Source organism: Tachypleus tridentatus, chromosome 3 (assembly GCF_004210375.1).
Source record: "Tachypleus tridentatus isolate NWPU-2018 chromosome 3, ASM421037v1, whole genome shotgun sequence".
Taxonomy (NCBI): Eukaryota; Metazoa; Arthropoda; class Merostomata; order Xiphosura; family Limulidae; genus Tachypleus; species Tachypleus tridentatus.
The window spans coordinates 22,974,100-23,118,278 of record NC_134827.1 but is presented as its reverse complement, the minus strand read 5'-3'; the positions used below and the strand labels follow the sequence as shown (position 1 = coordinate 23,118,278).

Below are 144,179 nucleotides of genomic sequence, written 5' to 3'. Positions count from 1 at the left end.
TAGCGGACTTATTCACACTGTTTATATTTTGTATCACTCTAGTAGCACAACATACTTCATCTACTGTTTTAAGACTTGCTCTGGTTAGCTGGCTTAGCACACTTCCTCTCACTGTTTCGAGTTTGTTACGACCTGTCAGTGCAATAGCTAAACTTCGTCCCACTGTTTCGAGTTTGTTTCGAACTGCTAGTGCAATAGCTAAATTTCGACCCAATGTTTGTAGTTTGATTGGACATGTTAATGCGGATTTCTCAAGTTATCCTCAAACAACTTCAGAAACAGATGGATACATAAATTAGAGTCTCCCGATAAAACCATTTTGTTTTAGTTTGAATTTCGCACAAAGCTACACGAGGGCTATCTGCGCTAGCCGTCCCTAACTTGGTAGGTGTAAGACCAGATGGAAGACAACTAGTCATCACCACCCACAGCCAACTCTTGGGCTACTCTTTTACCAACGAATAGTGGGACTGACTGTCACATTATAACCCCCACGGCTGAAAAGGCGAGCATGTTTGGTGCGACGGGGATTCGAACCTGCGACCCTCAGATTACGAGTCGAACGCCTTCACCCACCTGGCCATATCGGACCCTGATAAAACTTTCTTTTTGGACAACATATGGTAATATATTTTTATTACCTGAAGGGTTAACTTTGTATAGCATAATGACAATGCACATAAGGCACGTTACATCGCATTTATCCATGAACAAGCAATGTCACGCAATTTTTTTCTACGTCGTAGGTTAATTTTAGCGGGAAAAAATGTCAGTACAATGTTTATTTACTCTTTTAAAATAATATTTTCGTTATTGTTTTATTTCAGTCGCAAAAATAACTAGGCTTTAATAAGCTTTATTATTTCAATGTATGTTTATCAATTCCTTAGAATATAGTGCATTCCCTAAAGAAGAAATTGAAGAAATGTAAAGCTGAAATATAATAAACAGATATCTCTTATTCGCGTGCAATATATCTTGCCCCTGATCAGTGGATTTATTTATTTAGTAAGGTAACAAACAAAATGTCTGCTTTTTTACGCCCCATAAGATAAATTATTTTGTTTGTTACCTAGTAAGAAAGGTAATAGTCTACAGTATTCCTGGCCTTTACTTTCTATAGAATCAGTTTCCCTGATAGTTATATAGTAAGTTAACAGTCACTAAGCTTCCTCGCCTTCACTCCCTATAGAATCAGTCCACCTGATATAACTATATAAATAATAAAGTAACAGTCACCAATATTCCTGGCCTTCATTACCTATAGAATCAGTTCCCCTGATATAACTATATAAATAATAAAGTAACAGTCACCAATATTCCTGGCCTTTACTACCCCTAGAGCTAATTCCTCTGATAGTTATTTAGTAAGTTAGGTAAAACTTACTGAAATGGCTGGCCTTTACCCTCCATAGGACCAAATATTATCTTAGTTATTTAGTAAGTAAGGTAAAACTTACTAAAATGGCTGGCTTTAACCCTCCATAGGACCAAATATTATCTCAGTTATTTAGTAAGTAAGGTAAAACTTACTAAAATGGCTGGCCATTACGCTCCATAGGACCAAATATTATCTCAGTTATTTAGTAAGTAAGGTAAAACGTACAAATTACTGGCCTTTCTAGGACAAAGTACTGTTTCATTTATTTAGTAAGTAAGGTAAAACGTACTAAAATGGCTGGTCTTTACGCTCCATAGGATCAATTACTGTCTCAGTTATTTAGTAAGTAAGGTAACAAATAATCAAAATGTCTGTTCTTTACACTTTACAGGATCAGTTCAACTGTTAGGTACTAAAAACATAAATATAATATTCACCAAAATGCCTGGCCTTCATGCCCCACAGGATGAACTCTTCGTCGTCTTGGTCATCCACACTAATTATTCCTTTCAACTGACCCCACTGTTCATAACGATCGAAATTATCTGAAATCCTGAAAAGATTAACCTTTTGAGTTAGTTAAACTAAACACACAACTATGAAGATGTAGGCCAGGCCTTCGTATCTTGTATACCCTAGTAACAAGTAACCCCCGTTACTACAGCGGTAAGTCTACTGATTTACAACCCTAAAATCAGGGGTTTGATTCCCCTCGACGGACTCAGCAGATAGCCCAATGTGCTATAAGAAAACACATGCACACAATATATTTTAATCCCCCATTTTACGCTCATAGAGTCATGTGATACATAGACTAAACGGCCAGTCTATATAGAACATGGTTCGGCACGGTTAGGTGGGTTAAGGCATTCGACTCATTGTTCGAGGGTCGTGGGTTCGAATCCACGTCACACAAAACATACTCGCCCTTTCAGCCGTGGGGACGTTATAACGTGATGATCAATCCCACTATTCGTTGATGAAAGAGTAGCTCAAGAGTTGGCGGTGGGTGGTGATAACTAGCTGCCTTCCCTCTAGTCTTACACTGCTAAATTAGGGACGGCTAGCGCAGATAGTCCTTGTGTAGCTTTGCGCGAAATTCAAAAACAAACAAACTATATAGAATATACCTATCCCTGATATATGAATCCAAGCCTGAACGACAGTCGTCAGTTAACATCACCCTCTGAGGGTTATATCACTGCCCTTAACTAGATTTCAGAATTGACTTTTAAATACTATACTTTCCATCCAAAATGGGAAGTTTATGTTTCTAGTGATGTTCCAACTTAATCACTAACGATAATGGAGGATTCCAATGTGAGATTTATATTAAGAAAGCATCTATAGAATTATATTCTGAGTTCAATAGCTTTAATTCTAATATTTTAAATGTAAATTTAAACGGAATACTACATCATCATACACGTAAAATGTCTAGTACTTATGAAACTTTACACAAGACATAACATTAAAAAACGTTTTATGCAAATATATATTTTCATGTTTTATGACTGAGCTGATTTTAATAAATAAAGTTTTTATTCAGTAAATCTAATCGACGTGTCTAAATACAGTCTAGTTATCACTTTAACAATTACGGTTTGATATCTTTTAATTATTAAAACTCAGCTGAAACAAGCGATCCAAAAAGTATGCCCACAATTACAATTAGGGTCTGCCTTACAATACCAGATTCCAACTTTATGGTCATTCTTAGTAGTTTATACATTTATGTGACCTTTTTTATGAAATGACTATATTGGTTCTACAAAAAAGGAAAGTGACAACACTTATGAAAGAACGTGTGAACTACAAGTCACTCATTGAGTCAAGTATTTTAAAACATGCCATATGAGAACCCGTTTTTCTTGTCATTCTTTCTGGTTAGTTTAAGGTCCTTGCAAGAGCCAATGACAAGCGTAGCCTTTTGTTAAAAATTAGTTTTATAATTCACAAGCTGATATCAGTGTAATTAGTTCTGCAAGAAGACCAAAGCAGGATTGAATGTAATAAACGAAGGATTGTGTTCCCTTAAGGACAAAACAAGAAGCACACCTTATTAAGAACGATAAAACAATTTCTAATTAATTTCGTTTGCAGAAGAACCTGGAATTCATAAAAAAAAGAATCCATCAATACTCATACACGTAAAACTAAATCTGAGAAACTATGGAAACTTCGTTTTACAATTTCTGATGGAAATTTGGAGGGAATTTTTTTTTTTTTCGTATGAACAAAATAACAGCTGTTACGAGTGAGCGGAAGGATATTTAGAACTGCTATTGCGTAAACTGCGTACATTTCAACGAAACATTAGATGAGAGGTATAATAATATTACCATGTTTTGTTATTAGATAATTAACATGCTGTTTCGTTCATGTGTAAATAACATTCACAAATCCTGTTTCTAATTTCAAAATGAGTAAGACAACTCTCAATAAACCTCCTTTTTCACATTTCTACTATTAATTCGCTTATTAAAATGTTTCGATATTCAGAAAAGGACCTTAGTAGCACACAATAAGTTTTTAGAGTAAGTATTCTGGGTACGAGAATAGGTTTCTACCACGTCAGAAACAGCCAAACCACTCAAGCGTGAGCGCGTGTCTATTGAATTATTGAAAAGTTGAAGTCTACTTTTCCTGGTTCTCTCTCAAGAGCTGGTGTGATTAAATAATAACAAAAAGCATATTGAAACATTCATCACGGAGGGAGAAGATATTTTTTGACGCATGATGTTAAAACGTTGTCAGACATCTGGGATAAAGAGGCCACTCGTTGACTGCTCTGCTTACAAAATAAATGCCAATTCAACAGATGAATTTCATTTTCGTCAAACATCATTAAAAAAAATCTTCCCAAAGAACCAACGTAAATAATTAATAAACTTCAAAACTATCGCTTTACGTTTGTCATAAGATAATTAGTTTTTAAATGTAAGATGAATGGATAAATTATATTTTAAAGGTTAGAAAATATGCTAAGTTCAATGCCATGATAAATTAAGTAAAGGAAACTTTAATTTGTATAGAAAAATCTGTATTATTTGATATTTATTTACGATTTTAGCTGGAATATAACTACAAATATATGCTATTTCGTCTCCCAGTTGGACAACGTAGTAAGTCTTCGGACGTTTGTTTGTTTTTGAAATTCGCGCAAAGCTACTCGAGGTCTATCAGCGCTAGCCGTCCCTAATTTAGCAGTGTAAGACTAGAGGGAATGCAGCTAGTCATCACCACCCACCGCCAACTCTTGGACTACTCTTTTACCAACGAATAGTGGGATTGCCCGTTACTTTATAACGCCCCCATGGATGAAAGGGCGACCATGTTTGGCGCGACGGGGATGCGAACTTGCCACCCTAAGATTACGAGTCGCACGCCTTAACTCACCTAGCCATGCCGGGCCGATATCTTCGGACGCACAACGCTCAAATCAGAGGTTCGATTCCTCTCGGTGGACTCATCAGATGGCCCAATGTGGCTTTGCTACAGTAAAACACACACATTTGCTCCTTCAAACTCTCCTCAACTGACTTTTAACAAAATAATCGTGTAAGTTTGATACGCAGACGTTTAAGCTGCTAACTAAAATTTATTTTAAAATCATTAATACCTGTTTATGGTATACGTTAACGTAGTACGCGTTTCCTCTCGCTTATGATCTTAACGTAAATGCGCAATTACATACTAATCGTTTGTTTGTTTATGAACTCGAAATATATGTTTGCTGGTAATGATGCGTTTTTGGAAAAAAAGAAAACTTACTCCAAATAAATATCTATCGAACTGATGGATTATTAACTCCTAATTCGGGAATAAAACATCTGTTATCTTTAACTATCCAACTAAATCTTGGGTTTGTTTAAGTGATACTAAATTATAATGAAGGCTATAATACGAAAATCTATTAATTTCTTAGACAAATTTCGTTCCTGGCATTAAACATTCCTTATATGCGAATAAAGAGAGGAAAAGTATATAGGGTATTATTAATGAGGAAAATCTTCCAAGGAAAACACATCATTAAAATATTACGAAAGATGAACTTTTGAGTGGCAAAAAATTATAATACTACTGTTAGTATTATTATAACACACTCGATGTTTATGCTTTTAAACTAGTGCAGTTTTTGACTGAAATACGTAAAGTTTTATCTTCGGTTTTAGGCATTGCAAACTCGTGTATTGAAATAAACGCTGCGTTCCGTATTACTTAGAATACAAACTGCAATTACAACACTACTATTTATTATGGTTTTAAAGTATCCCAAGTGAGTCTGTTAAGAACAAAGTGCAAAAACGTTTCAGGCATATTATAATGACCAACTACACTCGCACTCTAAAACTATAGAAAAAAATTGTAACTCGTAATTTTAATGGCTATACGCATCATGGAATGTATCCATTATTGTTTTTGCGTCTGGCGCGACCAGTGATGTATTCAGTTCAACTACGATGTTTAGTGTATTATCTGACAGACACTCAAAATGACTAGTGTATTAATCTAGAAACTTCTGATGGGAAACGTATTAGAATTGTTTTATTTGTAAATAGATTAGATCTCAACAGCATATTGTCTACCAATCTACCAAATTTGTTTTTGGATTGAAAATGAAAAATGTAAAAAATATGCTTTGGTTAAAAGAATTTCGACCACGTGACGTGGTTATTTTATTTTAAAAAGCTGTTGACACGACCAAGAATGCTCCTAACATTATACTTAATTAACAGCTTAAGTGACATGTGAGTTTTCAGCTTTGTTAACAGTTTGAGTGATATACGAGTTTCAAATTGGTTGTTAACAGTCTGAGTGACATATCAGTTTTAAATTTTAACAGTTTAATGACACGTGGGTTTTGACATTTATTAACGGTTTGAATGACACACGAGTTTTTAACTTGTTAACAGTCAGAGTGGCATACCAGTTTCAAGTTTTAACGGTTTGAATGACACGTGTGTTTTCACATTTGTTAACGGTTTGAATGACACGTGGGTTTTGACATTTGTTAACGGTTTGAATGACACGAGTTTTAACTTGTTAACAGTCTGAATGACACATGAGTTTTAAGTTATTAACAGTTTAGGTAATATGTGAATTTCAAGTTTTAACAGTTTGAGTAACACATAAGTTTCTTAAGTTGTTAACAGTCTGAGTGGCACATGTTCTTTTAGTTTCCAGCACCCGTAGGTGAAAGGTCGAGAAAACAAATATATTTATCGTAAATGTTTTTATAGTTACATTTACTGTATTGATGTTTCAAAGTGTTTATGAACCACATAATAAACACAGAACTAACTTATCATTATCTTTGGTAACAATGCTTCTTTCAACTTGAAATACAGAGAATTTTGGCAATATTGTAACAAGACCTAAGAAAGGTCTTTCAGAAAATGATTAAACAAAGTCTACTCTCTAGTTATTTACCTTCAAATGGTGGAAGGTTTCAGCTTTATGAATATTACTACTGTAGTGTTTTCTAAAACTAATCTTTACGGGAAAGAGTGTATGAATACATTTTTTAAAGAGTTTTCGTTATATGAAACCCCTTAAAATCATACAATTGTCATTCCTCTACAAATGAATTAATCTATAAAACCTTTAATAACAAATGTAATTCAATGTGAAGATATAAGATTTGTTTGTTTTGGAATTTCGCACAAAGCTACTCGAGGGCTATCTGTGCTAGCCGTCCCTAATTTAGCAGTGCAAGACTAGAGGGAAAGTAGTTAGTCATCACCACCCGCCGCCAACTCTTGGGCTACTCTTTTACCAACGAATTGTGGGATTAACCGTCACATTGTAACGCCCCCACGGCTGAAAGGGCGAGCATGTTTGACGCGACCGGGATACGAACCCGCGACCCTCAGATTACGAGTCGCACGCCTTAACACGCTTGGCCATGCCGGGCCGAAGACGGGGACGACTAGCGCAGATAGCCCTTGTGTAGCTTTGCGCGAATTTCAAAACAAGTAAACAATATATAAAAGTAAGGAATAACATAAAATGTAACAGGTGACTTAGGCTGTCAAATATAACCAAGATACTGGCATTACTGTTGTTGTTATTTATGTTAAAGCTATAAGATAAAACTAAATCAGCATATGATGTTTTCATATATCTGTTATAAGGAAAAAAAATTGCATGATGTACTGTCTGTTCTTCATCCACCGCGGGTATTGAAACCCATTTTTAGTGTTATAAGTCCTGAGACTTACCACCCAACTGACGGTGAGTGCTACATATAATGTATTTTGAAAACACTCGTAATAAGGCGTCAGTTTTAGTCCTATCATATTTATAAGCACTTCATTATTTATCATCTAGTCTTTTAAGGATTTTCAAGAATTAGAAGAGAGTGTATTTGCCATGCCACATCTATTGTCGACGATGCGTTTTGTTAGAATCCAGAGCTCTTTATGCCGGTGGATCGAATGCGATAAACACAGTAATGGTCGGAAAAATACTTACGTAAGCCATTTCTTACAACAAAAGCTGTTATAATACTACTTGTCATAAAATGTTAGTGCTAAGCCTATTGTATCTTTAAACACTTGTCATGTTTCCTCGACTTATAAAGAGTGTCCGACCGTAACAAATGTTCAACAATCTTTACAAGGCAAACGTTTTTAATGGCATCGTATACGCCCTATTTGGTAACTCACATTTCAACAAAAGAATCGCACCGGCTGACTATAAGTTGTCTTGCCTCTTTTTATTTCTTCTTTGTTTTTACCTGAGAAGGCGTGGATTAGATATTAATATATTATTCTGCGAATAAAGAGGCCTAGCATTCGAAACGTCATGCCGTTGAACACGATCCATGTGACACAAAGGTAAAAATTAATCCGACACACACCGTTGTGTCGACTGGTGCCGCTTCCTGGCTGCTTTTCCTCTAGTTAGTAGTTTCATATTAGGACTGTCGTAGTTGAATTTTTAAACTTTTCTGGTCTCACCAATTAGTCCACATGGGTTTAAGGGGATGTTTGGGTTGAAATTTTCAAATTGCCTCCTATTTGGTCTACATACGTTTACGTCCTCCAGTGAGCCACCAGTAAGATTACTTACAAGCCTAAAATCCGGGGTTCGATCCCCCATAGTGGACAAAGCGTAAATAGTGCATTTTGCAGCTTTGTACTATAAAACAACCATAACCCTCGGTGGTGAACTAGATCTATGTGAACTACATAACCTCCGTCAGTAAACTAGACCTATATAAACCACATAACCTCCGTCAGTGAACTAGACCTATATAAACCACATAACCTCCGTCAGTGAACCAGATCTATGTGAACTACATAACCTCCGTCAGTGAATTAGATCTATATGAACCACATAATCTTCGGCGGTGAACTAGATCTATATAAACCATATAATCTTCGGTGGTGAACTAGATCTATAGAGTTAGGGATATTCATCATTTTCTGTAAACAAATGATATATTTGAACTTAAATAATCACTGCGCATTATATCTTTTGCATTGTTTACCTGGTGATGTTATTTTCTCTTTCTATGATCGAAGAATCTATAATTTATCATTGTTATATTCAACACTGACATAAATTCATAATATATATATATAATTGTAAATATCTATTTAAATATACATTTTACTGTTTTAATGTTGTTAGGTAGGAAAGTTTCAAAACAGTTTTAATGGAAATATTCGTTAAAACATTAGTGAATTGGTTTTTTGTGGAGAACAAATTAGTTGTAACATAAAATATTGATTATATTATATATATGTGTGTGAATTTAATGAATACTCATTGTCTGGCTGTCCGCCTACTACAGCATACCTTAAATAAGGTATAACCGAAATAATTTGGTATGAAAAAGATAGCTGTTTATTTTTCTAGTTATCCATCATCATTTTTATATTTTAATCTTTATGTGCATGTAAGTTAATTTCGATGTAATACGACGTAAATTATGAGACAAGATCTGTTTTATTCATAAAACTAGCGACATGAGAACAACATGCATGAAGAACAAGTTCCAGACAGCTGTAAGAATACGCACAGAAAATCAAATTAATATCAAATATACTGCGTTAGGTTTCACTTAGTCTGATGTTTCATATTTTCCTTTATTGAATATAGTTGAAGGGGTGTTCGAACATGGTAGAGTAACAGTTACTTAACTCTGAAATAAACACTGAAAGAGAAAGAAGTAATAGGATAACATCTTCTTTAATACATTCCAAAGCATATTCTGATGTACACTGACTCAGTGAGCTGAACCAACAAATCAGATTAAGGGATGGAGAAGACCACGGTTCAGTGTGTCTCATCATATTCATAGGTACAAAAAACTTCATAGCAACTTTATTTCAACACTTTCGGTACTGTTTGTTTGTTTGGAATTAAGTACAAAGCTAGACAATGGGCTATCTGTGCTTTTCCAATCACGGGTATCGAAACCTGGTTTCTAGCGGTGTAAGTCTGATACCGCTATGCCGCCGGGGTCTCCTTCGGAATTGTTAAACTGCGCATACAAAACTGAGTTTTGGTGTTTGTCGTGTTTTTTTTTTTCCTTGTTCCTCATGGACCATAATGAGAGTGCGAGAATTCCAAGTTTGAGTCTCGTTGCCGATAAAATCCACTGTGCATTTTAAGGGCGTCGTGGATGCGATGTAAGAGTGACAGTCAAAACCAACTCTTCGGTCAAATAAGAGTAGTCCACAAGTTGGCAGTGAGCGTTTGTTAACAAGCTGTTTGCTTTTTATTCCACGGGTTCAGAATTAAATACGGTCATGCGCACGTAGTCCGTGGTGTAGCTTTGCGCGAAATTCCAGAACAAAAACTTTTCACGGCAATTTTTAGCGTCTCACATGTACTCAGAAGACACTGGAAATTTTTTAGTGTTTGTTTGTTTTATAATTTTGCGCAAAGCTACACCAGGGCTATCTGTGCTAGCCGTCCCTAATTTAGCAGTGTAAGACTAGATGGAAGGCAACTAGTCATCATCACCCATCACCAACTCTTGGGCTACTCTATTACCAACGAATAGTGGGATTGACTGTCACATTATAACGCCACCACTGCTGAAAGGACGAGCATGTTCGGTGCGACGGGGATTAGAACTCGTGACCCTCAAGTGCCCTATCCATCTGGCCAGGTTAAGCCAAAATTCATCGCCCAACGTGGGGAATTTTTGAAACGCTCGAAAGGAACCAGTAATGTCTCTGTATCTATCATGCACAAAATATAGCGGCCTGTTTTGTTTTGTTATTTTTTCAAGAAAACTAGTACAGCTTTTAAGGGTCTCATTCTTTGAAAGGTGCTTCGATGAATCAGCGGCAAGTCTGTACAATTCTCAAATTTAGCGTTTGATTTCCTGCGGTGGACAGAACTCAAATAGCCATTTGTGTAGCTATAGCAACAACAACAGTGTCTCTTACAACAAATGCTAAGAACGTCTAAGTTTTCCTTGCACTCGTACGGAGCTTATTGTTAGGTTATTGATTAGACTGAATCTGTGCTTAGATTGTAAGTTTATCTTTGCACTCAAACTAAATACTATACTTAGGCCTGAGTAAGATAATAGTTTTCATGGATGTTGGTTTCTAATAACAGTAAATTATTCACATTAATTGGGCCAGTTTTCCTTCTTTAAAAAAGGTTCAAGACGTTTAAATGCTACCTCAGACAAATTGCACAGTCTAAGTTACGGATTCTAAGTGGAGCGTTATTTTCTTTGCTATAAATTAAATCAGATAAAATAGTTAATATTAATATAAAACATAGTAAAAAAGGTAAATAAAAGGAATATATTAAATATATATTTCGTAAAGAGTTTATTATGATTTGTTTCTGAATACTAAATTACAGAAAATGTTTATTTAATCATTTAGAGTATATGAGACAGAAATGGAGTCACAACAGCATGAATGGAGAACAGATAAATATTTCCAAAATTATTGTAAGTTAAAACAAAACACAACGAGAAACACAATTTAATATAAAGAGAGATTTTTGCAACGTGTAAATAGATCTAATCATAAATCTTTAATTTTTCCTTTTTAGCGTGGTTTAATTTGTTTGAAATTAAGTACAAAGCTACAATGGGCTCTTTGTGCTCTGCCCACTAAACTCGGTTTTTAGCGTTGTGAGTCTGGAGACATAGCACTGTGCCACTGGAGGGTTCTTTTTAACGTGATAAGAAAAAAAGGTAATATACACTTAAATTCTTGATGTACGAGTTTCTTAAGAAATTATTATTAAATAATTAATACCTCAGACTGCCCGTGGCCAGGTGGTTAAGACGCTAGACTCCTAATCCGAGAGTCTCTAGTTCCAATCCCCGTCCCATCAAACATGCTCGCCCTTTTAGCCGTAGGAGCGTTATAATGTTGCGATAAATACCATTATTTGTTGGTAAAAGAGTACCCCAAGAGTTAGTGGTGATAACTATCTGCCTTCCCTGTAGTCTTACAGTGCTAAATTAGGGACGGCTAGCGCAGGTATCCCTCGTGTAGTTTTGCGCGAAATTCAGAAACCAAACCACGACATCAGACATTTAATGTTAGTAATATAAAGTATAACTTATTTTAATTTATATTATTTAGTTTAAGACAGCTAATATTTATTCAATATGTTGTTGTAAATCTTACCGAAAATAAAAACTCGTTTCGAGTTTGTTACATTCTAAATAAAATAATATTTTATAAATATGGTAATATATGAAACGTAATTTTCATCACCATTTATAGCTTCATAATTGTACTTCACCGTAATTATTCCATTCTTGCGAAGCTACAATTTACTGAACGCTAAAATCCAGGTTTTGATTCCCGCAGTAGACAGTGCGTGGATGAACCTTTGTACCACAGAACGACTGGTATGGGTATTAACACTTTTACTAACGTTTAGATATTCTTCTCTTTGTTCACCTGAAGATGACCTCGGAAGGTCGAAACGTTGTTCTCTGCTTTATCAGTAAAAGTGTTAACACTCATACCAGTCTTTCTGTGGTAAATTTTTATTTTAAATCGGTTTCTCGTCATCAAGAATTTGTGTAGCTTTGTGCTAAAACATAGACAACTAAACAAGTTTGTTTGTTTGTTTTTGAATTTTCGCACAAAGCTATTCGAGGGCTATCTGTGCTTCCGTCCCTAATTTAGCAGTGTAATACTAGAGGGAAGGCAGCTAGTCATCACCACCCACCGCCAACTCTTGGGATACTCTTTTACCAACGAATAGTGGGATTGACCGTCACATTATAACGCCCCCACGGCTGAAAGGGCGAGCATGTTTGGCGCGACGGGGATGCGAACCTGTGACCCTCAGATTGCGAGTCGCATGCCTTAACACGCTTGGCCATGTCGGGCCCAACAGCTAAACAAACCACTATTTATACATATTAGGAAGCCAATCATTCGAACACTGTCCTAAATCACATTTTAAGATACGTCAAGAAACAAACATTGTCCATATGCCAGAAATTTGTGATAAAAATGTTATTTTTATATATGGTTTGGTGCTTCCTTGTATAAACCTTTAAGCTTAAGTTCTATAAATTATATATTTTTCCTTACTGGTTTGAATACTTCAAACAAGTTATTATAAATTATAAGCTAGCCGTTCCTAATTTAGCAGTGTAAGACTAGAGGGAAGGCAGCTAGTCATCACCACCCTTCGCCAACTCTTAGGCTACTCTTCTACCAATGAATAGTGGGATTGACCGCAACATTATAACGCCCACACGGCTGAAAGGGCAAACATGTATGGTGTGACGGGGATTCGAACCTGCGCCTTCAGATTACGAGTCGAACGCCTTAACCCACCTGGCCATGCCGGGTCTCAAAAAATATGAACTCGAGTACATTCAGGCTGCAAGGAATACTTGAATCTTGGCTAATTCATGAACAAGGAAAAATGTTAATTAAAGATATCCAAGGACTTCTCAGAGGAGTTGTAAACAGCACAACTGACAAAGAATAAATAAAAACTATGTTTAAGATACTGAGTATTTTAGAATGTTGTGATTATTAAAAATACGTTTGAAACCTTTATTTTTACCTTCTTCGTTGTCAGACGTTTCATTTAATAATAATGTCTTTGCTCGTACTTATTAGATCTTGTGTTCAGCTTTCATTCTAGTCTCATGTGCCCTTTGCCAAACACCGTTTTTTACATAACTTAGTGGAACATGTATCAGATACAAATGTTTTATTTACAACTGACTGTAAACGTTGCATTTTTAATGTTTAAAGATTTAATTTTGTCTACAAGCGTTTTTGTTTCCTTTGTCGTTTTGAGCGCAAAGTTACAACACGAGCCAACTGTGTCTCCCCAGATAATAGAACTCCGAATTTTAGTATTTTATGTTTAGAAACTTAAATCTTGCACACTTGGAGATCAAATCACAGTATTGTGTTTATTTGATTGTGCTCAAACGTAAAGGTAAACAATAGGTTATCTATGGTGCACCTACCACGGATCTCAAAACCTGGTTTCTCAAATTGTTGGTTCGCAAGCTTATTGCTGAGCTGTTGGAGGAGTGGACGCAAATTAAAAGAGTTGATTCATCAGCACGTGTTACCATCATATGAAAGGGACCAGAGAAACGGTGCTCTTCTGAAAGTTGCTTAAATCTCGCTGTTATAAGCAAAATTGACAAAAGTTTGTTTTCTGAATTTCGCGCAAAGTTACTATAGGGCTATCTGCGCTAGCCGTCCATAATTTTGCAGTGTAATCTTTCTAGCTTTTATCTCCGCTGATATAACTAGAAGTGGAAGACAAACTAGTTTCAATTTTGCTAAATATCAAATGAAAACGACCCGTTAAAAATCTTGGACAACTTATTATTATAATATTAGTTTCCGAAGCACAGAAATCAGTTATTGAGCTAGATTTAAATAAAAAACATCTAATAATAAGTGCTTACATTCGTAATATATTATTCTAACACTTGATAATTCACTCATACGGGTTTTCTTTCAATATGTGATATTTTAACTTATTGATTAACTTTTGGAGTAAAAGTTCGCCACGTAATGTTTAAAGTTTTAATAAACTTGAGGAAAAAAGTCTCTTACATCATATTTAAAGTGTTAAGTGGCTTAAAGGAAAACAGCTCGCTCCCCACATTATATTTAAAGTGTTAAGCAACTTGAAGGACAACAGCTCGCTCCCCATTATATTTAAAGTGTTAACTAACTTAAAGGAGAACAGCTCGCTCCCCAAATTATATTTAAGGTGTTAACTAACTTGAAGGACTATAGCTCGCTCCCCACATTATATTTAAAGTGTTAACTTTAAGGACAACAACTCGTTCCCCACATTATATTTAAAGTGTTAACTAACATAAAGAACAACAGCTCGCTCCCCACATTATATTTAAAGTATTAACTTGAAGGACAACAGCTCGCTCTCCGCATTATATTTAAAGTGTTAACTAACTTGAAAAACAACAGCTTGTTCCCCAAATTATATTTAAAGTTTTAACTAACATGAAGAACAACAGTTTGCTTCCAACATTATATTTAAAGTTTTAACTAACATGAAGAACAACAGTTTGCTTCCAACATTATATTTAAAGTGTTAACTAACTGATTTTTAATTATTGTTTCTTTCAGAAAGAATATTAATGAACTTCATATCTTTACTTATATCTTTAATTATATCTTTATTTATATCTTCACATTTTTAAATAATAAAAATGTATCTTTAAAAAGTTTTATGGATATTTCTATAGAAATTTAGTTGCTGTCAGTAAAAACATACAATTCCTACTAGTAACACAGATTACCTTCTATAATAATATTGAAGTCATACTGGTTACGGTTTTACTTGAAAAACATCTTTTTATCAGGCTACGGACTTCTGCCCCTGAAAAGAAACCTGAATTCGATTTTTCATTGTGGGTCCGACATAAATCTCAATGTGGTTTTACTTCAGAACGAAAAAATGTTAATCTCTTACCAGTCTGGTCAAACTGACGTGGGAATAAAGTTAAAGAATATAATACATGTAAGTTAAACTAGTGAAAATATATAAAATAAAACAATCGTATTGAACATATAAATTTGCATTATATCGTCAGGGGCTAATCGGAACCAACTTGAGTAAGTAGGTTTCTATTCTCAGATTACGTTGTTTATCTAATAAAGATAAAAAAATAAAAAAATGGTTTCGGTACTGGGACCTAAAATGGAGAGATGGTTACGACGCTCGACATGCAATCTGAGAGATGGGGGCTCGAATCTCCGTTAGACCACACTTGGGGGCACTATAACGTGACGGTCAATCCCTCTACTCGTTGGTAAAAGACTAGTTGGCGGTGGGTGCTAATAACTATCTGCCTTCCTTCTAATCTTACACCACGAAATTAGGGACGGCTTACGCAGATAGCCTTCGTGTGACTTTGCGCGAAATTCAGAAACAAACAAACAAATCTTATGTGTTGCTATATTTGGACAAGTAAAACTCTTTGAACATTAGATTTCTAATAATCAGTAAGACAGTCAATACTTCTCCAGTTAACTAATTTTATTTTAACATATTGCTTCACCATAAAAGACGATAATGATTTTGTTTCCCAATGCCCTAACTTTATTTTTTTTAATGATTAACAGAAACTTTCAAGATAATGCACACAAATTTTAAACAAGTTCAAATGCGTTTTGTGTTCTTCAATAACTTCCACATTTTCTTACCATTCCAACATGTAAGGTTAGTTCATTAAACTGAAGGAAATAAATATAAGTTGAGGTTTGAATGCAGGTTGATAAAAGATTTGTAAGACAGGACAGCAACTCGAGAAAACCAATTAAACATGTACAACGTCAGCAACGTAGCCATTGGCAAGTTCGTGGATAGTTTTTGTTTCTTGACTGTAATACTTCTTTTATATTTCAGCAAGTTCGTGGATAGTTTCTGTATATTGACTGTAATACTTTTATATTTCAGCAAGTTCGTGGATAGTTTCTGTATATTGACTGTAATACTTTTATATTTCAGCAAGTTCGTGGATAGTTTCTGTTTCTTGACTGCAATACTTCTTTTATATTTCAGCAAGTTCGTGGATAGTTTCTGTTTCTTGACTGTAATACTCCTTTTATATTTCAGCAAGTTCGTGGATAGTTTCTGTATATTGACTGTAATACTTCTTTTATATTTCAGCAAGTTCGTGGATAGTTTCTATATATTGACTGTAATACTCCTTTTATATTTCAGCAAGTTCGTGGATAGTTTCTGTATATTGACTGTAATACTTCTTTTATATTTCAGCAAGTTCGTGGATAGTTTCTATATATTGACTGTAATACTCCTTTTATATTTCAGCAAGTTCGTGGATAGTTTCTGTATATTGACTGTGATACTCCTTTTATATTTCAGAATGTTTGTGAGTAATTTTGATCAGTTTCAAACTGTGCTCATGTCACGTCCTTCCGAAGACGAAACAAGTGTGTGATTCCACGAACACACTTCTTCAGTACTAGGCCTATCGTATCGATGAATGAATGAATTACGAGCATGTAAAATTAGATTTAGATTCACGTTCATTATCGATTGTCTCCTTCATCATCAATGTCGTTGTTTCATTTTTGCTTCATTTCTTTTAACTTAAGATAAACTCCAAGACTCTCTGCACTTGTTCTTACACTGCCATCAAACAGCTCTGGTCACAATTAATACCTGCACATTTTTCTTAAGTCATTTCCTGTATGAGGCTTAGTTCGTTTCTCCTACTTTGTTTTTGCAGCTTAGTTGTCTCAGTAGGTAGCATCCTTCTTCAATATACATCCACTTTATTGCAGCTCCTGTTGTCCTAACAATTAAGATCCAATTTTGTGCCCTAAAGTTAAAGAAATAGACTTTTTCAAAGAGACTGATGTATCATGCACTGTTGCTTATGCTAGTAAAAGTGTAATAACTTCATTATTTTGTTTGTTCGCATTTCTCACGAGCATCTACAAATCACATAGATAACTGTTTGTTTTTGAATTTCGCGCAAAGCTACACGAGGCTATCTATGCTAGCCGCCTAATTTACGCGTGGAGTGCTTTGGCCACCTGGCTATTCCGGGTCTATAGATTTCTGCACCGACCTAACCTTTTTATTAAATATTCTTTTCAACTGAAAGTTAGCTTACTGTTTTCAAAATTTTATATAAGCGCATTTTATGTACATATATATATATATCCCTGGTATGACTGTGCTTTAGTTAAAGGAAATAAGTTTTTTTTGTAAACCGAGTCATGTTGATTGTAAGGTAGAAGCAGAACAAATGTAAGTTTTAAATCACCTTTAGTTATTAAACCTATTAAATAATAAGAATATACAAAAGCTTAAGCCCAGAGTGACCTCTGCTCTGCCCATTCCGGCTATAGAAACCCGGTTTCTGACCTTGTAAGTCCACAGACATACCATCATGCCATTGGCGGAAATATAAGTTATAACTTGTTGTATAATATGTATAATTCAATATTTTGGTCTGTGTGTGTTTTCTTATAGCAAAGCCACATCGGGCTATCTGCTGAGTCCACCGAAGGGAATCGAAGCCATGATTTTAGCGTTTTAAATCGTTTTAATTGGTGTATTTAGCGTAATTGTTGTAATGTTGAAAGTGATGATAAAATATTTAAGTTGTGTCCCAGGATTCCAAGTACTCAAAAGAGCAAATTTAGTGCCACTTGAAAGTTCTGGATGAAAATGGTACGTACTCTGTTATTCAAGTACACTTATTCTCGATTTAAGGTTATTAGCTGGATTCATGTTTTTATGTAATTTTATCTTTGTTTATTTTTAACTCCTTTCATTCTGATAGTAAATTCTTAAACTCCACTCCGTTCAGTTGACCACTGTACTTTTTAAATATTTTGTTCATTCTGATAGCACGCCTCTCGCTAATACAGTGGAAAGTCTACGGACTTACAACGTTAAAATCAGCGGTTCTATTCCCCTCGGCGGTCTCAGAAGATAGGCCGATGCGGCTTTGCAATAAAACAAACACACACATTCTCATAATAAATTCTTAAACTCCACGTCGCTCAGTTGACCAGTGTACTTTCGTTATGTGCTGGACTCTTGGTCAATGAGAAGTTTAGAGGATGAAATAGGTGCTAAGAAGGAATTATTTTGTGATTAGATTCTTGGTATAAATCTTCAAATATAGCTCCAGTAAATCAAAGATTTTTCTCTGCCTACAAAGTCTCAGCGTATTGATGTGCATTGTTTTTAGTTTCATTGTAGTTTTTGTCATGGCCATGTCGATTTTTTTCTGCTCCATTTCATTTAAATAATTATAATAATAATAAATTTTAAAAGTGTTCCACTTTTTTACTAAATTTTCATTTAGCTTTTTTAAATATTTTTTCCTTGTATTCTAATAAATTAGTTTGTTCTTGTTAAACATTAACACTTGGTTATTCGGCTCTATTTCATTTTCAGTTACCATGCGGTGACTTAGCGTTAAATCTATGAACATTATAACGTTAAAAATTGGGTTTAATAACCGCGATGGACATAACACAGCCAGTCCAATCTGTGAGCTCGGCATACCCACGTAGATTAAAACGTTCGACTCGTAATCTGAGGGTCGCGGGTTCGAATCCCCGTTGCACCAAACATGTTCGCTCTCTTAGTCGTACGGGTGTTAAAATGTGATGTTTAATCCCACTATGCGTTGGTAACAGAGTAGCACAAGAGTTGGCGGTGAGTGGTGACGACTAGCTGCCTTCCCTATAGTTTTACACTGCTAAATTAGGGATGGCTAGCGCAGATAACCCTTCTGTAGCTTTGCGCGAAATTCCAAAAACAAACAAACAATACAATCTGCGCAGCTCTGAGCATAACAGCAGACCCAGCTTGGATTATAGACTACACACTCTTAATAACGGATACCATTACTTTAACATGTTAATTATTTATTGAGAATAACTTTCTTAACCCAAAAATGGTAATTAATTATTTTAATAATTTATATGTTATATGGTTGTGGATGTACGAGCTTACATTCTGAAGTCCATAACACTAACTGCAGTTGAGCCTAAACCAAAAAATAAGCCGGTTAGTAAATTCTATTCAAACGTGGAGATTAACTCACCAACGAGATCTATTGTCATCAATATTTACATCTATTGTCAAACATAAACTACATCATGTAAATAACGATATTGTTTTTACCCCTGTAGAATACATCTCCATCTATCGGAAAATCTAAGAGTTAAAGGCGTATTTTCTTATCCTTTCTTCTTTTGCGTTATGACTTACCAATCTTCTTTTATCATTAACGTTTCTAAAAAAGTTGTTATAGCGCAATGTGTACATGAATTCAAAAAGTAAAATTAATACACGATATTAGTACGTGCTAGCTTTAATGTCAGTATTGTGTGATGATAAAACGACTTATATTTACGACCGAGAAATGCGGTAACAAAAACCCCGCAGCAACATTCATCTTCGAACTTATATAAATATATAAGGTGTTTAAATAACAATTACGATAATTTTTTGTCCTCACTGAAATAATGTTGATAATCATTAACAGCCTTTTATAGAATATTTTGCATATCAACTTAAAATAGGCTAGCCGATTAGCCGTGGCACCAATGCATCGGATCCGCGTGTGACGTATTCATGACGTCATATCTGCACCCTGAGAATGGAGAAAAGTAAAGTTCTCCGTGACGTGAAACGGGAAATCGTGACCCCATTGCAAATCTATATGCACGAATGATAAAAAGTTTGCAAAGTTGGGGGTAGCACATCGCTTAAACTTTTTCCAGAATCATATAAGCAAGAGTTCCATTATGGTAGGATGATTTAGTCACTGTTTTCATGACGTTCTGACAAATGGGAAACGGACAGCAACCGCGTTACAAATCTATTATCAGTTATTAACCAATAATCTTCAAAAGTAACTCAAGTGTGTTTGTTTTGTTTGTTGTTGTTTTTCTTCGTGTTCATTGGCCTTAAGATTTTGGCCAGCAGTGTATGTGATATATGGAAAATAAAGCGAATGATTATTTAACTAATTTTTTTCAAGGCGTTAGACCTAAATCTGTCAATGCTAGTAATGATTTGAATTTTGCGCAAAGCTACACGAGAGCTATCTGCGCTAGCCATCCTTAATTTAGCAGTGTAAGACTAGAGGGAAGGCAGCTAGTCATCGCCACCCACAGCCAGCTCTTGGGCTACTCTTTCACCAAAGAATAGTGGGATTTACCGTCACATAATAATGCCCCCACGGCTGAAAGAGCGAGCATGTTTGGTGCGACGGGGATTCGAACCCGAGCCACAACTCCAGTGTAAAGGACGACGAGTCCTGACGTGTGGTTTGATATAAAGAGAAAAATACATGCTTTTTTTACGCTGATTTCAAATGATATTTCCAACTTTAATTGATAGGAGTTGTGGCACAATAATGGTTTATTATTCGGTTTTTTTCCAGTCCGCTACTCTCAGGTTACCGACACAGACACAAAACTCCTCTCTTGTTACTTTGATGAAACGTTTGTTTTCAGGTTATTTGTCCGTGCCAGCTTTCCTAACCATAGTTTGGCTATAGTGTTTCAAGTGAGAAACTTGTGTGGGTATGTTCCAGTTGGTTTATATTTAATCGACAAGACTACCAGCAGGTGCAACAACAGCTGAACTGGCGCTAGTTACGTCACTGTTCCTGTTCTTCGTTCATCATTTTTGTGATTGGTGCAATTCTCTGTAAATCAATTGCATAGTCACAAAAGTGATGGATAGACTAGGAAAGCCGTCACCTCATCTGGTCTTCTTCCAAGACACTGCACGTTGGTCAATACATGATGTTTTATAAGGTAGGGTACCGGTGTGCTGTTTATTTTTTTTACACATTTATACATTTCATTTGGTAAATAAAGGTGCACTAGTGTCACGTGCAAATTTATTTTGATAAATAAGTTGTAAAATATCTTATATTGCTAGTGTGTGAATTTATTACTAAGAAATGTCATTCATTATATTTTAATGTAGTACTTTTTTTATTTCTTAAGAGAGAGAGAAATGTGGCCATCTACTAATACAGCTTCATATATTCGTATAAAATGATTAAACCGAAATGAAAGCTCAAATTATTTAGTGAACAGTAACTGTGGCTGATTTCTTCATGGACGAATACACTTTTCCAATGCTGATAATTTGTTTTTGTTTTAATTCATAGTTACACAGTGGATTATTTACGCTTTATTAAATATTGGGAATCGAATTCCTGGCTTTAACATTGTATATCTACAAACTTTCTCTTAACCCACCGATAAACAATGCAGATATATTAATTTAAACTGTATGCATACAATGTAGTAAAGGAACTGCAATAACTAATGCGGTTGATTTTAAACTGTATATAAAGGAACGGAACATAAAACATTAATGTGATTTAGAAATAACATATGTATGTGTATAAACCTCTAAGTTCTAAAATATCTAAGGCACATACCCATAAAAGAGAACGTTATCGTCTTCATTTTGAAAATATTTTATGAAGAATTATATGATTTATACAATGGCATATGCTTATTATTGTCAATAGATGGCAACACTTATGCATGCTACATTTAGTGCAGTTTTCCAACAAGAAAAATTAAGTTTCATTTCCAGTTGACTTGTTATAAGTATTATTTGCTTACAAGTTGCAGTTTTTACAGTATATGAAAGTATTTTTAAAACAGGTTCGACGTTTCGACTACTTGTACTGATCGAAACGTGCTGACTGTTTCAGAAATATTCTTCTTTACTGTAAACGCTGTAACTAGTAAAAAAAACAACATAAAAATATGTTGTTAATTACATAATTCGGTTCAATGAGCTCATTGTTGCTAAATCTGTACTCCAAGAGATAGTTTCTTATATAAAATGTAATTCTTGTTACGCAGTTTTATTGTAATTCTTCGAGGCGAAAATCAAGTTAAATGAATTGTTGTTTTAAGGCAAAGCTACACAAAGGACTATCTGTGCTCTGTTCGTCGCAAGGTATCGGTATGTTAATGTTGTAATTCTGTAAACTTACCGCTAGCTTGTCAGTGGGCATTTACAGAAACGGGTTTGAGTTCCCTATTCATTCATTTGTTTTTGAAGCTAAGCAAAAGCTACACAATAGGCTCTCCATGTTCTGCCCACCAGAAGTACCGAAACCTGGTTTCTAGCGTTGTCAGTTCACAGACTACTGTACCACTTGAGGGGAGGGAAGCTTGAGTTACGTATGTAACTGATTTGTTTGTATCTATTAAGGATTAACTTTGTCCTTGGAGTTTGCTGTGATTTTCTGGTGCTGTTAAGGTCGTTTTATCATGTTTATTTTACTCTACTAAGCACTCTGTAATGCTGAATCTGATGACCTTCTCAAATCAAGAAACGTTCCACATACTGTGACATAGAATTCTTGAAAGTTACTTTTAGTTGAAATATCCATGTCGAATTATAATTCATATGATATTTTTCAGGCTGTTAGTTAAAACACTCTCAAAGTTTGTCTTTCGCGCAAAGCTACACGAGGGCTATCTGCGATAGATGTTCCTAATTTAGTAGTGTAAAACTAGAGGAAAGGCAGCTAGTCATTACCGCCAACTCTTGAGCTGCTCTTTCAAAAACAAATAGTGGGATTGACCGAACATTATAACGCCCCCACGGCTGAAAGGAGGAGCAAGTTTGATGTAAATGGGGACTAGATCCCGCAACCCTCAGGCTGCAAGTCAAGCGCCCTAAACACCTGTCCATGCCAGGCCCACCTTCAAAGTTCAAGTTTGTTTGTTTGTTGTTAAGTTACGTAATATAATGTTTTGCTCTGCTAGCTGCAGGTATCTAAACCCGATACTAGCATTATAAGCCCTCTGACTTACCGCTGATTAATCAGTGGTTGGGGTCTGGCATGGCCAGGTGGTTTAGGCACTCGACTCGTAATCCGACGGTCGTGGGTTCGAATCCCCGTCACACCAAACATGCTCGCCCTTTCAGCCGTGGGGGCGCTATAACGGTCAATCCCACAATTCGTTGGTAAAAGTAGCCCAAGTGTTGGCGGTAGGTAATGATGACTAGTTGCCTTCCCTCGAGTCTTACACTGCTAAATTAGGGACGGCTAGCGCAGATAGCCCTCGAGTAGCTTTGCGTGAAATTCAAAACAAACTAAAGCAAACCTCCAGTAGTGGGTGGGGGAAAGTTGAAGCTACACACAGTGTTTTAAAATACATCATGAATGACTTAAAATTACCCACGTATAATGTATTGATACACACATAAAAAACAACCTACGTATGCATTCAACCAGAAAGAGCACAAAATAAATACAAACTTCCAAAACAGTAAAATCAAACATAATTATTTCTCTGTAACTAAACCACAGTACAAGAAGCAGTAAAAACAAACATAATTATTTCTCTGTAACTGAACCACAGAACAATAAGCAGTAAAACAAACATAATTATTTCTCTGTAACTAAACCACAGTACAAGAAGCAGTAAAAACAAACATAATTATGTCTTTGTAACTAAACCACGGTACAAGAAGCAGTAAAAACAAACATAGTTATTTCTTTGTAACTAAACCACAATTATACAACCCCAAAGACAACGTGAGAGAGTGTGTTTTGTTGTTCGTTTTTAAGCACAAAGCCACACAAAGGGTTATCTGTGCTCTGCCCACCACGGCTATCGAGACCCGATTTCTGGCGGTGCAAGTCCGCAAAGATACGGCTGTGCCGCTGGTTGGACAGTGTGAAGGAAGTTTAGATACTTATGTAATTATTTTCAAGTTCTTTTGTTGATACCCTTCGATATTTCAACCAGGATTAATATTCATTTCTTAATTGTATATATCTGTTTTTTATTTGAAATCGTTACAAAACCGTCCATTTAATAACTAGTTTGATTTTCAACTGAAACAATTACAATGAGAAAAAATAGAATGAAATGAAACACTTGCAGTGGTATTACTTTATCATTATACACACTTTATACAGTTCACAGTACGCCCCCTCTAGTGACACAACGGCATGTCTGCACAATTACAACGCTGGACCCCGGGTTTCGATATCCGTGGTGGGCAGAGCACACATAGCCTTATGCGTAGTTTGTGCTTAGTTACAAACAATCAATCTATTCACAGAATGTCTAGTGTCTTACGCTTGACAAATCCCTTACTATTTATACAGGTTCATAAAGAGTGGCGTATTGTTGCATTAGCTGTCCAATACCATGAGTGATCTTATTTTGAACGGTGTATTGTTGCATTTGCTGTTCAATACTATGAGTGGTCTTATTTTGAATGTTATATTGTTGGATTTGCTGTCCAATACCATGAGTTGTCTTATGTTGTTGAAGAGCAGTGTGTATAGCTACTTTATAAAATACTATTCAGTGTATAAAATAACATCAAACTACAATAACTTGATAAAAATATGTAAGAATGAATTTGCCCCTTTTTATATTAAAAAAATCAACGATTGTCATTAAAGCCTCAAACACCAAAAAATTATTGGTAAACGAGACACAAAACTCGTATAGACACAATGTGTGTCTTCGTTTTCACTGTTCATCTCTGTGAAGCGCAGATATTCACATTGTAAATGGTAGAAATGTTGTAACAACTAACATGACTTCATCGATATTGACGAAAGTTAATACGCAGACTCTGTTTAGCGTTTCTATGACAACGAGCTTGTAGAAATCCATTTTTTGGTCAAAGTGGAGACAGGTGAACTCCGAAAGCTCATACACTTGCAAATTCTGGCGGAATTTACTTACTTAACTCGTCAAAAGGACTTGCTAACTTCTAAGAAACGTTTTCCTTTGCCATAATCGCCAAACAGACTCCACTTACAAAATAAAATGCGATATTATTGAAGGGTAGCTTCACTGCTGCAGTAGTTATCGACCGTCTGTTTCTAAAAGACAAAACGACGTCATTCGCTTGCAGTGAAAATGAAGACTTCCATTCTCCATCTTGGATAGCTCGTGCACACGAAAAGAACAAATCGTCCAAAAAATAAAAAGACAGAACTAAAGAAACTGTAACCAGTAAGTAGTTTGTTTTTAAAACTATTTATTCTTTTCATTATGGGTACGGTGCTTAGTGTTTCACCCAGAGAGCGTAAAACTGTATCTGGAGATTACAGAGTCAATAATCTCAACCAAGAGCAGCTAAACAATGTGCGAAATAAGGAAAGAAATTTACAGAAAGTTCTAAATGCCAACATCAACAACAACAACAACAGTAACAATATGAACCAGAATAAAAAACACGCGATGCTTATTAATGCTTTGAATTGGAAGAACTTCAGTGTATCTGGAAAAAAGAAGGCAGAGAAAAATAAAAATTTAAATTCTCGCCCTCAACTCGATATCGTCGAATCGCTCGTGGACAACAACAAGAACATCGAGAAATCTTTGTCTTGTTACAGTCTCAAAACCAACGTTGTGAGTCCTGTAGACATGTTAGTAAGGAACAACATTCAGCACGACATCAAACGAATTTCAAAGAATGACCCTCCTCCCATTCCACCCAGACCCACCACTGTGCTGACCACCCACAATTTGATCCGACCTATGTACAATAGTCGCAAGCAGGGGTACATCCACGTGACACCACCACGACCTGCGGTTGGTCTTGGAGCGCAAAGAAGAACCATCATCCAAGCTTCTACCTCAGAGCTGCTTCGATGTTTCGGTGAGTTTCTATACCGTCGCTGTCGGAGAATCAGAGATTTTCAAGGTGGGGATGCTGTCTTGTGGCTTCGAACCGTCGATCGTTCTCTGCTGCTGAAAGGATGGCAAGACATCGCTTTCATCAACCCAGCAAATATTGTGTTTTTGTACATGCTAACCAGAGAAATGGTAACAGAAGACATTGAATGCCAGCGTGAACTGCAGGCCGTCGTCTTAACTTGCTTGTATCTATCCTACTCCTATATGGGTAACGAGATCTCCTACCCCTTAAAGCCATTTCTTGCCGAAGGAAACAGAAATAAATTTTGGGAAAGGTCAATATTAATCATTAACCTACTCAGCGAAAAGATGTTACGCTTAAACAGCGAGCCCGCTTTTTTTACCGAAGTTTTTTCCGAGCTCAAAGCTTACTGTCCAGTTTCTGGTTAACGGTATCCCAAATATAGATAAAACTAAAAAAAAAAGAAAAAAAAAAGAACGTTTTGCATCTGACCTCTTTTTCCACGATGAACACTTTGGAACCGACAGATTTTTTTCCGTCGTTTTTGATGAAGTTCAAAGATGTTCTAAACAAATACGTGATCATGGTCTCCCGATATTACCATGATGAAGTGAAGAAATGTAACATATTTGGATATATATCGTAAGTTGAAAGATTTTAAAACGTGTTTTTGACGTACTACAGCTAACAAGAGTTAAATGTTCGTAAGTCTAATGTGCAACATACAGATACTTTCCATTCTACTTTTTTGACATACTACTGCTAACAAGAATTAAACGTTTGTTTGTAAGTGTAATTTGCAACTTTTAGTCAACATCAACTATCTGGCAATTCTGCGGCCAGTTGTACTTAACACTGTATTAAAGCATTTAACTGCTAAAACCACTGTAATAATATTATCATTGTTATATTATATTATTATGATATTGTTTTACAGTAGCATTCTAAATTTTGTAGTAGAATTATTTGTGTGTCACCAGCTCAGGTTTGCATATCAAATATTTGCACTTATATATTTTGAATCACAACAGATCTGTAGTATGATAAGAATGTTCTATGAATAATATTTTCTGAAAAAACGTTCATTGACGCTATTTATTATCTTCTTTACATCACAAACTGTTTCCCTATTTATGCGGAAGAAATGGAAGAGGTCTAAGCTAAAATTAATTATACCAAAATTTTACACTGAACACAAAAATCTCACCTGATAATTGCAATTTTAAATTTAGGTACAAAACAATCTCCGGATGCTTAAGTGATGGATTTGGAGATTTTTTTTTATTTGATTTATCAGGAACATATATTTTTAAACTCAAACATAGACATAGTGAATATTTTATTTGGTGTCAGTCTCTTATTTCATATTCTAAATCCTTTCATGTTTATTAATCAACAAGCTAATAATTCAATTGTGATATAGCTTTACAGTAGAATGTTATATAAAAAAACAAAAATCAACTTAATTATAAACATTATTGACATGTGGAGAGTAATAGTCTAGCCCCCTAGTGGCACAGTGGTACGTCTGCAGACTTACAACGCTAGATAACGGGTTTCGAAACCCGTCATGAGCAGAGTACAGGTAATCCATTGTGTAGCTTTGTGCTTAGCAGCTACAAACAAACAATAGTGTATAGGAAGTGTTCCTTATGGATAATTGTGCCTGCATTGTGTTTACTGTACTGACGTAGGTTTTAGTCGAGTATTGAAAAATTCGAATATTATTCGAGTACATTTGTTAAGCACTCAAAACACACACACATATATATGGACTAGATACCATTTAACGTACATAATACATGGTGTGATGAGAGAAACACTTTATTTACTAACATGCTAAAAAACAGAAGTATAATTTTATAATAAATGTGAATTACAATGAAACATGAATATTAGTTCAGTCTCTTTAATAGAGTTATATTGACTTTAGGTTCTGGCCTAGCGCGTTAAGGCGTGTGCTTCGTAATCTGAGGGTCGCGGCTTCGCGCCCGAGTCGCGCCAAGCCTTGGGGGCGTTATAATGTGACGGTCAATCCCACTTTTCGTTGGCAAAAGAGTAGCCCAAGAGTTGGCGGTGGGTGGTGATGACTAGCTGCCTTCCCTCTAGTCTTACACTGCTAAATTAGGGACGGCTAGCACAGATAGCCCTCGAGTAGCTTTGTGCGAAATTCAAAAACAAACAAACAAAACAAACAGACTTTAGGTTCAGTTAGACGTTTTTGTTTTCCAACTCGTTTCACGTAACACACTGTTTTTTAATTCACTCCTAGTTTAAATTAGCGGAACTATTTGTAATATTAAAGATGTGTATTGTACATATATATAGTTTGTTTGAGGTAAATTTGTTTGTAATGTTTAATAGTGTGATGAGCAAACCTCTTTCACCACTAACCTTTGATGTTACTGCACATATAATATTACCACCTATAACAGTTTTGAAAATCACAAATTTCGCCACACTTAACATACAGTTTAAACAGCCTCATTACTTTAGTGACTAGTTTCTATCACTGCTATGCGTCAGTGTTGTAGACGAGTCCTAATTCTTTCTCATCTACAAAATTGAATTTCTTTTTGTTGTTGTTGAAATGTTAGTTCTAATTTCAGTTTTTAATTAAAAAATCACACATTTTTATTTTTTAACTATGCTACTAAAGATTCAAACTTTACATCTAGTTATCTGACGTTTTTCAGTCTTTTAGGCCTTTCAGAACAGTACGCTAAAAATCAGATTTAAAACTAAGAATGTTTAGTACGAATTATCGTGAATTAATAAGAGCAACAAAATGGTTTTGTAAAAATTGTAAGATTCAATATAACAATATAATGAATAATGAAGTTTCCAATTCTAATTAATACAAAAATACCACAGATTTATCTATGGATGCGCTTTATAAAATACGAAGGTTAATACTTATTTCTCATATCTAGTTGATGAAGTAATTAAAAAGAGAAAGAAATATCTGACTAGAGCCAAGAAAGGTTCCAAGTTAATGTAGTTAATGTTTTGTAACATCAGTCTCGAAAGTTTAAGATGTACGGTTTCTAAGTGTGTTCGTACGAAGTAATTTATATAACTATTATTTGGAACATTAAAGCCATGTTAAATTCCAATAGATTATATTTCTGGTTTAAATTTGCACTTTTTACTATATTTCTGCCGTTTCTAGCCTTAGAAGGTAGGTGTCATATAATCAACAGAATCTTTGCCTCACCGAACTTAAGCCTTTTCTCACATCAGACAAGAGTATATTTATCGCGCGAACTTTAGTTATAACAATAAATGTGGCTGCACAACATTGTTTATTTATAATTGTTATTTGTTGTTTTTAAACAAATTGCTCTTTAAATAAAGTTGCCTAAGAGTTGTGTATTATTTAAAATTTATGTGAAATATCTGTTGCGGGTCCTCACTCAGGGTCTAACTATAAGAACTCCTAAGTGAAACTTTAAAAGAAATAAGAGAGCATGATAACATATCAATAACGTTATCTCTACTAAATCTAGTGCTCACAAGACCTTTTACCTAAGTACTATAGGGCTCTTCAGGCCGGCTGGACTAAAACAAACATGATAATGATATAGGCACTATTTATATTAACAAATTGTTCGAACAAGTTTCAGAATGAATTACGTTGAAGAAATATAATTTTTATTAATTTTATTTGTGTTACTAAACCTCTGAATTGGGGTAAGGCTAGTGATAAACAAAAAAAAATTCCTTTTGAGTTTTTCACAGATTTGACCATTTTCTGAGCTGATGACAAAGTTTAGTTCAATTTTCGTATTTCAGCCTGGTTAACTGTTTTTTTTTTTTTTGACAAAACATATCAATATAGTTACACGACTTTTTCTGTGTTAGATAAAAGCGGGACTTTAGCCATTTGCTAATTTGTTTCTCTTGCGATTTTTCTCATTTTCTAATGCTTTATTAATGTATGTTGTTTGATAAATATTCAATGATTGCATACCATATTTAATAAAACAAAAGTGGTAAAACACAGTATGAATTGCACTAAATTAAAACAACCAATCATGCTCATTTAAAAAATAAAATTCTTGAAATGCGTACAAGACCGTGGTTTCAGCCGAACTGTTAAACACGCCTCTGCAGAAATTTAATTGAAAGTTTTGAAAATATTGTTATTCTGTCAGAGAAAAGCAGTGATAAACCCTGTACTGAAAATATGCGATGGATTTATATGACAAATAACGTTTTGTAAATGTAGGCTTGGTGAGAACCTGGATTATATTGTTTTATTTACTATGGTATTTAACATTGTTGGTAGTTTTCAGTAAGACGGACATATCCCACCTTAGTTAATTAGAGTGTTTGCTTGAAAAGTATTGTTCTGAAAGTTTAGTAAAATGGATGTTTAGGTTAGAGGTTCATCCTTTATACCTCTGATGTATGCTCTTTGTAAATAAAATTTAGTATCTATCCAATATTCCTGTAATAGTTGAATCATTTTTGTTACGTCATATAAAACGAAGTTCAAAGGTGAAAAATGTTACCGACAAAGAACAACTTGTTAGCACAGGCACTAAGTTTACCGAATCAAGTCAAATAAATACTTAATAAGGAGCTGGACATGACCACTGAAATCAACATTACACAGAAACAATTATGAGAGCGATTTTTATTTTTCTTGTATTAAATATATATATACTAGCTGGAGTAAAAAAACAACAACATATAAAAACTGCAATTTTGTACGTTTCTTCACAAGGACCCAATGAACCTCCATACCAAATTTAGTCAATATTCGTCTACAGGAAGCGAAATACTGGTAAAAAATGCACATAGAAAACGCAAAACTGAAAGTTTGAATGCACCCTCGCATGGGGGCCCGGCATGGCCAGGTGGTTAAGGCACTCGACTCGTAATCTGAGGGTTGCAGATTCGAATCCGCGTCACACTAAACATACTCGCCCTTTCAGCCGTGGGGGCGTTATAATGTGACGGTCAATCCCGCTATTCGTTGGGAAAAGAGTAGCCCTAGAGTTGGCGATGGGTGGTGATGACTAGCTGCCTTCCCTCTAGTCTTACACTGAAGATAGCCTTCGAGTAGCTTTGCGCGAAATTCAAAACAAGCAAACCCTCGCATGGACCTAACGAACCTTCCTACCAATTTTGGCAAAGATCCATCCGAACAGAGTGAACTAGTTACACGGGCATACAAGAGCCAGTACTAATATAGAATATACTGTATGCGCAAGAAATACCACAAAAAACTGTATGGTTTCCACACTCTAAACGATGACATTTATCACCTATGAAAAGCTCTGTATCGACCGGTGTACACGTTATTGATAACTACATTCGATCAAACAATGGCTGTCAGGTGCACATGCGCTAGAACCACCCACCCCTCCTCTCCAAAAGTGCGCCCCTCACACTAGTTGTCTAATTTCATCTACTGCTACATAAAGCTATACAACAATGATATACCTCGGGAATTCATAAGGGTATCCAAACAATTCCAACAATAAACTAAGAAACGGACCAGGTTTAAGTCCATTATACTGACTCTGTTCGGTTATAACTTTATTTGATAAAACACTATATTGTAAAATACGACCCCATGCTGCGTCCTTTCGAACAGTAACTCCATACAGATGAGTAACTACAATCCATTGTATTCAGATCCAATAAAGAACGTTTCCAAGAGTCGGAAAACTTTTTAAAGTATCATTTGCTGAGATTTTCGCTGCCGTTGGTAACTAAAATGTTACTTTCTTTAATAAAATCTTAATCTTATCAAATGATCCATCGATTAACAACGTATTGTTTATTATCAATAGATGAGGATCCTACTGGACGATGGAATTTAATATCCTCATCACTTTTGCAGTATCATTGTTGTTGTTTTTTAAGCTACGACGTTTCAGGTCAGAGATTTGCTTGCTGTGAATTTCGCGCAACGCAACTCAAATTCTATCTGCGCTAGCCATCCCTAATTTAGCAGTGTAAGACTAGAGGGAAGGCAGCTAGTCATCACCACCCACCGCCAACTCTAGGGCTACTCTTTTCCCAACGAATAGTGGGATTGACATTATAACGCCCCCACGGCTGAAAGGGCGAGCATGTTTGGTGAGACGGGAATTAGAACCCGCGACCCTCAGATTACGAGTCGAGTGCCTTAACCACCTGGCAATGCCGGGCCATGGCTGAAAGAGCGACCATGTTTGGTGTGACGGGAATTCGAACCAGCGATCCATAGATTAAGAAGCCTGTGGCTATGGAATGAAATGTCTAAGTTTTAACTGATAAACAAACAAACAAAACTGTCCCTTCAGTAAGAGTGCGTGAAGCCTTCGGATTTGCAACCCTACAATCAATGGTTCGTTTTTCCTTCAGTGAGCACAGCAGTTAGCCCAATATGGCTTTGTTATAAAAACACACACACACTTTCTTGTTATTTCCATTATGCTAATAATTACATGAAATTAAAAAAAAACTAATTGATTTATATAAAATTTAGATTTAAAGTACTTTAAACAGCTTAAATTGAAATAATAAAACAATCAAAGTTACTTTTAAATGATTTCCCTTACAATCAATATACCAGCAGAATTACTTTCTTATGCCTGAGAAAAAAGAACACAGAAATTTCAGTTTAAAAATGAACTATGAACACAGCATTACATCACTCATCTGTTGCAAAACTCATGAAATTTTCATCTGTTGCAAAACTCATGAAATTTTCACTGAAGAAAAACAATTTTGAAGTTTATTTTTTGATTAGTTAAATTTGTAACTTATCCCCTTTTTGTGATTTTTATTGGTTAAACGGGAAACATATTTTTGTGGAAATTTCAGCTGTTTTATTTATTGCTCAACTATAAAAACACTGCCTAGTTACACAAATATTACCAAGTTATGATTGGCGATGATCGGTGTGGTAGTTTTTGAGGTACAAGTTTTGGACTTGTACACCGCAAGCTAATTTCGTAGTGAACTCAACTAATAAATGTAAAAAAAAAAAAAAAAATTGTGATTAAATTCGTTTAAAATACACCCGAAAAAGGTCTGGCGTTCGGAGGAGCTTTTCTCGGTTTAATTTCGCACAAAGCTACTCGAAGCTATATACGCTAGCTGTCTCTAATTTTTGAAACATCAGCTTCGAAGTAAGACAGCTAGTCAACGCCACCCACAGTCAACTCTTGAAATACTCTTTACTGACGAGTAGTGGAATTCACCGCCACTGTATAATATCCCCTTGATGTAAAGGTCGAGCATATTCGGCGAAAGGTTTCGTTCCCATAATCTGCATTTTCGAGTCGACAGCAGGCCCTCAATGAGCTGTCCACCAAGAGACCGAACCGCTGATTTTAAGAGTTGTAAATCCGTAAGCTAGTCACTGCTGCTATCCTATTGGACAACACGATAACCAACGACAGTGATACATTTCTCACAATGTTATTGTTAAAACTTCAGTAATACTTGTTCAACTATATTTATTCATCTTGTGGTACTTCAAGTTAACCGTAATTATCGTAACGACATAGCTGCAGTAAAAGAGCTCCAATATTTTATATCTATGACATTAGATAACAGTGACATTTTAACTTTTTTATCAATGATTTTTAAATTTTACGTAAGTGAATAACGCGTGACACAACTGTTTCCAGAACTCTTTGAAGGCAAACAGGAGAGCAACGAAACTCCTCTATTGAATCTGCTTGTTTGTAATTAATTACAAGGTTACAAAATGGGCTACCTGTGGTATGCCCACAACGGATATCGAAACACGGTTTCTAGAGTTGCAAGTCCACAGACATCCACTGTGCCAATGAGGGCCCTCTATTGAAAAATCAAAGAAATTCGATATGCTTAATATAAATATACCAAGTAAAGTTGGATGTACGTCTTCGAAATGTAAGAATTTCATAGTAGGAACACAATAAACCAAACAACAATAGTTATAATGTGAACGTATTTTTTAAAGTTGATAAACCATGAATATAACTACTAATAATTCTCATACGACGTTACTGTTAGGTCTATTATAATTTTTAATATTAAACTCATATTCAATCTCTCATCACTTTTCCAAGAAGAATGTTAGATACGACCACATCATGTCCGCCATAAGTGAACACAGAACAACTGACTTGTTTGGAAATTGACGACGTAAATATTACAACATTAGTTTTTTAAACACTTAAAAGGCATACAAGGCTTTTTTTTTAAAGAATAATATAATAGAATAGTATTTCAACCATACATTGTCAGCCAAACGGAACTGAATATGGAATGTTGTTTAAATAAAATACAATAGGCCAAGCATGTTCGGTGATGTGATTACAGCCCGTGATACACGGATTGTGAACAGAGTTCCGTAAGTTGACATTATAAATACTAGTTACCTCGAAATGCGCATTACGAACCTATTGTATCCGATTATTGGTTCATCAAAACATAAGTAATTAGATCTTTTAGCAGCTGTGGAGCCAGTAGGTGTGAAAACACTTAATGTTACAATAATTTATTCAAAGGACAACAAAGGAAAAATTCATCCATATCCTAGAACTGACTTACTGCAGTTACCTAGCATGTCTTATACGGATAACACTTGTAACGTGCTGGAAATGGCCAAATGAATAGTGTTCCAGATTATCAATCGAAGATCGTTGTCGCAAAAGTGCACTTAGCACTTTAAGATCGTAAGTACTTTGTAATAGTAAAAATCATATTCCATTAATATTGTCGTAAGGGTTTTATAAAAGTAACAACCATATTCCATTATACGAGGCCCGGAATGGCCAAGTGTTTAAGGCACTCTACTCGTAATCCGAAGGTCGCGAGTTCGTATCCTTGTCACACCAAACATGCTCACCCTTTCAACGATGAGGGCGTTATAATGTGCAATCAATCCCACTATTCGTTGATAAAAAAGTAGTTCAAGAGTTGGCAGTGGGTGGTGATGACTAGCTTCCTTCCCTCTAGTCTTACTCTGCTAAATTAGAGATGGCTAACGCAGATAGCCCTTGTGTAGCTTTGCGCGAAATTCAAAAACAAACAAACAGTTTTGTGCAGATATTTTGAAACAAAGTCACCTAACTCGGAGTCATTTCTTCAGTTATCCGTAAGCTACTGTATTTTACAAGCAAAGGACATCGAATCAGAGCTTTATCAATCAGGTAGTTTACTGAAAATTTCAATAAAAATTGAACACGCGCAAGGAACGTGTAACTTTTGAATTTAGTAATAAAATATCACTGATTAGTAACTTAAAAATTCTCTAATAATATTCTGAATTGTATTTAAATTCTTACGTCACAGTTTAAAAAAAACTATTTTGAATGATTCACATAAGTAACAACAAATGAAATTACCTGTTCTTAGAGATGGATCATCCAACAGATACTGCTTAACGCCCAGTTGATGGTGAAACATCAATCGATTCCAAACATTCAGATACATAAACAATGATACTACTTCTGCTCTTTGTTGTCATGGTAACTAATACATTTTTCTGTATCCTCTGCCTATCGACTTTATACATATGTGTATGAACAGAGAATAAATATTTTGGTTACTTACAGCATTGGTATTATTATCACATACAAGTAACTTGACCTGTTTCTGTGTGTGTTTTTCTTATAGCAAAGCCACATCGAGTTGAACAAATATATGACATTTGTAACCAGTATTTTTACAAAAAAAAATGAGTGAAGTTTTAACATTATAATACCTGAAAATAAACATTTATAGATATGCTTAGACCAAAAACATTATGAACCATAATTATTAAATAAAAACATATTTAATAGTCCAGTCTGATTAGAATTCATTAGATAACAAATGAAACAAACATTGATAACATATTAACCAAGAATAAACCTTAATCAAATGTAAAGTAGAACCAGAACAGACACTTCAGGTGATATAAGATGCATTGAATGTTACACATCAACTGTTACTAGTTTTGTTTTGATCTGTCTGCACAAAGTGTGGTAAACAAATGTAACTTGAGAAAATCAGACAACAGAAAGCTAACTTTTTGATAAAATGTTTATCCAAGTGCTGCCTATGGTGAGCCTAAAAGTTTTTAAATACATTAATACAATATATCTCTACAATTCATAAAACACAATATGAAACTTATTGCTCTGGTAATTGTGATAAATCCCAGAAAAACTACTAAAGACTACTAGGTAGTTTTTATAGATTGAGATCCATTGGGCTTATGAAGCAACTGTAAATACAACAACTGAGAAATCTTTGTTTTTATTAAGTAAGATATGCTGTATAAAATTGTGAAGCCCAAAGCTACTTATCACAAACTACAAAAGTTGTTTTTGTTAAAGATTTCACACTTGCATGTTTAGCGCATTAAATACAAACAAATCTTAAATTAAATAAAAAGTGTCTTAAAAAAAAAGGATAAATTATTTCCTACGTATGTGTGTGTAGCTGTATATTTGCGTATTCACACAAAAATATTTTCTCGACCTCTCGTAAGCCACATAAAATGCTAGAATGTTTTTTTATTCTTGATTAAGACTGAGGTATTGATTAATAACAATGAGTGTAACTATTACATGACATGTTATTATTCGTTCAAAGTTTGTTTCAATTTCTTAAAGGTTTGTTTCCTGAAATAAAAGTATTGAAATCTTAAAGTCAGTTATTTTATTATTATTATTGCCTATTGCATTATAAATTATTCATAAATATATTCCTATGTATTCATACTAAAACTCTTAGCATTTTAAATGCATTCATTTTCATATTGATAAAAATATGAGCTATTTGTATTCGATTACTGGTGTCACTATTTATTCCATCCATGAATTGTAGCAGATGATAGGTAAAAGTCATCCAAAAACCTTAGAGGCTTATAAGAGTATTGTTATGAAGTGTTAAATGTTGATAAATTAGTAGTTTCTTTTATTTTAAAAACCTATTTATTTAGAGTCAATGTTGAAACCGATATTTTCAAGTCCACTAACACAGCATTACAACAGTTACCTGTGAAATGAATAGAACTGAAGTGTCATCAAGATATGGTAAAAAAAGTTGAAAAAGTATACAGACAAGGGTATGTTTGAATACTTTGATTTTTCAAAATGCAATAACAAAGTTTTAGAATGATAAATATATATTTAAAGGAGACTTATAGACATTATAACTTTCAACTGTTCATTATGAACATCAATCTCACAAATGTCTTATCAATGGGGTGGCAGTGATCAGGTCTGGGTTGATCTCTGTATCCTCTGAAGATGAGATGATTGGTTTGTTGAAGGCAACAGAGAAACTAAAGAGCTTGCTTCTTTTGTGAGGGAAGGAGGATTTACAGTTCTCTTTTGGCTCCATGGCTGCAGGATTATTTGTTGAGAAACCTTTCATGATGTTTTTCTGGAGGAGTATTCGATTGGATTCATGGACCACAGGTCTAGTAAAACACTGGTAAAGTTTAAATCTGAAATCAAATGCTATAGCTAATCAGAAGACATTTTGTTGCACCTGTTGAGTCAGCCAGGCATGAACAGATTTCTTTAGTGTAGAAACAAGATTTAAATTATATCTGCTGTCAATCCTAGTCATCAGTCCATAAATACATGGCATTACACAACTGGAGGTAACACTGCCCTAATCCTGGGCAAAATCTGTTGCCTTTTCAAAATGTGTCAGTATTGTCACCAAATTTTCAAGCACAGTTCAATTATGAAACGTAAGTTTCAATGTACTAATATCTAGATTATTCAACTTCTGGGAAATCTTCAATAAAGACTGAATCATTTTAATTTCTGAGTTCCATTATGATGGTGTTACCAACTGAAATCTGGCCCCTTTCAAGTAGAGTAGTTGCTTGTGTTGATTTTCAAATGTAAGGGGTCAATGACTGATGTTTTGTAAATTACTTTTAGCAGTGGTTCATCTTTGCTCATGTCATTTCTGACTACAAGCTGTAACATATGGGGAAAACAGGGGTGTCATGGTCAAGAAGAATTTCAGGTAAATTGTTTGCTGATTTAAATTAATCTAAAAGTTCCTCTTCTGAGTCAATATCTGTAGATGAGTTATCACCATCTCTCAAATTAGGTCAAGAAGAATTTCAGGTAAATTGTTTGCTGATTTAAATTAATCTAAAAGTTCCTCTTCTGAGTCAATATCTGTAGATTAGTTATCACCATCTCTCAAACTAGGCCAAGAAGAATTTCAGGTAAATTGTTTGCTGATTTAAATTAATCCAAAAGTTCCTCTTTTGAGTTAATATCTGTAGATGAGTTATCACCATCTCTCAAACTAGGTGGTGTTTGTGGTTCAAATACAGGCAGGCAGAAAGCCTTGATAATGTTAGATGCATGATAAAATGTCACATATGACACCTTGTTGTTGGTGTTAATGATATTTAGTATTTCTTCATAGTCAGCTGCAATGATATCTAATATGTGTCTCCTCTTGAAATTCTGGCATGACTGTTTGCATTTACAGTCAAATATAAAGTGACAAATGTCTCCAAGAAAGCTGTGCATTTATCTGCTACTCTAAATGTGCACAGAGACATTGATGCTTGGTAGACATAGCAGTAGAGAGACAACTTGTTGTTGAACTTCATCATACTTACTCTTGATCAAGATCATGAATAGATGCTTATGACTGGAAAGAATATACCAATAATCTGTGATTGTCATTAGATCTTGAATATTTTTTCACTCCACCACTAAGAAGGGTTACAGTGTACCAGCAATAAAACTGAAGTTTGTTTGTGATTTACTTCTGATGAAGGTGTGTAGACTTATATTTAATTGATCCTGTATGGTATGTAACTACTGTAGGCTGCTTCACTCAGAAGAAGTACCAGAGCTAGATGTAGACTTTTGTAGCTCTGTTTTATGATTACACAAGATGTGCAAAAGCATATCACAGTCACTTCATACACAATACATTCTATAATAATAAATAAAATTATGAATATGGGTTTAAAACATGAGAAATTTTATCTAACTATAGAATATTAAATAAATGAGAATAATAAAACATACAGTTTAACATGAAGTTTTAAGTTCTCAGTTTTATGAGTCAATATTAAAATAAAATTCTTAATTTCCCTCGTGTGAGAAATAACACTTTTTTTTCTCTAGGCATTCTCTGTTCTCTAACTTATTTACCTACCCTCCAAAGAGTACAAAATTTATTACTCATTATAATGTTGTCACTTCTCAGACAAAACATAATTTCATTCCCTTTAACTGTTGGGTTACACAGCGATCAACTAAAACATCAGACCCTTTTTTACATACCCACCTGTCATATGTTCTCTTTCAGGATTTGTCAATAGTTCCCTCTGTACTAAAAGAGAAATTAATGTATTCCATATGCAAAAATGACAGTCTAGAAACCTGATGAGTGCAAGAGTTGACATTTACTCTCATAATATTGAGTATTTACTAAATCATTCAGCAAGCACAAATACCATGCAAATGAATACAAATTATTTAATTTACCCTATTAAAGTATTTGAATACAAATACATTCAAGCTCATAATTTAAATACATCATTCCATGTATCTGAGAGGTCTTAAATACAAGTACAAATACTCCCAAGTCTGTATTCAAATGTATTTGAATACAAATACCCCATGGCTGCTAGAAATAGATTAGTTTAGCTCAAATGCCAAATCTTTTTACAGATACTTAAAGTACAGTTAAGTATAGCATTATATTAGCTTTCTAATGGTGGAAAACAGTTTACAATAATAAATTAAAGTATTAAACAGAAGCTTAAATTTAAGGGCAAAATGACACAGACTTCATTTACCATAAATGATTTGGTTTGGGCTCCAGAGCAATGCTGAGCTGACTGACAAAATTAGTTTATATTTATAAGGTATTTATAGAAATAACAGTAACATTTCAACTTCAATGGTTTATGTTTTAAAACTTAAACTGGAAACTTCAGAGTTAAGAATTTTTATTACAAAACATAGAGTAATTATGTAATTTTACACTTTTGTAGTTGCTTTTTTTCCAATTTACACCTTCAACTGTTTTAAAAACACAATATCACAAAATAAAATTTACAATAGCAGTGACTTAGCAAAGAATAAATACAACTTGGAAATATTTTACTGTATCAGCATAATCTTTCTGGAAGAAAGTCCTTCCCCTGCAATGTATTAAAAAACTTTCTGGGTGATAGAAAAAAGCATCTATAATAATAAATTCATTGAAAAAAATCTGAAACTAAAGTATAACTTTCAAATGCTTTATGCTTTTAATACCAAGTTTCAAGTTCCTCTACATTTTTTAAATGTACTAGAAGTTGACATATGTAAAGCCTTATTTCAGACAACCCAAAATTTTTCTAAAATACTTATAATTTTAATTACAAGTCATATCATGTTTATATGTATTTTTTAGATAAAAACATCATTTATATTGTTTTTAATTAAACGATTAAAGAACTGGAAGAGGGAATTGCTTGCTACCTTTGTTAGCAAACTAATTAATAGCTACGACCTTTCACTTCTTTTGATTTTTCATGTTCATTCTATATCCCATGTATGCAAAATTATACTTGTTAAATATCTCCTGTTACTTTGATTAACTTATTCAATACAGACAGATATATATGTTTTAAGTATTTCAACAATCACTGTAATTTATCGAGCTTGCAACTATGCTATATTTAGGCTTAAAACATAGGTGAAATTTTAAGTAGTTTTTTAACAATGCAGTTAATAAATATGCCTGAGTGTGGTGGAAATTAATCTCCAAAGTTCCAGAATTTTAAATACGGTGACAAAGAATTTCAATCTGTGACTCTGTTGGGTATGGTGTCATCATTGTGTGACTCTGTTGGGTATGGTGTCATCATTGTGTGACTCTGTTGGGTATGGTGTCATCATTGTGTGACTCTGTTGGGTATGGTGTCATCATTGTGTGACTCTGTTGGGTATGGTGTCATCATTGTGTGACTCTGTTGGGTATGGTGTCATCATTGTGTGACTCTGTTGGGTATGGTGTCATCATTGTGTGACTCTGTTGGGTATGGTGTCATCATTGTGTGACTCTGTTGGGTATGGTGTCATCATTGTGTGACTCTGTTGGGTATGGTGTCATCATTGTGTGACTCTGTTGGGTATGGTGTCATCATTGTGTGACTCTGTTGGGTATGGTGTCATCATTGTGTGACTCTGTTGGGTATGGTGTCATCATTGTGTGACTCTGTTGGGTATGGTGTCATCATTGTGTGACTCTGTTGGGTATGGTGTCATCATTGTGTGACTCTGTTGGGTATGGTGTCATCATTGTGTGACTCTGTTGGGTATGGTGTCATCATTGTGTGACTCTGTTGGGTATGGTGTCATCATTGTGTGACTCTGTTGGGTATGGTGTCATCATTGTGTGACTCTGTTGGGTATGGTGTCATCATTGTGTGACTCTGTTGGGTATGGTGTCATCATTGTTCTCAATTCTGGACAGAACTTTTTTTTTCAAAATTCTTAAAAAGAATTATGAAGATGTCTATACTTATGGCAAACTATTATAGGAGTAAATTTCCTAGAAAAATCAATATATCTTATATATGGTACCTTAAAATATCATCATTAAATAAAGAAACGAAGTATTGTACCATCATAAGAGTACCAGAAAATTTCACTAGGGAAGAAACAAATCAATAGAAGGAGGAGTGAAGTTATTTGCTCTGATTAATAAAAACTTGAAATCTTTATATCAAAAATGAATTAGATCATTGAAAGAAAACAAGAATGCTCAAGAGCCAGACATCAGGAATCCCAGTGGAGGTTGCACACACCCATAGAAATGCATGAATTCACACATGTCTCCTCAGGAATCCCTGTCTCTGGTGGAGGTTGCACACACAAATAGAAATGCATGAATTCAAACATGGCTCCTCAGGAGTTCTGGTGGAGGTTGCACACATCCATAGAAATGCATGAATTCAAACATGGCTCCTAACAAAGGATCATTTTGCAACCATTTGAAAATCAAACTAATTATTAGAAAAGACATGATGAACTATATACAAGTTATTCTCTGAGAATAAAATGACAAGACAACCAGTATTTACTCTTATGTTTTTCTCTAAACTATATGTTCTCACTAGAATTGTGCATGTGGAAATGTAACAACAAGGAGAGAGCAATAGAATAAAGATACTGTAAGTAGTTATCTGATAAATTATTTATACTTTATATATCTTGGGACTTAGAACATTGTCTGCTATTTTAATGTACCATACTGTGTCAGCTAGATAAAGGATGAGACCCAAAACTTATATGCAAAAAGATAACACTATACAACAAAATTTTTACTCTTTCTTGTTCCTGGGCAGAAAGTGTTATTTCCCAAATGCTTAACCTAAAGTAAATGAAAAAGACCTATTTTTCTCTTCAAACTTTGCTTTTGTGACCTGGGAGCATACAACAAAAACATGATGGGAGATTACGTTTGGAGGCTGATACGTGAAAGTGATTTACATTATAGTCGCAAATCTCGAAAAACTACTCACTTCTAAACATTTTTGTATAACTTTAGTATAAATACATGTAAATCTTGATTCATATGTTTTTTTATTCAGATCTTATGTAAATGAAAATGTGCAAATTTGCCCGTTTTTACATAGAAAATAGATTAATTTCTAAATTTCATTATACAGGTCACAAAAGCAAAGTTTAAAGGGAATAATGGCCATTTTCTGTACTTCTACAACATAAGCAATTAAGAAATAACATACACTATCCAGTAACAAAATTTGTGTTACATAGTGTAATAACATACACTATCCAGGAACAAAATTTGTGTTACATGGTGTAATAACTGAAATAACAGTGGAAATCTTGTTAAAAAAGTACGATAAAAGGAAATAATTAGATAGATTATTGTTTCTTTTAGAAAGGTACCCCCTGGACACTACTTTACTCTCTAATCATTTTGTAAAAAAACAAAAACAACTGAAGCACCAGCCAAAACCATACAGTGATCTACTATACCACAGAATGTATTGTAGGAAAATCTAAAGAAATATACCTAGAGAATCTTCAGAAGAACAACAGAACAGTATTTGTTGGCATGAATGATGTAATCAATCTGTGTAAACAAGACAGCTAGAAACACCAGTTCATATTTTATCAACTGTTGTTTGATGCACAGCTATTTAAGTTTATATTGATAGTAAGAGAATAAAAGCAAATCTAGATCCAGTATCCAATTTATTCAAGTTAGACTAAGTTTATATTCATATTATGTCATGTATGTCTAATTATTTCTTTCAGTTCCGTACAGATTGAAAAGCATTAACAATATTTTGCCATATCATCTCAAAGTCTTCATACAATTTCACAGCAATTGAAGTCTTAGTTGTTATTGATATCAATGACATACAAGTTTAATGTTATACCACAAACTGTGATAAAAAATATTAGTAATGTGTAAATACTCCTTCTTGTGCTCAGCACTGTCTCAGTTTCTGTACATATATTAGACTTAAACAAATATTTTAATTTTAAAGAAAAAAGGATAGATAATAATTATAAAAAAAGAGAACAAAGGTGTGATTTACCCATTATTAGACATCACGTTTACAGAAATATCAATACATTAACAAATCAGTTAACTGGCTTAAAGCTTCACCCATTTGACAGGAAAAAGTTAGAAATATTACTTAATATCACACAGTAAGGTATTGTTAATAAACTTCAAATACAGGTGACTTACTCACACGGAGTTTTGCAATGACATTTTTTTAATGATTATTGTGTGATTATAATTAGTTGATAACCTATGCTAAACAAAAAAACCTTAGAATTTAAAGAACAAGTTTATGTATTAACGTATTTTCCAGAAAGCTGGTATGGGTTTAACACTTTAATTAAAATAAACTACAGAACAACGTTTTGACCTTTTTAGGTCATCTTCAGGTTGTCAAAGAGGAATCATGAAAGTTTATGCATTAAATCACTTGTTTTTTTAAGTTTTATAAAGAATATTTTGGTTTGTTTTGAATTTTTTGCAAGACTACACGAGGGCTATCTGCGCTAGCTGTCCCTAATTTAGCAGTGTAACACTAGAGGGAAGGCAGCTAGTCATCACCACCCACTGCCAACTCTTGGGCTACTCTTTTCCCAATGAATAGTGGGATTGATCGTAACATTATAACCCCCCACAGCTGAAAAGGCAAGCATGTTTGGTGCGACAGGGATGCGAAACCACGACCCCGAGATTACAAGTTGAATGCCTTAACCACATGGCCATGTCAGGCCTATTTTTAAAAAAAAACAACAGACGTCTCAAATTGGAAACAAACTAGAATTACAAACCTAGGAAAGTTATCCATAGAAATGTTTAAATAAAAACAAGAAATTTTGAAATGTACTTTAGCAGTGTAACACTAGAGGGAAGGCAGCTAGTCATCACCACCCACTGCCAACTCTTGGGCTACTCTTTTACCAATGAATAGTGGGATTGATCGTAACATTATAACCCCCCACAGCGAACCCACGATCCAGAGATTACAAGTTGAATGCCTTAACCACCTGGCCATGTCAGGCCTATTTGAAAAAAAAACAAAACAACAGACGTCTCAAATTGGAAACAAACTAGAATTACAAACCTAGGAAAGTTATCCATAGAAATATTTAAATAAAAACAAGAAATTTTGAAATGTACTTATTTACACACTGTTCAGGATAAGCAAAATAAAAACCTTCCTTGAAGTATGAGTTACAAATTATGCAATGTGTCATTTTTTTAAACATACTACAGCTTTAAACATAATAAAATTGTTTCTTTCTATACACCATCAGATTTTATTTTGTTTTATATAAAGCATATTATGGTCTCATTTGTATCAAAATGTTTCATATAAAAGTGCTACATTAATGAAAACATTTAACTGTTGAAGGTAAAATATACATTCTTATTGAAACTGTTTTCAAATAATTTAACACTGAAAATATTCTTTTAACATCATTAAAATATAATTCTCATAATACAATCAAGAACAGGAATAAAAATGGTTTACACACCTCTGATAATTTTCCTAAAATACCGGATATCATATACACTATTTCCTTGTTTAATTACTTTAGCTGATAAAATAAGGAAATCCCTTCTATCTTGAGTGAATTCTGCAGAACAATACACTTTCTCTATAATTACTACTCAATGAAGTGTATTATCAAAATGTATTTATACACACAATCTTTGAGAAAAATGTTTTCTTAAATGTGTAATGTAATAAAAAAACAAAATATAACAATTTTCAAAGTCATATTATTTTTATTAAACTACATTATTCAAGAAAAATACATATGGAGCGTAATTATTTTAATGAATTTGAAAAATGTTCGTTTGCTAACTAATTATAATTTCATAATGTAACCCACATTTTAGGTTAAAAAGAAGTCATATAAAAGAACAGTAACTGGTACAGAGTATAGAAGTGAATGAGTGGGCTACTCATTGAATTTTTTCTCATCAGCATTTATACTTTTATGACACTGACCAAAGGTGGAAATAACTTGTATTCTCTAACACTGATTCTCACATGTTTTCCTTTTCATTCAGCTTACATACAGCCAATTTTCACCTAGTATTTACTGTACCATTTTGTGTTGTTATAAACATTCCATTTACTGTGTTTGGAAGAAACAATTTATTCAGCTAAAACAAAGACAACAGTTTTTATAATGTGCACAGCAGGTCAGTAAATGTCTCATATAAATTTAAAAATATATTCAACTTTTAACTTGTTTAAAGCTATGAAAACAAGTTTTGAAAAACTAAGAAATTAAGAAAGAAACATTAAAAACCCTTAATATTACACTTGCTTGTACTTGAAAATCATAGTTGTACATTAATGGTAAAGCTATTTGCCTCCATCCTAAATTTTTAACTAACAACCAGGGTAAAGGCAGCCAATCACCAGTATTTTACCATCCATGCCAAAGATTTGACGGCCACTCTTACAGTACATCCACAGTTTAAAGTGCAAGAAATGTTTTGTATTATCACATGAATTGAAACTTGACTTACAGACTCTGAAAGTCAGCTTTCTACCACAGGTTCAGCTTGTATCTACTTGAAAACCATAAATGGTCTTACCCACTGAGTAACCTGTGCAACTATCCGAGGCCCAATGCTACGTCTTTTAATATTCTTACATGTTTTCTTGTCATTATAGGGCCCCATTTACTGAAATTTCTTCACAGCTAAGACCACCCCTGTTCAGAACTATACTGACTATTAGAATCGACATATTGAACTGTATACTAAGTTAAACTTTGATTGACAACTTTGTTTTCTCCAAACTATTTATTCCCATTAGAACTATGCATGTAACACTGTAGGTATAAAGGGCAACATAATAAAGCTGAAAGTAGTTATGTGAACAAACTATTTAAAGTTTTATTGTAATTTGATTATAATTCATTATGTAATATAGTGTACAAAAGGGCTTGAAGAACCATATATCCTTAAGATATTATAACCATCTTTCTTTCAAAGTTGTTGAGCTCAATGAATTTTAATCACTCAAAGTTGATAAAACCAAAATTATTAAGATTTTTCATTGGATAACTAATAACGGTCTCTGTATTACCATATCTTTCCCTAATCATAGGCAAAATGTGGAATGTTTGCCATGATAAAGCTGCTGTTATGCTATCAAATGAAAATAAATATACTTATAATGTAATTCCTTTTTATATAATTTCTAAAGTAAGTAGTTTATTACTTGAATTGTTAATAACTTGATCACTCAATCTTATAATTGAAGTACATCACATGTGTTTGAGATGTTTCATTAATAAAAATTGAAGTAAAAAACAACAATAAATGCTGCATTTTTTCACATATTTTTATTTTGAAATTGCCAAGAACATTTGATAAAATAAATTAGTAAATGATTTTTTAACTGTCATTACTAGTCCTAACACACAATTGTCATGCATCATGCTTTAAATTAGAATTTTTTTGGATTATTAGTTGAGTTATTATGGAAAAATAACACAAAGAAATTATAGAAACATACTAATAACTGAAGAAACTTTGTGTATTAAAGTTTAGCATTTCATCTCAATTTATGTTGAAGTATTTCTTTTGTGTGATTTTAATTTCATGCGAAACTACATAAGAATTATCTGCACTAGCTGTTCTTAATTGAGCAGTAACAGACTAGAGAGAAGGTAGCAACCCAATACCATCCATTGCCAACTCTTGGGATACTCTTTTTTCCAACAAATAGTTGGGTCGACCATCACACTAACTCTTCCATTATGGGATGTGTGGAATCCACCCAGGTTGTATATGAGAGTAATTATACTATGATTTTTGATAACATAGTCATATGTTTACAGCATTTTCCAGATTCCTGGTAAACATTATGAGAACACAAAGTGTCAGGTTTTGAATTAAGTATTAAGATCTTTTAATCAAATATTTTCTTCTAAAATTTTTCTTTCAAATTTTTGACTATCTGGCAGGAAGAAAAATTTGCATATTATGATTAAAGTTACTTTTATGCATCAGAAAAATTTCAAATTTGTATCCTCCAAATAATTATCAAATGTCTTTTAAGAAAAAACTTTATATTTGCTATTTTCACAATCAAATTAGAATTTTGTACACTTTCAAGAGATTTGACCAATTTCATAAATTGTATAAAAAATTAGGAAATAAATGTTTTTTTGTTCTAGAATTACTACATATTATAACTCATAAATACAAAAGTTTTAGTCTAAATAGCTTAAATATCATAACATTACACATTTATATATGTTTATTAATTTTATAATATTGACCTTTAAGCCACTACTGACAAACAAAAGTTACAATGATGTGAAGCACATGCACTCATCCAAGAATATAAAACTGACCTTTACAAAGTGACCTGTCTTAACTGTGTTTTATTGGATTATTAATAGTATTTTGTAAAATTCAGTCACATTTCAGATATAATACATTTGCTATTTACAAATACATTCATAAACTTATTTTGCTTAAAACATAAAACAGTAGATAAATAAGTAGAGCAAACAATTAAGCTTTCTAGACACAACAACCTTTGTATTCATTTATTGCTTGCCCTAGCCTTTTGAAATTTTTCACTTGGAGGGTGTGAAACAAAACAAGTTTTTGTGAATTTTATACATACATTTTAAATAACCAAACAAATCATAAATAACTATATTGATATCATATAATTTCACGATAATTCATCAAACTTTGTAATTATACTATATTCAAGTAAAATGGTATATGAAATTTCAAGCGGACTAAAGGCTCACCCTACATTCTTCAAGTTTTGTTTTGAAAGAAGGAAGTGACAATATCACACTTGAAAATGGCTGAGAAAACTGCTTGGGGAACATTCTGAGCTTTTGATTGGTTATTCACATGTCATATAAGTGTATACAAGGGAGCATTTTCAAAAATGAAAAGAGGTGAGAAGGGCCACTGTGTTTGATTCAGTACGTGAGCAATATTTGAGTAAGTAGAAGAGACAGGAGGTTATTATTTTATTTGTTAGCTTGCCAATATCAGTAATTTGAGTTATTAATTCATATAAAACCACAGTCTTTATATTTTAACATCAAAAACAACATTATTTCAAATTAAATGTACAATACTAAAATCTGAATTATAATCTAAAATTTGACACCAAATTTATAAATATAAATTCTAAAAACAGTCACTCAGTTTAATTATGAATGCAAGTGAACAAACACTATGACATGGTCATAGGAAGACCCATCTCGATAGGGTTATAATGCTCTCACAGCTGAAAGGGCAAGCATGTTTGGTTGTACAGTGATTCAAACCCATGACCTAAAGATTAAAAATCAAGTGCACTATGTAACAGATTTACTGCTATACATTTATTCTAATATCTGTGGTTGTTTCTGTTAGATGCATGAGACATTGTTGAGTGCATATTGTGCAAGTCCCATCCACTCTCTAAATTTGTAGAATATTCTTGAAAGTAGAAATTTACAATGTACAAGTTTTATTAAAAGAATAGCATATCTTCAAATATTGTTGAACATTTGAGAATATCACCTGACTGATATTTAAGCTAGCCAAGAGACAGTGACAGCACACTGTTTGTTTGCTACATTCAGTATACTATAAGCCTCAAAAGCTGTAATTGTGATCAAGGATTATTGATCAGAAAACTACAGAATTTTACAAGGAACATTTATAGATTTTGAATATTACAACATTAACTTCAGTAAATTAACTTCAAATGTTAGTATTTCCAGGAGGACTTTAAATACCTTTATCAGTAAAAAGTCAGCTTGTGAGCAGAGTTAGGCAGACCAAAAAAAGACAGCTTGCTAGCTTAAGCAGGGTGTAACAATATCAACTCAGAATTAATATGTTTGCTGTGGACATAGACCATTTATAAAATATTCAGTTTCAGACCAGATAGATGACTCAGTATAGTTTGTAAGACTCTTGTATATAAACCAATATTTATAAGAATCATTATTATAAACTTTATTGTTGTTTGTATATTAAAATATATTTGTGTTAAGAGAGAAAACTGTGTGTATAAATCTTGATGTTAAATATCATAAACTTCATACAAATTGAAATTCTAAATTAAAATTTCCAGCGAGATGCAATCATAATATGTGATGTAAGTAATACAATAAATTGGAGACCTGTCTGATATAAATTATGTAACACTTGGCCATATCAGGCCATACTGTAGTAAAAAGTATAGAGATATCCTAGAGCAGTAACTAATTTTTCATTATTAAATATATAGGAAATATTGTTCTTACTTAAAATTATTTCAATATTACAGTAAGGCACCTATGAACCAAACTTGGAATATAATTGAAATGAGCAAGCCATAAGTTTTACACAATAACAAAGTGAATACACAACACTGCTTTCTTCGAATTTGTCACAAGAAAGCACATAACTATGCCATTACAAATAATGAAATGGTACAGTACTGCTTATGACGGTACTTTGATATACTTACTTCACTGGAAAATTGTAGAAGCAGTTGGTTTTTTCAGTTTTGTTCAAAGCAGTAATTTTACAAAATCATTACATGTATGTTGGAACAAGAATCTCTTTCATTTTTACTAAACTTGCATGACTCAATTGTACTGACATAGTAATATTACCAATAGCAGCATTTAGACAAAAGAAACAAGCAAACTGAAAAGACAGAAACAATATGTGAAAGTAAATGGATCCAGTCACCTTTGCATCAGAAGAGTTACAAACACAGTTTTTATAATTAATTTTTCAGGACAACTTCTATGATATAACATGAAGATAACTATACAACCAATAATTTAAATCTTCACATTATTATATTGTAAGTAGTTTCTGATAATAATTTTAGAAACAGTAAGAAAAAAAGTACAAAAATATACATAGATTACACTGTAGGAAACTTATCACACACTGACTTAAAATAAATCATATCTGCCAACTACTAATTTCCCTAAAAGGAGGGGCGAGCTGGTTTAGTCATTCATATCACTACACAGTGGGGTGTTGCCTGAAAGTCAGTAAGCACAGAGATAATATAACATTGTAATTTGTACTGTTGTGTCATCAGTAAAATCAGCATATACCATGAATCACGAGAATAATTATGTACTTTATAGGCTACAACACAGCACGACATATGAACTTCAAAGGCAAGAAAAAATATGTTTCTTGTAATTTTGGTTTTAAGTATTCTACAAACAGAGCACCTTTAGGGATCCAAAAGAGATGCATCTACTACTAATAGAATATTTTGCAATTATTTTCAACACTATGTCACTGGTTAAACTGTAGACACAAAACAAATCACTGTATTATCATGTTAGTAACTATGAAAAAAACACAAAAAAGATACAAAAGGAAACAGATCTGGTCTCTTAACAAAAACAAACAACGTTACTTATTTCCCTTCTATTTGTCTGTGTTTTAATAATTTCTTCTTGTTTTGTTCATTTTCCAAAACAAAAATTTAATTGGTTTGTTTCTTATATTATTCTATATCTTAGATAAGCCAGTACTGCAGATGTTGTTCATGTGGAAGTTTGTTTTCAGCCAACAGAAAGTTTAATAATTTCAAGTTTTAAAGTGTGTGTGTGTGTGTGCAGAATGTCCAGGGAAAGACTTACATTCACTGTTTTTAACCACGGAAAAACAGCTGATACAATGGCTTCAGGTTTTTAAAGCAGAAACTTTTAGCTCATAGCAAGGTCATCTCTTGACTGATTTCAGATTTAATTACAGTTCCAGAATCAAAGGTCAAACCCTTTCGATTGGTATGTTTAACAATTCTTAAGGTCTCATAGATTAATTTACTTTAACCTTGCCTGAAAGGATTCCAAGTGTCACAGCTGACCTTTAACTGTCATTTTATATTTTTAAAATACCAATTTAATTGTGAATGAAGTAGTTTCAAAACACAATACCATATAAGTCCAAGTGGTACTTATTTACCTAGTAAGTAAAAAAAACAAATTCTTACAGGAATTATAAACAAATTTATCTGGTACCTCTTTTTCAATGTAAACAACATAATCAATTTGGCAATCTGTGGAACACAGTACCACTTCTTCACGTTGGTGGCACTCAGTTCTAAACATCAAGATCCTGTATAATAATAAATTAAAATTACAATAATGGGAAAAATAATACACTGTTTTCAGATTATCACATTTTACAAAACTTGAAGTTGTGGGTGCAACCAAAACTTTTAAAGCCCTTTAAACAACTTTTTATATTTATTGGCAACTTATGTGTAGCTAACTCTTAAGAACAGTTTTTATTAAGAATAAATACAAACAAAATACTTAAAACGTATTTAACACAAGAAACAATATTTTTTATAAAATACAATTTATCAATATATATATATATATATATGAGATTTAGCCACAGTTAGTTTAAGGATGAAACACACTCCACTGAAATCAAACTTAAGTTTTTTTCTGAAGAACTAAAGATTAAGACTGTACAGGAAATGGACACACAATTCTTATAGGGCAGACGATATAACCAACTGAGCTACTATTGCTTTTCTTATTGCAAATGTGTTCAGGTTGTACATGTTTAACACTTTAACATCTTTAAAATTATTAAAATAACTATAAAAAATGAAAGGGTAATTTTACCTGTAAGAACTGAGTTAGAAGCTTGTGAAATAATAAATATCATTTAATCAGTAGAAAATGTGAAGAGTTAGGGTTAAGGTTCATGAAGAGGAAAAAGAAATATATATTGTCCTTTTCAGGATTTTCCATGGGAATCCAAACAGGTTGTTGACACTGGCACAACAAAAGCACATACTTACATAATTGTGCATGTGTGTGTACAAGAAGACTAGCTAAGTTACAAATAAATACAGATTTGTTGCTACAGAAGATTTTAATTCCAGGCAACTAATCAAATAGTTTCATCCTCTTATGATGTTGAAGAACTTACTGAGGTTATGGGAAACTGACTCTCTGCTTAGTAAGGATGAGATCTTTGATGGATTCTGATCACAAAAAATAATGCATAAAAAAATGAAAATAAAATTCAGGAACTGATAAACATATTGAGCCATATTCTTGGAATATTGGTGACGTTGTTGTTCCTTAGAAAGCTGCTGAAGAAAAACTGTATGAATTCAGTAAATATTTATTTTCTTCTAGCTTCATTCTTTTAATTGTTATACAACAAAATGTATTTCGTAAATACTTATGTATTATTTTATGTTATATAAACAGCCTATTGTTTTAAAAATTTGTTACTGTCGGGCGTAATTGAAAAAGTATAGTAATACTAACAATAACAAAAACAACAACAACAAGCATATTAGGCAATGATTTTCAATCAGGCGACCTGTATATTGTGGTTGAAGAGCCCTGTTTAAAATTTAACGTTTCTGTTAATTTCTACTAGGCTTAGTAATACTTGAAATTTTAATAAGCCAGGTTTATCTGGTGTGTGTGTGTTTTTTTTTTTTTTTTCGTAGGATATTCTTCTTTGTGTGCTTGTGTGTTTTTCTTATAGCAAAGCCACATCAAAGGCTATCTACTGTATTAACCAAGGTAGTCAGGCATGGTCACGTGGTTAAGACGTTCAACTTATAATTCGACTGTCGCGAGGTCGAATCCCCATCGCACCAAACATATTTACTCTCTTAGTCGTACGGGCGTTAAAATGTTACGTTTAATCCCACTATGCGTTGGTGAAAGAGTAGCTCAAGAGTTGGTGGTGGGTGGTGATTACGAGCTGAGTTCCCTCTAATCTTACACTGCTAAATTAGGGACCGCTAGCGCAAATAGCCCCCGTGTAGCTTTGCGCGAAATTCATCAATCGAAGGGAATCAAACCCCTAATTTTAGCGAGGCAAATCCGTAGACTTACCGTTGTACTAGCGGGGGACATATTCTTCTTTACCTGCAATATTTCTATTCAGTTCTTTCTTACTAGATTTAAAAAAGAAAAATGAAAACATAAGAATAATCGTTTGAAACAGTTCTTCCAACTTAACGTATAAATTAAAGAATGAATTATGAAATGTATCTTTCACTCGCGAAAACAGCAATACCATTATTTATAAAATTGCTGAATAACTTTAGTTAGTTTTCATTTTATTTATGAAATAGGTCCACGATATTTGTAAAGGAAATACAGAATTATAAGATAGATACATGAAGTAAACTATAAAAAGTTTAGTTTGTTTGTTTCTTTGTTTTGAAATTTCGCGCAAAGCTTCACGAGGGCTATCTGCGCTAGCCGTCCATAATTTAGCAGTGTAAGACCAGAGGGAAGGCAGGTAGTCATCACCACCCACCGCCAACTCTTGGGCTACTCTTTTACCAACGAAAAGTGGGATTGACCGTCACATTATAACGCCCCCACGGCTGGGAGGGCGAGCATGTTTGGCGCGACTCGGGCGCGAACCCGCAACCCTCAGATTACGAAGCGCACGCCTTAGCGCGCTAGGCCATGCCAGGCCCCCGCAATATAGCTTTCGTCTAGCTTTGCGCGAAATTCACAACAAACCAAACCAAATGATGAGAAATCGCATTTATTCTCATCAAATTTAAATGCAGCAACATATATCTATTATTTCTTATATGTTGCAATAACGGGAGATAGAAAACGTAACACCTTGACCTTTAGTTATAAACATGACTTTTTTAGAGACTTGCGAACAAGATAATAATAAGAATTTCATACTGTGCTAAGTGATTCAGTTCATTGCCTACATGTTCATTGTTAATCACGTATTAAATTTCAAATTTATAAATTTTAGGAGAAATTTTAATAGGAAAACTTCCATTCCAGCAAGTCCCGAAAGTAACAGATTATGTCTTCCCATTCCTTACTGTGTGGTTTTCTGATGTTATACACTTCATTTGTAATGAGTAAATTCTGCAGCCTGATTTTCACACACAAATTATTATATTTCAAACAAAATTATATTCATTTTTAACAATACTAATATTTTTTAAGAGAATAAGATTGAAGAAACGACGCCGCAGACACCTTGTACCCGAACCCTAATTTATATTATGATGAATAAAGGAAACACAACACGAACGTGTTGATTTTACTGTGGTAAGACTTCTCAACCACTAATGCCATAGTGTTAACAACTTTCATTGCAAATATAACCTTCACAGGAAACTGCTAGCCAAACACTTTTCAACGCTTTCTATATAGGAGCACGTGAGCTTTACATCCTGAAAACACGGTTCAAAAAGAAATGGAGTAAGATAAAAAAGACAATGTTATCGAAAAGCAAACAAACTGATAGCTACAATACAATAGACAATAGATACGATTAAGTATTAAGTCAAGATATAAAAAGGAAATATTTTCACTTATTTCTGCTTAGAGAATCGAAAAAAAATATTTTAAATATCATAGAACGTAGTTTACAACTATGAAATAAATAATTGGTGGTACGTCAACAGAAGTTCAAGAAATTACAGTTCTACTGATTATAAAGCTATAATAAAGTACTGTCAAAGTACTGAATATTATATATATATATACATATATATCCGTTACAAACTTGAGCAGTATTTCGAAAATTGGATAAATTGTGGATTGACTAAGTACATAAAACGATTTTTATTATTATTCATTTCATACCTTTTGAGCAATGTGTTTCGAGATACACAGTTGATAAATCTGTCTATAGTTCCACATCGTGTTCAAATACAAAAACTGATATTGTGATATGTACTAATATAACATTTTTCTCGTCTTGGTACACATGAGTTTTATGGTTAGCAGATCTAAGATATTTATTCTTGCCTATTTAACTGTGCTTATGTGATGAACAACACTGCCATGCTAATGTTCAATATACGAAAACACAACTACGATTTTGTAACAAGGTTTTGATTTCACGCTAAAAGTATTATTTGGCTTGTAACCACAGCTTAGAAATATTTCCAAAAGTAATAGAAATATTATATTTGTTTTAAAAGCCGGGCCTATTAAGGCAAAAGAGAAGTAGAATAAACTTGGTCGAATGATTTTCTTTTCAACAAAACTGCAACTTAAAAAGTCCCCAAAAAAGACTTTTAAAACGACTTTTCCGTTACAGAATGAGCAAGTTCTGATGATTCATTACAATATTCACCAGCTTAAGATAGATTAAAGTAGTAATTGTCGAAAGCAAACAGACTAAAATTCTCTGTCTGGTTTTCAGAACACATCGCTTTCAGGAGATATAAAACACACACTCACGTAAGGTCTGAATAAAACAGCATATGAATCAAGATTTACATGTATTTATACTAAAGTTATACAAAAATGAACAAAAATGTTTAGAAGTGAGTAATTTTTCGACATTTGCGACTGTAATGTAAATCACTTTCACACATCAGTTGCCAAATGTAGTCTCTAATCATGTTTATGTTATACGCTCCTTGGCTTCAATGTCCAGTATATTTTGATGAAAAAATAGCTCGTTCTGCTCCACTGAGTATGTTCCCATGTTCTCATTTAATTTATCAAGATGAGCGTCAAGGATATGGACTTTCAGGGACATCTTGCAGCCCATGTTTTCCGCAGTTCTTCACCAGAGCTTCAACCAGTTCCACATTATTTTCGACCTAGTGACTGCCCAAGAAGCCCCGAACCACTGCGACAAAGCTGCCCCAAGCTTTTTTTCCTTCCTACTGAGCTTCTTGAGGAATTCTTTTCACTCTAGGATCTTCTTCATTTGTGGTCCAACGAAGACACCAGCTTTTACCTTTTCCTCAGACAGCTTATGGAAGAAGTATCAAAGGTACTTGACGGCTGCAGACTCCTTATCTAGATCTGTGACAAATTGTTTCATAAGACCCAAATTTAGGCATAAGCAATTGGAAAATAACAGTTTCTACCCAGGAACAAGAAAAAGTTAAAAATTTTGCGAGATAGTGTTATAAATAAAACTGTCCTCAGCATACAATTTCACAAGTGTATATATATATAAAATCAGAAGACGTATTTGGTTTTTGATGTATTTAAGTTTTAATTGTTGTAGCAGTAGTAAGTTTGAATATCACCAACATCAAAAAAGTAGTCTTTGTAGTCATTATAGGTGCTAAAACCCTAAATTTTACACTCGTCAAAACGCATGACGCGTTCTTTCTTTTCATGTACTTTGCTTGTTTGTTTCGGATATTCGCGTAACACTATACAAGAGTTACATGTGCTAGCCGTCCATAAATTGAATATGATAGACTAGAAGGAAATTGAATAGTGAACAGTACTGGCTACTTAAATCAAATAGTGGGATTTATCACCACTCTTATAACACACCCATCGTCCCAAACTGCAATACACAATCTTTAGGTAATGAAGAGCGAACCATGGATCCTCGGATTCACAGTCCAAAATATTCGTGTACTTCGTAGTTATGCAATTCATCTCTTTGTTGTAGATGATTAGTTGTAGTTCCATAGGTTTGAGATTTGTTTACACCACATACAAAACTTACGTACCTGTTTTACATTCAAAATCACGAAAACAAATAAAATTGTGAACCTAGGGATTATGGAAAATTATTTACCAGCATGTAAGTTAATAATAAACCATCTGGAAAGTTTCCCTGTGGGATAACGGTATGTATATAAACTTACAACGCTAAAATTTCGGAGTTCGATTCCTTGCGATAGACACATCAGATAGTCCATTGTGCTTTTGCTCTGAAAAAACAAACAAACAAGCCATTTGCAACAATAACGACTCTCAAAAAACACAGAAATATTGTAGGTCATATTGAAATTTTTATAGGATGTTTTACACTAGTTGGTTTTTTTTTATACTTATTAGATCAGTGTATAATGTACAGTGCGCGTCACGTGACTTGCGATAAAAGAGTATATAAATAAAAGCCAACCATTAGACAGAATACATGAATGATAACATGTGAGCTTCTTGATAAAACTTATGCATTGCATAATTTCAGGACATTTGAGTGGAGTCAGGTTTCTATTAACAGTCGCTTCTCTCCCTCTGAGGATAAAACCTGAAATGATGCCCAAATTAGGAACTATCTTTAACATGTTAAGCGTTCCATTTGTGTTATTTTCAGCTTTTTTCAGTTTCTCATATAGATGGTGCAAATTAATTCAGCCCCGACGAAAGGAAAAAATGAGTAGGTAACACTGTATATTATATTTATTATATTATATTATATTATATTATATTTATTTATGCCTCTCGATTCCATGAAGGAACATAGGGCCGCAATCACTTGCGGATTTATTAACAGGCTGGTTTTTTAAGTGAGTAGATTGTTAGCCTACCGCACAAACCGCAACCAGGAGGAGAAACCTTAGCCGTCCCTAATTTTGCAGTGTAAGACTAGAGGGAAGGCAGCTAGTCATCACCACCCATCGCCAACTCTTGAGCTACTCTTTTACCAACGAATAGTGGGATTGAGCGTCACATTATAACGCCCCCACGGCTAAAAGGGCGAGCATGTTTAGCGCGACTGGAATGCGAACCCGCGACCCTCGAATTACGAGTCGCACCCATAACGCGCTCGGCCATGCCGGGCACATATTTATTTTAGAACAAGTACTTATTGTGATATTTACCGCGGTATTATGATAGTGATAATTTAGATTAATATTAATTTCAAAAATTATATTTGAATTTCAAAAAGAAAAGTTATATTACCAACAAATATTCATTAACTAATTCGTAAACAATAGTAACATTGATGGCTCATAAAGTGTGTTTGTGCATGCTTTTCTTCTCGCAAAGCCACATCAGGCTATCTGCTGTATCCACCGAGAAGAAACGAGCCCCTAATTTTAGCATTATACATCGGAAGACTTACCACTGTCCCAGCGGGAAGAAGGGCTAATAAAGAATACGACTTAACAAATCTATCGTAGTGATAAGACTTAAGTTAACCTGAAGATGACCTAAGAAGGTCAAAACGTTTTAATACCCATACCAGTCGTTTTGAGATACAAGACTTAAGTTTGTTTCTCGAATTTCGCAAAAAAGCTACGTAAGGTCTATCAGCGCTAGCCGTCCCTAATTTAGCAGTGTAAGACCAGAGGAAAGGCAGTTAGTCATCACCACATACCACCAACTCTTGGACTACTCTTTTACCAACGAATAGTGAGATTCACCATCATATTATAACGCCTCACGATTGAAAGGGCGACCATGTTTGTTGCGATGGGTATTCGGATGCGCAACCTTAGATTACGAGTCAATCGCCCCAACTACCTGGCCCAATAATACGTATCGTAATAAATCACAGACTAGCCCAAAATAAATTATAATAGATAATATAATAAATTGGGGGCTCGTTTTCGAGATCTGAATCAGAGATAAAATTAGTTCTAAATTAAAATTCAAATCCTGGTCGTGTTATGTTTCATTGTTAGTCTTTGAAAAAAGAAAAGGATACAACGTCCAGTGCCTTTGTGTCCACATATGGACATAGTTTCATTTGATCATCAGATGTTATTGGTCACTGATATAAAGACTGATGTAGTTAGGGAGGAATTTAGACATTTTGTGTCTTTGACAAAGAACATTGCTAATCTCGCATATTTATACGTGTTTTACGTGATACTGGAGTGATTTAGTCATTGTTGTTAGAAGATATATTGCCTTTAGATTCGAGTTCTATCACTGGTGAGTCTGTTATTGCTTAGAGTAGTGAAGCTGGCTTTGTCTCTTTGTAATATTTATTTAACATCAGCTCTAGTTTCGGGACCTGTTGTGGTTGGATTGAGACCTACTGTGCCAATTAAGTATGTATCTTTTTTTTTTGTTGGGAAACAATTTGGCTGGAAGAAGAGTTGTTATCGAACATAAGATGATTAGCGAACCGATCACTGTTTCATTTAAGGATGATGTCGTTGTTGTCGATGAGAATCCAAGTGGAAGCCAGAATCCAAGCCAGAAACAAAAGATAGAGATGTGTTCAGAGGACAATATTATGGATTTATCTCTTCTTTTTTTTTTTTAATTCGACATGAATAATTGTGCTACTGACAATTCCTTGATAAGAGACAATGATGAACGTGAGGGATCTGGTTCACATGGTAAAGTTCCATTTGCTAAAAGTAAGCTGATCGCTGAGTAAGAAAATAATCTAAAGATTTTATCACTGTATAGATATTTATTCCCAAAGAATGACCTGGAGAAAGTTCCAAATGATAACTTTTTCAAAAATGGCGTGCTCATGAGGAAATGAAGACCACCAAATGTACCAGCTTCATAGGACTGAGCTGTAATTTACCAAGTTGCTGTTCCAGAAACATATCGTTCTGAAATATTGTAGGTTACCAATGAACTTCCCATGGGAAGTCATTAAGAAACAACAAGACGTAAAGCAAAATAACATTTCCTTTGGCCAAAAATTATGCAAAATATTTACCGGTTTTGTAAAACATGTCATACATGTCAATTAGTCGGAATCCTAACCAGAAAATTCCCGTTTCTCCTCTGAATCTTATTCCAGTTTTCGAAGAACCCTTCAGTCGTGTGATTATTGACTGTGTTGGGCCTTAAAAATATCTGTTGTAAAAATATCTGATCGTCGAAAAGCTAACCATCTGTGTCATATCAATATGTTGAAGCCTTATCACATCCAAGATGCATCTAAAAGCATTTTAGTTGTTGGGTATTGTCCTGATTTTGATGACAGTCTCTTTGACTCAGACACATGTAAGTTTGAAAATAATGGAAATGAATGAAACATCATACTGAGTAATTCTGACATTCAATCTAATCTTGATGCAAAACTTAGCCACTTGCTTCCTCAAGAGAAAAACTTGGTATATTATTGATTGAATATGAGTGTATATTTCCGGACGTTCACAATCAAACTAATATTGTTGTTCATCATGTAGATGTAGGTGACACCTTCTGTAAAACAACATTCCTATCGTGTGAATCCAATCACGGTTTACAAAATGCGTAAAGTTTGTTTTATTTCTTTGTTTTTAGAATTTCGCACAATGTTACACGAGGGCTATCTGCGCTAGCTCTCCCTAATTTAGTAGTGTAAGACTAGAGGGAAGGCAGCTAGTCATCACCACCTTCCGCCAACTTTTGGGCTACTCTTTTACCAACGAATAGTGGGATTGACCGTCACATTATAACGCCCACCATGGCTGAAAGGGCGAGCATGTTTGGTATGACGGAGATTCGAACCCGCGACCCTCAGATTACGAGTCGAGTATCGTAACTACCTGGCCATGCCGGGCCAAAATACGTGAAGAAATATCTCATAAGCTAGAGAATGACATTATGTGTACTGGTTCCTAAACCTGATGATTCGGTTAAATTCTATACAGACTCTCACAAAATGAATGCTTTGACAAAAATAGGTTCCTATCCAATTTAAAGAATGGAGGATTGTTTTGATAAAATTGGATAAAAACCAGATATATCACAAAATGTGGCTTGCTGAAGTGGGCGGTTCCGCTAACTGACAAGGCAAAAGAAATCCGTGCCTTTGTTACTCCTGGTGGATTATATCAACACAATGTAATGCCGTTTGAAATGAAAAATTCTCAGGCAAATTTTTAGCGAATGATGAATAAATGTCTGACACTCTGTTAGTTGTTGGATTTATGTTGATGATGTTGTAATTTACTGTGATACCTCGGAACAACATTTATGTGTATTACGTGGTGTTTTTGAGAGGCTTAAGAAAGTCAATCTCATTATAAGTTTGACAAAACGTAACTTTTCTAAGGGTAAAGTTGTTTACTTAGGCCATGTAGTAGGCCAAGGTCAAGTTTCGCCAATTCAAGCCAAAGGTGATTGTATAGTAAATTATCCAATCCCTACAAAAGAGAAGAGTTTTGTGATATTTTTGAGAATCACTGATTATTACAAAAAGTTTTGTAAAAATTTTAATCACGTCACTCTTCCATTTACAAACCGTTTACGAAGGTCACATGTGTACATATCACAACAACCTTTGTCATTTACACTCATCACATTCTATTGACGTTTTTCAACCAAACGAAGAGCAAGAACGGAAGGCTATTAAACTGGAGTTTAACACTACAAGTGTATGATTTGAAGATAATCCACGTCAAGGGGGTTGATTATCATCAGTGCTGACCCACTTTCACGTGCTACGTAATTTCATTTTCATAAGGTTATTTGTATTGATTGTGTTATGTACTATCATAATTTTCGAAATTTTGTAATTATTTGGCAGTGTATTGTATTTCACGTATTGTTATCAATGTCTATATCTGTATACAATATTTTAGTTAAAAACTGTCTAACGTCAATTTTTAATTTTATAAAGAAGGAAGTGTAAAAGATTTACAATACGTAATAGACTGGTATCACCCAGTAATTATGATTGTCTCCAAGTTGAAAAGGTTTATTTCCTTTCTTATTATGAAGAAACATCAGAGAGGCAGCTTATGTTAAACAGAATACATGAAACATTTTCAAAACGACTGCTTGTTTCTCAGTTTATATAAAAAAAAAAAATTATACTAGACGGACTTTGCTCTTATACAAATATAGAAAGTGTTTGTCGATCAGACTGAAAAAAAAAATTAAAGTCCAAAACTTTTGGAAGTTTCAATCTTGCATTTGAATTTGGAGTTACCGTTATTGCAATTATAAATAAAACGAAAAGGCTTAGCTTAGCAATTATAGTTAGTTTTCCTTTCGACTACAGTACACTTCGTTGATTTTGATAGTTGGGATTTTATTAGCTCTTTAAAACATTGTTAGTTGCGATATGTTTTATGAATCTAAACATTTCTGCGAGTGGAATAGAAACAGTACACTATTTATATTGTCTTTTACTTTTCTTTACTCCTACAGGTTTGTGGTCCCAATTTAAACAAATAGTAGTTTTTAGTTATCTTCTTATGAAGCAAAATTTTCTAAGATTGAGATTTAAAGAAGTAACAACTAACTATTGGGGTAAAATAATAAAATACAGAGTTCATGCTTCTGAAGAAGAGAGAGAACTGGAAAATCCAAGAAAATTGAAGAAATCAAATGTAAGTCATGCCAGCCAATAAAACGTTTAAACATTGCAATGTCTTTTACGTAGTCTTTATTAAGGAATAATGACATATATAAAACACATACTTTTTAATTACAACAAATAAACATCCGTATACTGTAATAAAGTTACCCTGACAAACACCTGTGCACAAGTTAATTCTACTTTGACGAATAACTATCTCTAATTTAGTGTGTTGTTTGGACAGAATAGCCCAAAGTGCTGTTCTGGGACTGTAACTCTTATTAATTAGCTAATATCAGTAATTAACAAAAAAAATATATGTTTTCTGTTTGTACATTCATTTGACCAAGATCCCTAATGATAGCGCGCTGCAACGTATTATTGTAGATAGTTTTTGGTCAAAAGTAAGTTAACTTTGTGGTCAGGAGTGAAACGAAAATATACATTAATAGCTCTCTTTTTAACCACTGAACTTATCCTACAAATCCAACCTAACCCCTTATTACACATTAACCTGAACTGATCCCATAAAACCTATTCTTTCTTACATATAAATCTAAACTTAGCAATCAGCCTCAGCGATCTGCATATAATTTCTTCTACACAGCTAAGTTTTGGAAGTATCTCTGACTGAATTATGTTACTATTGCACTTGTTTTAATAAACTGTCTTTATTAATGTCTTGTACTTATAAATAAGTTGCTCTGATTTATTCTTTGCTACGTTATTAGCCTTTTTCTGCAGTAAAGAACTTGCATCACTGCTACATCTTTATCACAACACTTGCTCTGTCGTTTATATCTTCTCTTTTGGTCCTGTTTTTTTATTTGTTTAGTTTGAATTTCATGCAAAGCTACACGAAGGCCATTTGCGCTAGCTGTTTTAATTTAGCAGTGTAAGAATTAGAGGGAAGGCAGCTAGTCATCACCACCCACCGCCAACTCTTGGGCTTCTTTTTTATCAACGAATAAATTAACTTTATCTGATGTTCTTTACCCAAAACATTTCAAGCGATATTTGAAAAAAAAAGGCTATTCTTTTAAGCCTTAGATTGATGATCAAATGAATTATTACAAAATTTTTGTTATTACGAAATAAAAACAAAATTTCAAGAGTGTATTTTTCCTATAGGAATTTGAGGAGGTCTTCTTCTGTGGTATTAATCCAGCGGGAAATTACATTATTCTGAAACTCACCAGACGCCAAAACCAGACAACTGAAGTTAAATTACATATGAAATATGGAGAGAATGGATATTACCAATCAATCCCTTATTACCAATCTCCCTTCAATTCAGAATTCAGCAACTGTGGAAAGAAAGAAGAGTTTGATGCAGCGGATGTTCATGTCAAATGCTTAGAGCCTCTTAGAAGGTGGAGAATTGCTTACAATGGACTTTTAAGGTATTGTTACGCTAAGGTTTCCTGCTGAATAAACGTTTTGATTTGATGACATTCAAATGTATAAGAGAGTTTTTCAGTTATCATTACTACAATAAAATGTCTACCACTACGTTTTTATGGTTAAACAAAATGGTTTATATGAAATGCTAGGCCAATTACTTTTCTCACGAAAAAAAGAGCATATAGTCGTATATATATTTTATCAGAAGACAATAAACCCCTTATTCTGGGTACGGTGTAATTTCTAATATAAACGTAAATTCAGTTATGCAAATTGTAACGGTAATTTGTTTTATGAGACTAGTATGTTTTAGCTATTCCATTAGTGCCAAGTTTACTTATAAACAAAGGAAATTTATCAGTTTATATGTCTCATGATAACCAAGGGTTGTTGTTGGGTTTTTAGGAAAGTACAACCAAATGAATCACCTGAAAGTCAAGAGGATATTCACGTTAGATTTTTACTGATGTAAGTACTGACTTCCTTTTTATCTAGTTTTCATGAAGTGGACATTATGAAGTTTGGATAAATGAATTTTGTAGTACTTATTCAGATAGGTATTCCTATTTTGTGTCTCTAGATGGGCAGTGACCAGTTCACCTTTCGATTTTAAGACGGATATGTCACCTGATCTGACAAGTGAAGCAGTTTCCCAGTCTTTTTGGAAATTTCTAACACGCGATAAGTAAGTTGTCTTAACTAAGTTATTATTTGGTTATACATCTATTGGATGCTTACTAGTATAATCTGTATATTATGTGGAAAAACGTAAAACAGACATAAACTTGTGTACCTGAGAAATAAGAAACATAAATTGTTTAAGGTGTTAGAAATCACATTTTAGTTGATTTTATGTTGTGTTGAACCACACACTTTAGAAGTAAGCCTATCAATGAAAAACTACCTTGAATGACCTCTGAAATTTGCCCCATCCCTGCCCAAGTGGCTCAGTGGTAAGCCTGAAAGTTTATAACACAGAAAATCCGATTTCGATACTCATGGTGGACACAGCACAGGTAACCCACTGAATAGTTCTGTGATTAACAACAAACAAACAAACAAATATGTGAACGTATATCTTTATACATCTCCTAGGCCTAGCATGGCCAGGTGGTTAGGGCGCTAGACTCGTAATCTGAGGATCTGAGAATCCCCGTCACACCAAACATGCGCCCTTTTAACTGTGGGGGCGTTATAATGTAACGGCCAAATCCACTACTTGTTGGTAAAACAGTAGCCTCAGAGTTGGCGGTTGATGGTAGTGACAAGTCACCTTCCCTCTAGTCTTGCACTGCTAAATTAGGAACGGCTAGCGCTGAGAGCCTTCATGTAGCTTTGCGCGACATTCAAAAACAATCAAACAAACATTCTACTCCATAAACAAAGGTAATGGTAGAGATATATGGAATATTCGTTTGTCGTTGATTTTTCTACTACGTCTATACACCTTTTTCCCTTTAGAGAATATAACGTTAATTCAAGGATTTTTCCTCACATGTCTAGGTAAAGAAGTAAATATAAAGTACATGAAACTGGGTTACACTAGTTGAGGTTACAGATTGAAAATTAATCACAGATAATTATGTTTTGTTTTGATGTTTTTTTTTAAATTTCTTACTATAGCGGTAGACAATGGGTAAGTCCTTTAGTTCAGTTGGTACAATACGAGTGTTACGTATGAGGGTAGTCCCATGTTCAGTACCGAACACGTAAGTCATTAACGAAAGAAGGTCATTATGGCTACAATGGACTCAGAAGTGCAATTCTTGTTTCAATTTTAAATGTGCGTAAGTCAGTTGAGCAAAACGTATATTTAAGAATGTTTTTTTTTTTTTTGTTTTTGAATTTCGCACAAAGCTACTCGAGGGCTATCTGCACTAGCCGTCCCTAATTTACCAGTGTAAGACTAGAGGGAAGGCAACTAGTCATCACCAACCACCGCCAACTCTTGGGCTACTCTTTTACCAACGAATAGTGGAATTGACCGTCACATTATAACGCCCCAACAGCTGGGAGGGCGAGCATGTTTGGTGCGACCGGGATTCGAACCAGCGACCCTCGGATTACGAGTCGAACGCCTTAACACGCTTATAATTATGACCCTCAACTGAATTCTGACAGACATTAAACACTAAAGCCTGCTTCATATGTTCACTCCTCCACCTCTAGATACACAAAATACTACGAACTCAACCTGTGTCTTCTTTGTATTCGGGTAGGTAATTGTATCACGAGTCTTAGTAAGAGAAATATTTATTTCAGCACATTACATTCCAAAAGCGTATCAAAATGATATTATAATATAAAGCAAAATCTCAACTCTTATTATCAAATTGAATAGTCAAAAACTGATGACTTCACTAAGTACTCGAATATTGCAATTGTTCTTGCTAGACATATTATATCAACGTTCTGAATAGATAAAACAGTTGCAAAAGTGTTATTTCAATGCCTAATCCGTAAGTGAACATTTAGCTGTTATTGAAGTCATGGTTATTAGGTACAAAGTGACCGTAAGTACTCTCATGACAATTAATATCTGCAAATACAAAGTGTTCTGTTGACAGAGAAATCTCTACTGAGTCATGAAAATTGTCGGGAGTATCCATGGGGTTAAATCCAATCAGTTACCTCGTTATGTGTTATATTCCCCAACACACACTAAACCGAGTAACATACTAAATATAACTACTGTAACTGGTGCATTGAAAAAAAACAACATTATTTTAACTCATATTCAAAACCACGAATGAGGAAGCTGATTCATAATCAATCACGGATCCGACACCACAAAAATAACAAAAAAAAGGCTCATAAAATATGACTGTTACGACACCCTTAAATACGGTACCTTTTACGTTAGTGAAAACATTAAGTTAAATTATAGTCAAAATCATTATGAATATGGTTATTGTTGTTTCGAATTAAGCACAAAGCTACACAATGGGCTATCTGTGCTCTGCCCACCACGGGTATCGAAACCCGGATTTTAACGTGTATGTCCGTAGACATACCGCTGAGTCACTGGGGGGCTATAAATATGGAAACGGTATCTGAGAGAGTTATTTGAGTCATATGACCTCATATAGACCAAACTAGCATACTTGTAAACATTTGTTGAATATCTCTTTAACCCACCTACCTCCTAAACCTTTTCGGTTACCTCTTTTTGATCGTAGCTAACCACATTTAAAAAGCTTCCTAAAGTTATATTGTTTGAATTTTTAATTTAGAAACGCCCGCTTGAGTCGCTGTTCACAGAGGTAATGTATTATATTGATTAATATATTAAATATTGCAGGAATATATAAGATTTTGGCTTAATCTTGTAAGTAGATGATTTAGTATTACTTTTGCTTTTCTGTTAACTGAACATACACATTTTCACGTGACAGACAAACAAGAATAACAGCGAATTGATAAGCGATCGTATATTCTAATAATGATAAAGTTATTATATATTCTATCTCTAAAACATTCTTTCGATTACGTGTCTCACCCATCATGTCGGTACTCTTCAATAAACGTCCCCAAGGGCGTTGCAAACTGCGAAAGGCGGGAACTAATTCTTCCCATGTGATTTGTTGATTTCAGTGTTAATAAATGTGTATGTGTGTTTGTACGTTTGTTTGTCTTCCTATTCTATTTCTGGTATCAAAATTATGGTAAGAAAAATGGATTATATATTGGATTCCTTATTAATGCTGTTAAAATTACAGTAACATAGTAGATTACAGTAGAGAATTATTGTATTGCTAATACTGAGGCAGTAATTACAAAAGGGGCTTCAATTAGGGGCAGTAGAAAAGGTAGCAGGGTAACTTACATAAGAACATAACGTACCAAGTAACAGCTAACTTATATAACAATACAGTTTATTTAACAAACAACTTATAATTTACATAGTGTGTAAGAAATAAAGGGTAACTTACACAACAATGCAATATTAAGATAAAATTACAACATGCGTAGTAATATCGTGTAACAGATAACAAGTAACAGTATGGTGTAAGAAATGACATAAAACCTTCCTTACGTCTTGCGTTGTGTAACAAACTTATTAATACAATGGTTTGAAAATAATACGTTTAAGTAACATTACGTGAGTTCATTGAAGCTCGTCAACCAATGCGAAGAAACTTAGAAATCCTATATTCTAATTACTGTTTACCAACTTCTCTCCTATTTATACAAACATTAATTATGGAAAACAATCTAGACCGCGTTTTTTCTATAATTTATCACATATGAAGTCAGATGTCAGATACTCTGTTGTTGTTGTAAGGATTAGGACTGTAAGTTACGACTTAAATAATTCATTTGTCGATAAGTTTCTTTTTTGTTTTCAATTTCGCGCAAAACTACACGAGGGCTTTCTGCACTAACCGTCCCTAATTTAGCACTGAAAGACTAGAGGGAAGGCGGCTAATCATTACATCCACTGTCAGTTTGTAGGCTACTCTTTTACCAATAAGTAGTGGGATTGATCTTAACATTATAGCACCTCCACAGTTAAAAGGATGAGCACCTTTCGTGGTTTAGGGATTCGAATCCGCAAACTGAAAAATAAGAGTGCCTTAACCACTAGGCAAGTTCATCGATAAGTAAATACTATAACCTTTTTCTTGGACTACTCGCTAGTAGGGTGTGTGTATGTTCTTATAGCAAAGTCACATCGGGCTATCTGCTGAATCCATTGAGGGAAATCGAACCCCTGATTTTAGGGTTGTAAGTCCGTAGATTTACTGCTGTACTAGCGGGGATTACTTGTTAGTAGGATGGAAAAGATACGAAGGCCTGGCCTACATCTTCATAGTTGTGTGTTTAGTTGAACTAATTCAAAAGGTTAATCTTTTCAGGATTTCAGATAATTTCGATCGTTATGAACAGTGGGGTCAGTTGAAAGGAATAATTAGTGTGGATGACCAAGACGACGAAGAGTTCATCCTGTGGGGCATGAAGGCCAGGCATTTTGGTGAATATTATATTTATTTTTTTAGTACCTAACAGTTGAACTGATCCTGTAAAGTGTAAAGAACAGACATTTTGGTTATTTGTTACCTTACTTACTAAATAACTGAGACAGTAATTGATCCTATGGAGCGTAAAGACCAGCCATTTTAGTACGTTTTACCTTATTTACTAAATAACTGAGACAATAATTGATCCTATGGAGGGTAAAAGAGAGTAATTTTAGTAATTTTTCCTTACTTTCTAAATAACTGAAACAATAATTGATCCTATGGAGCATAAAGACCAGCCATTTTAGTACGTTTTACCTTACTTACTAAATAAATGAGACAGTACTTTGTCCTATGGAGGGTAAAGGCCAGTAATTTTAGTACGTTTTACCTTACTTACTAACTAACTGAGATAATATTTGGTCCTATGGAGCGTAATGGCCAGACATTTTAGTAAGTTTTACCTTACTTACTAAATAACTATCAGAGGAATTAACTCTAGGGGTAGTAAAGGCCAGGAATATTGGTGACTGTTACTTTATTATTTATATAGTTATATCAGGTGAACTGGTTCTATAGGGAGTGAAGGCCAGGAATATTGGTGACTGTTACTTTATTATTTATATAGTTATATCAGGGGAACTGATTCTACAGGGAATGAAGGCCAGGAATATTGGTGACTGTTACTTTATTATTTATATAGTTATATCAGGGGAACTGATTCTATAGGTAATGAAGGCCAGGAATATTGGTGACTGTTACTTTATTATTTATATAGTTATATCAGGTGAACTGATTCTATAGGGAGTGAAGGCCAGAAATATTGGTGACTGTTACTTTATTATTTATATAGTTATATCAGGGGAACTGATTCTATAGGGAATGAAGGCCAGGAATATTGGTGACTGTTACTTTATTATTTATATAGTTATATCAGGGGAACTGATTCTATAGGGAGTGAAGGCCAGGAATATTGGTGACTGTTACTTTATTATTTATATAGTTATATCAGGGGAACTGATTCTATAGGGAATGAAGGCTAGGAATATTGGTGACTGTTACTTTATTATTTATATAGTTATATCAGGGGAACTGATTCTATAGGTAGTGAAGGCCAGGAATATTGGTGACTGTTACTTTATTATTTATATAGTTATATCAGGGGAACTGATTCTATAGGGAATGAAGGCCAGGAATATTGGTGACTGTTACTTTATTATTTATATAGTTATATCAGGGGAACTGATTCTACAGGGAGTGAAGGCGAGTAATATTGGTGACTGTTACTTTATTATTTATATAGTTATATCAGGGGAACTGATTCTATAGGGAGTGAAGGCCAGGAATATTGGTGACTGTTACTTTATTATTTATATAGTTATGTCAGGTTAACTGATTCTATAGGTAGTAAAAGCCAGGAATATTGGTGACTGTTACTTTATTATTTATATAGTTATATCAGGGGAACTGATTCTATAGGTAGTGAAGGCGAGGAATATTGGTGACTGTTACTTTATTATTTATATAGTTATATCAGGGGAACTGATTCTACAGGGAGTGAAGGCCAGGAATATTGGTGACTGTTACTTTATTATTTATATAGTTATATCAGGGGAACTGATTCTATAGGGAGTGAAGGCCAGGAATATTGGTGACTGTTACTTTATTATTTATATAGTTATATCAGAGGAACTGATTCTATAGGGAGTGAAGGCCAGGAATATTGGTGACTGTTACTTTATTATTTATATAGTTATATCAGGGGAACTGATTCTATAGGTAGTAAAGGCCAGGAATATTGGTGACTGTTACTTTATTATTTATATAGTTATATCAGGTGAACTGATTCTATAGGTAGTAAAGGCCAGGAATATTGGTGACTGTTACTTTATTATTTATATAGTTATATCAGGGGAACTGATTCTATAGGTAGTGAAGGCCAGGAATATTGGTGACTGTTACTTTATTATTTATATAGTTATATCAGGTGAACTGATTCTATAGGGAGTGAAGGCCAGGAATATTGGTGACTGTTACTTTATTATTTATATAGTTATATCAGGGGAACTGATTCTATAGGTAATGAAGGCCAGGAATATTGGTGACTGTTACTTTATTATTTATATAGTTATATCAGGGGAACTGATTCTATAGGTAATGAAGGCCAGGAATATTGGTGACTGTTACTTTATTATTTATATAGTTATATCAGGTGAACTGATTCTATAGGGAGTGAAGGCCAGGAATATTGGTGACTGTTACTTTATTATTTATATAGTTATATCAGGGGAACTGATTCTATAGGGAATGAAGGCCAGGAATATTGGTGACTGTTACTTTATTATTTATATAGTTATTTCAGGGGAACTGATTCTATAGGAGTGAAGGCCAGGAATATTGGTGACTGTTACTTTATTATTTATATAGTTATATCAGGGAACTGATTCTATAGGGAATGAAGGCTAGGAATACTGGTGACTGTTACTTTATTATTTATATAGTTATATCAGGGAACTGATTATACAGGTAGTAAAGGCCAGGAATATTGGTGACTGTTACTTTATTATTTATATAGTTATATCAGGGAACTGATTCTATAGGGAATGAAGGCCAGGAATATTGGTGACTGTTACTTTATTATTTATATAGTTATATCAGGGGAACTGATTCTACAGGGAGTGAAGGCCAGGAATATTGGTGACTGTTACTTTATTATTTATATAGTTATATCAGGGGAACTGATTCTATAGGGAGTGAAGGCCAGGAATATTGGTGACTGTTACTTTATTATTTATATAGTTATGTCAGGTTAACTGATTCTATAGGTAGTAAAAGCCAGGAATATTGGTGACTGTTACTTTATTATTTATATAGTTATATCAGGGAACTGATTCTATAGGGAGTGAAGGCGAGGAATATTGGTGACTGTTACTTTATTATTTATATAGTTATATCAGGTGAACTGATTCTATAGGGAGTGAAGGCGAGGAATATTGGTGACTGTTACTTTATTATTTATATAGTTATATCAGGGGAACTGATTCTACAGGGAGTAAAGGCGAGTAATATTGGTGACTGTTACTTTATTATTTATATAGTTATATCAGGGGAACTGATTCTATAGGGAGTTTAGGCCAGGAATATTGGTGACTGTTACTTTATTATTTATATAGTTATATCAGGGGAACTGATTCTATAGGGAGTGAAGGCGAGGAATATTGGTGACTGTTACTTTATTATTTATATAGTTATATCAGGGGAACTGATTCTATAGGTAGTAAAGGCCAGGAATATTGGTGACTGTTACTTTATTATTTATATAGTTATGCCAGGTGAACTGATTCTATAGGTAGTAAAGGCCAGGAATATTGGTGACTGTTACTTCATTATTTATATAGTTATATCAGGTGAACCGATTCTATAGGAGTGAAGGCCAGGAATATTGGTGACTGTTACTTTATTATTTATATAGTTATATCAGGGGAACTGATTCTATAGGGAATGAAGGCCAGGAATATTGGTGACTGTTACTTTATTATTTATATAGTTATATCACGGGAACTGATTCTATAGGTAGTAAAGGCCAGGAATATTGGTGACTGTTACTTTATTATTTATATAGTTATATCAGGGGAACTGATTCTATAGGTAGTAAAGGCCAGGAATATTGGTGACTGTTACTTTATTATTTATATAGTTATATCAGGTGAACTGGTTCTATAGGGAGTGAAGGCCAGGAATATTGGTGACTGTTACTTTATTATTTATATAGTTATATCAGGGGAACTGATTCTATAGGGAATGAAGGCCAGGAATATTGGTGACTGTTACTTTATTATTTATATAGTTATATCAGGGGAACTGATTCTATAGGTAATGAAGGCCAGGAATATTGGTGACTGTTACTTTATTATTTATATAGTTATATCAGGTGAACTGATTCTATAGGGAGTGAAGGCCAGGAATATTGGTGACTGTTACTTTATTATTTATATAGTTATATCAGGGGAACTGATTCTATAGGGAATGAAGGCCAGGAATATTGGTGACTGTTACTTTATTATTTATATAGTTATATCAGGGGAACTGATTCTATAGGGAATGAAGGCCAGGAATATTGGTGACTGTTACTTTATTATTTATATAGTTATATCAGGGGAACTGATTCTATAGGGAATGAAGGCCAGGAATATTGGTGACTGTTACTTTATTATTTATATAGTTATATCAGGGAACTGATTCTATAGGTAATGAAGGCCAGGAATATTGGTGACTGTTACTTTATTATTTATATAGTTATATCAGGTGAACTGATTCTATAGGGAGTGAAGGCCAGGAATATTGGTGACTGTTACTTTATTATTTATATAGTTATATCAGGGGAACTGATTCTATAGGGAATGAAGGCCAGGAATATTGGTGACTGTTACTTTATTATTTATATAGTTATATCAGGGAACTGATTCTATAGGAGTGAAGGCCAGGAATATTGGTGACTGTTACTTTATTATTTATATAGTTATATCAGGGGAACTGATTCTATAGGGAATGAAGGCTAGGAATACTGGTGACTGTTACTTTATTATTTATATAGTTATATCAGGGGAACTGATTATACAGGTAGTAAAGGCCAGGAATATTGGTGACTGTTACTTTATTATTTATATAGTTATATCAGGGGAACTGATTCTATAGGGAATGAAGGCCAGGAATATTGGTGACTGTTACTTTATTATTTATATAGTTATATCAGGGGAACTGATTCTACAGGGAGTGAAGGCGAGTAATATTGGTGACTGTTACTTTATTATTTATATAGTTATATCAGGGGAACTGATTCTATAGGGAGTGAAGGCCAGGAATATTGGTGACTGTTACTTTATTATTTATATAGTTATGTCAGGTTAACTGATTCTATAGGTAGTAAAAGCCAGGAATATTGGTGACTGTTACTTTATTATTTATATAGTTATATCAGGGGAACTGATTCTATAGGGAGTGAAGGCGAGGAATATTGGTGACTGTTACTTTATTATTTATATAGTTATATCAGGTGAACTGATTCTATAGGGAGTGAAGGCGAGGAATATTGGTGACTGTTACTTTATTATTTATATAGTTATATCAGGGGAACTGATTCTACAGGGAGTAAAGGCGAGTAATATTGGTGACTGTTACTTTATTATTTATATAGTTATATCAGGGGAACTGATTCTATAGGGAGTTTAGGCCAGGAATATTGGTGACTGTTACTTTATTATTTATATAGTTATATCAGGGGAACTGATTCTATAGGGAGTGAAGGCGAGGAATATTGGTGACTGTTACTTTATTATTTATATAGTTATATCAGGGGAACTGATTCTATAGGTAGTAAAGGCCAGGAATATTGGTGACTGTTACTTTATTATTTATATAGTTATGCCAGGTGAACTGATTCTATAGGTAGTAAAGGCCAGGAATATTGGTGACTGTTACTTCATTATTTATATAGTTATATCAGGTGAACTGATTCTATAGGGAGTGAAGGCCAGGAATATTGGTGACTGTTACTTTATTATTTATATAGTTATATCAGGGGAACTGATTCTATAGGGAATGAAGGCCAGGAATATTGGTGACTGTTACTTTATTATTTATATAGTTATATCACGGGAACTGATTCTATAGGTAGTAAAGGCCAGGAATATTGGTGACTGTTACTTTATTATTTATATAGTTATATCAGGGGAACTGATTCTATAGGTAGTAAAGGCCAGGAATATTGGTGACTGTTACTTTATTATTTATATAGTTATATCAGGTGAACTGGTTCTATAGGGAGTGAAGGCCAGGAATATTGGTGACTGTTACTTTATTATTTATATAGTTATATCAGGGGAACTGATTCTATAGGGAATGAAGGCCAGGAATATTGGTGACTGTTACTTTATTATTTATATAGTTATATCAGGGGAACTGATTCTATAGGTAATGAAGGCCAGGAATATTGGTGACTGTTACTTTATTATTTATATAGTTATATCAGGTGAACTGATTCTATAGGGAGTGAAGGCCAGGAATATTGGTGACTGTTACTTTATTATTTATATAGTTATATCAGGGGAACTGATTCTATAGGGAATGAAGGCCAGGAATATTGGTGACTGTTACTTTATTATTTATATAGTTATATCAGGGGAACTGATTCTATAGGGAGTGAAGGCCAGGAATATTGGTGACTGTTACTTTATTATTTATATAGTTATATCAGGGGAACTGATTCTATAGGGAATGAAGGCTAGGAATACTGGTGACTGTTACTTTATTATTTATATAGTTATATCAGGGGAACTGATTATACAGGTAGTAAAGGCCAGGAATATTGGTGACTGTTACTTTATTATTTATATAGTTATATCAGGGGAACTGATTCTATAGGGAATGAAGGCCAGGAATATTGGTGACTGTTACTTTATTATTTATATAGTTATATCAGGGGAACTGATTCTACAGGGAGTGAAGGCGAGTAATATTGGTGACTGTTACTTTATTATTTATATAGTTATATCAGGGGAACTGATTCTATAGGGAGTGAAGGCCAGGAATATTGGTGACTGTTACTTTATTATTTATATAGTTATGTCAGGTTAACTGATTCTATAGGTAGTAAAAGCCAGGAATATTGGTGACTGTTACTTTATTATTTATATAGTTATATCAGGGGAACTGATTCTATAGGGAGTGAAGGCGAGGAATATTGGTGACTGTTACTTTATTATTTATATAGTTATATCAGGTGAACTGATTCTATAGGGAGTGAAGGCGAGGAATATTGGTGACTGTTACTTTATTATTTATATAGTTATATCACGGGAACTGATTCTATAGGTAGTAAAGGCCAGGAATATTGGTGACTGTTACTTTATTATTTATATAGTTATATCAGGGGAACTGATTCTATAGGTAGTAAAGGCCAGGAATATTGGTGACTGTTACTTTATTATTTATATAGTTATATCAGGTGAACTGGTTCTATAGGGAGTGAAGGCCAGGAATATTGGTGACTGTTACTTTATTATTTATATAGTTATATCAGGGAACTGATTCTATAGGGAATGAAGGCCAGGAATATTGGTGACTGTTACTTTATTATTTATATAGTTATATCAGGGGAACTGATTCTATAGGTAATGAAGGCCAGGAATATTGGTGACTGTTACTTTATTATTTATATAGTTATATCAGGTGAACTGATTCTATAGGGAGTGAAGGCCAGGAATATTGGTGACTGTTACTTTATTATTTATATAGTTATATCAGGGGAACTGATTCTATAGGGAATGAAGGCCAGGAATATTGGTGACTGTTACTTTATTATTTATATAGTTATATCAGGGGAACTGATTCTATAGGGAATGAAGGCCAGGAATATTGGTGACTGTTACTTTATTATTTATATAGTTATATCAGGGGAACTGATTCTATAGGTAGTAAAGGCCAGGAATATTGGTGACTGTTACTTTATTATTTATATAGTTATGCCAGGTGAACTGATTCTATAGGTAGTAAAGGCCAGAAATATTGGTGACTGTTACTTCATTATTTATATAGTTATATCAGGTGAACTGATTCTATAGGTAGTAAAGGCCAGGAATATTGGTGACTGTTACTTCATTATTTATATAGTTATATCAGGTGAACTGATTCTATAGGGAGTGAAGGCCAGGAATATTGGTGACTGTTACTTTATTATTTATATAGTTATATCAGGGGAACTGATTCTATAGGGAATGAAGGCCAGGAATATTGGTGACTGTTACTTTATTATTTATATAGTTATATCACGGGAACTGATTCTATAGGTAGTAAAGGCCAGGAATATTGGTGACTGTTACTTTATTATTTATATAGTTATATCAGGGGAACTGATTCTATAGGTAGTAAAGGCCAGGAATATTGGTGACTGTTACTTTATTATTTATATAGTTATGTCAGGTGAAATGATTCTATAGGGAGTGAAGGCCAGGAATATTGGTGACTGTTACTTTATTATTTATATAGTTATATCAGGTGAACTGATTCTATAGGGAGTGAAGGCCAGTTACTTTATTATTTATATAGTTATATCAGGGGAACTGATTCTATAGGGAGTGAAGGCCAGTTACTTTATTATTTATATAGTTATATCAGGGGAACTGATTCTATAGGTAGTAAAGGCGAGAAAGCTTAGTGACTGTTAACTTACTATATAACTATCAGGGGAACTGGTTCTATAGAAAGTAAAGGCCAGGAATACTGCAGACTGTTACCTTTCTTACTAGGTAACAAACAAAATAATTCATCTTATGGGGCGTAAAAAGCAGACATTTTGTTTGTTACCTTACTAAATAAGTAAATCCACTGATCGGCGAGTTCAATTGATACGTAATTATTGAAGGACAAAGTATGCTCAAAATATTGGAAGTTTTGGAAATAAGATATCTTAGCAGACTTTGTTTATCACAAATTTATATAGTTATATCAGGGGAACTGATTCTATAGGGAGTGAAGACGAGGAATATTGGTGACTGTTACTTTATTATTTATATAGTTATATCAGGGGAACTTATTCTATAGGGAGTGAAGGTGAGGAATATTGGTGACTGTTACTTTATTATTTATCTAGTTATATCAGGGGAACTGATTCTATAGGTAGTAAAGGCCAGGAATATTTGTGACTGTTACTTTATTATTTATATAGTTATGTCAGGTGAACTGATTCTATAGGTAGTAAAGGCCAGGAATATTGGTGACTGTTACTTTATTATTTATATAGTTATATCAGGGGAACTGATTCTATAGGGAGTGAAGGCGAGGAATATTGGTGACTGTTACTTTATTATTTATATAGTTATATCAGGGGAACTGATTCTACAGGGAGTGAAGGCGAGTAATATTGGTGACTGTTTCTTTATTATTTATATAGTTATATCAGGGGAACTGATTCTATAGGGAGTGAAGGCCAGGAATATTGGTGACTGTTACTTTATTATTTATATAGTTATATCAGGGGAACTGATTCTATAGGGAGTGAAGGCGAGGAATATTGGTGACTGTTACTTTATTATTTATATAGTTATATCAGGGGAACTGATTCTATAGGTAGTAAAGGCCAGGAATATTGGTGACTGTTACTATATTATTTATATAGTTATGTCAGGTGAAATGATTCTATAGGGAGTGAAGGCCAGGAATATTGGTGACTGTTACTTTATTATTTATATAGTTATATCAGGTGAACTGATTCTATAGGGAGTGAAGGCCAGTTACTTTATTATTTATATAGTTATATCAGGGGAACTGATTCTATAGGGAGTGAAGGTGAGGAATATTGGTGACTGTTACTTTATTATTTATCTAGTTATATCAGTCGAACTGATTCTATAGGTAGTAAAGGCGAGAAAGCTTAGTGACTGTTAACTTACTATATAACTATCAGGGGAACTGGTTCTATAGAAAGTAAAGGCCAGGAATACTGCAGACTGTTACCTTTCTTACTAGGTAACAAACAAAATAATTCATCTTATGGGGCGTAAAAAGCAGACATTTTGTTTGTTACCTTACTAAATAAGTAAATCCACTGATCGGCGAGTTCAATTGATACGTAATTATTGAAGGACAAAGTATGCTCAAAATATTGGAAGTTTTGGAAATAAGATATCTTAGCAGACTTTGTTTATCACAAATTTATATAGTTATATCAGGGGAACTGATTCTATAGGGAGTGAAGACGAGGAATATTGGTGACTGTTACTTTATTATTTATATAGTTATATCAGGGGAACTGATTCTATAGGGAGTGAAGGTGAGGAATATTGGTGACTGTTACTTTATTATTTATCTAGTTATATCAGGGGAACTGATTCTATAGGTAGTAAAGGCCAGGAATATTGGTGACTGTTACTTTATTATTTATATAGTTATGTCAGGTGAACTGATTCTATAGGTAGTAAAGGCCAGGAATATTGGTGACTGTTACTTTATTATTTATATAGTTATATCAGGGGAACTGATTCTCTAAGTAATGAAGGCCAGGAATATTGGTGACTGTTACTTTATTATTTATATAGTTGTATCAGGGGAACTGATTCTATAGGTAGTAAAGGCGAGAAAGCTTAGTGACTGTTAACTTACTATATAACTATCAGGGGAACTGGTTCTATAGAAAGTAAAGGCCAAGAATACTGCAGACTGTTACCTTTCTTACTAGGTAACAAACAAAATAATTCATCTTATGGGGCGTAAAAAGCAGACATTTTGTTTGTTACCTTACTAAATAAGTAAATCCACTGATCGGAGAGTTCAATTGATACGTAATTATTGAAGGACAAAGTATGCTCAAAATATTGGAAGTTTTGGAAATAAGATATCTTAGCAGACTTTGTTTATCACAAATATGCATCTTTTATATATGACAGGCTAATGTCCATCTGTTCGCAAAACTCATCTTACAACGTAAGTCCGACTTGGTTTCCACGGTTTTTTGACATACTAAGAAGTCCCTAACAAAACTTGATTACAAATGGGACTATTATCGAAAAAGTTTTATTTAGTTCATGTGTTTACTTTTGTTTTTTTGTTGAAATAAGTTAATAACACGCTTGTATTACACCAAAATGTAAAATGTTACAAAATAGACCCTTGCTAAAAGTAAAACAATGGTAGGATCTCATTTTAGAACATTTTGTTTGTAAATCGTTTCGTTAATAGAGAAGTTGTACTTTCGATTTTAACATTGTATACTAATTTTGTACGTTTATTATTATTAACAAAGTTATTTTTAATCAAATTTCTAAAATTGTGGTAAAGTGAGTTTAGTGCAGAATTTCAAAGTGAGTCCTCCTGGTGGAGAATCATTGTGATATTTCACAAGAAAAGTGACTTTTATTTGCTGGAGAATCCATGAATATTTACGTTATGAACTGGTTTATTCTGTGACCGAAGGAATTCTAAGCCCTTCGTACGGAGTTCGTTGCATACAAATTTGCAAGAATTTTGTAGCGACTCAATCTTTGTAAATTACACAAGTTTTTTATTTACTTCAGTGTGAGTATAAAGTGATAAAAAATATCGAAAACCACGGGCCGAAAATTGTAAAATGAAAAATTGACTTATCACGGAGAAAGTCTGAAAGTTTGATAAGAAAATGAAACTTGGTTACCACTTTATGAGGTAAGATCTAGTGAGAAGAAACCAGGAACAAACCCGAAACACATAAGTAGATCATACTGCTTGTCAAGATGCAGTTAGAAGTCAGGAATGATTTTGTGATAGGAAAGCAACACCGATCAGTTCACCAAGATCCTGACAGAACAGACGCGCGTGGTTTATGCTAGTATACCACTTGAGCAGAACTGCTTACTCTCCATGTTTCAAATTGATGACTTCTGATCTATGGTCAAAGTATAATGAGCAGCAGAAACGCTTAAGTAAAGTAACTTTGTTCATTTTGTTTTACAGGTATAGAAGACTGGACACAATGTGACCGATATTTACGCATATACGGATATATGGAGGTAAAGCTTTCTATCAAAACTATTATTTTTTACTATGGTTATTTACTACTATCTTGAAAGCAGTACAATATAATTCATATCAAGCCATTACATTTTAATTATTATAAGCAAAATAGTTTGTATAATATAGTTAACTAGTTATGTTCAATACAGGATGTATTTTTAGCTCTGATCTATGTGAATAACGTGTTGTAGACCATAATTTAATATTAATAGACCACACGGAGGTAGAGATACATACAGTAACAATAAATTACTTAATGTTTAAAGCAGTTCGTAAATTCATTTAAAATACATAAACACTTTCACCACCAAAGATGGACGGAGGTCATATTTTACCCCATCTTTTCCAGCAAGATTTCTCGAAAACTGCTTGAGAGACTTGAGCGAAAGTTGGTTTACGTCTGTAATATGATCCACCTTAGAAGTGTTTAGTTTTTCGAGGATCAATATCACACGTGAAGGTCACAGCAAGGTTGCGAAAATAAAAATAATCTCTATCTGTTTACATGGGGACCGATTTTTCACACTATTTTTGCTCTGTTACTCAGTCATACATGATTGAATTTTGATGAAACTTAGTGTGTAGAATGTTGCTCTTCAAGGTTCTATCAAAAATAGTTGGTGTCAGTTGATGACGACGGACGTAAGGACTCTTTCGTGTTTATTGATATCCGAATATAATCAACATTGAGCGACAAAGCTGTGCCCTCTACCGAGTCGTCATCTAATTACGTTTTATATCCAAGCAATTCTAAGAAATGTCGACTATGAAGTCCCTGAGGATCTAACACTTCTTTTAGATCTTGAATGACTTTTAATCACAAACAAAAAAATCATAACTTGATTTAAAAAGTTTGACCGTACATAATTTAAAATACATTTATGTTTTCACGTGTTATGACAGTCAGGTGATTATTCGGAATATCTTAACGAAATATTTCCAAATTGAGACAAGAAGTGTATTCCAGCAAGTCGCTTTGTCTTTCAACATTTAGGACTTTTAAGATACCTTACATGGATATTTATAGCCATCTGAATATTGTAATCTTTACAATATTTCTTAGAACAAATAGTTTCACACATATCAACTTTCCTTCTAATAATGAGCACAAAAGCGTGTTGCTCAATTAACCTTCAGAAAAATAGCACGTTTATATAATCGTGAATACTTCGATATCAGTTTGAGATTAGTAGAGATAGTTTGAGATTGGAGATAATTAGTGATAGTTTGAGATTAGTAGAGATAGTTTGAGATTGGAGATAACTAGTGATAGTTTGAGATTAGTAGAGATAGTTTGAGATTGGAGATAATTAGTGATAGTTTGAGATTAGTAGAGATAGTTTGAGATTGGAGATAATTAGTGATAGTTTGAGATTAGTAGAGATAGTTTGAGATTGGAGATAATTAGTGATAGTTTGAGATTAGTAGAGATAGTTTGAGATTAGTAGAGATAGTTTGAGATTAGTAGTGATAGTTTGAGATTAGTAGAGATAGTTTGAGATTAGTAGAGATAGTTTGAGATTAGTAGAGATAGTTTGAGATTAGTAGTGATAGTTTGAGATTAGTAGAGATAGTTTGAGATTAGTAGTGATAGTTTGAGATTAGTAGAGATAGTTTGAGATTAGTAGTGATAGTTTGAGATTAGTAGTGATAGTTTGAGATTAGTAGAGATAGTTTGAGATTAGTAGTGATAGTTTGAGATTAGTAGAGATAGTTTGAGATTGTCCTTTTCATCTTAATCATCCATTTGGCTGTTATTCAAAGTACTATTTTTTAAAACTACCGAAGAAAGTACTTATTTATGATATGAAAAACGTACTTACGCAGTTTTAGTAGCTATAATTATTTAAAACTAACTTACTATAGCGGTAGAAAGTGTTTAGTTCAGTTGGTACAATACGAGTCTTACGTACGAGGGTAGTCCCATGTTCAATACCGAACACGTAAGTCATTAACGAAAGAAGGTCATTATGGCTACACTGGACTCAGAAGTGCAATTCTTGTTTCAATTTTAAATGTGCGTAGATCAGTTGAGCAAAACGTGTATTTAAGAATGTTTTTTTTTTTTGTTTGTTTTTGAATTTCGCACAAAGCTACTCGAGGGCTATCTGTGCTAGCCGTCCCTAATTTAGCAGTGTAAGACTAGAGGGAAGGCAGCTAGTCATCACCACCCACCGCCAACTCTTGGGCTACTCTTTTACCAACGAATAGTGGGATTGACCGTTTCATTATAACGCCCCCACGGCTGAAGGGGCGAGCATGTTTGGCGCGACTGGGATGCGAACCCGCGACCCTCAGATTACGAATCGCGCGCCTTAACACGCTTGGCCATGCCGGGCTTATATTTAAGAAAGGTTATCAATTTTTAATGTAATGTTGCTAAGAAACAGTTACTAGGATCACATCCGTTACCATCACCAAGTTAGCACGAAACCAGTAACATTCGGTTCTGAATATATTAAATATGTACTTTTACACTATCCATTCTTTTCGTTCTACAGGATGGTATGATGTTAAATGTAAGCCTTCTCCCGATACCCGGACTATCTACTCAGTAAGTACTCTCTTTCATTCGTTACAATTATTACAAAGCAAGTGACTTGTGTAACTAAACTCGCAGTTAAACATATCTAACAAACTCAATTCATATAATACACGTCATTAACGTAAAAAACTGGATATGATGTGACGTGAATAAAGTAAGAAAGATGAGAAAAAAGTTCATCTAAAAATTAGATTAAATCAAAAATGAAATCATGAAGCTACAATAACAAGTGTAGAAGTTCAAACTAAACAATATTTAGAAACTAAGCAAACTTAACAAACGTACTATCACGAAAAAAATTCTTACATTAAGTTGTGTCAAAAGCTAAAATATTTTACACAGACAAATAAATATTTCCGCTGTACTTTCACATAAATATATCTTTTTATTTTCACTTTTTTGTTTACATCTTGATCTTACTGGAGTTCTTATAGATCTAACAATTCTTACTGGTTCACATATAATGATAGTATTTCGTATTGGTTCACAGACTTTGAAGATAAAACCACAAAGCAGTGGTAAGATCATTCAATCTTAACGCCGTGTATTACTTTCGTTAACAATTCAAGGCTCGATATAAAAAAACAAAGTTTAGCACAGTAAATTATCATTGTGCAAAATTATTATCCTAGGCTGAGCCGACTGTAGCCTCATATTCCTATTGTTCATTTTTAGCAAAAACCTTGAGTAAATAACTATTTACTAAAATTAAAAATACACGTCAGTATAACTTGTAGCAATGGCGAGAAGTAGAAGGCTGAGAGAGATTGTTTGAAGGGAAGTAACTAGTTATAAATATTATAACACTGGCAACAAGTTAGAAAATAAGAGAGATAGTTGGAACAGAAATAACTAATAGTAAATATTATAATATTGGAGACAAGTAAAAGGCTGAGAGAGATAGTTGGAACAGTAATAACTAATAGTAAATATAATACTGGATAAGGCTGAGAGAGGTAGTTCGAACAGAAATAAATAGTTATAAATATTATAACACTGGCGACAAGTAAGAGGCTAAAAGAGATAGTTGGAATAGAAATAACAAGTTATCAATATTTTATCACTGGCTACAACTCGGAGGCTGAGAGAGATAGTTGGAACAGAAATAACTGATAGTAAATATTATAATACTGGAGACAAGTACGAGGCTTAGAGAGATAGTTGGAACAGAAATAACTAATAGTAAACATTATAATATTGGACACAAGTAGGAGGCTTAGAGAGATAGTTGGAACAGAAATAACTAATAGTAAATATTACAATACTGGAGACAAGTAGGAAGCTAAGAGAAATAGTTGGAACAGAAATAAGTAATAGTAAATATTATAACACTGGAGAAGGCTGAGAGAGATAGTTGGAACAGAAATAACTGATAGTAAATATTATAATACTGGAGATACGTAGAAGGCTGAGGGAGACAGTTGGAACAGAAATAACTAATAGTAAATATTATAATACCACAGACAAGAAGCAGGCTGAGAGAGATAGTTGGAACAGAAATAACTGATAGTAAATATTATAATACTGGAGACAAGTACGAGGCTTAGAGAGATAGTTGGAACAGAAATAACTAATAGTAAACATTATAATATTGGACACAAGTAGGAGGCTTAGAGAGATAGTTGGAACAGAAATAACTAATAGTAAATATTACAATACTGGAGACAAGTAGGAAGCTAAGAGAAATAGTTGGAACAGAAATAAGTAATAGTAAATATTATAACACTGGAGAAGGCTGAGAGAGATAGTTGGAACAGAAATAACTGATAGTAAATATTATAATACTGGAGATACGTAGAAGGCTGAGGGAGACAGTTGGAACAGAAATAACTAATAGTAAATATTATAATACTAGAGACAAGTAGGAGGCTGAGAGAGATAGTTGGAACAGAAATAACTAATAGTAAATATTATAATACTAGAGACAAGTAGAAGGCTGAGAGAGATTGTTGGAACAATAACTGATAGTAAATATTATAATACTGGAGACAAGTAGGAGGCTGAGAGAGATAGTTGGAAGAGAAAATAATTGATAGTAAATATTATAATACTGGAGACAAGTAGGAGGCTGAGAGAGATAGTTGGAAGAGAAATAACTGATAGTAAATATTATAATACTGGAGATACGTAGAAGGCTGAGGGAGACAGTTGGAACAGAAATAATTGATAGTAAATATTATAATACTGGAGAGAAGTAGGAGGCTGAGAGAGATAGTTGGAACAGAAATAACTGATAGTAAATATTACAATACTAGAGACAAGTAGTAGGCTGAGAGAGATAGTTGGAACAATAACTGATAGTAAATATTATAATACTGGAGACAAGTAGGAGGTTGAGAGAGATAGTTGGAACAGAAATAACTAATAGTAAATATTACAATACTGTAGACAAGTAGGAAGCTAAGAGAGATAGTTGGAACAATAACTGATAGTAAATATTATAATACTGGAGACAAGTAGGATGTTGAGAGAGATAGTTGGAACAGAAATAACTAATAGTAAATATTACAATACTGTAGACAAGTAGGAAGCTAAGAGAAATAGTTGGAACAGAAATAAGTAATAGTAAATATTATAACACTGGAGAAGGCTGAGAGAGATAGTTGGAACAGAAATAACTAATAGTAAATATTATAATACTAGAGACAAGTAGAAGGCTGAGAGAGATTGTTGGAACAATAACTGATAGTAAATATTATAATACTGGAGACAAGTAGGAGGCTGAGAGAGATAGTTGGAACAGAAATAATTGATAGTAAATATTATAATACTGGAGACAAGTAGGAGGCTGAGAGAGATAGTTGGAACAGAAATAACTAATAGTAAATATTATAATACTGGAAATAAGTAGAAGGCTGAGGGAGACAGTTGGAACAGAAATAATTGATAGTAAATATTATAATACTGGAGACAAGTAGGAGGCTGAGGGAGACAGTTGGAACAGAAATAATTGATAGTAAATATTATAATACTAGAGACAAGTAGGAGGCTGAGGGAGACAGTTGGAACAGAAATAATTGATAGTAAATATTATAATACTGGAGACAAGTAGGAGGCTGAGAGAGATAGTTGGAACAGAAATAACTAATAGTAAATATTATAATACTGGAGACAAGTAGGAGGCTGAGAGAGATAGTTGGAACAGAAATAACTAATAGTAAATATTATAATACTAGAGACAAGTAGAAGGCTGAGAGAGATAGTTGGAACAATAACTGATAGTAAATATTATAATACTGGAGACAAGTAGGAGGTTGAGAGAGATAGTTGGAACAGAAATAACTAATAGTAAATATTATAATACTGGAGATAAGTAGAAGGCTGAGGGAGACAGTTGGAACAGAAATAACTGATAGTAAATATTACAATACTAGAGACAAGTAGAGGGCTGAGAGAGATAGTTGGAACAATAACTGATAGTAAATATTATAATACTGGAGACAAGTAGGAGGTTGAGAGAGATAGTTGGAACAGAAATAACTAATAGTAAATATTATAATACTGGAGATAAGTAGAAGGCTGAGGGAGACAGTTGGAACACAAGTAACTAATAGTAAATATTATAATGCTGGCGACAAGTAGGAGGCTGAGATAGATAGTTGGAACAGAGATAACTAGTTATGAATATTATTATAATGGAGACATGTAGGAGGTTGAGAGAGATAGTAAGAAGAGAACTAACTGGTAGTAAATATTTTAAAGAAACAAAACAGATAGGGATTGTAGGTTTGAAACAAAAAGACACAAAAACATTTGTACTCAAATGATGACCACAACACTTACGTTACATATTTGTTTGTTATGACATTTTAACAAACAAGATCAAGAAATGACGACGTGGAAAACGTGTTTGAAACAAACTTGTATTAAAGAAACAAAAAGAAAACAAGAGATGCCATACGTAAATGATGGAATAAAACATAAAGTACAGTTCATTATCCACCAAAAACAGGATCCTCAGCCAACGTAGCAGAAATAGTAAAATACTTGAACAAATAAAACTGTCTAAGCAAGTACAAAACTATACTATGGAATAAAATCAAATTATTATTACATTACCAAAACTACAGTGTAAAAATTAATCCGATTTAAGTCAAAACCTAAAACTAGGTAATATATATATTACAAAAGCTATTATAAAACTTCAGTTTCTTTTTATTCGTCTGGAAGGTCTTTAAAAAACACCTAGGGTTTCCATTGTACGCTTTTCTGTCAGAAACCGTGCGGGGCTTTCATTTTACAGTAGGTTGTTAGAAACCATAAAAACTTTATATTTCACAAAATATCAGAAACTAGCAGGGGCTTACATTTCACACAATGTTTTCGAAAGTCACCAAGGGCTTACATTTCACAGAATGTTGTAAGAAACTAGAAGAGATTTACATTTCACAGAAGGTTGTCGTAAACCGCCAAGGGCTCTCATATCACATCAGGTTTTTAGAAAGCAGAGGTTTACGTATCATAGCATACAAAGCAGAATGAAATATTGGAATTAAATTACATAAAAATAAAGTACAAAGTTATCCATCAAAAGTCCAATTTCCTTATTCATTTCTGCACGATTAATTACATTTTATTGTTAGTTTCATAGTTTAACAAGGTGAGTAGAGTATATATGCCAACACCTTTAATAGCTGGGTCATGCTGATATAAGTTATTTAGTTTTATTACGAGAAAAGTTTAGAAATTTTATCAACCTGAATAAAACAACGTGATTGTTAATAAGTGATAAAAAAGTTTTAATAATTATCTCACAAAATAATGTACTGTTCTAGAATCTATTAGAATATGTGTGAATTATATTACATACATTAGAAACGCACAGCTTTATTAAACGTTATAGTGAAACTTTTAAAATGATAGGTTTTGATATTTTTCTAATGTCACAGTATTCACTGCGGCTATATTGTACTTCCAAATCGAGAAATCTGCCCTCTACAAGATTGTGATCTTTCTCTTCCATCGTCTGTTAAGTTCAGTCAACAGTGGGTTGTTAACTGCTGTGCAGGTAAGACAACATTAAGTTTGTTTGTTTGTTTAGGAATTTCGCACAAAGCTACTCGAGGGCTATTTGTGCTAGCCGTCCCTAATTTAGCAGTGTAAGACTAGAGGGAAGGCAGCTAGTCATCACCACCCACCGCCAACTATTGGGCTACTCTTTTACCAACGAATAGTGGGATTGACCGTAACATTATACACTCCCACGGCTGGGAGGGCGAGCATGTTTAGCGCGACGCGGGCGCGAACCCGCGACCCTCGGATTACGAGTCGCACGCCTTACGCGCTTGGCCATGCCAGGCCTGACAACATTAAGTTACGAACAATATGTTTCGCTAGTAACACGAGCAAATGTTTATACGTTGTTATTGCTTACTATTATAACCAGGGATAAGATATAATATAATGCGTTTTTTTTGTAATCTTGTATTAGACAGTTCTATAAGAAAATGTTTTTAATTAAACTTAACTAATTCTAGAATAGTGCGAACATGAATTAAATTACACTATGTAACACAAATTTTGTTCCTTGATAGTATGTGTTATTTCTTAATTACTTATGTTATAAAAGTACAGAAAATGGTCATTATTTCCTTCAAACTTTGCTTTTGTGACCTGGATAATGAAATTTAGAAATTAACCTATTTTCTATGTAAAAACGGGCAAATTTACGCATTTTCACTTACATAAGGCCTTGTTTCAACATATGAATCAATATTTACATGTATTTATACTAAAGTAATACAAAAATGAACACAAATGTTTAGAAGTGAGTAGTTTTTCGAGATGGCTGCTTTCTCTCTGGCGGAGTGGGTACAGGGAGCTCAGGGCAGTGTAGTACTGGGGTGATGGATGACGGAAGGTCCTGATACATGATAGCAGATGCATTCTTGCCAGCCTGACGTTTAGAAGAGTCCACCATTAAGAAGTAGCAATTGCTTGAGTGGTCAGCGGGTTCACGCCAAATTCTTGGAATAACGAACTTCATGGCTCTCTTTTCCCCTCTGTACCATCCTGCAAAAGAGCAAAATAAAATTATTATTATGAAGAATAAATTTATTTCATCCACAACTAATGTGTAAAAGGTTCATGCAAAATATTTTATATGTGATATTTTTTCTATACTATTGGAAATTAAAAAAAATAAATTAAAAGATATTTAAATTTTAAAAGGTCTAAAATTTGTATGATATAAAATCTTACTATTTAAGAAAAAAATTGTCCGTCTTACCTTCTAGAGTTTTTTGCAGTGCTCGCAGGTAAAATGAGGTGCCCAGAATTTGTCTTGATTCCCGACAGGCATGCCGAAATATGCCTTGTAGGCTTTACACATTTTAGCAGAATGCGTCTAGAGAATACTTGCAGCTTCTTGACGCCATCTCTGATAAAATCAGATAAGTTTATGTGTTCACTTAGGCAGCTACAACTAAACTGAGGTGGTAAGGGGTCAGCTTCTGTAGATATATTACCATGGAAAGTTCTAGAAAATTCTAAAAGGTTCTTGAAATTTCTCGTAAGTTCTACAACATTCTAGAAAGTTCTTGAAAATTCTTGTAAGTTCGAGAAAATTCTCTATCACCTTTTCAGCACTGAATCTACCTGGAATGTTCTTTCTGTAAAATTGGTAAATTTGAAAATTTCATTACCCATGTCACAAAAGCAACGTTTGAAGTGAAAAATAGGTCTTTTCCGTTTATTTTAGGCATAAGCAATTGGGAAAAAACACAAAAAAGTAAAAATTTTGTGACATAGTGTAATCATATTTTTACTTAATGGTCGATAGTTATTTCTAGCTAGATAGTCTGAAGTTTGTTTGTTTTTTGATTTTCGCGCAAAGCAACACGAGGGCTATCTGCACTAGCTGTCCCTAATTTAGCAATGTAAGACTAGAGGGGAAGCAGCTAGTCATCTCCATCTAACGCCTACTCTTGGGCTACTCTTTTACTAACGAATAGTGGGATTGACCATCACATTATAACACCCCACGGCGGAAAGGGCGAGCATGTTTGGTGGAATGGGGATTCGAAGCCGTAACTCTCAGGTAACGAGTCGAACGCCTTAACTCACCTGGCCATAGTACGTAATGTACTTTGAAACGTAATTTTTATTCCAGTGTTTTCTGAGTTAAGATGTTAGATGCTCCAAAATTAATATATATTAGTAGGTTATTATTACTGTGTGAAACTTGATGTTATGTTATTAAGTGCGTATTCGTCAAGAAAGAAGTTGATACACAAAATAAATCAAAAAGTGCTTTTTATTAGATTATCCTTTGTCACTTTCAGGTGGAAAACGATACCAGATAAAAGTGAAACTAGGAAATGAAAGTCTTAAGGAATTCAATGGTTCTCAGTGGGAATATTGCCAGTTTTTAAGATCAGCAGAATTGTTACTAGATGGTCAAACCGGTCAAGGAATCGTGCAGCTTGGACAAAGGTATGGCGCGTGTATGTTTGTGATTTTATTTCTTTAATTGACCAAAAGATGGATTTCGAGTAACGTTTCTAGAATTTCAGAACTTTTTCTTTTAATAGAAACGAAACGCCAAGAAGAGAAACAACAAGCAAAAAAAATGTTTCTAGAGTTGTTTGTTTGTTTTTTATGTTACTTTGTTGATAACTAAAATAGATTAATAGTTAGAGAAGAACATTTCAGCATCGAAAACATAAAATATGGCGGACTTTAGAAATAAAAGTCGAATGAAAATACGTTTCATCATTTAAAAAAAGGCTTAATTTCTTGTATACATACAGAGATAAATTTATCTCAAATGTAAACAATATTATTATCGTAGTACTTTTCTTTTTACGTAGAACATTCTAGACGTTTTTTTCGGATATCAGAAAGACTGTTTGTTTTTTTGTTTGTTTTTTCAATTTCGCACAAAGCTACTTGAGGGCTATCTGTGCTAGCCGTCCCTAATTTAGCAGTGTAAGACTAAAGGGAAGGCAGCTAGTCATCACCACCCACCGCCGCCAACTCTTGGACTTCTCTTTTACCAACGAATAGTGGGATTGACCGTCACATTATAACGCCCCCACGGCTGAAAGGGCGAGCATGTTTGGCGCGACGGGGATGCGAACCCGCAACCCTCAGATTGCGAGTCGCACGTCTTAACACGCTTGGCCATACCGGGTCAGCTCAGAAAGACAACAACGCAAAATATGGAAAGTTTAAAAACACTGCCAGTTGTTCGAGTTTCAGTTCGAATCCTCCTCTAAAAGTTTTCTATAATAAACCTGTGATGCGATAGATAGACTTACTGTATTTTATCTTATCGTCATTTTTGTTCCCCGGTGAAACAGTGGTAATTTTGTGAGTTTACAAAGCCAAAACCAGGGGCTCGAATCTCCTTGGTGGACACACTAATAGCCCAATGCTATGTGTGTCTATTTAATATTTGGTTTGTTTTGAATTTCACGCATAGCTATAAGAGGGCTATCTGCGCTAGCCGTCCCTAATTTAGCAGTGTAAGACTAGAGAGAAGGGAGCTAGTCATCACCACCCACAGCCAACTCTTGGGCTACTCTTCTACCAAGGAATAGTGGTATTGACCGTAACATTATAACGCCCCCACTGCTGGTAGGGTGAGCATGTTTGGTGTGACGAGGATTCGAACCCGCGATCCTCGGATTACAAGTCGACTGCCTTAACCACGTGGCCATGCCGGGCCACACTCATAGCTAAAAGTGAAAGACCTATTTAGCTTGAGCGCGTCGTGAACCTTAGACCTTCAGCTCTCGATTCAGCACGCTGATAAGTATGCTACTTCTGGATCTTTGAAATAAGAGCAAGTATAGAAGTTTTTTCTTTCAATTGTTCTGCTACTTTCACCATTTTGTTTATTTCCAGATGTTATTCAGAGCAAGAAAACTTCTTTGTGATAGATCTGTCAGATAAGGTGTGTCAAAACGTTTCAGTGGCAGGAGGAAAGGGAACGTCGGTAGCATGTTTGACTCAGCTTGGAAAAAATTGCTCGAAGGTTAGTGTTTCAAGTCTGTATTGTAAAATATATTGCCGTTATTGTTTGAAACTAAAACCAAAACCTTAATTGTGGTTTTTGTAAAATCGAATAATGGCAACTAAAGGGTGGTGGTCCAGATCTTTAAAGAGGTGTGAATGCCTACTATACATTGTACCGCATAAGTAAAATATTCTACCAACTCTCATTAGTTTTGTAACAAACTCTGTCTACTATTGTTCAACGACACCGAAAAAGAAAAAAGTATCCAAGGCTTTCGAAATAGTTCTTATATTTCATACTAGATGGAGATGCCCCAATTGAAGCACTTTCTTGAATAATAAAAACTTCGATATGTTTTATGTTGAACGAGTAGTTTGTTGGTTATTTAAAAAGATAACTTTATTGTTATCGACCTCTCGAAATCTGTTTAATTTCTAGAACATTATCGTTGTAAAGTTACATTAAGACAAACTGAAAATGCAAAAATTAATAAGTGAATTACAATTGGTTGAGTAGCATGTATAATAATTAAAAGTTTTTTTGTCTGTTTAATTAATTAATTTTTATAGCGGTTTGGTAAACTGTATTAAACACAGTGGTGATTCAACAGGATTCTGGTGCACACATATTTTTTACTTTTGAACAATATTCTTGAACCCTCACCGATTAGTTTCACTCGCCCTTTATCCGATATCCTTAAAATTTCAGTGGTCAATAGTAAATTTTAGCATTACCAAGTGGTGGACCTTAAACATCATGATGGAAATATACAAGTGATGATTAGCTATAAATGTCTGTAAGTACATTGCCGCCTGAAAAAAATGAAATAAAATGCTGACTCCTCTCACTATGTCGTCTCAAATTTAACACCGGTAATCAACATTACTCAGCGCCAACTTTCGAGCTATTCTTTTATCAACGAATGAGCGTAGCATTTCACTGACCCAATCGGGACTCGAACACCTATCTCTCACAGTGCAAGTCGAGTGCCTAACTAGCAGATTATGGTATGCTCGGAATATTATATAGAAAACTGTTAAGAAATGGAACACCGTCGGATAACAATTTTTCGATTTATTGAGGTACAGTACATCTAAAACGATATTATATATCACTCAAGGGTTTGTTTAATAAATTGTTTTCTATCTTTTTAGTGCAAAGCTACAGAATGGACTAGCTGTACATACTACACGGAGGGAAATTGAACCCAGAAATTTTGGAGTTCTGAGTGCGTAGGCCCGGCATAGCCAGGCGGATAACACACTCGACTCGTAATCTGAGGGTCGCGGGTTCGAATCCCCGTCACGCCAAACATGCTCGCCATTTTAGCCGTGGGGGCGTTATAATGATATGGTCAATCTCACTATTCGTTCGCGGTGGGTGGCGATGACTTATTGCATCCCCTCTAGTCTTACACTGCAAAATTAGGGACGGCTAGCCTTTCGCGAAATTCAAATAAACAAACAGGGTCGGTAAACTTATCATAGGTCCACCAGGAGATTGTATAATAAAGTTTATATTTAAACTACATTTTTGAGATTGTTTAATGGATACAATTTTGTCTACTTGAATTTCTGCAGGGAATTGTGTATTAAGAAATTGCTTAATTTTGTATTTTATATTTAGTTCCAGGTTCCTAAAGGTTTTATCTTATCTACTGCCGCATACAATCGTCACTTAGCGAACCATCCGATTTTAAGTCAGTGTATTGATGATATACGAAAAGCTATCAGGTAGTTTAGATCCACTTTCTTTTCCAAACTAATTTTATCTATGAACTTTATCAATATTCTGTTGTGATACTTTACCTGTAGAGGCTATAGAAATAACGTTTTAACCATGATGCAAAGATCTGAAATTGAGTTTTTTAGAACTTATTCATAGCTTATGTTCAAATTTTGCTCTCTTTTTTTTTTGGCAGACGTCTAAACATTTTTTAAATCAAATAGCTGATAATGACAAATTCATTTGGAATAAAGCCTCATATATATTTTATTTTTATTATCGAACATTATCCATTTTTATTATACATTGATAGTATGTATTGTTTTAATAATTTGTTAAAGCCTCGGACAGAACGAAGTTCTTAATTATAAGGTGAGCTTTGTTTGAGCTGTGTGCGCCCCTAGTGGCACAGCGGAATATTTGCAGACTTATAACGCGACAAACCGTGTTTCGATACCTGTGGTGGGAAGAGCAAAGATAGTCTATTATGTAGCATCATACATATATTTTGAATTGTGTGCAATGTAGATAACGAACACAGATAGTTTAACGTTATAAGCCCTTAAGTATAATTATAACAGAACCATGTGGAGGACAGTCCTTAATCAACACTAGCGTTTAGTCCAAGGTCTTGTGATAAGGAGCATTGTTCTGCCATATCACAATATCGGTCTGATAACCCAAGACCTTCTGCATGGTCCTTAGAACACGTACGTTTATGACCAGAGATTTTTTTAGGTTTCCAGACATTTTACAGTTAGATCTTACACCAAATTTCAATAATCCGGTTCTAACTATATCATCTAATTAGAAGATTTACAGTCGCATTGTTATTTTTTTTCTTTTCCCGACCTACCACTAGGTGGCTCAGTGATAAGTTCTGAGAGCTTATAACGGTAAAAATCGGGTTTCGATAGCCGCAGAAAACACAGCACAAGTAGCTTATTGTATAATTTTGTTCTTAACGACAAACAGACAAAACTTCTCCAAACCAATAGTCGGACATCATTTCAAAACCGGTTGCATGATTGTTATTATACCACTAAACTTAACCCACCTGGCCATGCCGGGCCAACACTCTTGAGTTGCTTAGGTTGTTTTTTCTTATAGGTTTTGTATGATCTAATACCTAATTCCTTAAGCCTCACTGAGGTCCTTCGCAAAGCATGCTGAGTGTAGTATCACACAAGTTTGGAAGGACAATCTGTATTAACCTGAATGAATACTAATGACTAATATCATTCTCTTCATTGTATTAACCTAAGAATACCAGACTGCTCGTCACCTATACAAAATTAGTAATAAATAAATACACTGTTAATTGAAGTTATACATACTTGTGATGACAACAAATACGTGTGTTATTAGTAAGGTCAGTTTACTTCCCATAGTTGATTTAGTACTGAATATGCTTTGTTTTGTTTCAGTTCTCAAGATAATGAAATATTGAGAAAAGCATGTGCCAGGTAAGTCAGAAACTGCGCATTTTCTACGAACATTAACAGTTGCATATGGCGTGTGTAATTTTCCTATTATATGGAATAAAATATCTCAACTTATAAAAGATCTCGTTTCACAGACCATGATCCTTTGTTCGTTTGAGTCATAAACGGAATACTTGACTGTATTTTCTTGGCATTAGTATACTTATTGTTTTAATTACTAATGGCCAGTTGTTTATTTTTAAGACTATCAAAACATAACTTCTGAGACTGTGTAGTTATTTATGAGCAGTTAAAATAACTTACTTTAACTTCAAACATCACTAATTTATCAATATTTGTTTCTGTCGTTATGAAAGTGCTGTAACCGAATTCCTCAACACCGATATCGCACAGGATCTGAAAGACGAAATTACTAAAGTTTCAGAAAGGACTTTCCGGAGACGTCTTAATGAACTATACCTTGCAGTTCGTTCCTCAGATGTCTGTAAGTGTGGGAACTTCAACGTGCAGTTACACAGTAAATGCATTTCATCAATACTAGCAACCTGTGTCATATTTTTATGTTCACGAAACAAAGAAAGGTGCACTTTCTTAGCAGCATGGCCATATATCAACATGTTAATAGTAATATTGGTTGTAAAACTATAAATTGTAAGTTGTAGGCGTTTTTTTCTTTTTGACTAGAGATTATATAGAATATCTTTCGAACGGGTATAAAGCTCTATCTCAGATTTACCAGTGAGTATCCATACATTAAAAACAGTGATATAACATAGTCATAAGATATTGGAAGTTTATAACTATAACTGTACTCTTCCATGTTTTGTATAAAAAGCAAATTCGGTTGTTATATGTATGTACATTTATACCAAGTTTTCTCTCTTACTATTAGAATCCTAAATGTCTAGAGGGAAAAAAACACGAGGCTCAATTTTCTATACGACTCATCACTAGTCATTGAGTTACACCGGTTTTCAGATGCTAGTAATAAGCAGAGAAAAGTTAATGTATTATGTAGCTTTAGGCTTAACAACTAACAATCAAGTGTTTATAAGTCAAACTGTGTCAACAATGACGTTTATTACTTTAGTTTAAAAATCAACAATGAAGTTCAAAAATTTTAAAAAGACAATTAAGTAAATATTTATAAAAGAATAAATTGTTTCATTTTAAACTACTGAATAAAAATTCATAAAACAACACACCAAACATGCTCGCCCTTTCAGCCGTGGGGGCGTTATAACGTTTTGGCAATCTCACTCTTCGTTGGTAAAAGAGTAGCCCAAGAATTGGCGGTGGGTAGTGATGACAAGCTGCCTTTCCTCTAGTCTTACACTGCTAAATTAGAGACGGCTAGCGCAGATAGCTCTCGAGTTGCTTTGTGCGAAATTCCAAACAAACAAGCCATAAAACAACAAAATGTTTCCTTTTTAAACTAGTAAATAAACGTTCATAAAACACATTTCCTTTTAACCTAGTACATCTTATATAATAAAAAGTTTTAAATTGTTTTAACAATTATTCTACGATTTAAATAACTGAAACTACGCTTTCTCAGATGAAAATCATGTGTGCAGATTGAAAATTTCAAAGTTCGTATGTCAATTTCAGAAATAAATGAAATAACCTGAAGCTTTGGATTACACAAGTTTCAGAACTTAGAAAAAATCTGTTAACATTAAATTGTACATTTGTGTTGTGTTTGTATTGTTACCTTTTAAATCTTTTATGGATATCGACTGTTCATTTGTTCTTTGTTTTATTAAATAAAGTTCCTCGTCTTATGCTTTAGCGTAATATAGAAAAAATAATATATATATATATACAAAACTTTGTACAACAATGATACTACAGTTTGGTATTCTTTTTGACTTGCAGTTCAAGTTAATATCATCATGTTGTTAGCGAGCTTAGACTTAAAGTTTTGTGGTTCCGTCAAAGAGTGCTCAACACTTTTACTTGAAGGCAGATCAGTGAAATTTCAGACGTAACATATCGTGTTATGTTTCTCTTATAAGTAGATGTTATCAAATTGATTTGAAAAAGTAGATGATACGTTGAATGTCTGAAATGTATCTAATTTCCGCGATTAAATGTTTTGACAGGCGAAGATAGCTCCGAAACCTCTGCAGCTGGGCAGATGAAGACAATTCTTGGAGTTAAAGGACCTGAAAAAGTAAGGTTACATGATTTATTTTAGAAGAAGAACATTTTATTTGAATTTATACTTCGACAAGTTCGAGGAAATTTTAGAATTTCGAGCAGCCTTTATAGATTTCTGATAAAGTTATGTGTCTTAGTACACAAACGTTTGAAACTTAGTATTTAAAATGTTACACGAGGTTTACACAGGTATATATATATCACATTTAAAACAATATATTAAACTTGGATATTGAAATGAGTAAAAAAGTTTTTATTTTACGAATTTCACTCATTTTTTTTCACCATCACCAATAAGTTTCATTCAATATGAAAACCAAGAATTTTGTTTTTAAAGAAATGTTACGATTTTCATAGATGTTTATTAACCAAACCTTGATTTTTTACCTTTTTAGAATTGTGTTCGAGCACAACCAGTGTAGTTATTCTGTTGTAGAACTCAGCGAACTACTAAGTTCGGTAAATCTACAATGATTTTGTCTTATCTATATATTATTGTGTTTATCAATGTATATGTCACAGAGATTCTAGTTCATAATTTGTAATAATCATAACCACATCATAACGGCAAGTAACAACGCGCAAGACTTCAATAAACATTCACAGGAGATTTTATGTAAATCACCTATTTCTGAAATTCGACAAAGTCTATGTTAAAAAATCAAAATTAGTCTTTACCAAATTAAATTGCTTTACTTAATTAAATATAAGTAACATAATAAATCCTCGTAACCAGACTCTGTGTTAGTTCTATATTTAATACTCTGCTTAAATAGTTTCTTGTTTATTTGTATCACCCACAATGATTTTTACTGGTAATATCGAGAATCACAAATTATCCTAACAAAAAATATTATCTTTCAGGTAAAGAAATTAAAATATTGATGACTAGCAGCGTTGCTCAGGTTTTCAGGTGGGGTGGGGTGGGGAAACTACCTCTGTTTCCCGGCGTTCGACTCGTCATAAGACACGTTACACCTGTATGTTGGCTAAAGATTTAATCAAAAAATAAGTATTTGTATATGTACTTCTACATTTATACATGTACTTTAATGAAAAGGACAGTTTTTAAAGTAATTCAATCAAAGCAAATTATTAAGATTGGTTTAGCAGTTTCCTTTTCTTATTTTTGAGCCAACTAAGAATGTTTTGTTGGCCATAACTAAGCACCGTGCCTATTCGACAATCCAGCCCGGCCAAGTGGTGAAGGCACTCGAACCCCTCACAACAAACATGCTCGCTGTTTTAGCCGTGGGGACGTTATAATGTGACGGTCAATACTACTATTCATTGGTAAAAGAGTAGCCCAAGAATTGGCTGTGGGTGGTGATGACTAGCTGCCTTCCCTCTAGTCCAGTGGTTCCAAACCTTTTTTATGCCCCGCACCCCTAAAAATTTTAATATGTTCTTGCACCCCTCACAGTAATTATTTATTTAAGAATAAAGGTGAAGGTGGTCAAAACAAATGTTATTTCGCACCTCCTGGAATGCTCTCTCGCACCCCTGGTTGAGAACCACTGCTCTAGTCTTACACTGCAAAATTAGGGACGGCTGGCATAGATAGCCATCGTGTAGCTTTGCTCGAAATCCCAAACAAACAAACTCTCTGTTTTCCTGTTCCATATTTCGATAGGAAAAATATTCTGTGAATTTATGAAAATAAACAAACAAAAAATACTATAGGTTTGATCTTTTAAAATATACTTCAACCTGTTTTAAATCCTTGTAAACGATGTGTTTTGGTTTTTTTTCCTTCATCGGCAAGGATAAATAGGCCTTTGTGGGGAATATTTAGATTATCTTATACACTTATCAGTACACTTTTTAGCCTAATAGAATAGGAATAACTCTTGTGATGGTGAGAAACGTACTTGAAGTAAAAATGTCTTCTCAAGACGGCTGAAGATGACTTACGAAGGTCGAAACGTTGTTCTGTACTTTATTTTAATTAAAGTTTTGATACCCATACCAGCCGTCTTGAGAATACGTAAGCCTAACTCTATTCCCTCCATCCCCGTTATCCGTCCTCAAATATTAAGATTTCACGTGTAAATATATAGTTAATATTATGTTGAATTTGTTTTAGTGTAAAATTAATACATTTTGAAATGATACCGTACTTACATTATGATATTGATGTATGAAATATAATTCAAACAAAATGCAATATAGTACCTTATAATGCATCAAAATAAAGAAAAATCCACTTCCAATTATCAAACCACACAGAAAAACAGTTGAATAAAATACATTTGTTAACATAAATTTAATCTCATTTTACCTGATGATTATTAGAATGTAGGCCTTACCCTTTTCATGTAGTCTATTTTATGGTACACATAATTTTATTCAATAAGCTACACCTATTGTTTAATTTTTCAAACGCAGTATTTTGATGCTGCATACATTTCTTTTGTGTGTGAAGTTAAATATATGTAAGGATTGGTAGATGTATAATTAATAATTTGTAACTAAGTATGCCTGTTTATTCTACTTGTAATAAACAATTTTCAGGTTCAACTCACCTTCTTCCTTTTTCATACGCTCTACCAGTTATAATTACTTTAATCTCATTGTGCACGATGAATATTATAATTTAAGCCTTACTTTTATCTCATAGTCTATCTTGTGCCTGACGGCATAATTTTATTTTATAGGCTAAGCCTACTCTTCGTTTTTTTGTTTTTTTTTTAACAACGAGGTTCTGATTTTGCATATATTACTTCTGTGTGTGAGGTTAAATATGAAGTATTAGTAGACGTATAGTTAATGATTTATTACTAAGTAGGGCTATAATAACACGAATTTATTCGTGTAATCTATATTTTGAAATACCGATTTTGCCTGGTAGACGATAGACGCTTATATCAACGATATATATCAATATATATAATATATAATATATCAATTTCTGTCTTTCACCCCACGTCTAAGAAATGCAACTTGCGCAGTGAGCACAGCGGACAAACAACGTAGATTTTGTGTTTTATATATGTTACAAAGCATAGTTTTAATAAAATATTTTTCTTTTTAAAAAGTTAGGCTCTGTAATGTGTATACTGTCTTGTTTCTATATCACTTTTGTGTATATAAATATATCAAACATTTGTATGGATAACTCCTAACTCTAAAGATTATCACTTTTATTGAATATTTATCGATACGATACTTTAAAATTGCACATTGTTTCGATTTTATTTTTCTAACATAGATATGGTCTTCAATAATCCAGTGCTGGGCATCGTCTGTGGCATTTAACGTTGTACAATACAGGAGGTATGTCGCTGTTTAGAAACATATCAATATAGTTCCAAGGTATTATGTTAAATACTGAAAGGCCGGTTATTCAGGAGTATAATACGATTTTTAAGCTACAGTTTTTTTTCTTTTGGATTGATAATCACTGGATGTATCAAAAAATATTGCTTAGAAACGTACAACTGAAACGTTTGCTAAATGAAGTTAACGGTATTACAGAGGGTTGGGTATGTTATATTAAAGTGATTTGGAAACCCACCGCATTACTGCATTGTCACCATGTACAATCATGCTCAATCTGACGACTGTGCATCTTATGAACAGTCCTACAGCATATTTTAATTGCAAAAGATTCTGTCGCAAGGCTATTATGTCCAAAACACATCACTCCTCACTACAAATGTACATAGACTCTTTATTTGGTGACTTGACTAGTTAGTCATACTAACTAGTATGCCAGTTTCATTTTTCATCTCTTGAGGTATGTGACAATTAAACAGGAAATATGACTAGAATCCTTATCTCAGTGAAACCATACTCTGTTAGCTTCGTTTCCAGAGGGAGAGCCCGGCACCAGGTGGTTAGGGAGCTCGACTCGTAATCTGAGGGTCGCGGGTTCAAATCCCCGTCACACCAAACATGCTCGCCCCTTCAGCTGTGGAGGCGTTATGAAGTGACGATCAATCCCAAACAAACAATTCGTTGGTTAAAGAGTAGCCCAAGAGTTGGCGGTAAGTGGTGATGACCAGCCGCCTTTCTTCTAGTCTTACACTGCTAAATTAGGGACGGCTCGGTGCAGTGGGCTAACAACCTACTCACTTAAATACCTGTTTATGAAACCGCAAGTAATTGCGTCCCTATGTTCCTAGATGGAATCGAGTGGAAGAATGATGTTGATGATTATGATTGGTTAAATTTCACTGATGTAATATTTCTAGTTAAAATTGTTGTAGCTAGTGTAGTCCGAATTTATAAATATGGACTGACTAAACTCATTTGTTTAAATTTAAGTTTCAGCTCAATGTTATTAGTGCTCATTAGCCCTTAAATTATCGATTGTATTCATATGATGGAGTCCAAAGTGACCCCACCCATTTACATATAAAAGAATCACACTATTTATAATTTCTAAATATTTTTTATCTGTGCATATAAGTGATACGGTTGCATAAAATAATATCTAACATCAAAAAGTTTAACAATTTTGATTTGAAAAATAGAATATGACAATAGTTTGAAAACTATTGATACATTGATAACTACACTCAAATAGTATCATGAACTCGACATAAAATTATTTATTCTGTTTCACCTTTGTCTTTGATTTTCTGTTCATTCCTCAAGAGCAAGATTTTATGTTTCAGAATTTTGTACAAACTATACAAAGGTTATGGGTGTATATCCGTCCCCTACTTTAAACTGATAAGCAAAAGAAAGGGCAGAACATCGACTGCAGCCACTATCAACTCTTGGACTACTATAGTATTATCAAATATTTGGGTTTGATCCCTATTGTTTTAACGTATCTTCGACTGAGAGGGTAGAACTAGTAAAGAGTTTCCATTGCCAGTTGGTGTCCGATTTTGTTACACTTGGTCATCGTTTGCCCAGTTAGGCTGAATTACCTCCTCATATGAACAAAAAACCATTACCTATTGATTTTTCTTTATGCTAACAGAGGTCAAGATGAATCGATGAATTAAAAACATGTGGGTCTAATATGTTGTAAAGAAACAGCAAATTTGCCATCTATTTATCTTTCTTTCAGCTTAGGAGAATCTTAGTACTTGGACAATAGTATCCATTCCATCTTGGTACTTTTTAATCTAAAAATCATTACTGGCTTTTTGTTTTCTGTATTGCTGTCAGTTTGTGACTGGTAGTCCTTATTAGCACCTCTATAATTCTTTCCTTTTTCATACATTGAGCCACAACAGCAATTTGATTGGAAAAAAATGTACCTGAGAAATAGGCACATCCTTCTGGGGGAAGATTTCATGTGGATATTGTACCAAAGTCTTCATTATGATTACATTTTGACTAAATTCAAATTCATAATGAAACTTTATCCATTCTTTTATGACCCTTGGATCATGGTCAGTATAACCTTTGTATATAATTTTGTTCTTTAAGCTATCTTTCTCCTTGTACAAATATTTGCCTATTATAACCATAGTATGCACTACTATCAAAATAAGCCCAAATGCTTTACTTCATTTTCAAGGTTTGCTTGGAATGTGTTGTTTGAAAGGACACCTGTTACAAAATGTAAACAACTGGCTTATCAGTGGTTACATTTTCTAATAGTATACGATACTATTAAAGAGTAAGCACACTTGAACCAAATATGCCTTTTACAGGATCAAATTTGCAATCCATTGATTTGCTCTTTTTGTTTTTCAGCATTAGAAAGTTAAAAACATCTTAAGTTCATGAGACCTATTATGTGTTGTTGTTCGTGAGAAAACAAAATGGTCCTTTACTGTCTTGATTCTCAGGCTGTTTGATATATTTTTAACAGATAATATCGTCACATTGAAACACTAGAGGACGCTTAGTAGAGCGCGTACTTCCACCATGCAGCGTTGATCATATTCAGTCCTCAAAAAATTAAAATGTATGTCCGCATGTCTTTCGTTATCAACAGACACGGACCATTTTTAGTATAACAATAAGGCACAACAGTTTACACATGTCCACAAAGTTTCATTAAAATCCGATAGTTTTGGATTCAGTTATGGAGCAAAATAACTGGAGTGATAACTGGGGATGGTTGTAATCTCGGTCGCAATTTTAGTTTTGTTTGTTTTTGGAATTTTGAGCAAAGCTATACGAGGGTCATCTGCACTAGCCGTTCCTAATTTTGTTATAGGAACGTAGATCTCGTAATCTGAGAGTCACGGGTTCGAATTCTCCTCACACCAAAATGCTCGCCTTGTCAGTCGTGGGGCGTTATAAAATACGGTCAATTCCACTATCAAAGAGTTGACAGTGGGTGGTGATGACATTAAGGACGGGTGGCGCAGGTAACCCTCATGTAACTTTCCGCAAAATTTAAAAAAAAACAACAAAGTTGAGCTTTCGCGCTGTTTTATGCGCTGCATTTTATTATTTTTAATTTTTAAAATGTGATTCGTAGTTTTAATCGTTTTTCATAATTATTGTTAAACATTATAACACCATTGAGTTATTTGTTATTATTGTTAAACATTGTGACACCACTGTGTGAAGAGCTTTGAATGTGTTTACATAATACTAACTAGGATGCTCATTAGTTTGTTAAATACTTCTTCGTGTGTCTTTAGGCAGAATGGTCAAGCAATAGAGCCAAACATGGCTGTGGTGATTCAGGAAATGGTGCCGTCCCAAGTGGCAGGGGTGATGTTCACAGTTCATCCAGTCACAGGACATCCATCATTCATTTCCCTCTCAGCTAGTTACGGACTGGGTGAGGTAGGCCGTCTAGTGACTTATTGTCAGTTAGCGAATATAAGTCTTTTTGTTTTTTATTTGGATGATAGTACCTTTGTTTCATTTACTTTTAACGCATTCGATACGTAACCCGAGCAGGTAGATTTCATCGAGCAAAAATGAAGTTTTATGTACAAAGTTTGTGCTTTTCAAAAAATTGTTTAAAGAACTATTTCCTCAGATATTTCGGATATGTATGGATTGCTATAGTTATTATTAATTGTCTAATAGACTTACAAGAAATATGTATATTTTATTTTATACAACGAGAAGTGAAGAACATATTTAGTTATTTTGGCAGATCAATAATGAAACAAGAGGGAATCCTCAAGAGCCACGTCACTTGAAATTCTTGTAAGCAGGATTAGAGTAATTTAATATTTATGAAACATTTTATCCTCTTTGTTTTACCTATATTTTTGTGCACCAGCAACACTAAGCGTGGCACGTGCCTACAACCGATTTGATTTTACTACTCATCAGGATCACTACCAGCGTACCCTCAAATTGAAATTATTTTAGACAGAATTAGAATAAATTAATCTATGAGACATTGGGCGTGGCTGAATACATCAAACGAAGTAGGTTGATCTCCTGAGTCCAAAATTATAATTAGATCTCAAATTGGTCAAGCGATGACAAAGCTATGAGCTAAAGTAGCTACTTAAAAACTCAGAGCCATTCTATGAGCCATTATGCCGCGGCTAAATGTATATATCATAAAAGAGTAATTAGTTAGAAACAAAAACAAGCTGAAGGATTTAAATCGGTGCAGCGAATTTGGGTTTGTTTGGTCTTCTTTTTGTTTATTAAAATATAATTAGCCAGGTATTTAGCTTTATTCTTCTTGACACAGTCTTTCCTTTAGGTTTTGTTTTATTCGTGTGTGTATGTGTGTGTACATGTACAGTGAGTTTTGACCATTAATATTCCATGAAGACTTAAGGAGATTATTCGTTCTTCCAGTCTGTGGTGTCAGCAGCCGTAGAACCAGACACTATAACTTTGAAGAAAACTAAAGAACGGGGTGTTGTTTTATACGAACAGCTGCTTGGAAGTAAGAAAATGAAATATCAGATATCAGGTGAGACATGGTATAACTTAAGATGAGTATTTTGGTCGTCATACTACTTTTGTTATCCCATCCATTTATAATTTTGACTTTTACCATTTTTCTATATGATCAAAAACATGATAACAGTCAACACTGAAAAGCCTTAAACAAGTTAGGGCCAGCATGGCCAAGCGTGTTAAGGCGTTCGACTCGTAATCCGAGGGGACGTTATAATCTGATGGTCAATCCCACTATTTGTTCGTAAAAGAGTAGCCCAAGAGTTGGCGGTGGGTGATGATGTATAGCTGTCTTCCTTCTAGCCTTACACTGCTAAATTAGAGACGGCTAGGTTTGCGCGAATTTCAAAACAAACAAACTTAAGCAAGTTATTCCATTTTTGCTGTTCTCGGTTCGTTATGATATAGTTGTCGTTAATGCACGAAGTTTACTCGAGAGGGCGTAGAAATGAACTTTAAAATATATTATTTAGCGTACTCTAATTGAATACCATATTAAGGCCCTTGCCTCGCGTATATAGAGAACATATTTTCATATGGAAAAAAGTCCGATCATGTAATATATCAGTGCTTTGCTAAGACCCTATAAATACAGAAATGCATTCACATAATAACTACTTTGTAAGACAATAAGTTTGTTTGTTTGTTTGTTTTTGGAATTTTGCGCAAAGCTACAAACAACAATACAATTTATAATAGCTGTTATTACAAATAATAATTTATATACATGTGTTTTACAAACTTACAGACAATACTTATATCCTGTCTAGAACTGAATATTTTATCAACGATCCAGGTCTTCGACGAGCACATTAATTCTGAGTTGATATTGTCACACATCGCTTAAGCCACCTAGCCTGATTGGCTTCACACCGCTTAAAATCTTGCTTTTATCCGATGACGATATTTAATATCCTCGTAGACTTACTAACGTCTGATGTTAATTCACTGAAGTTGAACGGTTTGTAATGTTCGAAATCTAAAAACGTCTCCTCGCAGAATTCTGTAGTTTTACAATTAATTGGCGTTAATCACAAATTTAGCTTCTGAGACCTATAACATACTGATTTTAATATACTAATAATCTTTTACTGTCTCTTGGCTATCTGCTTTTGTACGAATAATGCGAGATTCTAGAACGTTCAACAATGTTCAAAAAGCTACCATTTTCGTAAAACAAATATTGTGGATTCTTACTTTCAAGAATCTTCTACAGATTTAGAGAACAGGCGGGAACTGTGCAATACTCGTCCAACAATATATGTCACATGCATAGAAAAAAACTGTACTAAGATAAACGTAGACTCTAAAATAAATGTACAACAGTAACTCTATTATAACATTCCAATCTGATAATTAAGTGGGAGTTCTAATGAAGTAGCCAGCCAGAGTGCGTACTTTGAACATTACTGATATAAGATAAATCGTAGCCTTGTCCTTAAATAAAACAACAATATGAGAATAAGATTTATTAATCCGAGGATGAAAACATACTGTTTTAGTTATTTTTCTCATACAAAGATTCATTGCATTTTATTTTGGATTACTTTGTTTTGAATTTCACGCAAAGTTACTCGTGGGCTATCTGCGCTAGCCGTCCATAATTTAGCTGTGTAAGACTAGAGGAAAGACAAATATTCATCACCACCCACCGCCAACTCTTGGGCTACTCTTTTACCAACATATAGTGGGATTGACCGTAACATCATAACGCCCCCACGGCTGAAAGGGCGAGCATGTTTGGTGCGACGGGGATGCGAGCCCGCGACCCTCAGATTACGAGCCGCACGCCTTAACCCACCTGGCCATGCTGGACCTATCTTGGATTAGACAGTGTTGTAATGGCACTAGATTGTGAAACGATGTGAACAAATGGGATTGTCAAGTAATGACACCTTATTGGGTTAATCAAACCGGATGGATGAATTTGACGCATCCATGGCTCCAAAATATGGAGTGCGATCTTGTTTAATGCTGTAACGGGACGTGAGCAACAAACCCTCGGATCCATAGTCCGACACATTAATTATTAGGCTACAGTAGACCCGTTCTGGTTAAGTACTTGAACAAAACATAATGCAGTTACATTAAAATATAAACTACTGATAAATCTAAAGAAAAATTAGGCTAGACTATCTTAACTGTAAATCTATGGGATGTGTTTATAATGATAATAAAGTAATACTTTTTCAATGAACATTAATGTTATTCTTTTGAGACATTTTAAAACCAAGTCAAATCGTTATAAATTCTCATTTATGTATCTGTTTAAATTGAATTACCTTAATGTTTAGAGGCCAACTACATTATCAAAATACAGTAAGAAAATATATTAGTATTCGACTTTCTTAATAACGAACGTTTATGTACATTCTTCAGTACTTTGAATACGAATATCTAAATATAATTTATATATTCAAACTTTGTTCAATGTCTATTCTTCTAGAGAAAGGAGGTACATTGGAAAGTGTAGTTTCTGTCTCTGACTCCGAGAAATGTTGTCTCTCTGTTGAAGACATAGAGAAACTTGGAAGGATTGGAATGATAGTAAGACAGTTTCTATGTTAGTAAACAGTGAATGAACTGTTGAATTAAGCGACTTACTTTCAGTTCTTGTAAGCTGCTTTCCTAGAACTTTAACGGTTCGAAGATATCAAAAACAGATAAACATTTAGTGGTTTGAACATAATAAATAAGTTATATTAAAGAAACAGATAAAAATAATGTTAAACATTTCAGCGAACTTTTAATGATACGTTAATACCTAGGCTTTAAATGTTCCTTTATTAATTAGGTTGAGTCAGCTTTTGGAAGTGCACGAGACATTGAATGGGCTATAATCGAGGGCCAAATATATCTACTACAAGTAAGTATTGTTGATGCAAACTAACATCAAAACAACAAAAAATAGTCGACTGCAAATAAAAGGACCCGGCATGGCCAGGTGGTTAGGGCGCTGGACTCGTAATCTGAGGATCGTGAGTTCGAATCCCCGTCACACCAAACATGCTCGCCCCTTCAGCCGTAAGGGCGTTACGAAGTGACGGTCAATCCCAAACAAACAATTCATTGGTTAAAGAGTAGCCCAAGAGTTGGCGGTGGGTGGTGATGACTGGCTGCCTTCCCTCTGGTCTTACACTGCCAAATTAGGGACGGCTAGCGCAGATTGCCCTCGCGTGGTTTTGCGCGAAATTCAAAAACAAACAAGCAAATAAAAGCAAAACATTGTAAATAGAATACTTAAATGTTTTTGAATTATATATTATAAAACACGGATGCATAAGTCCAATCATTTTATTACAATTTTGAAAAAAATATCAACCCATCTATTAACTTATTACGTCGGAATATATGACAGAATGGATTGGCTTTGCAAGTTTGCGTCGTAGGTTGTGTTCCTTTTGTAAACTCGTGTCTGTTAGCAATGAACCTAGGACTTCGATTAATTTCCATTATTACCATTTGTTAATGGTTGGAGGTAATTGCAGTAACGAACTGATTTTGTGTCATAGATTTTTTTTTAGTACAAAGCCAAATTTTGCTATCTGTTATATCCACTGCTGGGAATCAAACCCAGGATTATAGCGTTGTAAGACTGTACTCTTTCCACCACCCCACCTATATCATATGTAATACAGAGGAAACTTCTGTATTTCTACAAAAGGTCAAATCAACCGATGTCGTTTTTCTATAACAATTGTGTTAAAGTGCAACACAACATTTTACCATCAGTTTGGCGTGAATAGTTTATTTATTTTCTATTGTTTAAAAGAAAAAGTATTCATCAAATTTTGCATCAAGCTATTCTGTTGGTAACTGTGATGTAAAAACAATCAGATACACAGTTTGGCATTTTAACTATGTCACATTGACTTGACTATAAGTAGCTAACAGGTAAACACACACACACAGATACAACTTAAGATTTATTGCATTATATTAAATAGCCAAAATATCCTTCTGGTACCTGTGGCATTTTAAGTGACGGATAGTTTGAATAGTGGTTAATTGAACAAACCTTATATAGACATGTAATTTACAACGAACTTTATTCGTTGGAATATTGTCCATGTTCTAATGCTATTAAGACACAATTTATTCCGAACGGCCTCATTGTTTAACACATTTACATAGCGACCATCAACTGCGTAAAGAGCAAGTCAACGCTGCTTTACAGCTGGAGCCCTAGTTGGCTCTATGATAGAGCTCTAGACTTGTAAAATGGCGAGTCCGATTCGAATTCATGCGATATTACAAAGTATTATCCGCACCTTAATCTGTGGGTGTGTTATAAGAGGGGCAGTCAATTCTTTAGCATGAAGAGTGATAATAAACGGTATGGTGCTGCTTGTTAGCTACCATCCTACTCGTTAGCAGCTCAAATTAAAAAGACTGTGGCAGGTAGCTTTAACAGCTTTACCAGATATAAAATAAATATACCCTTGCATTGCAGCCGTTATATTAATTATAAGTATCAATTTGCTTACTCGCAAAAAGACAGGGTTTTTTTTTTTCATTTTAACTTGTTATAAATGAATGTGTGAGAGAAATACGTTATGATGTGACTAGCGAAATTTTGACTTAATGTTTGTAAGTGTGACAGTTCTGATATAACTTCTGCTTGTTGTTCTTGTGATGAAACACATTAGTTGAACATTCTAATTATTTATTCGATAATTAATCAATAATGGACATAAGTAGCATTTCTGTGTATTACCGACTTGTATGATTGTGATTTATTTGTTTCATTTCGTTTTAAATATTATGGTTAAAAGTAAAAAAAAAATAACAACTTTAGAATATGTTGAAAAGATATATTTGAGCAACAAATTTAGTTTTTTTTTTAATGAAACATTATTTTAACTTCTTATTTCGAATAATATAAAACTTTGAGAATCTTAAATATATCAATAAGTATATAATTTATATAAATATGTTAATAAAAATGGCGCGAAAACTGATGATTGGTTTCACCTGATTACTGTCACTTAGGCTCGTCCAGTGACGCGAGAGGATAAAGTGACGGAATACGACCTCATCCATGGACTAGACGACGGAGTTATTATTGAAAATGAAATTTTTAGCATAGCAAATGTTGGGTAGTTAAGACTTTAGCACTTGGTATTTTTTCTCATAACGTAGGTTTACTTGTAAACTGTTCAATGTTTCAGCTCAGTATTTTCAAGATCGTTAATTCCTATTTATTTATTACGTTTATATATATTGTAAAATTAAATTGTAGACGTTTCATTTACAACTTTCACTAAACGTTCCATTGTAATCAATAATTAATAGTTTGCCCTAGTCCAATAACTCTAACTTTCATAATTGGTAAATATATAGCCAGTGATGTTATAAAATTTTATCAAGGCTAAACTAAAGTTTATTTGGTGTTTTCGATACATAAGTTATAGATAGACCAGCTACATTAGGACCCGGCAAGGCCAGGTGTGTTAAGACGTTCAACTCGAACTCCGATGGTCGCGGGTTCGAATTTCCGTCGTACCAAACATGCTCGTCCTTTCAGCCGTGGGGGCGTTATAAAGTCACGGTCAATCCCACTATTCATTGACTAAAGAAGAGCTCAAGAGTTGGCGTTGGGTGGTGATGACTAGTTGCCTTCCTTACTAAATTAGGGACGGCTAGAGCAGATAACCGTCGTGTAGCTTTGCGCGAAATTAAAAAGAACAAAAAACAAACGAGTTGCAGTGGATTGGTACATTCAACTACTCAGATGTCGCTAGTAATTGTGTATTCGTGTTTATATATAAACTAGATTAAATCATTTGTGTATTTTGGGCACTTGTAGTTATTAACTTAAGACTTGCTTTATAAAGAGTTTTATCCTTATTTTGTCAGTGTCAATTTTTTTCACGTGTAATGCATATACTATAGGATCTTTGTAGCTTTTATTAATTAATCATTAAACGGTTAATTTTAATAATACTGCTACTTATCAGTGATATTTTATGTATTTTAAGAACTGATATAAAGGTGATTATTTGTAAATAAAAAGAAGTGGAGCAATGTTTACTTTTTACGTGTTCACATGTGTCCAAGAGCATAGCTGTATAATGGGTTATGTGGATTGTTCCCACCTATGGTATAACCTAAAGTTTATCAGTGATCCACTAAGAGGCCTCTGTGTTCACATTATCAAACTTAACTTATGGTGCGATTATGGTTTTTTTTTTCTTACCAGAAATACATGGTTATAAAGTTTCTTCAGTTTTATGTGTTTGAATGAAAACATGAACTGAATTGATTTCGCATAGGAACCAATGCAGCTAAACAAAACAAAAACTGAACATTAATTTCCAATTAAACTGGAGGGCACTCTTTGGACGACATCTAGTTGTGGTATTCTGGGTGTGGTTCACACACATGTGGTTCAGATTATTCGTGAAGTTTATTTTGACAAGTGGGTTTTTATGTGAAATGTTTTTTTTTTTTTTTTTTTTAATGAGTGTTACTTCTAAACATATTGTTGTTGAATTAATGAGTTTATTTATTATTATTATTTTAAGAGAGGTGTTTCCTGGAGCCACATCACCCATAACCTTAACTGGAATATTGCGAATAATGACCACTTCTTTCATGGTAAGGTCAAATGTTGTTTGAGTAGTTCTATGGCAATGGGCTGCTATCGTGAGACAAATACCGAGTCACAAATAGTAGTTAGGACATGCAGTCAGTGGTAATATCATACAGATCTTTAAATTGAAGAAATTTACGTGAAAATAATTGAAAAGGAAACTCGAAATGAATAAATATAATGCAACATTTGTTAATATCATTCTATTTAAAATGGTTAATTGACTTCTTGTTTGTTAGACGTTAAGCTACACAATGGACTATTGGTGCTGTGTCCATAACTGGTATCGAAATCCGATTTTTAGCATTGCAAATGTTAACTGAAAGAACAGTTTATAGTTTAAGAGATTAATTAAGTATTAAATGGTTTACACACTTCCAGAAACTTCATGTTATTAAAATGTTTAAGAACATTTAAAGCTTTTAACAAGAATACAACTTATTGAGAAACGAAGACTGGTTCTAATAGTGAGGACTTGCTAGGATGACTCGGCTAGTTGCTAGACTGTCTAATTGTGGGGATGAATGCCGTCTCTTCTTGGAGTCTGACTGACTGATTTATCTTATTTTTATAGCCTTTATATATTTTAGTTGTTATGCAGAATGTGGGCCTTGAACTAATAGAACTGGTCAGTTAATAACAACTTTTTAGAATCATGGCTGGCATACTTTTCTAGAAAGTCTAAGAATGCTCCCTCATGAGAGTTGTTTACTTGTAGACCATATACCCATTAATTGACATTCAAAACAATAGTAGGTTGTATGCTACCCTAACATACGAGGGCTGTTCAAAAAATACGCGGACTGACGTCATAAAACAAAATGTACTTTATTTAGAAGTTACAGGTCTGGGACTCCTTCAGAGTACTCTCCTCCCCAACGCACACACTTATCCCAACGGTGTTTCCACTTGTCGAAACAGTCCTGGTACGCTTCTTTTGTAATGTCCTCCAGCTCCTTCGTCGCATTTGCCTTAATCTCGGGAATCGTCTCAAATCTTCTTCCTTTCAAGGGTCTTTTGAGTTTGGGGAACAAGAAAATATCGTAAGGAGCAAGGTCAGGTGAGTACGGGGGTGGGAAAGAACAGTGATTGAGTGTTTGGCCAAAAACTCACGAGTTCGGAGGGCTGAATTTCGCAGCAACGCAGTGCATCTTCAATTTTTCGGTCAAAATCTCGTAACAAGATCCAACTGATATCCCAAACTCTTCAGCAAGCTCCGTGACAGTCAGACGTCGATTTGCCCGCACCAGGGTGTTGATTTTGTCGACGTGTGATTCGTCAGTTGACGTGGAAGGACGTCCAGGACGCTCATCATCTTCAATGGACTGTCGACCATCCTTAAAACGTTCATGTTACTTGACACATGCCGTACGCTTCATAGCAACATCACCGTAAGCCGTGTTAAGCATAGCAAACGTTTCAGTCGCAGATTTTCCAAGTTTAACACAAAATTTCACAGCAAGTCGTTGCTCCTTCAGGTCATTCATTCTGAAATCCGCCAAACGAAAAAATCGCACTTCACTTAAAACCGCGTAGCTAATACACAAATGAAGATATCTGCAATCGGGAAATGGCGTCGTAATCAGCTGATCTGTGCAAACCTAGCGACGCCAAGCGGATTTCCCTGGAACCAACTGGAGCCGCGCAATTCAAACAGTCCGCGTATTTTTTGAACAGCCCTCGTATATTGAGTTACACTTGATATTTTTGTCATACTTGTTAGAAAGTAGTGGTAGATTGTTTAATCAAGCCAGCTTTAGGCAACCTGTTTGCTTATTTTAGAATATTAAGTATTTTAGGTTTGATCACGTCGTATGACAGCCTTTCTTAGAAGTTGCATGTTTTAGCTGGCTACAGATAATTTTGTTCTTAGAAAATAATCGAATATTAAATCATATTAAATATTCAAAGGTTCTTCTATAAGGAGCAGAGGTCACACACTTCCCATTCTTGGTATACTTTATAAAATAGTTTTTGTTTTTATCCTCAGCGATACTTTCACGAATGCCAAGGATCGTGGCGACCTTTCACATCTCTGCTTCCTAAGGAAATTGTAGTTTTTAACAACCGGATTATGTTCCTTGTAGAAGAGGTAAGACATGTTGCTTGTTAAGTAAAATGTGTGTGTTTTCTTATAGCAAAGCTATATCTGGCTATCTCCTGAGTCTACCGAGGGAAATCGAATCCCTGGTTTTAGCGTTGCAAATCCATAAACTTACCGCTGTATCAGCGGGGGACAGTAAAATATGAAATGAATATCTTTGAAAATTCCAACGAGATGTATATTATGCTTATTTACTACAAAACTTTGCACCTATGAAATAAATTTTAGCTTCCAAGTATATTTGGTAACATTATCATCAAAAGACATTACTGTAATTCTAGAACCTCATACATTATTATAAAAACATGTATAAATATTTTCTATCTTAAAAACCAAACATGTTTTTATTTTGTGTGTAAATCAAAGGCTCGCCCAGATACTTAACTGTTAAGATCTAACACGTAGTTTGGTTTGAATTTCGAGCAAAGCTACACGAGGGCTATCTGCGCTAGCCGTCTCTAATTTAGCAGTGTAAGACTAGAGGGAAGGCAGCTAGTCATCACCACCCACACCACTCTTCTCGTAATCGGATTACGAGACGAGTGCCTTAACCACCTGGCCATGCCAGACCTAAAATCTAGCACAATATAATAATAATAATAAGCTATGAGACTATGCACTGTGTCTCTTGTTTAACAGCCATTTCAATTTTCCTTAGGCCCGGCATGGCCAGGTGGGTTAAGGCGTTCGACTCGTAATCAGAGGGCCGCTGGTTCGAGTTCCCGTCACACCAAACATGCTCGCACTGTCAGCCGTGGGGGCATTATAATTTTACGGTCATTCCCACTATTCGTTGGTAAAAGAGTAACCCAAGAGTTTGCTGTGGGTGGTGATGACTACTTGATTTCTCTCTAGTCTTACACTGCTAATTTATGGACGACTAGTGCAGATAACTTTCGTGTAGCTTTGCGTGAAATTCCAAGAAACAAACAAAAAATTTTCCTTTTCGCTACTGCCGGCAAATAACGTACATGCACACCATTTCCGTATAGACAACAAAATAAATACTGCACCAGGCATGGATACTCTTAAAATAAATCTCCAAACGATGAATCACATTATAAAAGAAACAAAAAAAATTATCATAATAAGCAGCCATATATTTCCCTTTTAATATTAATTTAGTGTTTACTGAATGTGGTAGATTCTGTATGGACGCAATAAAATATCCTGGGTATTTAGGAAATACATATTCATAAGGAAAAAAATACCATAACAGATTATACATTTATCTTATATTCACCTTTCCTGCATAATTAATTAAGGTTTTGTAGAAAAAATTAGGAATTCGATATAATTCACTAGACCAACTCGGTAGTTTTCTTTAAAGCTACCTATAGAGCACTGACGTTTTAGCCGCGGCATAAAGGCTCGTAGAATTTCTTAAGTACAAACTTTTACTTCATACATTCATTACCTCTTGAGTAATTTGAGATATGCTTGCAATTTTTGAACTCAAGAGGTAAAACTCTTTCGAAAGATGTATTTGATCACGTCCAAGATATCATAAATTAATTCACTTTAATCATGCATAAAGAATTTCAGTTTGAGGGTAGGTTGAAGGAGAGCCTAATGAATAATGAAATGTAATCGGGTGTACACGCGGGCCAGGCTTGATATTGCTGGCACATAAAAAATATATGTAATAAAAAGTAAAAAAAAAAACGAAAAGAGCTCATAAATCAATTTACTCTGATGCTGACTGAAATAATTTTAGGTTATTGGTGATTCGTTTTTTTTTTTTTTTTGTAACATGCATCAGAAATTGAATTCTTTCTCACAACTAACTCAAGTAAAAATGTGTGTATGCATCAAACTGTTACATAGATAAAAGTAAGATTATCCTCTATGGACAGGACATCATTTCAACAAAGTTACATTAAAGTTTTCAATTTCGTTATAATAGTACGTTAAACGCATCTCAAATTTACTCAGGCCACAATATGTATATTTCCACTAAAAGGAAAAACGAAATCGATTTTTAATTTCATTTACAGTATGTTTGTCTAATAGCATGTTAGCATTCATTTTCTGATGGATTGTTGTTGTTTTTCCCAAGACTATTTCTCTAGTTTCAATCTCATAATTTCTTTAACTTCTTTCTCATAGTGCTTAGATCAGTCTCACAACTGGTTTAGTTTTCTTTAGGTCAAGGAATTATTGCATCTAGTAACAACTAAAATCAGAAGATATACATTTGTTTTTCTGTATCATAAATTAGTTTACTGTAAATTAAAATATGTTTTTAACGATTATTCAACGTTTTCAGGCTTTAATGAGAGATTTCGAAGAAAGCGATTCGTCACTGAGCAGGATGTGGGAACTTGCAGTTTTCGGACGATTGATTGAGGAAAGGGAACAGATTCGAAATCTGGCTGTTCACCGTCTCGGATACATGCCCATCCATGTCAAACGAAGAACGCTCTTTTACGTCATCCGGGTAAACGTTTTAGAGAATCTCTGTGATCTATTTCTTAGCTTATAATTTCTAATAATGAAAATAATCGTAAAAAACAAATCCAACATCACTCTAAGTTTTACTTCGAAGTAATATCTTAACCTTTCCAGCATTACTTAGACTATTTATTTTCATTATTCATGCCTTTCTAGACTTTAGATATTTGTGTTGATAACACTAATATATACCCTTACTTGTTCTTATAAACATTGTCAATTAATTTCGAAAAAAAATATTAAATTGTTTGTTTTTGGATTTCGCGCAAAGTTACAAGGGGGCTATCTGTGCTAGCCGTCCCTAATTTAGCAGTGTAAGACTAGAGAAAAGGCAGCTAGTCATCACCACTCACCGCCAATTCTTGAGCTACTCTTTTACCAACGAATAGTAGGATTGACTGTTATATTATAACGCCCCCACGGCTGAAAGGGCGAGCATGTTTGGTGAAACGCGGAGTTTGCGAATCCTCGACCCTCGGATTACGAGCCGAGTGCCTTAACCACCCGCCCATGCCGGGCCCAATATTTAGATGACAAACAACAGCACTGAATTCAAGATCAAATGTTCGTAATAAATACCTTACTTTTAACCAAAATGTTCATAATAATCAACAACGCAAAGACTTGCTAAAACATTGACTACTCGATATGAGACCTCCGCATCTGATGATCTAACACATCTATACATCTGTTAACAACAGTAAACACACCGTTATTATCACTGAGTATCAAAATTCTTCAAATGTTTTCAACATTGTCAAAATTTTAAAAAAGAGCACATTTTGAGAAATAAGTCTTTTTAGTAAAGATGTCGACTTTTTAATCTACGAAAACAACCATCATATTGTGAGTTGAGCACCCTAAACTCCCAACTATGCCGGGCTCTACAAGTTCAGGAAAACTACCGAATTTTTTCCAACAAAGACAACCAAAACTACCTTAGAGATAGTAAAGAGATTACTTGTAAATAGCCAACAATTTATATCCAGTACAAGTTAGAATATTTAGCCATTAGGAATCCGTAGAAAATCTCAATTAAAAGGCTCTTTCAACCCGTTCCACAACTACAAATATTGTATAAACACCAAAGATGACCAACATCTCAATCAGCCTGACCATCCTGTCAGTGCTGTAGCTTTCTTACAGAGTGTCAACAACCACAGATATTTAATAAGAATCAAGAAAATGCTCTCTGTTGCCCAGCGTTTCAACCAGCTTGAACATTCTATCAGTAACGTGGTTCACTGTCAACAATCACAGGTATTTAATCAAAATTAAGAAATGGATCATTGTTGCCCAATGTTTTGACTAGTTTGACCATTCTGTCAATAACACGGTTCACTGCCAACAATCACAGGTATTTAATCAAAATCAAGAAAATGCTCCCTGTTGCCCAGCGTTTCAACCATCTTGAACATTATATCAGTAACGTGGTTCATTTAACGTCAACAATTACAGGTATTTAATCAAAATCAGGAAAGGGATAATTTTTGCCCAGTGTTTTGACTAGTTTCACTATCATATCGGTGACATTGATCTCTTAGAGTTCGTCAACTGAACACAGCTATTCTATCAAAACCAAGAAAGGACTCCCTGTTGCCCAGTGTTTCAACCAGTTTCACCACTGTCATGATTTTCTAACATAACGAATCTGAACAACTATAAAAGTGAAAGAAACTTATTGGATTGTCTCTTTTAGTGCTAATTGCCCTTATAGGAATAAGTCGTTCCTCATTCGGTAACCTTTGACCTCCATTTATCTGCCAGATCAAAACTGACTTATTTTGCTCTCATTGGCGTAACTTATTTATACAGGAGGTATTTTTGTTTCGTATGTTATGTAATTTACTTTATTTATTCTATCAATTTTTACCATTATTAATTTTGTGTAATAATTTTCTATTATTATTATTTTACCCGTTTATTCTAATTAGCGATGGGTTTCTAATCTTTATCCACGTACTTTATGTTACGCTATTTCTAGCTTATTATAATGTTTTGTTATTTAGATTTTTTCTGTTTAAATCATTTCTCCATCCCCCCACTACCACAAACATTCCAGAGATAAATGTGTTTCTCGCTTCCCTCTTCGCCCAGTTTTCCCTTAATTATCGTTAGTAAACAATCATACTTTGCATTTTGGGGTCGAGAGTGCGTAAAAAATGTGGTGGTTGTGTTTGTGATATGATATGTTTGTAATATGATAGTCATGTTGTAGTAGGCGGTGTGGTATTTGTATTTTGATGGTGTTATATTAGTGATACGGTGTTTGAACTGTGTTAGTGGTATAATAGTATTGATGTTGTGCTTTTATTGTAAACTTGCAGTAATAATCTGCTATCTGTTCTTCGTGCTTCTGTTATTGTGTCACGTTTAATACTGGTATTATAGTATTGATGTAGTGTTTTTATTGTAAGCAAAACCACAAGCCATATAAATGGTTGGAACAATTATATTTTGAAAAAATATATATTATTATTATTCTGATCTAGTTTCATTATTTTTCAGTTGGTTCTCTTTCAAATAGTTACTGTATAACCAAATGGTCATGATTTTATATTTTTCGTTAGGACTCGTTCTTCATCGAGAAGAACCTGAGAAGACTAAAGAAAAAGATATTCAACTACACAATTCCTGAAGAGATGAAATCATCTTCTTGGAAGATGTATAACTATATTTCACACATCTTTACAATCATATCTGAGGTGATGATTACCTTGTAACATATCAGTCTGTATTTCTTTACTCAAACGACGTTTGTTGTGTAAATTGGGAGAAATGTAACCATTTTAGTTGACCCTTTGTGAATATTTTCTATAGAGGATGGCTAAATGATGGAGAAACTAACATAAAAAATTTAATAAGACAAAATTTTAAATTGGCCTAAATGATTGTCGGAAGGTTGCAAGTAAAACCGTATAAATATAATAGTCTATATGTCCATGTAGCTACTTATTTATATAATATAACAGTACTGTCTGTTGTGAGATTATGTAACTATTTATCTATATAAATATAACAGTAGTGTTTGTTTTAAGTCCAAGTAACTACTTATCTCTGTGAATATAACAGTACTGTCCGTTGTATGTCCATGCAACTATATCTATATAAATAAAACAATACTGTCTTTTACATGTCGATGTAACTGCTAGTCTATATCAATATAACAGAACTGACTGTTGTATGTTCAAGTAACTAATTTGCATGGTGTGGACGGATCTTCACCAAACTGGTATGGAAGCTTATAAGGTCCATGTGGGGAGAGTATACAGATTTTCAGTTCTGCATTTTGCTGTTTTTATGGACGTTTTTACCACTACACTGTCCCCTATTGATAGATTTTTACCAAATTTGGCGTGAAATTTGTTGGGTCCATGAGGAGATACATACAAAATTGCTGCTTCATATTTTGTGTTTTGCAATTTTTCATGAGCGTTTTTTACAATTACATATAAGGGAAGCAACTTTTCATGCCCTAAGGTATCCTTTCATTAACCATGAATTTACATAAGTTCCGTCCAGGATACAGAGAGTCCAGCAGGTATTTAATATTATAGTGTATTGTCAATCCAAATATTGATCATATACAATGCGTGTAAAATAATTATAAGTTATTCAGTTTTTAAATAAAAATTACAGCTTTTACAGTGAGAATGAATATTTTTAAAGAAGTGCATTTTCATTTACAGCAATAGAAACATCGTAGATGTTTAAAATAGTTTTCCTTTCTGTAAAAAGTGTAACTTGTAAAAATCAGTAAGTAAACTCAAGGTAAAATATTTAATTAAATCCACATGTTTGCCATTTCTTTTTTACTCGGTTTTGTAAAAGTATCGTGAAGATTCATCAATAGGGGGCGGAGTAGTAGTAACAACCGCAAAATGCAAAACTGAAAATTTGGTTGTATATCCCCATATAAACCTAGACAATATCTAAACAATAGTTTATACACACCTACAAAATAACTTATGTGTAACGTATCGTTAAGTTGTCATCAGGGTTTGTATTAAAGTATCGTTAAGTTATTTTGTAGGTTTATATAAAGTATTGTTTAGATATTGTCTAGGTTTATATAAAGTATTGTTTAGGTGTTATTTAGGTTTATATAAAGTATTATTTAGGTATTATCTAGTTTTATATCAAGTATTGTTTAGATATCGTCTAGTTTTATATAAAGTATTATTTAGATATCGTCTAGGTTTATATAAAGTATTGTTTAGTTATCGTCTAGGTTTATATAAAGTATTGTTTAGTTATTGTCTAGGTTTATATAAAGTATTGTTTAGTTATTGTCTAGGTTTACATAAAGTATTGTTTAGTTATTGTCTAGGTTTACATAAAGTATTGTTTAGTTATTGTCTAGGTTTACATAAAGTATTGTTTAGTTATTGTCTAGGTTTACATAAAGTATTGTTTAGTTATTGTCTAGGTTTATATAAAGTATTGTTTAGTTATTGTCTAGGTTTACATAAAGTATTGTTTAGTTATTGTCTAGGTTTATATAAAGTATTGTTTAGTTATTGTCTAGGTTTACATAAAGTATTGTTTAGTTATTGTCTAGGTTTATATAAAGTATTGTTTAGTTATTGTCTAGGTTTACATAAAGTATTGTTTAGTTATTGTCTAGGTTTATATAAAGTATTGTTTAGTTATTGTCTAGGTTTATATAAAGTATTGTTTAGTTATTGTCTAGGTTTATATACAGTGTCGTTAAGTTATTATGTAATATTTTATTATGACGCATCTCGACTTATTCCAGTTAGCTATATACGTTTTAAGTTCCCTCCAACACACGCCTGCTATCAACCATCACTTTTTTTTTTACATTTAATAAAGTTGTAACGTTTACTGATATTATTTTAATGGTAAGCACAAATAACGTATTTCACAATTGTTCGTTGAAAGGAAGTTTCACAAAGTTTACTTATTTTAAAGATACGGAACTTCTCTGAATTTTAACGAAATAGACACGTACAAGTATAAACAACATTGTAAGATTGTTCTCTTCTCCACAAGGTGTGTTTATTTCATGCAACCTGTACCACCGTGTCCTCATTCTTTAACTCCATATTGTTCGGACAACTCCTTGACCAATATCAAAGTATGTGTTTACTTTTCATTTCTTTTTACTTTACTGGTTTTGCTTTATTTCAATATTTTTAGTGTGGCCCTGCATATTAAAGTTACGTTTCTGTGATAAATACGAACGTACAATCAATATATTCACTCAAAATTTGTTGCATAAAACTTTCAACCAGACTTATAATGTAAACTCTTAATAAACAGAGTATTATTATTTATGTTACTCAGTATTAAGTAAAGCAATATTATAAACGTTTAACGAAATCTGTACTCGTTGAGTACTTCAAAAATGGGCCTGGCATGGCCAGGTGGTTAAGGAGCTCGACTCATAATCCCAGGGTCGCGGGTTCGAATCCCCGTCACACCAAATATGCTCGTTGGTAAAAGAACAACCCAAGAGTTGGCGGTGGGTGGTCATGACTAGCTGCTTTCCCTCTAGTCTTACACTGCTAAATTACGAACGGCTAGTGCAGATAGCCCTCGAGTAGCTTTGCGTGAAATTCGAAAACAAACTTCGGAAATGATTCAGTAATAATGATAGCTTATAAACATGTACAAATTTCAGCTTGCTGTTTAGTCTATTTCAGAAGTCCAAGAATATGATGTGTTTTAACTAACGAAGTATGCAGTTGTATATTTAAATACACATAAAGAAGTACAAAAACCGTCACACTGTAAAAGTGAAAATGTATTTTAGTAGTAAATTAGTTTAAAATATCAGAGTCCTTTAAACGAATCGCTTGATCCAATTTAACTATTTGAATCATTCGCTTACAACTTGCAATGTTACACTAACTTTCAACTTATGTTTTTATCTAATTATTTCATTGAAGGAACAGTAAAAAGTAGTGGAAGGTCGAAAATAATATTATCAAAGATACTAGCACTTTCGAAGACTTAACCTGTTGACTGCTAAGTATTTCAGCTGCTACAATATAACTCTAATGCTTCTTCATTTTGTAACTTTTTTGTGACGCCATTTTGGATCGAAAATGAAACAATTTGTAAGTAGGTCAAACGCATGTATGGTACTGACATCTAGCGTTGAAGTTAGGTATTATTGAGAACAAATTAACTCGTCCGTGGCACTGTGCTACCGATCAGTTATCTCGTCTACGGCACTGAACAGATTAAAGGAATGTGTAGTTTGTGAGTAGGACAAACAAATATTCAATGTATGAGGCTTGAAGTGTTACGTGACGAACTTCAGAACATGAATGTGTTTTTATCTATAGATAACCTTGAAGAACTGGTCAAAGATGTGTCAGCTTTACTTTATGTAGGAAATGATGTGGAAAGTGCAGAAATACCCTCGCGTATTCAGGTATGTATAATATATTGTTAACTTATTATTCAGGTGTGCATGATGTATCGTGAGATTATTATCCGGGTATGTAGGTGGATGTGTTAAGCCATTAGATTAGCATGTATGAGGTGTTGTAATTATCTACAACTGTTACTATTCGTTACGTTTTATCTAGGTGTGTATCAAGTGTTGTTAAATTATTTTCTAGGTGTGTGTGAGATATTGTTAAATCATTATTTAGGTGTTTAGGGTATATCCTTCAGCTATTACCTTGGTGTATGTGTTATATATTTCAATATATTATTTTGTTGTGTGTGCCGTAGAGTTAAATTATTATCTACGTGTTTGTGATATATCGTTCAGTTATTATCTAGGTGTCTTATATATTTTAACATATTATTTTGTTGTGTACGCCGTATTGGTAAATTATTATCTAGGTGTTTATGATATATCGTTCAATTATTATCTGTGTGGGTGTTATATATTTTAATATATTATTTTGTTGTGTACGCCGTATTGTTAAATTATTATCTAGGTGTTGATGATATGTCGTTCAATTATTATCTAGATGTCTGTTATATATTTTAATGTATTATTTTGTTGTGCACACCATATTGTTAAATTATTATACAGATGTTTATGATATATCGTTCAGTTATTATCCAGGTGTGTGTTATATATTTTGATATATTATTTTGTTGTGTATGAAGTATTGTTTAATTATTATACAGATGTGTGTGAAGTATTGTAAGGTTATTACCTAGGTATGTATGAAGTATCGTTAAGTTATTATCTAGATGTATGATTTTCAGTTGAGCTATTATTCATGTATTGATAATATATCGTTAGGTTATGATTCACTGTTTATAATGTAATACGATATTATTGCGATTTTCTTTAATTTCATTCACTATATGCACAATTTATTATTATTGAACGACTATGTTATGTCATAAGTTTCTTTATCACGTTTTATAAGTTCATTCAGTACTATAAATAATTTTCAACTCTTCAGTTGGAAGGAATATGTTTCGGTGAATGTATTTCGTAGTTTTAACAAAGTAAAATGACAAGAAACATTCCACTCCCATCTTTCTTATAAAACGTTATCTGTAATATTATTCAAACACAAAAATGTAAGTTCGTAAAGACGTTAGACAAATAAAACATGGAACTCAACAAATTGTACATAATTAAATAGATGTACGGCTTTGATGTTAGCTGTTTTCTTTCTACTGAGAAACCTTGTCTTGTTACACTAATTATACAGTTTTAGTATTAGTCGGGCATGTATAATAGGTTTGCCTGCACCCCCCCCCCCATGATCCTCTGAAACCAACTTTTTTTGAAAGTTTTTAGGATACTTTTGAAGATTAAATATGTTTCCGGTTGCGCTTTCATGGTATAAGGGGGTTTTCGGGCCCTTTCCAAAATGGCCGCCACCGAAAATCTTAAAATTATACGATATATATGAAATGATCATTATTTGCATCCACTTGGCCTATAATATTTAAATTGTTGTTATTCACTTATGTATAGAGCACAAATTGGACCAAAATATGGAATTTTGAAATTTTGTGACATGGCAGAAATCTAAGATGGCGGCCAAATTTTGGTGCATTTTCGCAAAATCGCTCATAACTTTTGAACCATTTAACGTATAAAGTTGATTTTGGTGTCTAACCATATGTTTTGCCACATAAGGAATTCAATAGAACCATAATTAGAATTATTCATCCAACCCTAGTTATATTAGCAACATATTAACTGTGCACAATGAATGCAAAGTGATTCATGCCATTTTCCGAAAAACGCCCTATTATTCCACTCTATACTCAATGCTTCGTACATTTGATTTCCAACATTTTTCTCAACTAGGTACATAACAAATTACCTTATTCTGCTATTTTATAAGGTAATATCGCTATTTTATATGGTATTAATATCACTGTATACAAAGAAAAACCAAGTAAGTATTCATGAAACTTTATTCAATGTAATCAAACTTTACATTGTTACAGGAATAACCATTTGAACATGGACAAACAAAAAAAAAAATCATGAAACCACACTGTTTCTTTATATTTCATTGTCCAAGTCGTCGTCTGAGGAGAAGGACTCAATATCTGGCCCATCCTCATCAGATTCGTCTTCGCTCTCATCATTGGCCATGTTGACATTCAAAATATCCACCAGACTAGCAGGCAGGACAGGCCCCTCAGACCACACCGGATCTAGGACACCATCATTGAGGACCCATCCGTGATCTGTTGGGGGTGGTAGCTTTAGCATTTGCACGTCAGAACGCTTCCACTGCGCAATACGATAGTTGACCCGTTTGATGTGTGGTAAAAGAGATCGGTGACAGGGTGGTAGTTTGGACAGGTCTACCTTTGATTGAGATGTCAGAGTTTCGCCTTCACCAACCATCTTGTTCAGCATGAGTTCCCTCACAGAATCAACACTGCTGAGTCGTGGATATCCATACATCAAGCATGTGAACTTCTCTAGCTCATTGGATAACTCGCTGCTGACTGTCCAGTCCTCGCCAAGTTGACAGAAGATGGCCTGGTAACGAGGGGACTTCTCCAGCTTTTTCAGTGGGGTTATTTTGCCTTTCCCCTTGAAGGCGCAGTTTGCATCTTCTCCTGTGAAGACATATAACCCCAGAAGGCACTTGCAGTATTGTTCCCCCAACTTCTCAGCAAGCTCAGTTATGTTCAAGACACGTCTCTTGTCTCCACTGCCTGTGTCAAACAGGATAGTTATTTTGAAGGTGTGTGCAAAATACAGAAGAATCAAGAATATATCGCTGTCTGGACTCCGAACCACCACCTGATCATACCCTTGTTCCTCTGCATGTGCTATGTACAAGACGATTCGTGTGTCTGTTTCTTCTTGACACGACTGCAGATTCTTGACTTCTGACTGTTGGACAGAATGTCCATCACATGAAGTTAGGCTGAATACTCGGCCCTTTACAACCAGGAGCGCATTCCTGCCCAGAAGTCGAGGAACTGCAATTTCGCTACTCCAAACACGCAGCATGAGTTCGAACAACTGGAGTTTGTTGTCATCATTCAGGAGGAAGACCTTGAAGTCAGCAGGTCGTCGTGTGTGCACACCTTCCAGTAGGAGTCTTTCGCTGTTACCACGGCGTGCCCGCTCCTGGTTCTTTACAAAATGCTCTAGGTACATATCTGTCGAAAAGATCACAACCTCTTCTCGGGGAAGCTGGTCAAGGATTTTCAGGCAGATATTTTGGAAGGTGTCGGGCAAGTCCTTTAATATGTAAAGTCGGGCATTTCCGTCATCCACGAAGAAAGTTTTCTTCTTAGCCTGGGATGTGGCAGTGGCACTCTGTACATCGGATGTTAGGTAAGCTACCATCCTGGACTTGTCAGTCTTTGCCATAAAGCCGTCAGGTGTTCCAAGGGAGTAGGGAACTGGTGTGATACAGTAGGTCATCAACTCTTTAATAGACTTGTACAAAATATTTCTAAAATTGCTGAATATGGTCATTTGTTATGTACCTAGTTCAGAAAAATGTTGGAAATCAAATGTACGAAGCATTGAGTATAGAGTGGAATAATAGGGCGTTTTTCGGAAAATGGCGTGAATCACTTTGCACTCATTGTACACAGTTAGTATGTTGCTAACATGGCTAGGGTTGGATGAATCATTCTAAATTATGGTTCTATTGAATTCTTTATGTGGCAAAACATATGGTTAGACACCAAAATCAACTTTATACGTTAACTGGTTCAAAAGTTATGAGCGATTTTGCGAACATGCACCAAAATTTGGCCGCCATCTTGGATTTCTGTCATGTCACAAAATTTCAAAATTCCATATTTTGGTTTAATTTGTGCTCTATACATAAGTGAATAACAACAATTTAAATATTATAGGCCAAGTGGATGCAAATAATGATCATTTCATATATATTGTGTAATTTTACGATTTTCGGTGGCGGCCATTTTGAAAAGGGCCCGAAAACCCCCTTATACTATGATAGCGCAACCGGAAACATATTTAATCTTCAAAAGTATCCTAAAAACTTTCGAAAAAGTTGGTTTCAGAGGATCATGGGGGGGTGCAGGCAAACCTATTATACATGCCCGACTATATGTACTGTAAGATAAAAAGTACTTTTTGGATAAACAATGTACTTTTACAGTTTTCAATGTGTTAATTATAAAATACAGTAAAATCTATTTTATACAGTAACACTTAATTATAAAATACAGTAAAATTGATTTTATACAGCGACACTTAATCATAAAATAGAGTAAAATTTATTTTATACGGCGACACTTAGGAAATTCCAATGAAACCCTGTTCACGTTGTTTTGGTCAAAAGTGTAAAAAACATACAATTTTTTAATGTTATAACTTAATAGGTTTATCATTAGATGACTCTGTTTATCTGTACACGTATAATATATAAAGTCCAACATCAAATTAGCTTGTTTTATCTAGTATTTGAAGAGATCATATATTTTAAAATGTCATGCAACAAAATCTTTTGAAAGACTGGCGGAAATAGCCGTAAACGAATACCACTACATATTTTTTAATTTGTATTTTTGAAACACAGTCACGATGGTCGCTGCAAGAAATTGAGCACCACATTTTAGTTCGTAAACGTACCGCTGTACCACGGGGAAAACATTTGAAAAGAAATTCCTATTTAACACTAATAAATTTGTAAGTTATTATTCGCATGTGAAAATTGCTTACTCTTAAATTAAAATATATGTATGTGTTTATGCATTTGTACGTCTGTGTATGTGTACACACATGTATTGTGATTTTTGAAACACTTACATAGGAATTGGCAACCGAGATTCTAAACTCTGGAAGAGCAACGATGTTTACTTCTGTGAGTGTTGAGGTAAGGTTCTTTTCAACGATGTTTACTCCTGTGAGTGTTGAGGTAAGGTTATTTTCAACGATGTTTGCTTCTGTGAGTGTTGAGGTAAGGTTCTTTTCAACGATGTTTACTTCTGTGAGTGTTGAGGTAGGGTTCTTTTCAACGATGTTTACTTCTGTGAGTGTTGAGGTAAGGTTCTTTTCAACGATGTTTGCTTCTGTGAGTGTTGAGGTAAGGTTCTTTTCAACGATGTTTACTTCTGTGAGTGTTGAGGTAGGGTTCTTTTCAACGATGTTTACTTCTGTGAGTGTTGAGGTAAGGTTCTTTTCAACGATGTTTACTTCTGTGAGTGTTGAGGTAAGGTTCTTTTCAACGATGTTTACTTCTGTGAGTGTTGAAGTAAGGTTCTTTTCAGTATTCCAGAATAATGCTACCTCTAAACAATCTGCCCATAAGCGTACGAATACGTAAATAATTTAACTTTATACTCATAATGTTTACAGTTTAAGGTCTGAGAACATTATTTGGATTATTGGTAGATAAGTCAGCCTATTTAACAAGTACTAATAGAAGTAAGGGTCCTTAACGTTTCTACTTCATAGCTTGTTTGTTTGGAATTAAACACAAAGATTCGCTATAGGCTATCTGTGCTCTGTCCACCACGGGTGACGATACCCGCTTTCTAGCATTGTGACTCCGCAGACATACCTCTATGGCATTGATTTGTATTGATTTTGAATTTCGCGCAAAGCTACACGAGGGCTATCTGCGCTAGCCGTCCCTAATTTAGTAGTGTAAGACTACAGGGAAAGCAGCTAGTCATCACCACCCACCGCCAACTCTTGAGCTAGTCTTTTACAAGCGAATAGTGGGATTGACCGTAACATTATAACGCCCCCACGGCTGAAAGGGCGATAATGGTTGGTGCGACGGGGATTTGAACCCGCGACCCTCGGATTACGAGTCGAGCGCATTAACCACCTGGCCATGCTGGGTCCCTGTGCCATTAGAGGAATTTACTTCATTTTATCGTGTTACTGTGGCAAGATAAACTGATGTCACTACAGTAAAGAAATTGTTTAAAATAAACATTTTTATTCATATTTGTTATCAGTACATCAAACTCTTGCTCGTTTTTAAACAAATTTTTTCACGTATAGGAAACATATGGTGGCATGAAGGTCAGTTGTTAATTTTTTATCTCATAAAAATGTGTATAACTGTGATAGTATTTTAGTTTTATGTTAGTAACTCTCCACTGGACTCAATTATTTGTTTTCAATTAAAGTTACGACACAGATTCTCTTGAAGTTGTTTGTTTGTTCAAAGTTAAGCATAAAGCCACACGTAGAATACCTTCTTAGCTTTCGACTCGTAATCTGAGGGTCGCGGGCTCGAATCCCCGTCGCACCAAACATGCTCGCCCTTTTAGCCGTAGGGGTGTTATAATGTGATCGTCAATTCCATTATTCGTTGATAAAAGAGTAGCCTAAGAGTTGGCGGTGGGTGTGATGACTAGCTGCCTTCCCTCTAGTCTTACACTGCTAAATTAGGGACGGCTAGCGCAAATAGCCCTCATGTAACTTTGCGCGAAATTAAAAAAAAACAAATTTTTTTAGCTGTGTAATTCTGCAGACTTGCCGGTGTGCCACTGTGGGGCCATCTTAAATCGAACTTTCTGTATATATTTCCTACGGTTTTTTTAATTTACTAAAGTAAAATACTTAATGATAATATCAAACGAGGAAGTAAAAAGCAGTGTAAAACAACTAGTGTTAAAACTGTAACTTATAATAAATTTAGCAAATAACTTAAAGAAATGCAGCAAGGTGATTTCACTGCTGATTTTAAGAAATTATAGAATGAAACAAGTAAAAGACGTTTTATTACTCATTTTCCCGTGCGGTTAAAACATTAAAAAAGAAATTTCGCTTTGATGGCTGGTTCATTTTTAGAACAAAGCTATATTTGGTTATCTACTGCGTTTACCGCGAAGGATCGAACCCCAGATTTTAGGATTGTAATTCCATAAACTTACTGCTGTCCCAGTGGGGGACTTTAGGCTTTGTACTTATTAATGTTAGTTCATTAAATGAGTTACACTTTGCAATTTATATTTGCCCCCGGTAGTACAGCGGTATGTCTCCGGATTTACAACGCTAAAATCAGGGGTTCGATTCCCCTCGGTGGGCTGAGCAGATAGCCCTATGTGGCTTTGCTATAAGAAACAAACACACACACACGATTTATATTTGTCAAGCCTACCAAGTAGTTTCGATTGTTTCATTATATGATGGTTTATAAAAATATATAAACAGTTATATTTCCATGTCTTTTTCTAATGACTTAATAACATATAATAGTAATGTGTGTCAGTAATGCTTGAACAAGAAAGGTATCATAAAATTTTCTTTCTAGAAATATTTCTAACAGGACCGCGTTATGATTTCTTCTCATTTACGACCTTTCATTAGAATCATACAAGTAATCTGTTTTCAAGAAAGTATTATAATGGCCAAAGAACGACCAGATCATATAAATTACAAGTTCTTAGGAATATAATCATATAAATGATTATATATTATTTCAACCTGATCATTTTAGACTAGCTCTTTTTAAATATCAGATGTAACATTAATAAGTGCCTTTATATTGTAAATTATTAATAATTAAAAGTTAATAATATCAAATCATTCGAAAGGCACTTCAAATATAAAAATAGTATTTTACTATATACTATAGTATATTTTTAAATATACATAAACACTACAGGTGGGTTTCTTGGAATTAAACAGGAATAATTTTGTTGTTCTAGTGAATTTGAAGTATATCACAATACAAGCATTACAGTGATATTTTCGTAAGGGAAATTTCACGATAGCTTTCTCATCCGAGAATCAGTAGCTCCTTTACTTCTTACGTGATGAATATGGTAGTGTAATTAGGCCATAAACATCAGTATATTTAAATTACCCATTAGAAAACGTTCTCTTTATTTAAGAGTTTTACTTACAAACAAAATGCTTCTTCTATCTTGTTCTTTACAGCATTAAGTTAGTAAAAAGACCGTGTACATTATCTGTTTGAACGTTTATTTTTTTGTACGTTTTTACTGCAGGAAGTTTTAGTGCACATTATTTATATGTTTTTACTGCAGGAAGCTTTAAACTGGTTGTGTAAAGACCGAGGACAGGCAGGCAGAAGCTTTAAAAATTTTATTTCAACACACGGGCACCGATGTTGGAAGGAGGTGTGACACTCGTATGATTTTTAGCTATAAATAGTTTGTTCTTTATAACTAGACCTATTTCTATGAGTGAGATATTTTGAAAAACTGTAAAACTAGATAATTCGATTTATGGTATACGATTCTTACTTATAAAGCTTTCTTTCAGGCCCGCTCTTTCATAAGTAGCGAAATAAATTAATGAATATTCTTCATAAGTAATTATATTTTCGAAAGTCTTGAATTTTATTAATAGTTTGTGACCTGCCTCCTTGAATATGACATATTTTTAATGCCTATTGATTGATTTTTGAGACCAAAGCCGAATAGCAAAAGTTACTTACAAAAATAGGAGTGTTGGAGCTGTCGAATCCACTAAAACATTAATGATTAGGCCTAAAGCTCTTGTAGCTTAGATGCTTCTTTCCATTTAAAAATTAAGAACTTATTTTTTAGTTGTACTGCGAAGTTCTAGTAGTACATTTAAAATATCTTGATCTAGAACACTATAACTCTTATGATTATAAGACAGTAATAAATACAAAATGTATTTATACAGTTTGACGTCATGACTGCCACGTGGGAAGAAGACCCAAGAAGCCTTGTTCAAACACTACAGGTAATTTTTTCCTAAGTTGATCGAAATCACGAATTTTTCTGGTGATTACCAGGGTGATATTAATAAATCTGTTTTTATCGAATTGGAATTGCTTATTAAATGTTACAGTAACTAAACGCATTATTGGATTTCATTTATAATTTTGAACTGGGATATTAAAAGTTATAATTATGATCTGCGTAATGAGACGTAATTTGCATATTTCGACGGGGATAATGAAGCGCTACAGTAATCTAATGCATCATTTACTTAATTTACAGTGTACTGAATTAAAATATTTAAATTGTCATAAACCAATGCCTGTCGTTTGTTTGTTGCTTTTGTTGAAGCTTCGTATAAACCTGCTCTAAGACGAGCTACGCTACTCTTCCTAATTTAGAAGTAAAAGGTAAGCCGTCAATCAACATGAAAGTGTTGACAACTCATGAAATACTCTACTCGATCAGTGAGGTTTGACTGTTACTCTTATAACACACTTATGGCTCGAAATTGTGCAATGGAATTTTGTTTTAAGTGGCAACGGGTCACAAACTTTGGAGTCTTGAATCTAAAGTCCGGAAAAAACTTGGCCACGTTTGGTTGGGGATGCGGTGAAACTGTTGACCATATATACTAGGTAGTTTGGTTTGGTTTGGTTTGGTTTGAATTTCACGCAAAGCTACTCGAGAGCTATCTGCGCTAGCCGTCTCTAATTTAGCAGTGTAAGACTAGAGGGAAGGTAGCTAATCATCACCACCCACCGCCATTTCTTGGGCTACTCTTTTCACCAACGAAAAAATATAGAACTAAAATGGTGAGCATGTTTGGTATGACAGGGATTTGAATTCACGACCCTCAGTTTACGAGTCGAGTGCCTTAACCACCTGGCCATGCCGTTCCGTATACTAGGTAGACTATAGAAATCAATGCAAGGAGCAGTGCTGTGCTTTGGATTAAACAACCTCATGATAGGATCTTTTGTAATGGAAGTACAAATATTTTGAGTTGTGAAAATTGTTGTCGCGTTGATTTTAAAAGTAATTATTAAATTACATACAAGTAGAAAATATAATAACTTTCGAAAAATAAATAATTACAAAGCACATATTTTAAACAGCGCAAAATAATGTAAAATAGAAAATATTCAGAGAAAAAACAATATATAAAGGATATTATAAACTTATAAATATGTAAACTTGAAGTTAAGTCATGACCTACATGTTGCATGTTGGACTGTGGATTAGGAGGTCCAAGGCTCGAATTCATGTTGTTGAACATATTGTGCGCTTTCTGGTGGGAACACTATGTAAAATAATAGTCGCATTATTCAGTTTAAAGTGGCTAGCAGTATAGGCGGTGGATGTTTCTAACTCTCTGCCCTCCTTTTAGCCAGCAGTTCCTATATTAGAGACGACCATACCTGAATCATGAGGTTTATGACTTAGCCATTTAGTCTATATTTAACCTAGTTGTTTATAATAAAAGAAATTAGTCTTGGCCTAGAGATTAATAATCCATACTATGGATCAAAGGATCCACTTAACGCCATTCCGTTACAATACACAAAACGAGACAAAACCTGCTCTCAATCTTGGGGCCGTAGATGCAATAGTAGACCAAAAGTTGGTGGTGGGCGCTTTTGATTACGTTGTCTTCGCTCTAATCTCTTAACTTAAAATTAGGGATGGCTACCGTTGTGTTGCTCTGTGCTAACTTTCTCAAACAAACAAAATGTCTATAAATAATTACATAGAGATGTGAGGTAAATTGTAATAGGTGTTGGCCGCACAGTTCTTGCAAAACTGTGTGTGAAAACTACATTAATCAAACACTTGTGCTTATTTTGTTTGTCAGAACTTACTTAGAACATCTGGAGAAAATAGTGCAACTAAAACAAACAAGTCAGTCGATGAAGCCATTCAACACACTAAGTACAAATCTGGAACTCGTGGAAGGTAAGGATTTCGTCAGTTATTCATGATTCCAGGACACAACTCTATCGTTGAATTATAAATGTTGTTTGCTCACTCTTTTCGAGTACTTTTTCTTTATATACAAATTAAATCAGACAATACTTTTAGCATTTCACTACAGTTTCTTTTAAAGCATCAAACTGCACAATGGGTGTCTGTGCTGAGCACACTACAGAGACCAAACCTGCGGCATTGTAACCTTGAATCTGAGCCACCTGGGACATTTCACTGCAATATTCAAAATATATTATATTTTATTGAATAATATTTAAAAAAATAAGCATATTTGGGGGGCGACAGTAAGGACTTGTACATATTATAACTCGATTTCTCCTTTCGGCATGATGGTAGTTATACTTATTATTAGTAAATATTATTTACGTTTATTTAGAATATAAAATAAATAAATCAAGAAGCTTAAAATAAAATTCATTTCAGTTTTGAAGTATTATAAAAACACAAGTAATAAATAACACACGTGGCAGTAATGCTGCACAAACAAGTTAATGGGGTCCCGGCATGGCCAGGTGTGTTAAGGCATTCGACTCGTAATCTGAGGATTTCGCGTTCGAATCCCCGTCGCACCAAACATGCCCGCCCTTTCAGCCGTGGAGACGTTATAATGTGACCGGTCAATCCCACTATTCGTTCGTAAAAGAGTAGCCCAAGATTTGACGGTGGGTAGTGACGACTAGCTGCCTTCCCTCTAGTCTTACACTGCGAAATTCAAAAACAAACAAACAGAAGCCGTTCAGAATGGTTTTAAGTCTCAGGTCGTGTGATTAGTAACAAGTGGAGGTCTGGACAGCGTATAACACCCAACAATCTCACAAGATGACCACTTTTTAACATTATGGACCTGGTTGAATTTCGCGCAAAGCTGCGTGTGGAATTTCTGCCCCTAATTTAGCAGTGCAAGACCAGAGAGAAGGCAGCTAGTCATCACCACCTACCGCAAACTCTTGGGCTACTTTTTTACTAACGAATAGTGAAATTAACCGTCACGTTATACTGCCCCCACGGCCGATAGGGCGAGTATGTTTGGAGTGACGGAGGCTCGAACTCACGACCCTCATATTACGAGTCGAGCGCCCTAACCACCTGGCCATGCCGGGCCAACATTGGTTAATTAATACAAACAATGAAAATAACGTGAACAGTAAATGATTATTAATATTTATTTTTTTCCAGTTTCTTTTTTCGGCGTGTTGTTTCGCTCGCCAGGTGGGCGGTTATTAAAAGAGAAAATAGTAAGGTGAGTTTAATATATATCACAAATAAATTAACCTCAATCTTCTAATTATTTCCAATTAAATTTAAAAGAAAATAAATATAAAACTAATCTGTCTGTGTTTGCAAAAGAAATATTTCTTTTCTTGTTTCTAAATTTGCATCCTAAAAATTGTGGAAAAAATTTGCAAACCCAACCATTTTCCGACACCTTTGGTTCTTTGCAATTTATCTCGTCGATTCAACTTTTTTGTGATAAAGATGTAATAATTTAACCATTGAACTCCATGGTGAATGATAATGCCAAAAAGCGAACTCACCTCGGATAATACAGCTGGGGAAAGGTATATCTTTTTCTGTAACGAAGAACAACCATTTCATTACTTAAACTGTCTTGACATCAAATGTGAGAAGAAGAACAAAATTTGTTTTAAGAGAAACTGTATGTTAAGTAACAGGGGGAGGGATTTAGCACAAAGCTACAGAGTGGGATATCTGTGCTTTGCCCACCACGTGTATCTATCGAAACCCGGTTTCTAATGGTGTGAGCCCGTAGACATTCCACTCTGCCACTGTGGGGGAGGGGGAGTTGTGACTGTGATGCAGATGTCCGCTGTGCCACTGTGGGGGAAGGGGAGTTGTGACTGTGATGCAGATGTCCGCTGTGCCACTGTGGGGAAGGGGGAGTTGTGACTGTGATGCAGATGTCCGCTGTGCCACTGTGGGGAAGGGGGAGTTGTGATTGAGATGCAGATGTCCGCTGTGCCATTGTGGGGGGGAGGTAGTTGTGACAGAGATGCAGATGTCCGCTGTCCCACTGTGCGGGGAAGGTTGTTGTGACTGTGATGCAGATGTCCGCTGTGCCACTGTGGGGGGAGGCAGTTGTGACTGTGATGCAGATGTCCGCTGTGCCATTGTGGGGGGAGGTAGTTGTGACTGTGATGCAGATGTCCGCTGTGCCACTGTGGGGGGGGTAGTTGTGACAGAGATGCAGATGTCCTCTGTGCCACTGGGGAGGAGGGGGAGTTGTGACTGTGATGCAGATGTCCGCTGTGCCACTGTGGGGGGAGGTAGTTGTGACTGAGATGCAGATGTCCGCTGTTCCACTGTGGGGGGGAGGTAGTTGTGACAGAGATGCAGATGTCCGCTGTGCCACTGTGGGGGGAAGGTAGTTGTAACTGTAATGTTCACTTCTTGGATTAATATGAACGTTTCATTGTTGTTTTTTTCTTTAGTCTATTTTGGTCAAGTCTGTTGACTGCTGCCGAAAGGCCTACCGACATTTGGAAAAATTAATGATGAAAGAAGGAAGACTTCCGGAACGTGGACTTCTCTACTTCTTCACCCATGAAGAGATCGGTGAACTCTTGAGGACACGCTCTGCCCATTTAATACCTGTGTTGGTGTCTTTCAATTGGTTTAATTTCATTACACGGGCACGTTAAGTAAATTATTTAATACTCAAATATTTTAAAAATAGTTTTAAACGTGTGATTTTTATGTCAGCCATTTTGTTTCATAACAATCCCTACTATTGAATACTACTGTATTTAAAGATATGCAATAGAAAAATAATGCAAAAATAAAAACGTAAAATGTTTCAAATGTAGATACAAAACTGTGGTTTTATTTACTTTTTTTCAGAGCTTCTAAAAGACGAAGAATTCATAACAAATTGGACTCCACGGTATATCCAGAAATCATGGTGGGTCCGCCCAAACCTGTAAGTGTTTCATTCCAGAAAATTCGATTTTTAAAATACTTACTTGATAAAATGTTATCAGTTAAAGTTTTGTTTTGTTAGAGATGAATTGTTTACTTGTTAAACAGTAGCTGAGGCACCCGTCCGTTGTACGAGTGAAATAAACACTCGTTTGTAACAAAGGATAGAAAATTGTGCTTCTATTTTCTTCTTAACATAATACACGTTAAAAGTGAAATACAAATACATAAAGATACCAACTTATATTGAAAAGAAAGCCATACTGTTTTCAAGAACGTTTATCTACATGAAGTTAAATGGGGAGTACAGCCCCCCATGACTTTCCTTAGGTCATCCTGTATCACTTGTGATGATTTAGTATTTTGTTTTGCGATATTGCTTGAAGGATCCAACAACCCAACTCCCCTATGTCATCCATTTTTTGTCTTAAACTTAAAACTTTGTTTTGTTAGGTTTAATTAATTTTTACTTGCTATGTTTAACTGCATTTTGGAAATATTAATAAATGAAAGTGCTCACTAATTCAATGGATATTACCGGTATATCATTATGCAAAAGCCAAAACACTTACGCTATCAAAATCTCAGTAACGCACACATCTCATTAAAAATTCATTATTAAGTAAAAAGCAATATATTCAAAATGTTTATTTAATGTTCTATATTATAATAGTGCACAAGTTAAACCTAAACATACATACAGCTAATAATGAGGGTTAGTGATAAGTGTGTATTTTTTGTGTGAAATTTACAGATCACAACAGAGAGTTATTTAACTGAGGAAATAAACGCTGAGGAGCTAAGGGGTAACGTATTATTACTTTTTTACTGTTTTACAAACAAATTAATAATTTTACTTTCTATTTTGTTAACATTTCAGAAATTTTTTACCCACTATTTTCGGTTGTGAGCGAAATCGCCAAAACTAAACTAACAAAAGATATTTTTCTTAAATAATATAGGCATTGAAAATATGGAGTCAAACTTTGCTTTTATGACCTAGGAGCGTATAACAAAAACATGATGGGAGACTACATTTGGGGGCTGATACGTTAAAGCGATTTACATTACAGTCGCAAATCTCGAAAAACGCTTCTAAACATTTTTGTATAACTTTAGTATGAATACATGTAAATCTTGATTCATATGTTGTTTTATTCACACCTTATGTAAATGAAAATGTGCAAATTTGCCCGTTTTTACATAGAAAATAGGTTAATTTCTAAATTTCATTATCCAGGTCACAAAAGCAAAGTTTGAAGGGAATAAGGGTCATTTTCTGTACTGTTACAACATAAGCAATTAAGAAATAACACATACTATCCAGGAACAAAATTTGTGTTACATAGTGTGATTAGCGTTGCTTTTATCAGAAAGCAACACCATGGGCTCTCCATCGCGAGTATCGAAACCCAATTCTTTTCGTTATAAGAATAACAAAATATCTAATTCATTATTTATTCGTCTGTTAAGGTATTACAGTGTGTCAGGGGGTTGTTAAAGGACCTGCTCGGGTTGTTTTGCAGATGGAAGAAGCTCGTTACCTGCAGGTTAGTCACTTGTAAATGTAACAGAAATAAGATGTTTGGATGAATCAGGATCTGGTATATATATATATATATATATACACGCACACACACATATAAAATTTCAAATTTCGCCAGTATATAGAATCACCCTATACAGAAAATGTATAAATAACCCCTTTTTTACCACAAATGAAACTGACTGCGCATAAGATGAGAACCATTTCTGGATCACAAAAATTAATATGAAAACAAAACTCACTATTTAATGTTTGTTTTTTTTAAACGGGAATTTTCAAACCTCTTACAGAGTAAGTGTTTTGATATTACACACTTTCTATTGATATTTTCCTCGTTGTTAAGCGGAAAGCTACACAATAGGTAATGTGCCTCTGTCCACCATGGGCATCGAAACGTGAATTTTATCATTATAATTTCTCGGACACATGGGCGTTAAAATTTAGATTGTAAAACTAAATCATTTATCATTTGCTTTTATTTTCAAGTACAAAATGTTTATGAGAATTTTCACGAGCATTTCAACATTGTTGCTATATTCGAAATATTTTACCAAAATGTGTTAGGCCCTATCATAAGGTTATTTAATCCAAAGCACAGCACTGCTCCTTGCATGATTTCTATAGTCCAGCTAGTATACGGTCCGGCATGGCCGGGTGGTTATGGCACTCGTAATCTGAGGGTCGCGGGTTCGAATCCTCGTCACACCAAATATGCTCGCCATTTCAGCCGTGAGGGCGTTATAATGTGAGGTCAATCCCACTATTCGTTGGTAAAAGAGTAGCCCAAGAGTTGGCGGTGAATGGTGATGACTAGCTGCCTTCCCTCTAGTCTTACACTGCAAAATTAGGAACGCCTAGTGCAGATGGCCCCTTGTAGATTTACGCGAAATTCAAACCAAACCAAACCAAATATATTAACGTAAACGTGATTACAAAGCTGCTGTAATTATTTGTCTCGAACAAGCTAATACGATTGTGCTTTTGTAAAATATCACGTGAAAAATATGTTTGATTAAGAAAACTTAGCTTTGAAACACTTGATATTTTGTAAGTATGAAAATAAAATATTTGAATGTTTTTGTACCATCGAGGGTATTGCATTCGGATCCGTGTGTGTGTTTGTTTGAATGTGTTTCCGCGCACATATCTCGAACACTAATTAACCCATGTAGTCTCATTTTAGACAATATGAGAAGACGGTATAGAACAGTACTCTCCAAATTTGGTCCGGATTTGGAATCCGGATCGCTTTGAATAATGTTGAGGTAGGACTTTTTTTTTGGTGCTTGGGGTTAATAACTCTGTAAAGTGTTATCGGATATATAGCAAACTTCATAGGCATATTAGATCGAGACTTCTGATTGCACTACAAAAAAAATGATCTGGTTTGTTGATCGTTATGGAGCTGAAAAGGATTTTCTGAGTTTTCGAAACTAAATATCCAATAAATTTGATGTCATGCAATATATTGTGACATTATCCAATATAATTTGACGTTATCTAACATAAACGCAGGTGATGTTATATAAGAGGAACAGTGGGGAGAAAATATGGACAAAAACAAAGAGTGGAAAACTAATGGAATCTCTCTGATCGTCTTTTTTTTTTTTTTTCTAGGAAGGTGATATTCTCATAACCTATTCCATTGATGTTGGATTTTCTCCATACTTTCCACTGTTGAGCGGTATGGTAACTGAGATAGGAGGCTTAATTTCTCATGGTAAGTTTCACGTGACAGTTAGTCGCGAAAAAATAGTGAAATATCTTTTTTTTTAAGTACTGAACATTTCTTTTTTACTGAGTTTCTGAATTTTATTTCAAAACTAGAAATGAGGGAAAGTTTTGACAGTTCTTGTTATTTTAGCTCAAAGCTACATAATGGGCTAGCCACTGCAGGAAAGTAAACCTAAAATTTTAGCATTGTAAATTTACCCCTTCCAGTGGACATTCTGGATAGACAGTGAAGTGGAGAAAGATTTCTTTACCTACTTAAATTTATACAACAATAGGCTGGCCAACAAAGTCATAAGTTTGTTTACTTTTGAATTTTGTGCAAAATTATTCGAAGGTCATCTGCGCCTGTCGTTTCAGTTTTTGAAGTGACAGACCAGAGAGAAAGTAGCTAACAATCATTACTAACTCTTGGGCTACTCTTTACCAACAAAGGGTGGGTGTAATTGTCACATTATAACAACGACTCATTATCTGAAAGGGCGAGCATGTGCGTGAAAGGACTTCAAACCTGCAACCCTCAGATTGCAAGTCGAATCAGCTAACCACCAGGCCATAAGTTGGTATATATGAATAACTATATAAAATTAACCAGAGGGTATTACTACACTAAAACTAATAGAACTGGCTACATTAAACTGTCATGGCCTACTTGATTGAATCTAGACTTGTTATCCATGTGCAGCATTTGAAATAAATGATAACAAACGAAGAAACCAAAAACATGTTTATTTTGTGCGAAAATAATTTAACACCAGAAAAACAAAGCTATGACGAAACTTTCTGAAACTTCGATCAGTTTCCTGCTTCATTTAATAATTTGGAAAACTTTAATAACTATCTGCCTTAATTATTTTTATAGATATAGCAAAGTTTCTAAAATATTTTAATAGCTACATTATTGAATATTAAGCTGGGTCACTGCTATGGATAGTTTATTTTATACCAAATTCAATTTATGAAAGCGTTTGAAATTTTATTTCCGGTGCTTACAGGAAATTACGTCTTCACTTATATATCTTTGTAATCATGTGATATGACGTCCCAAAATAGGTCTCATTTTATCCAATACTATATTAGGCCGTTAAGAGTAAACGCATTGAGAAAAACCACATGAGTGTGTGTTGTTGTTTTTTTAATTTCGCGCTAAGCTACACGAGGACTCTCTTAACTAGCTGTCCCTAATTTAGCAGTGTAAGACTAGAGGGAAAGCAGCTAGTCATCACCACCCACCGCCTATTCTTGAGCTAATATTTTACCAACGAATAGTGGGATTAATCGTCACATTTATAACGCTCCCACAGCTCAAAGAGCAAGCATGTTTGGTGCGACGGTGATTCGAACACGCGACCCTCAGATTACGAGTCGAACGCCTTAACCCACCTGGCCAACCACATGAGAGTTGTGATCTTGCTTTTGCTGTTCCAACCTTTGATGAATCTTCTCGTGTTTTGAGACTGGATTCATTTTTCTGTATTTGAAAATATAACTAACGTTCAGGATATTTCGGAATGTCAGTTTTCATCATTTTCATCCTAAAAGAGGTTTTATTTCCACTGTGAGTGTAAGGGAACTTCCAAAACTATAATTTAACAATACATTGTGCTTGTTTTGTTCAAAATTGTTCAAAGAAACAATCGTCGTGCTTCGACAGAACATTAATCGGGTTTCAATTCTATTAAAAATGTACTTAAACGTCGCACTCGCGAATTTAATTATCTGATCATATCATATTGTTCGACTAGTGGTCTATACTCCAATAATAAACCTTCTGACATTTTGTGGTTTCTATATGCTTTACCAAGGGAGAGTTCCCAATAAAATGGTAGTTAGTGCAAGATATACAACTAATATTTCTAATTTCTCAATCCTCTTTATTACTATTGTATGATTATTGTATCTTCCCGAAAGGGGTTCCAAGGCCTCCTGGAGGTAGTCATCTGGTTTAACCACCTGTACCTCTATAAAGCAGTATGTTGTCTGTCGGTCAGTCAGTAGGCATTAAAATCACGAAACGTAAGGGATACTTAACGGTTGCAGTTTGTACTGTCGCAACGGCAGTAAAACATGCGCATGCCATAGATCACGAAAAGAATCATTCACCATGTAGGCTAAAACACAACATGACATCTTGAAACAGAACTATTTTAGAGATCGGATAAATATATCTGTGTTTGTTAGAAAGAACAATCTATTTCTGTTCGTTATTACTTCAGGAGCTGTAGTAGCAAGAGAATTTGGTTTGCCTTCAATTATTTGTGTTCGTGGAGCGACTGCTGTGCTCAAGTCCGGTAAGTGGTTATTTTTAAGTTGTAGCGTAATGTCAGATGTTCTTCAGGTGTAGTCATATACTTGTGGTCACTCTAAAGTTTAATTTTTATTAGTGCATGGTGAATATTAATGTTCGATAAAAATTTATTTGTTTATAAAAAAAACAGATTCTAAACAAACTCTGTCTCAATATTTTCACAAGACAATAGTTGCTAACATGCTTTGTAGTCACTGTTATTCAAGGAGTTATCATGTTGTTGTTAATGTGCTTTGTAGTCACAGTTATTCTATGAGTTACTATGCTGTTGTTGTTAATGTGCTTTGTAGTCACAGTTATTCTATGAGTTACTATGCTGTTGTTGTTAACGTGCTTTGTTGTCACGGTTACCTAGGAGTTACCATACTGTTGTTGTTAATGTGCTTTGTAGTCACAGTTATTCTATGAGTTACTATGCTGTTGTTGTTAACGTGCTTTGTTGTCACGGTTGCCTAGGAGTTACCATACTGTTGTTGTTAATGTGCTTTGTAGTCACAGTTATTCTATGAGTTACTATGCTGTTGTTGTTAACGTGCTTTGTTGTCACGGTTACCTAGGAGTTACCATACTGTTGTTGTTAATGTGCTTTGTAGTCACAGTTATTTTATGAGTTACCATACTGTTGTTGTTAATGTGCTTTGTAGTCACAGTTATTCTATGAGTTACTATGCTGTTGTTGTTAACGTGCTTTGTTGTCACGGTTACCTAGGAGTTACCATACTGTTGTTGTTAATGTGCTTTGTAGTCACAGTTATTCTATGAGTTACCATACTGTTGTTGTTAATGTGCTTTGTAGTCACAGTTATTCTATGAGTTACTATGCTGTTGTTGTTAACGTGCTTTGTTGTCACGGTTACCTAGGAGTTACCATACTGTTGTTGTTAATGTGCTTTGTAGTCACAGTTATTCTATGAGTTACTATGCTGTTGTTGTTAACGTGCTTTGTTGTCACGGTTACCTAGGAGTTACCATACTGTTATTGTTAACGTGCTTTGTAGTCACTGTTATCCTGGGAGTTTGTCATCTTACACATTAACATTGTTGTTTTCCAGCTGTCTCAAACATTCTACATATATAATATATACTTCTAATCATTTTAAAATACAAAATGCTTGTTATTTAATAATATAAAAATTTGTACCTGTAACATCGTTTACAGGGGATATTGTGGTTTTGGATGCTACGCATGGTATCCTGAAGAAAATCAAAGACGTAGCAGCAGAGTAAATGAGAAGAAGATGTATGGATAAACAATAACAAAGAAGTATTGGAAATGTTATTGATTGGGTTTACCAATTTTATTTGAAATAACTGGTTATGTTTTAAATCCATGTAAACATACACACGTATACTCACCAGATAAAAGTGTATCGAAGTAAAAAGGTTTTTGTAATATTTCTTGAAATATTGTTAAGTAATTTTCATTGTAGGTGTTAAGTTGGTAAAACGTATAGGAGACATCACATCTACACAGCATAAACACAACACAGTAGAGATATGTTCATACTGGTAATGTTGAGAAATGTTATCAGCAAAAGAGTTGAACATATAACAGGATAAATGTAGCTACAATAAAATAACTAATACATTTCCGTGTTTAGATTTGCAACATATATTAAGACATACTTCCATGTCTAAATCTTAAATATGTTATAAGACGTACGTTCTTCCATATTTAGATCCGAAATACGTATTGAAACCTACTTCCATGTTCAACTTTCGTGAACATTGCTAGAAATCGCTTACCATAGTAACATGATCTGTACAAGTAAACAAATTAATAGTTATTTCATATAGTCCAGTGATAGAGAGTTGCAATAAATATTACACGTGATTGTAGTTTTATCATTTATTGTTTCTTATCTCTCAGTAAACAACATGCTTGTTTCTGTTAACAAACTCCAAATGTTTATTTTATGCTAACAAGTAAAAGTAGTAGACAAAGAATTGTTCTTCATATAAATAAACTGAAAAATGTTCGATCTCTTTACGTGTTAGCCTTGACCATACAAAGCTACAACATCATATAATAAACCCAGCAGTGACGAAATTACCTGCAATTGCATAACAATTTCAAATTGCAATTCAAACATGCCTAACCAATTACCAGCGCGAATTCTTCTCAGTTCTGGTTTTAGGCTCATTGGTCTTAAATCGCACGTGCCGGTGATGCACACTTTCTAAATATTTCCATGCATTAGGATCTATTCTGGAGTTATTTTAAGGTTACAGTTTGAGATCGGAAACATGAAAATATAAGTAACTTGGTTCACGTGCTGAGTATTCAGGATAAAGTTGTTGTCGTAAAGGTAGGTGTATTTTTTGTTGTTGTTGCTTGCCATTAAACACAAACCTACACAAAGGGCTATCTGTGTTCTGACCACCACGAGTACCGAAACTAGGTTTTATAGC

The 144,179-nt window shown here is 34.2% G+C and overlaps 2 protein-coding genes and 1 long non-coding RNA gene across 5 annotated transcripts; 2 read left to right on the top strand and 1 right to left on the bottom strand.

Moving 5' to 3' along the window:
* Positions 1–24,999: 24,999 nt before the first annotated feature.
* Positions 25,000–30,575, top strand: LOC143246526 (cyclin-dependent kinase 5 activator 1-like). The gene has a single exon (XM_076493387.1). It carries the CDS (start codon positions 25,420–25,422, stop codon positions 26,455–26,457), a length of 1,038 nt encoding a protein of 345 aa, XP_076349502.1. The 5' UTR covers positions 25,000–25,419; the 3' UTR covers positions 26,458–30,575.
* A 2,749-nt stretch (positions 30,576–33,324) lies between these two features.
* LOC143246528 (uncharacterized) lies at positions 33,325–51,628 on the bottom strand. Its single transcript, XR_013026023.1, has 3 exons — positions 51,541–51,628; positions 35,374–38,938; positions 33,325–33,838 (listed from the first exon to the last, which is right to left on the bottom strand). It is a non-coding gene; the product is annotated as an uncharacterized LOC143246528 (long non-coding RNA).
* Positions 51,629–57,393: 5,765 nt separating this feature from the next.
* Positions 57,394–143,605, top strand: LOC143246525 (rifampicin phosphotransferase-like). 3 transcript variants are annotated; one of them, XM_076493385.1, is made up of 39 exons: positions 57,394–57,640; positions 62,320–62,501; positions 63,602–63,873; positions 64,280–64,342; positions 64,455–64,559; positions 68,734–68,849; positions 80,317–80,372; positions 82,878–82,930; positions 87,811–87,929; positions 90,205–90,355; positions 91,772–91,901; positions 93,510–93,616; positions 95,036–95,074; positions 95,410–95,537; positions 97,159–97,229; positions 100,428–100,492; positions 103,780–103,927; positions 104,912–105,029; positions 107,463–107,563; positions 107,811–107,882; positions 110,009–110,115; positions 111,544–111,616; positions 113,602–113,703; positions 115,985–116,155; positions 118,740–118,874; positions 121,186–121,270; positions 122,487–122,575; positions 127,392–127,454; positions 130,591–130,683; positions 131,219–131,278; positions 133,112–133,212; positions 134,422–134,485; positions 135,696–135,859; positions 136,105–136,183; positions 136,937–136,988; positions 137,656–137,732; positions 139,346–139,448; positions 141,676–141,750; positions 142,927–143,605. In XM_076493385.1, exons 1-39 carry the CDS (start codon positions 57,433–57,435, stop codon positions 142,992–142,994), a joined length of 4,065 nt encoding a protein of 1,354 aa, XP_076349500.1. In that variant the 5' UTR covers positions 57,394–57,432; the 3' UTR covers positions 142,995–143,605. The 3 variants fall into 3 exon arrangements, 2 of the variants coding, with proteins under 2 accessions (XP_076349500.1, XP_076349501.1); XR_013026022.1 differs by lacking the exon at positions 139,346–139,448 and having other exon boundaries at positions 57,409–57,640; positions 142,927–143,000; XM_076493386.1 differs by lacking the exon at positions 62,320–62,501 and having other exon boundaries at positions 57,503–57,640.
* The last annotated feature ends 574 nt before the right edge of the window (positions 143,606–144,179 follow it).

Coding starts and splice junctions, on each gene's coding strand:
- LOC143246526 (XM_076493387.1), top strand. CDS start 25,420: ATGGGTACGGTGCTTAGTGTTTCACCCAGAGAGCGTAAAACTGTATCT.
- LOC143246525 (XM_076493385.1), top strand. CDS start 57,433: ATGCATTGCATAATTTCAGGACATTTGAGTGGAGTCAGGTTTCTATTA. Junction 116,156..118,739: donor CGCTCTTTTACGTCATCCGG/GTAAACGTTTTA, acceptor ATTTTTCGTTAG/GACTCGTTCTTCATCGAGAA. Junction 136,989..137,655: donor AAACGCTGAGGAGCTAAGGG/GTAACGTATTAT, acceptor TCGTCTGTTAAG/GTATTACAGTGTGTCAGGGG.